We start from the raw sequence: 144,179 nt of genomic DNA on the forward strand, positions 1-144,179 counted from the left end.
GCAGCGTCAACGACGAGGCGACGCTTTCGGGACCGGGCTCTGGGGAGAGACAGACACACCGCCACTGGAGGAGGAGGAGGAGGAGGAGGAGGAGGGGGTGGGGAAGAAGAGGAGAAGCTGGCCGTGACGGCGCGGGGCATGCTGGGCACTGTAGTTTCCCGCCGTTTTGCGGCCGCTTGCTGCCCGCTTGGGAGGACTCCATTCCCCAGGATGCTCCGAGCCGACGGAGGTCACGTGTCCGCGGCTGGGGCAAGGGCCGGGCATAAGAGCGGGCGGCCATTTTGTGAGAGAAGCAGTCGCTGCTGCCTCCGCGCCTGCCGCCCCGGCTCCCTGCCGCCGCCGCCGCCCCCCCGGACTTGCGGTTTGTTTCCCCCCCCCTCTTCTCCTTGCAGAGCCAGTGAGACGTGATCCGGGCGCACCCAGCCGCGGCCTTCTCCCCTGCTCAGCGCCCCGCCACTGAATCGCATGTCCACTATCCAGAACCTCCAATCCTTCGGTAAGCGCCTGCCGGGACCCCCGCCCCTCCCCGCCACGGGGGGTTCCTGCCCGGCGACTCGCCAGCGCGGAGCCAACCCTGGCACCCCGCCGCCCCCCGCCAGGCTCCCCCAGCCTCCCGTAAGCGATCCCTGCCCCTCCCCCGTCGCCGCGGAGGTGCCAGTGTCCCAGCCTCTGACAAGGGCTCCCTGACCTGCTGCCGCCCCCATCCGCCATCCCGGGTGGATGGGCTTTGCCTTGCAGTGGGGAACAGCCTGATGGGAGGGGAGCGGAGCGGAGCGGGGGGCGTCCCCACTCAGTCCATTAGCCTTGTCCCTCTTGGTAAGGGGTACTGCTCTGGGGGTATCCCCCCCCCCCCCCCAGCCTGCCCTCTAGGATCTCTGCTTCTCTGGCAGTGCCTAGGCTGCCCCCTCAGCTGCTGTGCAGCGCCTCCCCCGAGGCGTGATAGCGTCACTTCACTCCCCCCCCCCCCCAATCCACTGTATAGACCCTCTGGGACTGGATCTGCCCAGGCACTGGCAATTAATCTGCCATGGGATTATCTTTTCTGTCGTCTGCCACCCACTGTGGGGGAAAATCTCTGGTTCCCAAATTCCAGTGACTGCCCTACCTTAAAGCCCACTTCAGGTATTGACTTCCGTGGATTATGGAGCCTCCTTTTTGCATGGTTCAGAACTGTTAATCCTTATGGAAGGCATCCCAGGTACTGGTACTATGCTGCCTGGGGCAGGGGGAGAAGAGAGAGTCCCAAATCCTAGGGACTGACCTGCCAGGGGAGCCCATCTTGTGAGTAAGAATTGGCCTTCCCCCTGTCCAGAATCTTATCCCCTTTGGCAAGGGATTTTCCTTTCTTGGTCCCCTCTTTCCTTATATCCATACTGACTGAAATTCCTGTTTGGTCAGTTTGCCCCAGAATTTAAACCCTTCCCGTGCCCGCTCCCACTTACTCTTTTAATAAGGTATAGACTCTAGGGATTCATCTGTGATTCAGAAACCCTGGATTCTTTAACAGAGGTGTGGAGGAAGTGGAATCAACTTACCTCTCCTTCCTTGCAGCTATTGACAGGCCAGAGTTGTGCCTGCTCCTCTGGATGCTTTCTGTCCTGAGCCCCTGGATCCCTCTTCCATGCTCTCCCCACTTTAGTTGCTTCTGTAGGCCAGGTTTGTGCCTTGCCTGCTGCCAAGCTAGTTTGCTGGCGCTGTTAGGCCTGAGTGCTCCTTCTCTTGGAGGTTTGTTTCTGCTTCTGGGAAGTAGTGGAGTTGCATAGGTAGATGCTTAAATGAAGATTTTCAAATGTGACTAGTCATTTTTGGACCTCAAATTTTCTATGCTAAATTTGACACCTTAAAATGGCCTGAATTTCCAAAAGTGCTGAGTTATATACACCTTCTGAAAATGGGATGCATTAAATTAACCCAAATCACTAGTAACTTTTGAAAATCTTGACCTAAAGGTCATTATCTACTTTAGCTGAAGAATGCTATGTAACAGGTGAAGGAGTTGAGTGGGAAACATGCAGGTCTAATCTAAATTGGTTAGAAAAGGTATTTAAATACCAAAAAGAAAAGGAGTACTTGTGGCACCTTAGAGACTAACCAGTTTATTTGAGCATAAGCTTTCGTGAGCTACAGCTCACTTCATCAGATGCATACTGTGGAAAATATAGAAGATGTTTGTTTTTATACACACAAATCATGAAAAAAATGGGTGTTTATCACTACAGAAGGTTTTCTCTCCCCCCACCCCACTCTCCTGCTGGTAATAGCTTATGTGAAGTGATCACTCTCCTTACAATATGTATGATAATCAATGTGGGCCATTTCCAGCACAACTGTATTTAAATACCATTTGTTTAGAGGGTAAGGAATACCTCAAACTAGTTGAAGGGCCACAGGAAGCCATATTTTTTCTTCTTTATTCCCTTCTAAAAACACTTGGCTCTTCTTCCCCATGCGTCAATACAGTTGAAGACTGGAGGGGTCTGAAGGGTGCTGTTGTGTAGACAAGGCTAAAATGAATTGTATTGGCTTTTTGCCTGAAACTTGGTACCAGTTGTAGAGGGCACTGTGTATGCAGTCCCTGGTATCTGCTGATGTTTGTCACCATGTCTTGAAGACCTTCTCTTAGCACTGTTACATATGGTGCTTAAAATTACGGTGACTCTCTGGAACTAGTACTCCTCACTGGTAGGGAAATTTTTCAGCAGAAATATTAGTTGACACGCCCTTAAGGTGATGGGGCTCTGTGTGAAGTGAAATTTTGATGTGACAGTTCTTGAATTTCAGTGTTTATGGTTTAACAAGTGTAAACAATAGTTTTGGGCTATGTCATCTGTTTAACCTTTGAGGGGATTTTGAAGAGAAAGCACATGTATAAGTTGGTGAAAACATTACAGTGAGTTAGCTAGAGCTATTATAATGTTAGTTATGTTTAGGATAAAAGAATGTTTTTTTCCCCTGTTAAACAAGACTCTTCCAAAGGTCATTCTGTATAACTGGAAAATTCTCCACTAGCTGTATTGATTTATCTTTTTCTCATGAAAAATGTTTTGTATGTAGTAAATTGCCTTTTTCTCTGCAGACCCCTTTGCTGATGCAACTAAGGGTGACGACTTACTCCCGGCAGGGACTGAGGATTACATTCATATAAGGATCCAGCAACGAAACGGCAGGAAGACATTAACTACTGTTCAGGGAATTGCAGATGATTATGACAAAAAAAAACTTGTGAAAGCCTTCAAAAAGGTAAAGCTGCTAGCTTGATGTGGAAATAGGAACGTAATGACAATTTCTGAAAACTGAGTATTTTACTTATACTTTTTGCTGCATGTCGTCTTCTTTTTCACATTTGGCTAAAAGCCAGAAGGGAACAGTTTGTCAAAACTGTGTATTAAATGATGACCTTTGTTCAAGGGACAATACAATATTCTTGAAATTAACATTTTTTTTTTTTACAAATGTTAGTCTCTTAAAACTTGTGCTAAGTAGTCTAGTTAATTTCCACAAGTGTCTGTCATTTTTGTTTATTTGGCAGATATAAATCAATTACATGAGTGTTGCTTTTAACTTCATGGTACTGCAATTTTTGATTTGCAGTGAGTCTTGTTTCCAGTGAAACTCTTAAGAAACATGGAAACTAGTGGCAAATTGGACAGGCAAATCTTAAATGTGACATTCCTGTGCTTAACTTTCCATCTTTTGCTTTTAAGTGTGGTGTTTGGGTGTGGTGGGGGGGGAGGGGGGAGTGGGGAGTGGATGCAGCTTGCTAGTTTACAGTTTTTTTTGTCTGTAATGCTGCTGTCCTGGTGTCACCAACTAGCTTCCATAGTGTGTTTAATCAGTGTAGTTTTAACCATGTTTGTGTCTCTCCATCCTTTTGTTGATAGATAATCAGCTTATTTGTAACCTTCAATATTTATCTTGCGCAGCTTCTGTTGTGAAAGTACACTGTAAAGCATAGTAAGCTTCATTACAGTTTACATGAGATGTCTTACAATATGAATGTTTTTCTAGAAATTTGCTTGTAATGGTACTGTGATTGAGCATCCTGAGTACGGTGAAGTTATCCAGCTTCAAGGTGACCAAAGAAAGAACATTTGCCAATTCCTCTTGGAGGTGAGTGACTAGAGACAGACCACTAGCAGTGGTCTCTCTGAAACTGATAAAGACCTTAATTGTTAAAGGTATGATATTAATTTATTTCTTTACATTTAACCAGTTTTTGAACCTTTAATACACTGACCTGAAAGAACAAAACCAGATGCTTGCAGTACATAAGAATGGCCATGCTGGGTAGGACCAAAGGTCCATCTAGCCCAGTATCCTGTCTTCCGACAGTGGCCAATGCCAGGTGCCCCAGAAGGAATGAACAAAACAGGTAATCAAGTGATCCATCCCCCTGTTACCCCTTCCCAGCTTCTGGCAGACAAAAGCTAGGGGCACCATCCCTGCCCAACCTGGCTAATAGCCATTGATGGACCTATCCTCCATGAATTTATCTAGGTCTTTATTTGAACCCTGTTATAATCTTGGCCTTCACCAGGTCTGGCAAAGAGTTCACCAGACTGACTGACTGTGTGTTGTGTGGAAAAATACTACTTTTGCTTGTTTTTTAACCCTGCTGCCTATTAATTTCATTTGGTGACCCCTAGTTCTTGTGTTATGAGAAGGAGTGAATAACACTTGCTTGTTTACTCTTTCCACACCAGTCATGATTTTATAGATTTCAATTATATCTACCCTTAGTCATCTCTTTTCCAAGCTGAAAAGTCCCAATCTTATTAATCTCTCTTCACATGGCAGCTGTTCTATACCCCTAATCATTTTTGTTGCCCTTTTCGGAACCTTTTCCAATTCCAATATATCTCTTTTGAGATGGAGCGACCACATCTGCATGCAGTATTCAAGACGTGGGCGTGCCATGGATTTACATAGATAATAAGACGGAAAATATATTGCCTCTATCTCTTTCTTAATGATTCCCAACATCCTGTTAGCTTTTTTGACTGCTGCTGCGCATTGAGTGGATGTTTTCAGAGAACTATCCACAATGACTCCAAGATCTTGAGTGGTAACAGCCAATTTAGATTCCATCATTTTATGTATGTATAGTTGAGATTGTTTTCCAGTGTACATTACTTTACACTTATCAACACTGAATTTCGTTTGCCATTTTGTTGCCTAGTTCACCCAGTTTTGTGAGATCCTTTTGGAGCTCTTCGCAGTCTGCCTGGGACTTAACTATCTTGAGTAGTTTTGTATCATCTGCAAATTTTGCCACCTCGCTGTTTACCCGTTCTTCCAGATCATTTATGAATATGTTGACTAGGACTAGGCCCAGTACAGAGCCTTGGGAGACACCACTATTTACCTCTCTCCATTCTAAAAACTGACCATTTATTCCAACACTTTGTTTCCTATCTTTTAACCAGTTACCAATCCATGAGAGAACTTTCCTTCTTATCCTGTGACAGCTGTCTTTGCTTAAGAGCCATTGGTGGGGGCCTTGTCAATGTCTTTCTGAAAATCTAAGTACACTATATCCACTGGATCCCCCTTGTCCTCGTGCTTGTTGACCCCCTCAAAGAATTCTAGTAGATTGGTGAGGCATGATTTCCCTTTACAAAAACCATGTTGACTCTTCCCCAACAAATTATGTTCATCTGTGTCTGACAATTTTGTTTTTTTGCTATAGTTTCAACCAGCTTGCCCAGTACTGAAGTCAGGCTTACTGGCCTGTAATTGCCAGGATCACCTTTGGAGCCCTTTTTAAAAATTGACTTCACATTAGCTATCCTCCAGTCGTTTGGTACAGAAGCTGATTTAAATGATAGGTTACAGACTACGGTTAGTACTTCTGCAATTTCACATTTGAATTTCTTCAGAACTATTAGATGAATACCATCTGGTCCTGGTGACTTATTGCTGTTTAGTTTATCAGTTCTAAAACCTCCTGTAATGACACCTCCATCTGGGACAGTTCCTCAGATTTGTCACCTAAAAAGAATGGCTCAGGTTTGAGAATCTCCCTCTTATCTTCAGCTGTGAAGACCAATGCAAAGAATTATTTAGTTTCTCCACAATGGCCTTATCATCCGTGAGTGCTCCTTTAGCATCTCGATCATCCAGTGGCCCCACTGGTGGTTTAGCAGGCTTCCTGCTTCTGATGTACTTAATCTTTTTTGCTATTTTTGTGATTGTATAGTCTTTAGATTTTGTGCAGTATTTTGATAATCGGGGTGATAAACCTCTTCTAGGAGTCTATTGAATTAACAGTTCCCATTCTTTGGGGGGGGGGGAAGTTGAGTTTTGCCTCTTGTTGTAAAAGATGAAAATATGTCTGACAAATATAACTGATACTGAACAGGTGCTGTGTGGTGGGGGAAGATAGCTAATCTTTTGTCTTGTCATAAGAATACTCAGCTGTAGCTGCTGTTTGGAGGCATGTGTTATCAGCTGGAGTTTTTTAAAGCAGTTTAGATCAGAAGGATAAGTGGAAAAGACTAAAGGAATGAGATGTTCTATGTTGTTTCTAGTGACCAGGTTCCTAAATAAAAATTTCAAGGCGTATAATTTTGAGGGGCAAACTTCCGGAGAGAATTCTCTAACATTTGACTCTGGAACCTGGAAAACAGCCATGAATCCTATATTCTACCTGTTGATGCACATGGAGTCCCTTGTCATTCCTAATGACTGCTAGATCTCCTCTCTTGATGTAATGTTATGGCCATTCCACATCACAGAAGCTTTACTGAAATGTGTTTCCCTTTTGCAGGTTGGCATTGTCAAGGAGGAACAGCTGAAAGTTCATGGTTTTTAAAATGTGTATAATCACATGAAGAAATCTGCAGTTTTTGTTCATACTCAAGCTGGCTAAACTGTGAAATGAGTCTTTGCAGTAAATGGACTTCCCACTTACCTAAGCATTTAAAGTTTTATTCACATTTGCATGATTACAGAAAACATGTGGTGTGTAGACTAGAAACACATAAAAAAATTGCAGTAAGATGGTAATGAAGACCTTTGTGAATTTTAACACATTTCCAATGGAAATGTTTTAGTGCTGATTGTTGAGTTTATTACTTTTCACCTGACTTTAATGTTTTTGTTGTATTAAAACCATGTGTGTTGCAGCTTAAAAATAGTGTCTTCGTATTTTTCTTTGAGTATTTGGAATGCTTAGTTAGGCAACAGTCCTGATTTAATGTGATAAAACAGCTGTGGCAAATTTAGTTTACTGAATACCAACTAAAGTGAGGTCTGCATAATGAAGTGTTAGCTAATTAAAGTCAGAAGTAAGATAAATTAGGACTTTATGATCTCTTTTGAGTTCGTGCATTTGAATGCCAATTTTATTCGTACAGTTGTTGGTAGATTGTACAATTAAGAACTGGATCTTCACTCTGTTAAACTCTTAAGATAATCAGTAAATTCTGAAATGCTAGTCTTACAGTCAAGAGGACTTTTGCAAGCAGTACTGATTTCCTAAAGGAACTTGGCTATTGTACTTCAAATCTAGGTTTTCTGTTACACACTGCCATTATCTTGAGCACCAAAAAAAGTTAAAAAATGCATAGGGTCTTGTCTCTTCCCCTTCTCCCAAACGGAGGGAAAATGTTTTGAGATGAGTTCTGCCACAGCTGTGCCCTTGGAGTTCAGTTCCCTATATGGGATAGTGGTTATTTCAGAAAGTTAGTGTAGGTAACTTTTCTATCAAAAAGCTCATTCTATTTTGTTTGAAACAATTCATAAGCTGTTCTTATTAAACTGGCCTTCTAGTTTCCATTTACACTAAATTAAAGGGACTTCCATCTCTGGGCCATATCTGTTAATAGAAAAAAATTAAATGTTTCCTATTACTGAAATATGCAAAGATCAGTTCCTTTGGGGGAAGAGCATGGATAACCTCTGAATAAGTACCTAAGATTTGCTGAATCAGGAAATTATAAAACAGTTGCCAAAGCTGAGGGCATTAAATGACTTCTCTTCTCCAGCATCCTAGCTCCCCACCAAATATCACCCCCCCACCCCCCAATTTTTGTACTGGTTTAAGCTTCCATTACAAACATTAGGATTAACAGGAACTGACTGACTAGTAAGTGCCGTTTGTGGGAGCTGAAGAGCTATACCAAATACTCATAATGGCTGTTTGCTAGTTATCTCATCCTCAAGGGCTTGACTTTCTAAATGTTGGATTGGTGCAGCTCTGGTGTAACCCCCTTCCACCAGTCTACATCAGATATGATCCTGCAGGTGTGGGGCTAATAAGTAGGGTCAGGGAGCTGCATTCTGTACCTGAATAACAGTGCTGAATTACATTGGCTATTGCTTGGGCAGGAGGATCCTGTTTTTACTGGTATAGCTGGTTTCATTTGGGGGGCAGTGCATTTACTTGTTGGGTACAAAGCACAGATTTTCCAGTCTAAGCCCACATCTACAGTAGGCATGGATGCAGCTAGATTGTAAAGAATTATTAATAAACCTGAAAGCCATGTGACATTCCCCAAGGAACAATCTGAACTGTTGAACAGCTGTGTCCCTTTAATTCTCCAACCTGGGGTACTTTTTACACTGAGAACAATCATGCCTGGTCTGTTCACACACAGCCTCCCAGCTGTATTATGAGTGCTTTAGCCAGCCACTTCTGAATTATAGTACAGCATTACAACAGCAAATTCACAGTTCTGGATTTGTTCCTAGAAATGTGTATCTTGTACTGCCCAGCTCTTTCCTTTTGGACAATACAAACTCATAGTTTCATTTTAGTAATAGAAAAGGATATGCACAAACCCTGTTAAATCAAATGGAAGTTTCAAAACACTGGTTTAAATCAGACAAGTTTATTAACTGCAGAAAGATTTTTTTTAAGTGGTTACAAGTAATTAGGCATAAGTCAGAATTTGGGTTACAAGAAAATAAAAGGTAAAATGCAACTAACATCTAACTTAAGCTAAGTGAATTCAAAACACGTCTCTTGCTTTTGCAGTCTTACTGGCTGGATGTCTTTCAGCCATGACCCTTCCCCCAGTCCAGTGTTTCTTTCCTTGTCCTTTAGGTGTTGTAGGCAGAGAGAAAGAGAGATGATTTGTGTCCTTTGTTCTCACTTATATTTTCCTCTCATCCAAAATCATCTCCAGCTGAGGTTCAAGAGACAGGCTGTTTGCATAGGATCTCCAGCTGTTCCTTGACTAATCTGTAAATTTTTTGCTCACACCCTTTTTTGTGCCAAAGAATGGCTGCTTAACTAGGTGATAGTCCATTTGATTATGTTGACGGCTGGCCAAGGCATCAGTTTGCCTTTTCCCTCTGAGGAACTGGTTTATGCCTGGTTTTCTACACTTGGAACCTCTCAGCAGTGTCTAGAGGTGAAAGTAAGCTAGTATGCCCTACTGGACCAGCTTCCCCAGTGGTGATTTAAAGGGCCAGGGCCCCAGCCACTGTGGGGAGCCATGGGCTCTTTAAATCACTGCCGGAGCCCTGCCTTGCTACCCTGGGGCGCTGGCAGCCAGGCTTGGGTGGGGATTTAAAGGGCGCGGGCCTCCTGTCACTCCTGAACGGCAACACTTTTTGGCAGCATTTTGGCAGGCGGTTCTCTGGTGGCCTCACTTGGTGGCGGCATTTTGGCGGCGCGGTGTCCTGCGGGTGCATACAACTGCCCTGGCAGTGCCATTGTGCCTGTGGGCTCCACAGTGGGGACCCCTGGCTTAGGTTGTACTCTACTCTAAAAATAATGCCAGAAAGAAATAGAACACTTTAAACTGGTTAGTTTTAAAATACTAAGGAAACTCTCACAAAACAATTACATCAGAGGTGGGGGATACTCAGTTTTCAACACCAACTTTAACTCTGCCCTATTCTCCCTGATCACTCTCTGCCATCCTGGTTATGGTTTACATCAGGGGGTGGGGAAACTTTTTGGCCTGATAGCCACATGGGGGTTGCAAAACTGTATTGAGGGCTGAGTAGGGAAGTCTGTACCTCTCTAAACAGCCTGGCCCCTGCTCTGTATCTGAACCCTCCCATTAACTGCCCCCCTCAGAACCCCTGACCCATCCAAACCCCGCCCCCTCCTGGGACCTCTTGCCCCTGACCGCCCTCCGGGACCCTATCCCCACCCCTGCCCCTGACAGGTCCCCGGGGACTCCCTCGCCTATCCAACACCCCCTGTCCTCTGACCGCCTCCCCAACCTCTGCCCCATCCAACCACTCCCTGTCCCCTGACTGCTCTGCCCCATCCGTCCTCTGGAACCCCACCCCCTATCCCAGAGGTGGGCAAACTACGGCCCCTGGGCCACATCCAGCCCCCAGGACCGTTCTGCCTGGCCTCTGACCTCCTGGCCCCTCCCCTGCTGTCTCCCCGCTGCTGCGCAGCGCAATACTCTGGGCTGCAGAGCCACAAGGAGCGGGGTGGGGGGAGGTTGGATAGAGGGAAGGGGAGTTTGGGGGGTGGTCAGGGGCGTGGATAGGGGTTGGGGCAGTCAGAGGGCAGGGAATGGGGGTTGAGTGGGGTCAGGGGTCCTGGGGCAGGGGAAGTCAGGAAGGAGAGGGGTTGTATGGGGCGGCGGGGGGCAGTCAGGAAGGAGGGGATGGTGGATGGGGCAGGGGTCCCAGTGGGGCAGTCAGGAAGGAGGGGGTTTGGGTGGGGTGGTTTGGGGGAGGTCAGGGGACAGAGCAGGGGGGGAGGGGCCATCAGGGAATGGGGGGGGTTGGATGGGGCAGGAGTCCTGGGGGGGGGGGGCTGTCAGGGTGTGAGAAGCGGGGGGTCGGATAGGGGCTGGGCCATGCCTGGCTGTTTGCGGAGGCACAGCCTCCCCTAACTGGCCCTCCATACAATTTCAGAAACCCAGAAAGTTTGCCCGCCCCTGCCCCATCCAACTGCCCCCTGGAACTCCCTGCCCCTTATCCAACCCCCCCCCTCCCCTCCCCCTTACAATGCTGCTCAGAGCAGCATGTCTGGCAGCCATGCTGGTGCCAAACTTGCTGCTGCGCTGCCCGGCAGGAGGGCGCAGCCCCACCCACTGCCCAGAGCGCTGCCTGCACAGCAGTGTAGCTGCGGGGTGGGGGGGCAGAGTGGGGGAGGGGCTGAGGGCTAGCCTCCCGGCGGGGAGCTCAAGAGCCAGGCAGGGTGGTCCCGCAGCCTGTAGTTTGCCTACCTCTGGTCTACATACTCCTGTTATCCTAACCAAAACACTACAGCTAGACTTGTATGTTCCAAACCACCAGTAAGTAGAGAGGAGACCAGATATCACTCTTACTGATGGGTCAGAGACTTATCACCTTGTTCATATAATCTGCACAAGATCCTGCTTTCATTCACCACCCAGCTGTCTGGGGGATAGCCTGATCACCCGTACAGTATTGGTCAGATCCTGTATTCGTGCTACAGGTTAGTGATTAACTTTTTCAACATCCTCACTGAAGGCAATGGTCCATAGACCTGTACCATGCTCTTGTTGAAACAGGCCTGAAATTTCCTCCTGCTATAGGCTGGGATGATGTGTACAAGGTATATCATATAACAAAAGGCCATACTTTGTAATCCATGTGCACAACAGGGAATGCTTGTTTCTCTTCTGTGGCAACTAGTGGGGATTCTCCCAGCAGTAAGCAGGGGATAAAGGCCGGGGGGGGGGGCTGGTGGTTGAACTTTAACTGAATATTTTCAAAAAGAAAAGGAGGACTTGTGGCACCTTAGAGACTAACCAGTTTATTTGAGCATAAGCTTTCGTGAGCTACAGCTGAATGCATCCAATGAAGTGAGCTGTAGCTCACGAAAGCTTATGCTCAAATAAACTGGTTAGTCTCTAAGGTGCCACAAGTCCTCCTTTCCTTTTTGCGAATACAGACTAACACGGCTGCTACTCTGAAACCTGAATATTTTCAGACTCTCTGCAGTGTGTAGATATTTATTTTAAAATACCGCAGTCCCCAAAAATTCTTGTTACCATATGTGTTTATTTCCAACTCTCTCTCTCCCCCCTCACAGAAGAATCTTTAGTCATTCTCGGTGCCATGGCATTGGTCACAATAGTCCAAGCAAGGACTAACCAGTGAGGTGTGTGAATATCCTTAAGATGACTCATTGACCCTACAGCTAGCACACATTTTTTGAAGTTTAAGCCTCTGTACATTCAGGTTCCTTTCATCAGGCATTTATAGAAGCCCATGATTAATTAAGTCTTAAATGTTAATGTGTCTGTAAGCCTGTGGGGTTTGTTGTATACAAGTTTCCATTGACAATAATGTGTTGAATATTTTTCAAATTGGCAGTTCAAATGTTTTTATAAACTGAGTAAGGGAAAAACTAAATAGAGCCATTCTGTGTTTACTGATTTTTACACAGATTCATTTTACATACTACTTCTAATCTACATATAAAAAGTGTTTTAAAGTTGTTGTGGGCTTTTGTTTTGTTTTTAAACTATTTGGAAGACTTAGTTCTGTTTCAGTTACATTCCTGTAACTGATCACTTCATGTTAAATCTTAACCTGTTTTTCAGTAATGCTATCTACTTGAGAAATGTGAAACTATCTAAAAGAAATTGTACAGTGTTGTCTTATGTACATTTTCTAAAAAATTAAAGTTTATGCCATTTTTAAGGTAGATTCTTTCTTGGAAAATATGAGTAATGTATATCCTCTAGGGCTGTTGATTAATCGCAGTTAACTCATGCGATTAACTCAAGAAAATTAATTGTGATTAAAAAAATTAATTGTGATCAGGCACACTGTTAAACAATAGAATAATTGAAATTTATTAAATATTTTTGGGTATTTTTCTACATTTTCAAATATATTGATTTCTATTTCAATACAGAATACAAAGTATACAGTGCTCACTTTATATTTATTTTTTATTACAAATATTTGCACTGTAAAATGATAAACAAAAGAAATAGTATTTTTCAGTTCACCTCATACAAAAACTATAGTGCAATCTCTTTATCGTGAAAGTGCAACTCTCAAATGTAGATTTTTTTTGTTACATGACTGCACCCTATAAAAAAAATGTAAACTTTTAGAGCCTATAAGTCCACTCAGTCCTACTTCTTGTTCAGCCAATCGCTAAGACAAACAAGTTTGTTTACATTTATGGCAGATAATGCTGCCCACTTCTTATTTTCAATGTCACCTGAAAGTAAGAACAGGCATTCGCATGGCACTTTTGTAGCCTGTATTGCAAGGTATTTATGTGCCAGATATGCTAAACATGCATATGCCTCTTCATGCTTCAGCCACCATTACAGAGGACATACTTCCATGCTGCTGATGTTTGTTTAAAAAGATACGTTAATTACAATTTGTGACTGAACTCCTTGGAGGAGAATTGAATGTCTCCTGCTCCATTGTTTTATTTGCATTCTGCCATATATTTTGTGTTATGGTAGTCTAGGATGATGACCCAGAATATGCTGTTTGATTTAAGAACACTTTCACTGCAGATTTGACAAAACACAAAAGATTCCAATATCAGATTTCCAAAGATAGCTATAGCACTCGACCCAAGGTTTAAGAATCTGAAGTGCCTTCCAAAATCTGAGAGGGATGAGATTCAGAAGTCTTAAAAGAGCAACACTCAGGTGCAGAAACTACAGCTCCCAAACCACCAAAAAAGAAAATCGACTTCTGTTGGTGGCATCTGACTCAGATGATGAAAATGAATTTGCATCGGTCCACTCTACTTTGGATTATTATCTAGCAGAATTCATCATCAGCATGGATGCATATCCTCTGGAATGGTGGTTGAAGCATGAAGGGACATAAGAATCTTTAGCACATACGGCATGTAAATATCTTCCAACGCTGGCTACAGTGCCATGCCAAATGCTTGTTCTTACTTTCAGGTGATATTGTAAACAAGAAGCAGGCAGCATTATCTGCTGCAAATGGAAAAAATTTGTCTGAGCAATTGACTGAACAAGAAGTAGGACTGAGTGGACTTGTAGGCTCTAAAGTTTTACATTGTTTTATTTTTGAATGCAGTTATTTTTTGTACATAATTCTACATTTGTAAGTTCAACTTTCATGGTAAAGAGATTGCACTACAAGTAATTGAGCCTTGAGTAATCTACTTTCTGAATTGTCTTTTCATTATGTAACAAAAATACTTAAAGGAAGCAGAGTTTAAATGTGGAATATACTTTTCAGAGTGAGAAACGATATGTTGCAGTTTTAAGTTTCAATCTGTGGCTCTGTTAACTGACTTAAGTAGTTGAGCATACTGTGCCATGTTCTGGAATGATCTCACAGTCCTAAAACAAGGCTGTTGACACGATGTCCGGAATGTTAGGTAGAGGAGGATCGTCTAGCATTCTGGACAGTCACAATATTTTTACATGATGTAAGTACTGGCAGTTAGAATAAGTCTCTGCCCACAGTAGATGATAAACTGTTTTCAAATATAGCTTTTGTCTGCATGCTGTCATACAGCCCTTAAAAATCAGCTATCGGCTTGGTAAGTTGTCCCTCTTAAACCATCCTTACTATGACTGTAGCAAAAAACATGGTCAAGCATAGTTCTGCTGCTATACAACAGTAGTTAAGTCTTTGGACATGGTTGTAAATAAAATCACTCTGATCCTAGTGTGAACAGGGCTTTAACTACTAACTGTCTTTGTGCTTATGCGGCTTGACTGAGGTCCCACAGGAAGTCATTAGTAGAGCTGGAACTCTGGTCTTCTGAGTCTATGTCCAATGCTTTAACCACAAAGCTCTCCTTTCAAGTGAGCGCCTTAAACGCATGGGTATTCTACTGCCTAAACACCAAAATAAGGCATAAATACTTAGCATGTATTTGGCAGTCATGGAACTGCTGTACAGCGAGAAGTGCAAGAATAATTGTTACATCTAAATCCAAGATTTCTTTTGAGAACTACTGTGTTTATTTCTCTGAGAACCTACTTGGCTTGCTATGGTTTTGCACTTTTACTGACAAATCCATGGGAACCCAGCCCTGTTGTAAAAGAAATGCAGAGACTGGGGTGCCTTTTGGTAATGTAGGAATTGCTTATGCAAAATGTTGAATAATGTGCTAATCAGTAAATAACATACATCCATATAGGGCAAACATTGGCAATTCTCTTGCATACTCTACTGTACAACCTTGCTAAAAATGGCCTTATGAATTGTGCTCGGTGATTGCTATGTAGTGGGAGTTGTATATATCTTCAGTCTCCTGTAACATCTTTTTACCCAAAACCATATCTGGGCCAGGCTGCAGCAGCACATGATTGGGACTGCATTACACCATTAAATGACTTGATTATGGTCTAGAAGGGCCAGATTTGTAAATGTATTTAGGCACCTAATGATACAAATAATTGTCTAGTGAGATTTTCAAAAGTGCCTCAGTGCCTAACTTAGACACTTTTGAAAATCCTACTAAGACGCTATCTGCAACTTTAATCGTCTACATTACCTTTACAAATCTGACCTAAGTACTTACATGGGAGAAGATTTCTGAGCAGTCTGAAGATTTCTCTTTAAGTCAGCAGAGAAAGGCATAGTAAGATCCAGTGACTAGAAGCTGCACAAATAAAGACTAGAAATAAGAGGCAAATTTTTAACAGTGAGGGTAATTAACTATTGGAAAAACTTACCTAGGGATGTGATGGGTGACTTCTCTGTCACTTGAAGTCTTTAAACTAAGATTGACTGTCTTTCTTAAAGATATGCTCCAACTCAACCAGAAGTTATGGGTTTGATGCAAGAATTGCTTTGTGAAATTCTACAACCTGTGTTACGCAGGACATGTCAGACTAGATAAGCATTAATAACTAGATAAGCCTTCTGGCCTAAATTCTACAAATCTATTAATTGCCGTGCTTAGATCTTTTGTTCTCCTCTCAATGTAAGTGGAAGTCTGGTTGACTTGAGCCAAAGTTTCCGTGCTTTCCAAAGCCCCAGTGAACTCAAAATATATTAGGAGAGAGAACCAGAGTGTGAACAGGAAAGAAGAGGGAACATGATATCTTTCTCTGTCATAAATCTGACCCAGTGTAGAGAAGGGAAATCTTGATCTGCTGATTTTGAACTTATTCAGAATCTCATCCCTGCAGAGTAGCATGAATGACTAGTTAATTATATAAGCAGATGCTTCTAATTTTATAATGATGTGATTTGAGGAAAGAGAATGAGTCTATGCTAGATAATTAATAGCACACAATTGTTAGTCATAAAAATTATTTTTTCCTTGTACATTACAGGTCAAAGAAAAGTCCAGATATTTTGTTGTACATTTTGGCCACAAATTTTAATTTAAGTAAATGCCTAAATACATCTTTAGGGTCCTAAATAAAAATGGTCTGATTTTTCAAAGATGCTGAGCACCCACACCTTTGAAAATCTGATCCTTTATTGAGGTGCCTAAATATAGGTTTAGGTGTCTAATTTTAGGCAGCCAGGTTGGAAAATCCTGGCCTTCTGGTAGGCAATAAACCTGCTCTTATGTTACAACCAGCTTCTAGTAGTGTGCACTATCTTTAGTGGTTAGAAGTAGAGCTAGCTGGAAACTAGAATTTCTATTTTATGTGAAATTCTGAAATTAAAAAAAAAGTTCCAAACAGAATGAAAATGAAATGTTGAAAGGCTCCCTGAGCTGCTCGAAGCCTCAGCATCTTGCCAGGCAGAGAGCTTGGGAGCCAGGGTCCCAGGGAGACTGGGCTGCTGATAACTGGGAGCAGGTTCCCCAACACCCCAGAGGCAGGTTGTCAATGAGTTGGGTGGATGAGCTGGCAGGGAACCCGGCAGGGTTCCATTCCAGTTCCCAGGACATCCAGGCAGAATTTTGTTGAAATCAACATTTTCCTTCGGAACATTTCAACTTTGACAAATCAGCACTTTCTGACAGGAAAACGTTCCATCTGAACATTTCTGACCAGCTCTAGGTAGATTTTATTATTATTTTTATTTATATTAATGTTATTTTCCATATTAAGTAACTGAGTGGATAGTAACCACTTGTGAAATGTATTTCATAGACTTTAAAGTCAGAAGGGATCATCATGATCATCTAGTCTGACCTCCTGCACATTGCAGGCCACCAAACCTCACCTACCCACCCCTCTAATACAGCCCTAATCTCGGTCACACTGACCAGCCCTGCTGCTATAACTGTCTGCTGTGGCTACTTGCAAAAGTGGCTACTCCATTCAGACTTGGAGGCTGATAAACAGATTCCCATTGCAATGGAAAAGGTACCAATGGAAGCAGACAGAGTCAAAGGGTCACTGAAAGGAGCTGAGAAAGCAGACAGGAAAGATGCCGGGGGGAAAAATGCTGAGTTTGAAAGACAGAATAATAACCCACCATGAACATGACTAGTGAGTAGCAAGGAAATAACAGAATATTCTGCCTGTACCCTCACACGATCCAGGAACGTAAAAAACAAGGTCACTATTTACTATGACTGCAAGGAAAAGCTTCATAGTGCAAAGCCAGCCGTTTAAAGAATGAGAGATAGTGAGTAGTAATATAATTGAAACCCTATTTGAGCTGTTCAGAGCTGAAAGATTGAGAATGTTCCTGCTAGTGAGCTATTTGTGTAAAACAAAGGGATTATAAAACAAGGGCAGAAACATGATTTTTAACAATGGGCAGCTTGACAGCTGGAGAAAGCATTACCCCTAATAAAACCTGTGTGAGCAGGCTACTGGGGCTTGATGAGATGGTGACTTGGAAAGAGAATGCTTCAAAAGTGCTCTAAGGAGCAGGATTCACTTTCCACTCTCTTTCTGCCCACTTCTCCCTTCTGAGACAATCACCACCATGACCGGGAAGGAGGTGACTGAGAAGGAAAGGAGAAAGTTTTTCTTTCTCCCCTCCCAATTGCCGGGTGAAGATCAGGGCTCCCTTGTTTGTCTACTTCCTCTCCTGGAAGGGGAGTGGGGGGTGGGGGTTACACTTTTCCCATTGCCACAATCACCTTCTTGGTTTCTAGAAAAGGGAAGGTGTTTCTGTTCCTTCTCACAGCCCATTCACTCCCTCCCTCACCCCATACATACACACACTCCAGTCCCCCTCAGAGGCACTGAACATTCCTCGGCCACAACCCTTTATCTTCAAGGAAGAGCATAAGGTAATGATCAAGTGATCTCGCTCCTGCCATCCATCTCCACCTTCTGACAAACAGAGGCTAGGGACACCATTCTTTACCCATCCTCGCTAATAGCCATTAATGGATTTAACCTCCATGAATTTATCCAGTTCTCTTTTAAACCCTATTATAGTCCTACCCTTCACAACCTCCTCAGGCAAGAGTTCCACAGGTTGACTGTGCGCTGAGTGAAGAAGAACTTCCTTTTATTTGTTTTAAACCTGCTACCCTTTAATTTCATTTGGTGGCTCCTAGTTCTTATATTATGGGAACAAGTAAATAACTTTTCCTTATTCACTTTCTCCACACCACTCATGATTTTATACAGCTCTATCATATCCCCCCTTAGCCTCCTCTTTTCCAAGCTGAAAAGTCCTAGCCTCTTTAATCTCTCCTCATATGGGACCCGTTCCAAACCCCTAATCATTTTAATTGCCCTTTTCTGAACCTTTTCTAATGCCAGTATAATTTTTTTGAGATGAGGGGACCACATCTGTACATAGTATTCAAGATGTGGGCGTACCATGGATTTATTTAAGGGTAATAAGATATTCTCCGTCTTATTCTCTATACCTTTTTGAAACAAAGAGATTGAGACAAAATATGGCATCTCTTACAGCCTCTCCCTAATTTCCACTATTAATTCACACTGTGCCTTTTTTTGCCAAGTTAACTCAAATTATTATCTATAATCTAATTAATTCCTCTCAAATTAGCTTAGCTCTATTGAGAGTGGCCACACTGCAAAATAACATTCGAGCTGCACAGCATGGTTGTATTAACTGTTCACAAGCAGAGCTAACTTGAGGGGTAGCCTGTACTCCCTAGTGGGCCAGCTAACTCGAGTTAAAAGCACCATCACACTCAAGGGATTCTGTGTGTGGTTGGGACTCTAGTTAGGGGCAACACATGAGTTCTAACTCAGATTAACTCTGCTGTGAAGACAAGCCATTAGCCATTTTTCCTCACACACAGGGCTGGTTGTGTCAGATTCATATACTTTTGCAACATTCACAAATTATGAGGTTGACCGTCTACTTTTGGCCCCATTGCCTGTACGCATCAGTTATTAACTGTTACTGACTATAAAAAAGATTTGTGAATTTACTGGCATTGCTTAAGCCTGCTGTCTGAAACATTGAGACCTAAATAGCCAGCCTCCTGGCACAGATCCAGTTTTCCACTACAGCCCTCGCTAATGTGTTGTAATTCATTATTTGAATGGAATATGTCCCAGAAAGTGGATTATGAGAGTTATTAATTATTTAATTTTAACAGTGAAAACAAGTCTGTGTTGGTTTTATGTTAACGGAGAAAACCTTTCTTGATGGGACACCCCAATCAGTCAATTAGTTACTCTTCCTCAATGTATCGGGGGTAGCTGTCTTGTCTGTATCCACAAAAACAAAACCTTAAGGTGCCACCGGACTCCTTGTCGTTCTTCCTCAGTGGATACACCCTATCGCCATTTAGCACACCCACAGAACTCCCTGGGCCCAGCAGATCTAGAACAGGACTTGGGGACTCTGCACACGAGCTGTCTGGGCCAGGGTAGTGACAGGATCCAATCTAAAGCAGATCCACTTACCAAACCACGCTTAACAGAATGGAAGTACAGCCACTGTGGAGGCTTCTGCAGAGCTACCGGCTGTGCTGTTACTCTCTGGTTAGGGTGGAGGGGAGAGAAAACTCCTCTGTGCACACACAGCCCACATACTCAAGGTCTATGAGATGGTACAAGGCAATTTACTATGGAGAACAGGACAGCATACAAGTTGCCTTGAAAATAATGGGTTGGTTATTTTTAGAATTGACAAAGCAAATGGTTTTAAACTTGGTTGGGGAGGATTTAAATAGCCTAAATAAACATGTACTAAGCACTGCACAGACTGCAAGCTTAATAGTAAATAGACAACATTATTATATGTTTACATCACAAGCTCTTTGGAGAGGGGACTATATTTATTATATATATGTATGTACAGCGCCTAGCATGATAGGGCCCGGATCGCTGATCAGGGCCTCTGGGCACAATACACTTAACAAATAATATTAACAATTAGAATACTTTGATCAAAAACACCTGGATGCCCTAAACTACTGAGCTAGAACAGGGGCTTTACTGCTACTGCTTGCCTGATCCTGCCTCCTCCTCCTCCCCCTGACGCCCAGGTAAGACTCTTGTTAAAAATCAATAGGAATTTTGCATGAACAAAACATGCAAACTTCTACCCAAAGGCAGTAGAGGCTTGATTAGGAAGGATTCTTCAGTGGTGAATGGTGGTGTGTAGCAGACAGCGTTAATTGTTACAGGTGACTGGCACCACTTCCTAGGGAAGGATGATTCTATCTAAGGTTGCTTGTTTCCCCGACCATGGAAAAACAAGCAGTTCAGATACAGTAAAATGGCCATGTTCATGGAGCCCCAGTACTTTTTATTTTTTTTTTACAAATATGTATGTTAATGGTCAGTAGGTGGGACAAATAGACAGTTGAAAGTGTGTGCTTTACACAGAGGGCTCAGGATGTCAGCCCAGGGGAAGCACTTCCTGGCGCTCCCCAGCTAGCAGGGGCAGTGCAGTGGGTGCTCAGCCCTTCCCCCATCCACACAGCTAAACTTGCTGGCCTGCAATTTAATTTGTATTAAAGGGAGGGTTTCCCTCAGTCTGTAGGGATGATTGTTTCATCTGCTTGCTTTAAAGGCACTGATTTATTCAAACACTTACTTTAGGGAATTTGCTATGTAGGACTGTTCTGTAATACGTGGATTGTCTTAGCTACGACAAACACATATAGGAAGTTATCCTGTTCTTCTTAATCACTGATTAGCTAAACTGTAGATATGTGTCCCTTCATTCCCTTAATCCATTTTATTGTTCTTCTCTGAATTATCTCTTCATGGTAAGGAGGTGCCCAAAACCGAACACAATACTGTAGGTGTGATCTCATCCCATGCTATAGAGAGGGCTTGTCAGCACCCTGCTATGTTCGTAATGCAGCTGCATTCTTCTGGAAGTACCAAGGACTGAATCTAGCAGAAAACAGGCTTCACAGCCGCAGAAGCTATTTCATATTCAGAGGAGGAAGTGCCCCCTTTCTAGTAGCTGCAGAATGACAGACTAGACCACTGGCAGTTTGAACACAAAGAAACCATTCTCTTTCTACTCACTCAGTATTGTAATACAGAAGGGCACGAGCTTATATAAGCACAGTAGTTCTGCAAGGAGCAAGACAAGGTGTGTATGACGTGGAATTTTCTGCTCCTGGGGTGGTTTCTTTGCTTGGTTCTTTGGGTGGAAAAAAAAAACTCATAAACAAGCTTTTTAACCCTTTTTAAAAGGTTTCCCTCGGCTATTTTTCAGGCCACCCTAATGCACCTGACGTTAAGCAGTTCTCCAAGACGTTAAAAAAAAAAAACAGAATAGTTTTGAAGGGGTACCTGTGTGAAGCGAATGGGTATAAAGGGTATGTCTGCACAGAAATCAGGAGGTGTGATTGCAGCACCCACCTCAGCTAGCTTTGATCAAGTTAACTAATTAAAGGGAGCTGTGAAGCCCTGGTAGCATGGGCAGCAGTATGGGCCAGCCACCTGAGAACCAGCGAGTCTGGGACTCCAGGTACATATTTAAGCAGCTAGCCTGCAGCACGGTAGTCAAGCACAGCTTGACCACAACCGGAGGGAGGGTGAGGTTGTTCAATCACAGCTAGCTTGTGTAGGCCTACACTTGCCCCAATCACATCTCCCGAATGCTGTGTAGACATACCTAAAAGAGACATTATTACAGACAGTGTTACAGTATGCTAATTTGTGTTTCTGTAACTCCTAGAAACCCTAACCAAAATCGGGGGCCCCATTGTGATAAACAGTATAAGGAACAGTCCCTGCCATGAAGACTTCACGCTCCTCCCACAGCCCTGGTACCTTGGGTGTCCACAAATTAAACCTTTCAACTCAGAGATGCATCCTTCCTGATCCATCTGAGAGCCCTATTCCTCCAATAGAGTGTAGTGAAAGTGGTCATTTGAGGAGCGCAAATCCGTGACTGAAACAAAGTAGGTCAATGGTGCAAATGGAATCAGTAGGGTCAGGAGACTGTCTTCCCACATCTGCTTCCTGTGGTGGCTTGGTGATCTGGCAAAATGTCTGCTGGAGACAAGAAGCCTGACCTTCCAGTTCCTTCCAGCAGTGTAAATCAGAAGTAATACCACTGATATCACTAAAGCTATTACACTGTAAGAGACAGGATGTCAAGGTTCCTCCCCCACTCTGAACTCTAGGGTAAAGATGTGGGGACCTGCATGAAAAACCTCCTAAGCTTATCTTTACCAGCTTAGGTCAAAACTTCCCCAAGGTACAAAATATTCCACCCTTTGTCCTTGGATTGGCCGCTACCACCACCAAACTAATACTGGTTACTGGGGAAGAGCTGTTTGGAAACGTCTTTCCCCCCAAAATACTTCCCAAAACCTTGCACCCCACTTCCTGGACAAGGTTTGGTAAAAAGCCTCACCAATTTGCCTAGGTGACTACAGATCCAGACCCTTGGATCTTAAGAACAATGAACAATCCTCCCAACACTTGCACCCCCCTTTCCTGGGAAATGTTGGATAAAAAGCCTCACCAATTTGCATAGGTGACCACAGACCCAAACCCTTGGATCTGAGAACAATGAAAAAGCATTCAGTTTTCTTACAAAAAGACTTTTAATAAAAATAGAAGTAAATAGAAATAAAGAAATCCCCCCATAAAATCAGGATGGTAGATACCTTACAGGGTCATTAGATTCAAAACATAGAGAACCCCTCTAGGCAAAACCTTAAGTTACAAAAAAGATACACAGACAGAAATAGTTATTCTATTCAGCACAGTTCTTTTCTCAGCCATTTAAAGAAATCATAATCTAACACGTACCTAGCTAGATTACTTACTAAAAGTTCTAAGACTCCATTCCTGGTCTATCCCCGGCAAAGACAGAATATAGACAGACCCTTTGTTTCTCTCCCTCCTCCCAGCTTTTGAAAGTATCTTGTCTCCTCATTGGTCATTTTGGTCAGGTGCCAGCGAGGTTACCTTTAGCTTCTTAACCCTTTACAGGTGAGAGGAGCTTTCCCCTGGCCAGGAGGGATTTCAAAGGGGTTTACCCTTCCCTTTATATTTATGACACAGGAGAATCAGGTTGAGACCCGGCTCTAGGGCCTTGCAGTCCTGACACAGGGGAAATTCCCACTGACTTTGCTCACTTTTATTTTTTCCCTTATGACCATAAAATAGTTTCAAAACAAGACTTGCAGAGGCAAAAGACTGCTGCATGCACTACCAAGCACCGAATATAAAAAGTGTGTGTCAACACGTTGGTTTGAAATGCCCAAGAAGTCACAGCAGCTACGTTTAAAAATAGCACTGCTGTAGTGCATACATGTGTGTACTGTTTTTCATAGTCTGTGCAGGATTTTCCCACTTGCTTTATTTCATTTCCAAAGTTAGATCTCACGGATCCGAGCCTCCGCTGGTATAAATTAGTATAGTTCCATTGCATCTGTCCCTTTGGTTTTGAAAAAAAACCCATTGTCTTGTTTGACTTGCTTTACCCACACACTCATTTTCATTCAGACAGATTAAAAATCTACTTTAGCCTGGCAACTGCAAACACATATGCACATACGGTCCCTTATATTGCTTCTCCCCTATTGACGTGAATTTGTTTTGTGCACACCTCTCCGCTGTATGAAACACAAAATATTGCTTTGAGTTTTCTGGGGCCTGCACATGATTTCTTCTGCATAGAAAATAATACATGTCGGACGAGTATATCACGTTAAATTTACATCGACCAGCTTTTCAGCTGATATGAATGGAGCTATGCCAGGGGTTGCAACCTTTCGAAAGTGGTGTGCCGAGTCTTCATTTATTCATGCTAATTTAAGGTTTACAGTAATACATTTTAACGTTTTTAGAAGGTCTCCTTCTATAAGTCTATAATATAGAACTAAACGATTGTTATATGTAAAGTAAATAAGGTTTTTAAAATGTTTAAGAAGCTTCATTTAAAATTAAATTAAAATGCAGAGACTTGCGAAGAGTTTTGCTCTCCAGGATCACCATGGGTGGCGGGTGAAGATTCCTCTTGGGAAGGCTGGCCTCTGCCCGCCCCTTCCAGCAGAGGCCCTGCCCCTACTCGCTGCTCTCAGCCTCCCCCCCCCACTCTGAACTTGGTTGGGGTCATGGGGGGGGGGGGAGGTGGGGTTAAGAGCTCTCAGCCTCAGCTGGGTCCTCTGGAGCTCTCTGCCCAGGCTGGAGAGCTGAGCACAGAACCCCTCCCTCATTCTGCCCCTCTCCCTGCAGCCGTGCCCCATTCCACCATTCCACCCATGCCCCTCCATTCTGCCCGCATTCTTCCTCTTTTCCCCCTTGAGGCCCTGACTCACCTCGCTTCTTCCCCCCTGCCGCCCAGAAAAACTCTGTGCCCCCACCGCGGCCCTAGAGCCAGTGGGGAGCAAGAGCTTCTCCAGCCCTGGGGCTGTGGTGGGGGAAGGTTTTTCAAATCCGCCAATGCCCCCCACCCCCAGCGGTGCGAGGTTTGGGGAGGCTTAGCCTCCTCTGGTCTCCATTATGTGCTGCCTATGAGGATCACACTAAGTCAACCTGTTGGCACTCATAATCTCCTGAACTCATCATTATGGATTTCAGCTTCTCAGTTCTTATGCTCTTGCTTCTGAATTCTGTCTTATGTCCTTTGCACTTAATGATTTTTTCTGTATGCTGTCCTCCTGTATTGCTTATGGGCCAAAGCCTCAAATGATTGAATGGTGTTGCTCCACTGACTCCAATCTGTGAAGCCAATGGAGCTGGGCTGATTTATGCTAGCTGAGGATCAGCCCTGTAAAGGATAAAGTTACAGCTAATACAAACCATTTAAGGGTAACCCACACCCCCAGTTTTCTAAAACCAAATAGTGGTTTATTTAAACTTAGTCTCTATGTTTGTGGTAATAGGGTATAATATGTTATAAGCAACTGAAGTTTTACAAATTAGAAATGTAATGCAATGGTTATTAATTTATAGAGATACATTTAAGTTCAAATCTTGCAACAGGACAAAGCTTTTGTAAAAAGGATTGTTTTTCTGATGCTTCTGTGGAAACATTTCCCGCCCCCCCCCCCATCTCCCCGATGAAAATCTCCCCTTCCACAATTAATCAACTGTTACAAGATTTAATTTTGTTAAATAAATACACATGTCAATGATGAATCTGCCATTTCCTGTAAATTTCCCAAAGTGACACCAAAGACAGCAGAATGATGTGAATAATGATAGAAAAGACAATGTATGCCAGGAAAATACTCAATGCAGAATTTAGATTGTGAGAGCATGGAGCTAAGTTTTTGGTGGAATTCCAGTGAAGCTGCAGTTTAATTTATGAGAAGAGGAGTGGGGGCGGAGCGAGGGTGTCAAAATGCTGACAGAGGCCACTAGAGTACTGTATTTTTTACACAGGACCCCTTCCAGGGGAAAAGATAGTATATGATCATACAATTAAAGGCTGAATCATAATATATACACACAAAAGGGGCGAGTTAAAGGTTGCTCAGGCAGCCTTAATTCTGGCATTTCCTAACTTTTGAGTTCTTGACTTTGCATCCTTAATAATGTTCTTCCAATTTATAATATATAATCAGTACCTAATACAGGTAGATGGAAACCTTTCTTCTGTTCTTTCCTGTCTCCTCATTTACCTCAATCTAAATAAAACATCATTCATACTTGGTTGCCCTTTGTGAACAGAAAATACAAATATGGAGCTGCCATTCCACAGTCCTGCCGCCCTGATTAGCTGGGGATGGGCAGACAGGAGGAACTGACCCCTCCATGCCCCGAGAGGCCTAGCTGGCTAGAGAGCTGGCTGGAAATCCTGCCCCTACTGCCTGTTGTTAGCTCTCCTCTGATTGGATGACAGGATTGCCATTTGAGAAGGGACTGACCAGGCTGTGGGACAAGACAAGTGCTACTACAGGGAAACTGCGGGAGGAAAGTCTTAGCAAGGGGATCGGCTTTAGGAAGCAACCTGAGCATGTGGGCTCAATGAGCCTGCACTCCATGTAAGAATGGGCCATTGTCCAAAGGTGCCTTACTCCAACGTTTAAGAGCTGAGGCTGGGAGGAGCTATCAAGACTGTTTGTGACAGTTGGAGGTAGAGTTGCTTTTAGGCATCTGTGATTTGTGACATTGACAACAGGGTTGCCTTCAATGACACTGAGGTTCTGTCTGTGTGGATAAAGGCATTCAGATAGATCTGTATGATAGAGCAATTCCTGCACCTGCTTCCCCGAAGGTTGTAAGAGTTTGAAACAACCTACTAGAGAGAGGAGTCCTCACAATGCATAACTCGTATACATTCCCACTGAAATCAATTGAAGTTTTGCATCTGGGTTGTTACCTGCCTGAAGACCTTGTTTATAATTGAATGCTTTCTCTAAACAAAACTCCACAGGAGTGGAAAAGATTGACTAGCAGGTGCTGAAAGTGATACTTACTTCTGGAACTTGACCTCTGAGAGGATAAAATCAACAGACTTTAAGATGGGAGCTGGCCAGGGGATTAATTTCCTTCATCTGGTGATGAAAATAAGTTTATCCTTTATTAGTCTGAGCCAAAGCCCACTACAAGTCTTTCGATTGACTCCAATAGGCTTTGGATTAGGCCCTATCTGAAGAATCTACAACCTATCCTAAAGGATGACCCAACACTCTCACAAATCTTGGGAGACAGGCCAGTCCTTGCCTACAGACAGCCCCGCAACCTGAAGCAAATACTCACCAACAACCACATACCACACAACAGAACCACTAACCCAGGAACTTATCCTTGCAACAAAGCCCGTTGCCAATTGTGCCCACATATCTATTCAGGGGACACCATCACAGGGCCTAATAACATCAGCCTCACTATCAGAGGCTCGTTCACCTGCACATCCACCAATGTGATATATGCCATCATGTGCCAGCAATGCCCCTCTGCCATGTACATTGGTCAAACTGGACAGTCTCTACGTAAAAGAATAAATGGACACAAATCAGATGTCAAGAATTATAACATTCATAAACCAGTCGGAGAACACTTCAATCTCTCTGGTCACGCAATCACAGACATGATTAAAACAAAAAAACAAAAAAACTTCAAATCCAGACTCCAGCGAGAAACTGCTGAATTGGAATTCATTTGCAAATTGGATACTATTAATTTAGGCTTAAATAGAGACTTGGAGTGGCTAAGCCATTATGCAAGGTAGCCTGTTTCCTCTTGTTTTTTCCTACCCCCCCCCCAGATGTTCTGGTTTAACTTGGATTTAAACTTGGAGAGTGGTCAGTTTGGATGAGCTATTACCAGCAGGAGAGTGAGTTTGTGTGTGTATGGGGGTGGGGGGGATGTGAGAAAACCTGGATTTGTGCAGGAAATAGCCCAACTTGATTATCATGCACATTGTGTAAAGAGTTGTCACTTTGGATGGGCTATCACCAGCAGGAGAGTGAATTTGTGTGGGGGGGTGGAGGGTGAGAAAACCTGGATTTGTGCTGGAAATGGCCCACCTGATGATCACTTTAGATAAGCTATTACCAGCAGGACAGTGGGGTGGGAGGAGGTATTGTTTCATATTCTCTGTGTATATATAAAGTCTGCTGCAGTTTCCACGGTATGCATCCCATGAAGTGAGCTGTAGCTCACGAAAGCTCATGCTCAAATAAATTGGTTAGTCTCTAAGGTGCCACAAGTACTCCTTTTCTTTTTGCGAATACAGACTAACACGGCTGTTACTCTGAAACCTATCTGAAGAAAGATTGCTTTGTAAGACTCTAGAATTTTTTTCTGTTTTTATTTTTTAGAATGAAATTTATTCAAGGTATGATTAGGCAGCCCAGACTACAGTGTGTGTAGTGCACATTAGCTCAGAGATTCCTAAATTCTTGTAACAAGTTGCAACACATCAATATGTGACTTACACACAGAAAACCAAAGATACCAGGCTGTGACCAGGTGCCTGGATGGGCCACACTGAGAATACCATACTCAGGGCAGACTGCAAGAAATAGAGCAGATAATCCCCGAAACTGGGGGTTTATTCTATAATTAGATTCACCAAGCCAGTAACAAAAGAGCTTCTGCAGTACCACACTGGGTAACCAGAAGCCAAACACAGTCTCCATTTAGTCATTCCAGACCTTGGCTCCCATCTAGACAACTAAGTCTAACATAGTGAGGGGTTACTGAAAACTCTATTCGCCATACTTAAAGTTTTACCAATCCCAAAGGACTGGACACGTACTCTCAGGTCAATATGAATCTCAGATCTTACCCAAATATCACACTGTCTGCCAGTTCTTAGTAAACTAACTAAAAATTTATTAATAAAAGAAAAGAAAAAATGCTGTTAATGGTTAAGGAGTCATATACATACAAGTGATTTTCCATATTCATAAATCAGGTTCATAGCCCTGAGTTGTACCTGCTGCCTTGTAAAAGTCTCTCTGGAATCATCCCAAAAAGATTCAAATCCAGATGCAGTTTAGATGCAGATGGCTGATGGCTTGTCTACACTGGCACGCTAAATCGGTGCTGCTGTGATCAATGCAATGGCATCAATTTAGCGGGTCTGGTGAAGATGCAATGAGTTGATGGCAGAGCACTCTCCCGTCGAGAGGTGGAAGCTATGTTGGTGGGATAGCATCTCTTGCCAACATAGCACAGTGCAGACGTCGTGTTAGGTCAATGTAAGCTACGTCGCTCAGGGGGGTGATTTTTTCACACCTCTGAGCGACGTAACTTACATCGACTTAAGCGACAGTGTAGACCAGGCCATAGAGTCTTTCCATGCATATTCCAGGGTATTCCAAATAACTATTTGGAAGATCTCGGTCCTATGGCTTAGACCTTCCCTGTTCAAGTTAAACAGACCTGAGATGAGAGGATCAGGCCTGAGGCTCCTCTTTTATATCTCCCTAGCAGTCTGACAAGCCTCCTCACAGAAACTGTCAGAACAGGGCTTTCCTCCAAAGAAGAATAGACATTGCAGATAGTTTATGGACATTTGCTTTGAAGTTAATTTTCTATTTCCTATGCATACACAAATAATCTAGTTACTCTGTAATACAACCACCAATCATTCATTATAACAGAGATAGATCAGCTGAAGACAATGTAGGTAATATTATTAGTTTCCTGCAGTATCTCATATCTTTGATCTTAAGGTCATGGGCAGCAGGTAAAGCTTCCCCTGAGGGAGGCTAGCTCCCTGTCCCGCCTCTTCCAACCGTGGCCCCACCCACACTCCACCCCCGCCCCATCCCAGGAATGGCCAGTACCAGAGCTTCAGGGATAGTCGCAGAACAGGGCAGCTGGAGTGATCCATCCCGGTCTTCTTCTCCAGGTTTCTGGCAGTCAGAGGTTTAAGGTCACTCGGCGCATGGGATTGCATCCCTAACCACCTTAGCTAATTGCTATGGAGGAACCTATCCCGCATGAACTTATCTAGTTCTTTTCTGAACCCAGTTATATTTTTGGCCCTCAGACCATCCCAAGGCAATGAGTTTCACAGGTTAATTGTGTGTTGTGTGACAAAATACTTTTTCTTGTTTGTATTAAATCTGCTGCATATTAATTTCATTGAATGACCCCTGTTTTTTGTATTGCGAGAAAGGGTAAATAACACTTTTCTATTCACTTTTTCCATACCATATATACCCTTAGTCATCTCTTTTCTAACATTTTTAGTTTCTCTTTGTAATGAAGCTGTTCCATACACTTGATCATCTTTATTACTCTTCTCTGAACCTTTTCCAGTTCCACTATATCCTTCTGGAGGTATATTCAAGGTGTGGGAGTGCTATAAATTTATATGTTTCTGAGTAGCAGCCGTGTTAGTCTGTATTCGCAAAAAGAAAAGGAGTACTTGTGGCACCTTAGAGACTAACAAATTTATTTGAGCATAAGCTTTTGTGAGCTACAGCTTACTTCATCGGATGCATTCAGTGGAAAATACAGTGGGGAGATTTATATACATAGAGAACATGAAACAATAGGTGATTTATATAGTGACATTAGGTTATTTTCTGTCTTATTTTCTATCCCTTTCCCAATAGTTCCTAACATTGTTAGCCGTTTTGACTGCTGCTGTGCATTGAGCTGAAGTTTTCAGAGAACTATCCATGGTGACTCCAAGTTCTCATTCCACTGGAATAAGACACCAATAATCATCAAGCGGCAACAACATCTGGTCACTACTACACTGAGGTGGATTTGAACTAGTGACCTAAATTAAGAGTAAAGGATCCATTGGAGAGGCATGGTTTATTGGTTGGAGCATAGAGCTAAGAGTCAGGAGACCTGTGTTCTTTCTCATGCTATTTGACCTTGGGCAAGTCACTTAACATCTCTGAACATAAATTATGCTATTTATAAAACAGGGATAATAATACCAATCTTTTTAAAGCACTATGAGATCCTCAGCTGAACAGACCCAGGGTGCTTAAATATTGTTCACAGCAAGTTCCATAAAACTTCAAACATGAAACTAACAGAGATCACTTTGAGTATATCATCTATCTAATAATGATGATAAAGCAGAACTTTTTGTTGTATAGTATCTTTACTACTTTTTTGCATGTAGCTATTAGTGTAAGCTTTTAAAATTTCAATATGCTGTACAATCAAAATCTCCAGCGTAAAAAGAAAATGCAATGATCTCATTGTCAAATATAGCCTGTTTGTAGTAATTCAGTACTTTTCTAGCTCCACTAGGGGGAGCTAGTTAATTATTTTAGGGGTGCTTATTGACTTCATGCAATTTTTTTTACTTTCTTATGTGTTTTGTTATGTGATAAGTTTTTCTTGAAATAATGTTATTCCAACCATGGTTAATAGGAACCGGTAATTAGCTATTACATAGTTTGAGAATAAAGCAGAGTACATGACGGCAGTCTTTTGTGGGAGGGTGGGGGGGCTCACTGGAGGAGTTGGGCGGTGGGAACTACTGAAACCAAAGCGTAGAAAGAGCATCAGTACCTTTGCCTTATTTGCAAGTTCACCGATTCATTTCTATCTTGAGAGCCTATCATCTTTCAAAAGGGAGAAAGAAATGAAGGCTAGATTGAGCTTTTATAGAGCCTATATAAAAACTTCCTCCCCAGCAGCTTCAGAAAAACTAAGAGTTATGTTCTCTTGCTGTCCACTGAGTGACACCTTTTGGGGCCAGATCCTCAAGTGAAGTTTGTGGATCTCTGCCAGTTTACACCAAGTAAGGCTCTGGCCCAATACTGCTATTCATATAATAAATAGCAATGGGAGGGCCTTCCCTGAACGTTAAGAACATATCCCGGAAGAAGAAATCTAGTGCAGGTGAGAACCTAGAAACCCAGAGCCACATGCTAAATTAAGAGACTTTTTCTCTGCTTTAAAAAGTGCAAGAAATATAGCATGTCTTTGGGTTTTTAAAAATATTCTGCTGTGAGTAGGTTTGAAATCCATTTTTGTGAACCTAAAACAGATATCCATTTGAGCAAGATGTTCTGAGTAGGTTCCATAAGAGGAATTCTTATAGTAGGAATTCTCCTTCTCTGCTACCACCAAATGTATTGATGACAAAGCCACTGGGGCTCACCTCAAGTGAAAATGTGATCTCCAAGAGTGTGAGGATGATTTTGATTTCCATAACAAATTAATCCCCAAATGCAGTATGTTTGTTATGCTTATTTAGATGGTTTCAGACAACTTGAAAATTCCTTTATGAAGACTACACCACTAAAGGGACTTAGCTAACAAGAGAGACTATATGTGATGAGGTCCATTCATCCTTCTTCAAATGGTATGCATTGCACAATAAGAAACCGAAAAGAGTTCAGGAGCTGTGATGTATCACACCTATGAAAGTATTAATTTGGCAAAGGTAGATTTCAGAAGCAGCCGGATTCACTGGTCTCACAATATGATCAGCAAGTAGGGACTTGTTCTAATGTTTTAACTTGTCTTTCACTGGTAGAGTGTATTGTTAACATTTGCTATCCTCATTGGAGAGTTTGGTAGGTGGAGTTCTGTGAAATAGCAAGGGACTCTTTCTTCAGCACGTCAGTTCAGTAAAACTTTTTGATGGTATTACCTTATCTTTAAGAAGAACTGATCAAATTATAGGCTGAAAATAATATCACTAAATTAGCCCGGTTTTCTATTTCTGATTCATTCATAAACTGATCCTGATTCCTGGGAATTCATTTGTAAGTAAGTGTTCACTGAATAATTTAGATCACTCATTCTCAGTGGGAGGTATGGCTACTTGGTACCTCTGAAAATCAGGCCAGTCTTACTTAGTTGTTTAAATATGAGAGGTGGTAGGATTTATTTTTCCTATGGAATATTTTAACAAAAAGGAAAAACATCTAAAATCTGAAAATTTTGACTTTTTGCAGAAAAATCAACCCTCTGCTAAATTAGCTGTTACACACAAGAAAGAGATCTTGGAGTCATTGTGGATAGTTCTCTGAAAACATCCACTCAATGTGCAGCGGCAGTCAAAAAAGTGAACAGAATGCTGGGAATAATTAAGAAAGGGATAGATAATAGGACAGAAAATATCATGTTGCCTCTATATAAATCCATGGTATGCCCACATCTTGAATACTGCGTGCAGATGTGGTCGCCCCATCTCAAAAAATATATATTGGAACTGGAAAAGGTTCAGAAAAGGGCAACAAAAATTATTAGGAATATGGAACAGCTTCCATATGTAGAGAGATTAATAAGACTGGGACTTGTCTCTTTTCCAAGGTGAAATGGAAAAGGGGAGATATGATTGAGGTCTATAAAATCATGACTGGTCTAGAGAAAGTAGATAAGGAAGTGTTGTTTACTACTTCTCATAACAGAAGAACTAGGGGTCACCAAATGAAATTAATAGGCAGGAGGTTTAAAACAAATAAAAGGAAGTATTTCTTCACACAACGCACAGTCAACCTGTGGAACTCCTTCCCAAAGGATGTTGTGAAGGCCAAGACCATAACAGGTTTAAAAAGAGAACTAGACACATTCATGGAGGCTAGGTCCATCAATGGCTATTAGCCAGGATAGGCAGGAATGGTGTCCCTAGCCTTTGTTTGCCAGAAGCTGGGAAGGCAGGATACTGGGCTAGATGGACCTTTGGTCTGATCCGGTAGGGCCGTTCTTATGTTATGTTCAATTCAGAAATGCCCCTGTGTTGCTTCAAGGGAATTATAGTTCAAGTGCCTTGTGCTCCTATTCTTCTTTATGGCCAGGCTCCCTTTTCAGGTTTCAGACATTCTGTTTTTCCACCTCCACCCCCACACCAAACAATCAACAACTTCCAGTAAAAGCAGACACTGCAAAAAACAAACAAACAAAAAAACTTTAGTTGAAAACCCAATTTTCCATCAAAAAACTGTTTCAATGGAAAAATTTCTATCAGCCTTACTAAGTCTGGAATTGATTTCCTAAATCTAGTACTTAAATTGGAAAATTTTGACCTAAATACTTTACGGGCCAGCTACTCCAAGGCACCCCCTCTCTCTGTCTGACACACCACAGCATCTGTGTTGACCTAGGACACTGAAATTAATCACTTCAAGTGTGAGGCCTGAGATAGCTCAGAGAAGGGGGTTCTCAGGAGTAAGACATTGAAGTTGGCTTTGAGCAGCAGTAGGGTGCATATTGTACAGCTAACCTTTACTCCAGCTGGATTGTAGGGTTCTAATCCAGCCCTTGTTTAATAGTGAAAAAAGTTTTTGGGCTCACTCCTGAAGTCAAAGAGGTTTTTTTCAGTTTCAGCCCAAACCAACAAGAAGCTCCATTTAACAACTGTGAAGCAGTTACAGCAACTCTTGATTCTAAATTTAAAGTTATTACAAAAAGATTCTTTCTCCAGAGACTCTGCAAGAGATTTCTGTAGAAATGAGCCCACAGTCTGCTCTGTAATTGTGAGCTAGCTGGCCGGGAGTTAGTACCCAGGCATTTGGCAAGCTTACTGTTACTATCCACTGAGCCATATTAAAAAATAAGATCTCACGTATAATCATTACCTTCTTGCAATTCACAAGTGGTGGTTTTGAACATATTTCCTCTGACTTACCTTGAACAGCCTTTTCATAAGAGACACTTGGCTAGTCTGTATCCCTGAGAGGAATTTTTCAATTCAGGCACAGATAATTAAACTGGATAGCATTTTTCTAGAATGTAAGATGATGCTTTTCTGCTTATGCTCTCTGACCTAACTAGCCCTGGGTAGAGCCATCTATTACAATGTCTATTTTAATTCCACCGAGAATCACAGCCGTGCCTTATTCACCAGAAAGATCCCAGCTGCTCCCCAAGTTTTGGGATTAAGGGAAGGAGACTAATTTTTTTTCTTGTCATTTGCTTGGTTGATAAGTTGTTGTTTTGCCATTTACAATAAGAAGGAATCAGACCCTGGAAAACTTTTTATGGCCGAAGTGAGCTTCGGTGAGAAATGACAAAATCTAGCCCTACAGCTGGGCTCCCCGGGCCTCAGAACCAGTGTGTGCATGCTGAGTGTGGTGTGGCTTTGTAGGGTCCTACTGTGTGTTGGTCACAGCACCACAGCAGAAGACCCACCATATACCTAGCCCCATTAAAAGGAGAGAGGCTCTGGATTACTAGGTATTTTAGTGTGATTTTCCCTGACCTAGTTACCATCCTTTGCAACCAAGGCCCTTTCTCTGCAGCCAGATCTGCACAGGCAGACTCTTGCACCCACATGGTATCCCAATTAAATCTCCTATTTTGGCATCTAAATAAGTCTGTGCAGGTGATTGCAGAGCTGGGGCCTAAATTTGAATGAAGGTTACTGCATATGCCTGTGGCCCAATCGTGCAAACACACCTGTGAGTAAATTTGCCACTAAGCTCAATGGCTATGGCTACACTGCAGCTGGGAGCAAACCTCCTCTTGGCTACTGCAGCCTAGTGAATCAGTTCTTTCTTTTTAAAATCAAACCACCTAAAAGATTTCATTAGTCTGTAGGAGTGCCATTGAAAGTCTGGACTACTGCTAAGAGGACTTTCTTTTATTCGGAGCATGTATAGGGAGTCACCATCACAAGATACAGCTAGAAAATTGCCCCCAATAATGGCTTCTGTTTTCTGACCCTCTCCAGAGCTGGCCATAAAATGTTCATTGAAAAATATTCATGACAAGGGGAAAACTTCAACCAAAATGTTCACAGTATTTTTCCTGTTGTTTGAATAGCTCAGATCATCATCTTGGTCATTACACAAAGTAAAACTATTTCCCCATGCTTACTTTTTCCCACTACTGTTACTCACACCTTCTTGTCAAATGTCGGAAATGGGCCATCCTGATTACCACTCCAAAAGGTTTTTTTTTCTCCTGCTGATAATAGCTCACCTTAACTGACCACTCTCGTTATAGTTGGTATGGCAACACCCATTTTTTCATGTTCTCTGTGTGTGTGTGTGTATGTATATATATACTATCTTCCTACTGTATTTTCCACTGCATGCATTGAAGTGGGTTTTAGCCCACGAAAGCTTATGCTCAAATAAATTTGTTCGTCTCTAAGTTGCCACAAGTACTCCTCGTTCTTTTGTCTTGGGATCTGGCTTTCTAGCCGTGGCTTAGATTATAAGCAAAAACATTTCCCCAGTTGCTGTGTAGGGAGCAAATACCCAAGAACAGCACAACTTTAAAGTCAGGCATGGTAAAAACCTAACCGGTAGGCTGAATGCTGGTGGGGAGGGAGCCGCCAGCTAGGAAACAGAGTGGTGCACCTTAATTTTCTGAATGGGACCAAGCTTAGACTTAGCCCTGGCAGGAGCAAAATCTATAGGCAAGAAGGCACAATTCCCAAGACTGCTCCTGGCTCTCTGAAGCCTTATCCTTGGGATGGTTAACTTCAGAGTCCCAGCCAAAAGCATGTGGAATTGTGGCTCAAAAAGTGGGAGACACCCCTTGAGGTAGGTAAGCTCTAGGCCAGGGGTTCTCAAACTGGGGGTCGGAGGTTGCGAGGTTATTACATGGGGGGTCGCAAGCTGTCAACCTCCACCCCAAACCCCGCTTGCCTCCAGCATTTATAATGGCGTTAAATATACAAAAGTGTGTGTTTAACTTATTAGGGGGATCTCGCTCAGAGGCTTGCTATGTGACAGGGGTCGCCGGTAAAAAAGTTTGAGACCCACTGCTCTAGGCCATTTAGGTTAAACCTTTCAGTTGTGGATGACTAAAAATGAGGTCCCCCAAATCTGTAGTTAAGGATCTAAAGGAAAGTGTCCTGAATATCAGCAGGGGCTACAGCTGTTCAGCACTTCTGAAATTCAGGCCATCTGTAATTTCGGTGTCTTGCTTTAGGGACCCACATTTAAAAAGTTTGTGGCTGTTCCCGGCACCGTCAGCTTCATCTGGAAGTTAACTGCCAGCTAATTTGTAGTGCTTGAACACAGGTGTAATAGACCTATTTGTTCTAGTCACCTTGCCTGGATCTAGTCAGCTGAATTTCACAACTAGATCCAGCTAGACTACATTTCAGATAACCAGAGCACAGCGAGAGGAGCCTGATCTCTTTCTTTTTTCCTTTTCAGTGTTATAGAACTTTTAATTAATAATGTGTATTGAATGCTCTCCCCCATCCCAATAGCTGCTTTTGATTGTATGTGCAAAGGGGTTTTATGGCAGTGTTGCAGGCAGATGACTAAGAAAGCAGATTCCACTCTATTACTCCAGGTTCATTTTGTTCCACATAACAACTGCCTTCTCACTGCCTACAGGCAGTGACTGATCATCAGTGAAGCAGGTGTTTTTCAATGAACATTTCTGGCACATAAAAATGTATGTTAAAAACCAGCCTTGAACTGAAGTCTGTGGGCCAGATTCTGATCATGATGTGATCGTGTGAATTTGGAGTAACACCAGTGACTTTAATAGTGTGTCTTTTATAGAGTCTTTTAAATAGTGTTTGAAGGTAAAAACCATTCTAAGAGGATCTCTTTTAACAGTGTTAATTTTTTAAAAAAAGAAAAGGAGTACTTGTGGCACCTAAGAGACTAACCAATTTATTAGAGCATAAGCTTTCGTGAGCTACAGCTCACTTCCTCAGATGCATATCGTGGAAACTGCAGCAGACTTTATATATACACAGAGAATATGAACCAATACCTCCTCCCACCCCACTGTCCTGCTGGTAATAGCTTATCTAAAGTGATCATCAGGTGGGTCATTTCCAGCACAAATCCAGGTTTTCTCACCCTCCACCCCCCCACACAAATTCACTCTCCTGCTGGTGATAGCCCATCCAAAGTGACAACTAATAAATTGGTTAGTCTCTAAGGTGCCACAAGTACTCCTTTTCTTTTTGCGAATACAGACTAACACGGCTGTTACTCTGAAACCTTAATTTTTTAAAACATTCTTTTTGGGTTGGCTACAGCCCAGGTCATGTACAGGCGGAGCTACCTTCAGAGGAACACAGAGTAGTTTAAAACCAGTTTTAAACACTTCCAGATATAAATTGACCTCCTGCTGAGTCCAGGCTGGACTAAGCCAGAGGGGCATTAATGTAGTGGGAGTTAGGGGAGAGCAGGGGAATGGGCAAGAGTCTAGGAAGGGATACGGGGAACATGGATAAGGGGTCAGGACAATGGAGGAGCCGTGGATTGTGAGATATGGAAGGATGGAATGGAGGCACGTTGTCTGAGCTTGGAACGGGTAGAAAAGCTTCTGGGAAAACAGTAAGTGGAGGCCTTGGCGGGGCAGGCGACTGGTGAAGCATAGGGGGGTATGCACAGTACTGTGGGGCGACAGATCACAGGTATTGAAAAAAGGCAGGGAACTGGGATGAATGGAGGGTATGGAAGGGTACAGGACGATAACATGGGAGCAGGAGACTGGAAAAAAGGCATGGAACCAGATGAGGTGTAGAGAAGCCAGGATAGTCATGGAGGGGAGGGTTGTATGGGGCTGGGGGCGGCATAGACATCAATCATTCTAATTACATGAATAAAACCAATCTAGCCCATCAACACATCACACTCTAGAACTCCAGCATAACTGAATGTACCTTGGGACTGTATTCCCCTGGAGAATCTTACTGCACTTTAAAAAACCAAACAAACCAATGTGTAACACATAACCACAGGAAATACTCAAGAGCATACTTCCATTAGAGCACAAAACAAGGGGGCAAATTTGGTGGGGAGAGTGATTGTAAATCAGCCCCCAGGAAAGTCAGTTGTTTCTCTATAAGGAAAACTTGATCAAGATGACTTCTTTCAGCTCTCGCAATGAGGGAAACAATCAGACAGAAAACAAAGGCTGTCATCTGCATGCAGAGAGGCATATCATCTCTCAAAGGAATTGATTCAGCACAGTGACACTTCACATTGTAGAACACCTGACGAGTTTTTGTTGGGTAACAAAACAAAACTACATACTGGTGAGTTCATTTAGAACTGGTGACATCTTTAACTCAGCATGTATTTGTGCACCCTTTGAAGCATCACGCCTACCAAATAAATGACTTAATTGTTCCACTTAAAAAAATAAGGCCCCACTCTCATTATCTCTAGTGGAGGGCAGCTTAGTAATACTCTAGACTACACAGGACAACTTTGCCAAGTTAGCCAGTCATGTCATTGTCATGGACCTATGGAAATTTACACCACCTGAGGCTCTGCCCCTCATAAGGAAAGAGACCTTGCAAAGGTTTAACAAGTAACTTGGGGCAGGGTTTCTTAAATTTATTGTAGTGTAGAGCGCATTTTATTAGAGATTGTCTCCTGGACACCTCCCCTTCTCTTTGAGATTGCTTAGACCACCTCCCTTCCCTTTCAGAATACAATAATATCCCTGTAGGAATTAGAACAAATGCATATGTTAGGAAAGTACTTAGGGCAAATGTTTCAAACTTGGGTGCAGAAAGTGAGGTCCCACCCAGCAACTTCCCATAAAGTCAGTGGGAGCTAGAGTTGCTCAGCACCTTTGAAAATGATTATGTAAATTGCCATAGTGCCTTAGCCAGTCCCAAGCCTGGTTGAAAAAAGAGAGGCGGGTAGGGGTCAGATGGGCAGCCAGCCGTAAAACATTCCAAAGAAATCCATGAAATGAGTCCTACCCAACCTCACATAGATGATACTAAGGCTAGAAGAAGAAAGAGGGGGGTGCCCAGGAGATCTAATCATGGACCATAACACCCACAGTGCTAAGTGCTGTACAAACACAGAACAAAAAGTTGGTCCCTGCCCCAAACAGTTTACAATTTAAGTAGGCATCTAAATATGGGTTTGGGAACCTAATTTTGAGCATCCAAGTTTGTTAACATTTGCTTTAAATATTTTAGCTGTCTGTTAATGTAATTTAGCAAAGCACTTGAGCCTGTGCTTAAAGCTAACTTCCACTGATTTCATAAGAATGACCATACTGTGTCAGAACAATGGTCCATCAAGGCCAGTATCCCATCTTCCAACAGTGGCCAATGCCAGATACTTCAAAGGGAATGATCAGAACAGGGCAGTTATCAAGTGATCCATCCCCTGTCATCCAGCCCCAGCCTCTGGCAGTCAGAGGCTTAGGGGTACCCAGAATCTGAGGTTGTATCTCTGATCATCTTGGCTATTAGCTATTGATGGATCTATCCTCATCTAATTCTATCTAATTCTTTTTTGAACCCAGTTATATGTTTGGCCTTCACCACATTCCCTGGCAACAAGTTCCACAGGTTGACTCTGTGTTGTGTGAAGTACTTCCTTTTGTCTGTTTTAAACCTGCTGCCCATTAATTTCATCTGGTTCTGTGTTATGTGAAGGGATAAATGACACCTTTCTTATTCCCTTTCTCCACACCTTTCATGATTTTATAGACCTCTAGCATTTGTCTGGTGAGCTGAACAGTCTGTCTTTTTAATTTCTTCTCATATGGATGCAGTTCTATTCCCTTAATCCCTTTTGTTGCCTTTCTCTGTATTTTTACCATTTCTAATAGGTCTTTTTTGAGATGGGGCAACCAGACCTGTACACAGTATTCAAGGTGTGGACATACCATGAATTTATATAGTGGCATTCTGATAGTTATTGTCTTATTATCTCTCCCTTTTCTAGTGGTTCCTAACATTCTGTTCACTTTTTGACTGCCGCTGTGCATTGCATGGATTTTTTAGAGAACTATTCACAGTGACTGTGCAATCTTTCTTGAGTGGTAACAGCTAATTTATATCCAATCATTTTGTGTATATATAGTTGGGATTATGTTTTCCAAAGTGCATAACTTTGCATTTATCAACACTGAATTTCATCTGCGATTTTGTTGCCCAGTCACCCAGCTTTGTGAGATCTCTTTGTAATCCTTCACAGTTTGCTTTGGACTTAACCATTTTAAGTAATTTTGTATTATCTGCTAACTTTGCTACCGCACTATTTATCTCTTTTTTTCCAGATCGTTTATGAATATGTGGAAAACTGGTCCAAGTAGAATTTCCTGGGGGACACCACTATTTACTTCTCTACACTGTGAAAACTGACCATTTATTCCTACCCTTTGTTAACTATCTTTTAACCAGTTACTGATCCATGAGAGGACCTTCCCTCTTATCCCACAACACCTTACTTTGCTTAATAGCCTTTGGTAAAGGACCTTTCTGAAAGTCCAAGTACACTATATCCACAGGATCCCCCTTGTCCACATGTTTGTTGACCCCCCTCTCAAAGAATTCTAATAGTTTGGTGGGGCATGATTTCCCTTTATAAAAGCTGTGTTGACTCTTCCTCAACATATTGTGTTCATCTGTGTGTCTGATGATTCTGTTCTTTACTATAGTTTCAACCAATTTGCCTGGTACTGAAGTTAGGTTTACTGGCCTCTAGTTGCCAGGATTGCCTCTGGAGACTCTTTTAGAAATTGGTGTCACATTAGCTATTCTCCAGCCCATAAACAGAAGCTGGTTTAAATGATCGGTTACATAGCACAGTTAGTAGTTCTGCAATTTCAAATTTCAATTCCTTCAGAACTTGTGGGTGAATACCATCAGGTCCTAGTGACTTCTTACTGTGTAATTTATCAATTTGTTCTAAAACTCCTCCATTGACACCTTAGTCTGAGTCAGTTCCATGACCTAAAAAGAATTGTTCAGGTGTGGGAATCTCCCTCACATCCTCTGCAGTGAAGACCAATCAAATAATTCTTTTACCTTCTTCACAATGGTCTTGTCTTCCTTGAGTGCTCCTTTAGCATCTTGATCATCCAGTGGCCCCACTGACTGCTGGGCAGGCTTCCTGCTTCTGATGTCCTTTCAAATACTAATAGGAATTTTTTTTGGTCTTTTGCAAGTTGCTCTTCAAATTTTTTTTGACTTGCCAGAGTTTATGCTCCTTTCTATTTTCCTCAGTAGGATCTGACTTCCAATTTTTAAAGGATGCCTTTTTGCCTGTAATGGCCTCTTTTACTGGGCTGTTTAGCCAGGGTGGCATTTTTGGGTTCTCTTACTATTTTCTTCAGGGTATACATTTAATTTGAGCTTCTATTATGGTGTTTTTATATAGTTTCCATGCAGCTTGCAGGCATTGCACTCTTGTGACTGTTCCTTTAAATCCGTTTAACTAGCTTCCTCATTTTTGTATAGTTCTCCTTTTTAAATTTAAATTCTACTGTGGTAGGTTTCTTTGATATTTCTCCCTTTCATGGTGGATGTTAAATTTAATTTAATTCTGTAGTATCTGGCTGGTGAATCTTGCCCATATGCTCAGGGTTCAGCTGATCGCCATATTTGGGGTCAGGAAGGAATTTTCCTCCAGGGCAGATTGGAAGAGGCCCTGGAGGTTTTTCGCCTTCCTCTGTAGCATGGAGCATGGGTCACTTGCTGGAAGATTCTCTGCTCCTTGAAGTCTTTAAACCATGATTTGAGGACTTCAATAGCTCAGACATAGGTGAGAGGTTTTTCAGGAGTGGGTGGGTGAGATTCTGTGGCCTGCATTGTGCAGGAGGTCGGACTAGATGATCATAATGGTCCCTTATGACCTTAGTATCTATGAATCTAATTATGTTATGGTCAATATTACTGAGCAGTTCAGCTATATTCACCTCTTGGACCAGATCCTATGCTCCACTTAGGACTAAATCAAGACTTGTCTTTCCCCTTGTGGGTTCCAGGACTAGCAGCTCCAAGAAAGAGTCATTAATGGTTGAAACTATCTCTGCATCCCAACCTGAGGTGACATGTACCCAGTTGATATGGGGATAGTTGAAATCCCCCATTATTATTGTTTTCAATCTTTATAGCCTCTCTAATCTCCCTGAGCATTTCATGATCACCATCATGGTCAGGTGGTTGTTAGTATATTCCTACTGCTATACTCTTATTACTCAAGCATGGAATTTCTATCCATAGAGATTCTATGGTACTGTTTGATTAATTTAAGCTTTTTACTATAATTGACTCTTTGCTTCCTTTTACATTTTGTGCCACTCCACCAGCACGACCTATTCTGTCATTCCTATATAGTTTGTATCCTAATATTGCCGTGTCCCATTGATCGTCATCATCCCACAGAGTTTCTGTGACTCCCATTATATCAATACACTAATTTTAAAATGGGCATTCAAGTTCAGCATCTTAGCATTTAAAGTTCTAGCATTTCTATACAAGCCCCTATAAAATTTGTCACTTTTTTAGTTGTCTGCCTTCATGTGAATGACTGAATGACATTCAATGTGAATGACTGAATGACATTCATTTCCTATTAATAGATCCTCCTCTACAAGATGTCTCTGTCCAAACTGCATGCTCCTCAGCACCTGCCAGCTTTCCTCCAGCCCTTAGTTTAAAAATTCCTCTATGACCTTTCAAATTTTACATGCCAGCAATCTGGTTCTGTTTTGGCTTAGGTGGAGCCCATCCTTCCTATATAGGCTCCCTCTTTCCCAAAACGTTCCCCAGTTCCTGATAAATCTAAATGCCGTCTCCCTGCACCATCTTCTCATCCGTGCATTGAGACCCTGCAGTTCTGCCTGTCTAACTGGCTCTGTGTGTGAAACTGGAAGCATTTCAGAGAAGGCTACCATGGAGGTTATGGACTTTAATCTCTTACTTATCAGCCTAAATTTGGCCTCCAGGACTTCTCTCCTACCTTTCAGTGGGAGTTAAGCACAGGCGTAAGTGTTTGTTGCATCAGGTCCTTGTGGCCAGCCAGCTCTTTTGCAGATAGCTATTTGGGAATTGCTGATCTGATAAATCTCTGCTCTCGTATCTAGCAAAACAAGCTCTCACAACTATGTGTGTGTATAAAGCAGGTAGGTTCCCTAGAAACTAGGAATGAACAAAAAGTACACTTAATTCTGAAGTTTATTGATGGCAAGATATAGAATGTCAAACCAAATAGCTTACAGGTCAGGTAAACTAACCTTTTAGCTTCTTTGTTAAGATTAAAGCTGTAACTATATTTGTCATGTCAATACAAACAAGGGGTCTTACATAAGATTTAGGACCACAATCTATTTTCAGTTTAGGCTGTAAGTTCTTTGTGACATGGACTGTCCTTTACTGTATTGTAACCCTTCTGCCAGGCCAAGTTGATAGCAGCAAGGGTTCAGTACACAGGGGTTCCCTCTCATCAAAGCAAATGCAAAACTGGCTCGAGCCCCCACCCAGTGACCTGGGAAAATCCTATACACCCCCTGGGTGCCTCAAAGAGGCAATACTTCCCCTCTCGCAAGCACAGGGTCTCGGTGTAGCAGAGAATCTTTAATAACATGAGGTAAACGACATCAGCATTAAATTGGGAAAATACCACAACTAGTGTTCATTAACCAAACCATGAGCAAAGACCCACCCCAGCAAATTGGGCCACATCCTTTCCCTCGGTTTCTTGAGTCCCACAACCCAAACATCTCCTGGGTCCAGCAATCCAAAAAATCACCCAAAGTCCAACCCCAGAGTTCAAAAGTTCATCTGCAGAGTGTTACTCCCCAGGCTGGCTAAAAATGTGCCTGGGGGAGGGTGGGGTGGAAAGAAAGAGGTAAGGGGCACCTTACGTGACCTGAAGCCGACTGCCCCACAGGGCTCCGCTCATCATCTCACAAACAGCTCCGCTGCACTCTAGAGCTTCTGGCTCCCCCCTACTTGACACAGTGCTCAGTGATTTCAGCTCATAGTAGTGGGGAGCCTTAATGCTGGTGCACCATAAGGCCAAAGTGAATTCAGCACAGCACCTGTAGCAAGACTCTTAATAGACCCAAAATTAGCTCTGACATTCCACAGTAGAGAGAGACAGAGGTGCAATTGGTGTTTCAAGCCCTTGCAAAGGGACCCACACCACCAGGTACTAATACCTGTCTCAAGCCTCTCTCAATTCACAGAGTTTTGGAACCCATGTCCCTTGCCTAGCGAGTGCTACTTAGTTGATGGTGAGTACCTCCATCATAACAGAAGGCCAAGTACAGTTCCACTGTCCTTGATTCCCATAATCAGGGTAATAACAATTTATTCTTCCTGCCCCAATAACAGAGACACTGGGGATCCCACAGCAGCCAAAGTGACCATTTGGGCAGCTATGGCCTCATTCTAGGCGGGGTGGGTGTGCCTATGCAAATGAGATCAGCCCCTGAAGTTCTTTTCCAAAACTTGCCACACCTCACCACCAGATGTCAGGGTGGAGCTCATCCTGACTCTGCTTACAGTATGTTTGCACCATCGGGTCCTGGCCTGCTTGTCGGCTCTGAAATATAACTGTTGAGTTATCACATAAGAATTGTACAACCAGTGAGGTGTGCATGGAGAGCAGAATCTGTCCTCTTTATTTCTGATGATAATGTTGCCCCTTTTTGACTCGAGCAGCTAGTCAAATTTCAGGGCTCTGGGATGTTCCAGCTGGAAGTAGAAACTGATGGAGTCTGGTATTCTCTTTGATGCAATCTTGTTTATTTGCAAGGAATGGACAAAGTCCTGCTCCTCCAAATGCAGGAGGAACCAAAACCTAAAGGAGCCGTTTCTTAGGCTATGTCTACACTAGAGAGCTTACGCAGCACAACTGTACTGATGGAGCTGCACTGCTGTAAGATCTCTCGAGTAGCTACTCTATGCCGAGGGGAGAGCGCTCTCCCGTTGACATAATTCAAACCATCCCCACAAGCAGCGGTAGCTATGTCAGCAGAAGAAGCTCTCCTGACATCCTAGCACTGTGCACACTACCACTTATACCAGCGTGATTTATGTCACTCGGGGGGGCGGGGTGTTTTTTTTCATACACTGGACAACATAAGTTTCGCTGACATAAGTGGTAGTGTAGACAGGGCCTTAGCTTACAGCGCCAAGCCTCATTAGCCAACAGACCCAAAAGTTCTCTCTCTAGCTTCATCCAAGGTCATGCTACACAGACAGTCACAGAACTCCCCACCCACCTGGTGCTATTTTCTGGTCAGACTCTATTAGGTCTTGTTTGAGGTGTGGCCCTTAATTGTCTCTCACTATGATCGTAAGTGAAGCATGTATTCACACATCAGTTTGAATGAGGTTTTTATTAACTTAACCCATAACAAGGTTTCACTCAGCTCCTAACAATATGCATATGCTCTCTAGACAATTGTACTTCATCCATTTCTAAGGGGAATAATTGAAAAAACAGCAACATAGCTGTTAGTAGCACTAACTGGGAATTTTCCACTGAATTTGACCACCTTCTTCCCAGGGAAAGTCTGCAAATCCATGACAATGGGTTTCACTCCTGCTGGTAGCTCCCTGGAGGCAGAAGCCAGACCTGCCAAGCAAAGCACGCCCTAGAAGCGCCAGCCAACCAGTACAAAATTCCTCCAGCAGCTGCCGGAAGGCTTTACCAGACCTCTTGCTTAGAGCAATCAAGAAGTAAAACAAAACCAAAAAGGGATCTGTTTTGTTCTTAATATTCGGCTTATTGGAGTCTCAGTGTCACTGGGCTGTTTATTCAGGGTTGGGAGCCTGGCCAATAGGGGAGAATGGAGGTATCAGACTCCCAAACTAAAACTCCCACGAGGCAATGTGCTGCAATGGGAAAATGAAATGTAATGTTGAACTGACTTCAAATAAATTGTTTCAGGTCAATTCAATAAACCGAAATGAAACCTTTAGCTTTTGGAATGTCAGAATGTTTCCTTTGGACATTTCTGAATCAACCATTTTGGGAATATTTCACTCAGTCAAAAATTGCAACATTTCCACTTTTTCATCCTGATTTGGGATGAAAACAAAAGTTGAAATATTGGAATTTCCCCTAAGATGGACATTCTAAATTTTGCAGAGAATAAAGAGGAGTAAGGGTTTGGAACATAAACCTAAATCAATATATTTCATTTTCCCATTAAAGTGGCAGTGGCCAACTCCAAGAAATAATAATTGTAAAGGCCAAGAAAAGAATATCATGGTTCTACTGAAATATAAACAGAGAGCTGTACACTACATTCCCAAATCACAGGGAGGCATAAAGGTTGATTTACATGTAGTGGGGTAGGAGATTTCAGAGGGGTAGCCGTGTTAGTCTGTATCAGCAAAAACAATGAGGAGTCCTTGTGGCACCTTAGAGACTAACAAATGTATTTGGTCATACGCTTTTGTGGGCTATAACCCACTTCATCAGATGCATGGAATGAAAAATACAGTAGGCAGGTATAAATATATAGCACATGAAAAGATGGGAGTTGCCTTACCAAGTGGGTGTGGGGGGGGTCAGTGCTAATGAGGCCAATTCAGTCAGGGTGGATGTAGCCTATTCTCAACGGTCAACAAGAAGGGGTGAATATCAACACAGGGAAAATTACTATTTGTAGTGACCCAGCCACTCCCAGTCTTTATTCAGGTCTAATTTGATGGTGTCAAGTTTGCAAATGCATTCCAGTTATGCAGTTCCTCGTTGAAGTCTGTTTTTTAAGTTTTTTTTTGTTGAAGAATGGCCACTTTTAAGTCTGTTATTGAGTGTCCAGGGAGATTGAAGTGCTCTCCTACTGGTTTTTGAATGTTACAATTCTTGGTGTCTGATTTGTGTCTATTTATTCTTTTGCGTAGAGACTGTCTGGTTTGGCCAATGTACATGGCAGAGGGGCATTGCTGGCACATGATGGCATATATCACATTGGTAGATGTGCAGGTGAACAAGCCCCTGATGGTGTGGCTGATGTGGTTAGGTCCTATGATGGCATCCCTTGAATAGATATGCAGACAGAGTTGGCACCAGGGTTTGTTGCAGGGATTAGTTCCTGGGTTAGTGTTTTTGTTGTGTGGTGTGTAGTCGCTGGTGAATATTTGCTTCAGGTTGGGGGGGCTATCTGTAAGGGAGGACTTGCCTGTCTCCCAAGGTCTGTGAGAGTGACAGATTGTCCTTCAGGATAGGTTGTAGATCCTTGATGATGCGCTGGAGAGGTTTTAGTTGGGGGCTGTAGGTGACGGCTAGTGGCATTCTGTTATTTTCTTGGTTGGGCCTGTCCTGTAGTAGGTGACTTCTGGGTACCCTTCTGGCTCTGTCAATCTGTTTCTTCACTTCCCCAGGTGGGTACTGTAGTTTTAAGAATGCTTGATAGAGATCCTGTAGGTGTTTGTCTCTGTCTGAGGGATTGGAATAAATGTGGTTGTATCTTAGGACTTGGCTGTAGACAATGGATCGTGTGGTGTGGTCTGGATGAAAGCTGGAGGCATGTAGGTAAGTATAGCGGTCAGCAGGTTTCTGGTATAGGGTGGTGTTTATGTGACCATCGCTTATTTGGACTGTAGTGTCCAGGAAGTGGATCTCTTGTGTGGACTGCTCCTGGCTGAGGTTGATAGTGGGGTGGATATTGTTGAAATCCTGGTGGAATTCCTCAAGGGCCTCCTTCCCATGAGTCCAGATGATGAAGATGTTCTCAATGTTGCGCAAGTAGAGTAGGGGCATTAGGGGACGAGAGCTGAGGAAGCGTTGTTCTAAGTCAGCCATAAAAATGTTGGCGTACTGTGGGGCCATGCGGGTACCTATAGCAGTGCCGCTGACTTGAAGGTATAAATTGTCCCCAAATCTGAAATAGTTGTGGGTGAGGACAAAGTCACAAAGCTCAGCCACCAGGTTTGCCGTGACATTATCGGGGATACTGTTCCTGATGACTTGTGGTCCATCTTTGTGTGGAATGTTGGTGTAGAGAGCTTCATCCTACATTCAGCAGATTTATTAAACATGTATACACTTTGGAATTAGAAAAGATTTAATTTAAAAAAATTACCAATCTACCTCCCCAAAAAACTCCCTAAAACAAAAAGTCTGTACAGCTTGAATTCTCACTGGATGAAATTTCTTTTCCAGACATCTCTGGATGCATTTAGTTGAGTGGCTTTTTCTCTAGGGTAAATAATTGAGGGAGAATTCATGGTAGCTTAATAGTAAAGTTTAATGGCCTACAAAACTAACTACGTTATGTAAGGATTTTATAGATTTCTTCACATGTTAGCCTCATGTCAGTTTTGTGAACAGAGGGAATTTCTCATGGCAGTAATATTGCATCTTTCCAGCTCCATCTTTAAAGAGCAAATTCACCTCTGGTGTAGCTCTCACTTTAATGGCTTTTCATCTGGGGTGAAGTTGGCCTTGTAAAGCTGGCTATCCAGTGACCAAATCTGTACCTTGTCTACACTACAAATGTTTTGCAGGTATACCTATACTGTCAGAGCCCTGTAGTGTAGACGCAACATATGCCAACAGAAGGAGTTTGCCTGCCTGTGTAGGAATGCCACCTCCTTGAACAACATTACCTGGTGCTGATAGAAGCATGTTGGGTTTTTTCCCACACCCCTGACCAACATAGCTATGCCATCAAGACTTTGTAGTATGGACTTGGCCCTGGTTTCCTGTTGTAGCATGCTGTCTTTGGGAAATAAAACAGAAGCGTTCCACTTCATAGGTCTCTGAAGAAGGCCTTCCTATTCACCTCCCTGAGTAGCTATAGCTTTGTCTACATTGCTAAAAAGACAGCGTGTTTATTAATGTGTTAGCTAGCCCATTGTAAACTCCTTGTGGATGGAGACAAGGTGGTGCATGTTTACTGCAAGATAAATAGGATGAGGTCAACCCCAAGCGGGGTTACAGCACTGACCTCACCTAGCTACCTCATGGATAAAAATTACAGGGAGCCTCTCTCCACTAGGAACTGACATCATGATAACTATCATTTACTATTATCTTGCTGTGAAAAATAAAACAACAACTCCCCGCCCCTTTTTTTAGTAGTGAAGACAAAAAGCCTATATGGAAAGGATGAGGGAGCAATAGGGGGACTGACAATTTGAAACTCCAGCTGTTTGCTCTCCAGTTCTAAATAGTGCTCGGTTGACATAATCATTTTTACATACTTTTACGGCAGCAGAAGTCTCTATTAATAACAATAAATTATTCATCCCCCCCAACATTGCTTTCGGCAACTGAGAACACCAAAACCCTTGGGTTAGAAGAAAGAGCTGGAGTCTGAAATACAGATTGCCAACCCTACCATTTTTTAAAAGATATCAATAATTTTAGAAATAGTTAGTTTGTGAGTGTACCCCTCAACTGCAAAACAGGGTGAAAATTATGGTGGTGGTATGATATCCATGCAAAAGCCACACTTATAAATCACAGGAACAGCTTGTGATGAACATCAGTCATTGTTAATAGCCTTAGCTTTTGTTCATTTAATTAAAATCACCCCCCAAATATGATCCATGAGCGACACATGGACATGTAATTTTACACAACTACCGTAAAAATGACTGATTTAGATTCCTTGGTGCATAAAGTAAATCAATTAAATAGTTTGACTTAGGCTATTACTATGAGTAAATCTTTATTCTGGGTTGCAAGAATTTTTTGTGGACGAGTGTCGACAGACTGCATTATAGATTTCACATAAATAAAAGTAGGTACATAGTCTGTCTTCTTATATAGCCCCATCACCATAGTATCTGACCACTGCACAAGCATTCATGAGTTTATCCTCACAACACCTCCATGGGATAGGCTGTTATCCCCGTTTTACATCAGGAGACCTGAAGTACGGAGAGATGAAGGCCAAAATAATCAAGCAGCCACTGATTTTTGGAGCTGTTTTCGGGAGCCCAATTTTATATCTCCTTTGCTTGAATTCCAGAGGTGCTGCGAGGCACCTCTGACCGAAATTGGCAGGAGCTGCAAATGCTCAGCCCCTCTGAAAATCAGGTCCGAGATACTTCATGCTGAGTAAGAAGCTGAGGCACTCCAAATCAGAAGGCATGGCTGGCCTAAATGACAGGCCCAGGGTCACGTAGGAAGTTCATGGTAGAATTAGAAACTGAACTCGGTTTTCTTGAGTCTCCATCCAATGCCTTAACTACAAGACTAGCTCTTACTGCTTTCATAAGTGGAAAATAGAATGAGGCTCTATATAGCTGAAAGGTCTTAACTTCCTTCCAAAACGTTAACCTTACCAAAAACCTGTTGTGTGGTATATAACTCTCCAGATCTTTCTATGGCTGTCCAAATGCAGAGCGGATTACTTTCTTAAAATCTATGGTTCAGTTATTGGGTTCAAAATTATTAGGTTCACAGTAGGAATTACTGGGTGAAATTCTATGGCCCGTGTTATGCAGGAGGTCAGACTAAATGATCACAGTGGCCCCTTCTGGCTTTAAAATCTAGGAATAGCAGTAGCTCTTATAAATGATATGAAGCAACAGCATTCCTTAAACTGACGGAAAGCTGGCCTTATTTGCATACAAATGAATGTTAAACTTTCCTCTGTGTGGTTCATTTAATTGCTGTATCGTCATCTGATATCCAGTATCTGCCTATAAAATTAGACTGCAGCGTGATTACAAAAGCCATCAGCAGGTTTTGGTTAACCAGAAAAAGATAAGGTGCCACGAAATCTTTTAATATAACAAAAATACTCTTGGAGCCATCAGTATGAATATATTTGAATACCCACACTATAGGCATTTAATTCAGTGCATATGGAATATCAATAGACCTTTTTTTTTAATCCACTAACATGTTCAACTGCTGGATCCTTTCACAGGATTCATTTCTTGGATGCAAAGCTGGTGCACCTCGCAAAAATATTAGAGACCGAAATCAGTACTATTTGAATATGTTAATTGCAAGCATGAAGGTGTTGCATTATGGGTAAATACAACTCTGCACTTTGTCCGTGCACCATAGCATTTCACAATGTTCCATGGATTTTAGCTACTATTAAAGTTCATGGGATTTGTATGACTGACTTCCCATGCAACAGAAAATGACTTCTAGCTACCTCTTTCTTTTGGCTTAATAAATGTAATGAGAACCAAATGATTTCATATCCTTATTCTGATATACCACAGTACTTTACGTCACCCAGTACGGACATTAGGTGGCAGTATACACTGTATGTTTTCCAGCTGAGCAGTACAGCAAGGAGAGGTAGTAAACTATGCAGTGAGCTGAAACAGAAAGTGATTGCCTGGTAAAGATGTTGTTAAGTAATGGTTGCCTACAGTTACACTGAGAAACCTTGAGGACACTTTAAAGTGGTCACTTCACACAGGTGTTTTCTTACTGGAGGTACAGATGAGCTTGCGCTGCAAAGTTTGGGTCTTAACTTTTTCAAAGTTTCTGTGTTGCTGGGTTGCATAGGCCAGGGGTGGGCAAACTATGGCCTGTGGGCCGGATCCAGCCTGTCAAGTCTTTGGATCTGGCCACGGAATTGCCACCCCCATGGTGCCACAGGCCCTGCACCACTCTCAGAAGCGGCTGGCACCACGTCCCTGCCATCCCGAAGTGTGTTGGGGGGGGGGGGGGGGAGTAGAGGGCTCCAGTGCGCTGCTCTTTCCTGTGGCTACGTCCCCCAGTGCTCCCATTGGCCAGGAACAGGGAACTGTGGCCAATGGGAGCTTCAGGGGAGGTACCCACAGGCAAGAGCAGCATGCAGAGCCCTCTGCCCCCCCGCCCCCCCCCCCAGGGACATGGTGCCGGCCACTTCCCGGAGCGGCGCGGGGCTGGGGACAGGGCAAGCAGAGAGACAGGCAGGGAGCCTGCCTTAGCCCCGGTGCGCGCCATTGCCACCCCGGAGCTGCTCCAGGCGCTGGGCCGGAGCCCGAACCCCTCCTGCACCCTACACCCCAACTCCCTGTCCTGAGCCCCCTGCCGCATCCCGCACTCCTTCTGTACCCCAACCCCCTACCTGCACTGCACCCCTCCTGCACTCCCACCCCCTAACCTGAGCCCCCTGCTGCACCCCAAATTCCTCTACATCCCACCCCTCTGCCCTGAGCCACTTGCTGTACCTCGCACCCCTCCTGCACCCCAACCTTCTGCCCTGAGCTCCCTGCCATACTCTGCACCCCTCCCTGCACCACTGCCCTGAGCCTCCTCCTGCACTGTGCACCCCCTCCTGTACCCCAACCCCCTTCCCTGAGCCCCTCGTACACCTTGCACCCCTCCTCTGCCCCAACCCCTTGCCCTGAGCCCCTTCCTGCACACCACACCCCCTCTCACACCCCACACTCCCTCCCGCACCCCAACCCCCTGCTCCAGCCCTACATTCATGGCCCTGCATGCAATTTTCCCACCTCTATGTGGCCCTCGGGCCAAAAAGTTTGCCCACCTTGGAGATAGGCTCATCTCTGATTGGAAGAGCTCTTGAGTACAACTGTAACTGTAGTGTCATGTAGAAATATGCTTCTGTTAGATCCCCACTGAATCAGTCTTACATCTGTAAAATGTGGCAGGAGATGGGCCTGGAAAATTACTAAAAGTCACTAAGTAAGAAACAACCAAGAATATTCTGTGGCATAATCAAAAATTTGAACTACAGGGTTACTTGAGCAAGCATAGGTCAAACAAGTCATCTAAGTATATTGTGGGAGGGGCTCGACACCGCTAATATGTATCTATCCAAGATGCCAGATCCATGCTTGGGGTGGCTCTGCCCTCCCACCACTTGTACCACCGCATTTACACTCTATTTTTAGCACGCCAGCTCAATCAGAGTTAGTATGCATATGGCTCCTCAAGCTGGAATTTGTACCTCCAGCTCAACGTGTAGGCCAGCCACTTTAGGCCGCTATTGCACAGGATGTGGCCAGGAAAAAGAGGGCAAGGCTGGGTGTGCAGCCAGCTTATCTCCTGTTGCTGTAACAGCCCCTGCGGGGTATTGACATCAGATTGCTCTTGTACATCGGGAGCCAGTCAAGGACTCCGGCTCAGGAATGAAGAGTGCAAAGGTGTGTTAAGGCCACCTTTGCCCCTCCATCTGGGCTTACTCATGCCTCAGAAGGACCAGAGAACAGTGGTCATAATGTCTTATGACCATTATTATGATTTTATTTATTGAGTGCTGTCAGCATGCAGGACAAGATAGAGGAAGACCTATCTGTCCAGGGAAGTCATAATCAACGTCAAGCAGACATGGGTCAGACATGTCAGAGACACCGCCTGTCAGTTTAGTTTTGTAGTGATACAACTTTAAAAATGTTCTGTTTTAGAGGGCTTAGTAATGATTGTTTTTACAAAAAAGGAGCTTGTTTGTGCAGAAGGTGAGGGAAGGCATTTCAAGAGCAGGGATTGGGATGGAAGAACAGACAAAGATGAGCCTGGGGAAAAGGATCAAAAGGGGCACTAAGAAGGGAGCTTTGCAATAACTGTAAGCAGAAGGTGGAGGAAATAAGCAGAAAACAGAGGCAGGAACGTTAGCTTTGATGAGCATTTGAGAAGTTTAAATTTGTTGTGAAAGGCATCATCTTGTCTCTAATGGAAATAAGAGATTGTCCTTATCCCCAGCTGACATGCTCTCACTGTTGCTTTGGAAGAACATTCACATAGATTCAGACTCTGAATGGGAACAATATCCCTGCAGCCATTTTAAGGTATTTGAGGGACAACAAAAATGATTAAGGGTTCGGAACAGCTTCTGTGTAAGGAGAGATTAAAAAAGACTGGACTTTTCAGCTTGTAAAAGAGACAAGTAAGAGGGAATATGAAAGAGGTCTATAAAATTTGAAGTTGAGTACACTAAACGCTAAACTAGAACTCACAACACAGCTGCTGTTATAATGCTGCTGTGATCAAGGCAAGGGAGAGGGTAAATAAATTGTCCATGGCCCTTTCCCCCTGTCACACCAGCAGCAGGGAGGATGAGTGGTGTAAGATCCCTATGTTGGCATTCATCACAGGACTATTACTCTTGCCCTGAAATAATCTTCCCAGGCTAGTTGCACCAGCTTTACAGTTAGTTTGTGTCAATGCTGCAGCACAAAGCAGCCAATACTGCTGGAGCAGCTGGCCCCTTACTGTAGCAGAACCTGAATTCCCTATGCAGGAAAATATCCTGAGAAGAAAATACACTTCTTAACAAGGTCTTTAAATGAAACAGAAATGGACTTTTCTCAGTCAATTATTTCAAAGATGCTGTTGTCCTTGACCTTCATTTCTAATAGAATCTCTCTTATTTTCCAAAGTTTTTTTTGTTTGTTTGTTTTAAATATTGGGTCTAAATTAGGTCTCAAAGGGATGCTGGCTCCGGGAGCATGAAAATGAATATACATGCAATTGAATTTAAAGAAAAACAATGGAGGACAAAACAAGTCAGTGGCATTGGAACTGGAGTTATGCAAATTAGTTCATAAAGATTCAGGGTTAGGAAATTATATGTGATCTAATTCATTTTACTTGGCCATCAAAATCCTTCTTGTCCATCGTTCCATTGGAATGAAAGTCCTTCAATTAAATAATAGGCATATAAAATCCCTCTTTTCTATTTCTCCCTCCAAGTAAAACTCTTTGAGTGATATAAAATAACCATGAGCAGCAAGAATTGACGCTGAGAGGAGAGCTGACAAATATGGTAAGCAACATACTGATCAATGCCTTGACAAATAATTTCAGCCTCTGACAAATACTGATCCTATTTTCAGGGCCTTTTTTTTTGCATCTTTGCTTTGGAGTTAAGTGTTCAATATATAGAAGAAAAAAAAGCTTTTGCTTGGTATGAACTATTTCTTTGTGCTCTGGTTCACATATGTTTTGTTAACTCAAAACTGGACTTTGCTGTTGTGGCCTGTAGCCGTGCTTCTCAACCAAGGGTATGCTTACCCCAGGGGAACGCAGAGATCTTTCAGCGGGTACATCAAATCATCTAGATATATGCCTAGTTTTACAACACGCTACATAAAAAGAACTAGCAAAGTCAGCACAAACTAAAATTTCATACAGACAATGACTTGTTTATACTGCTCTATGTACTATATGCTGAAATGTAAGCACAATATTTATATCCCAATTGCTTTATTTTATAATTATATTGTAAACATGAGAAAAGAAGCAATTGTTCAGTAATGGCGTGCTATGACACTTTTGAATTTTTATGTCTGATTTTGTAAGCAAGTAATTTTTAAGTGAAGTGAAACTTGGGGGTATGCAAGACAAATCAGACTCTTGAAAGGCGTACAGTCCTGGAAAGGTTCAGAGCCACTGGCCTATAGAATCAGTAAGGACCCTGTCATCCATGCAATCCCACTGATCTCAACTCATCTCCAAGATAAATGGGGTTGCTGAGGTGCAACTGAGAGCAGAATTTGGCCTAAGAAAAGATAGCAGTCGAATTATTCCTTTTATGAAATCATGAGAGAATGACACAGCAAGATGTGGCCTTCATTCTTTATGTCCTTCTTCTTCCCAAGAAGGTGATGTGGCATGGAATCCTGACTAAAGATAACACAAGACTTTTTAGATTTTGTGCATTTATTTGAAGGGCCAAAGAAAGTGAATAAGATCAACAAAAATGGACCATGGAAATATATATTACTGTTGTAGACAGCACTCCAGTTTGTAACTAGGCCAGATCTGAATGGAATTTCAGGGGACCAGCAAAAGTTCCCTTCCAAAGACCAAATTCCTGCTACAAACAAAGAATGGAGGTGTTAGAACTTCTGAAAAAAAGTCACAAGAATCGTTTGTAATGAAAATGTTAAGTAACGTAAATATAGCTACCCTTTCCTGTAAAAATCTGTAAACCAAAACTATCCTGTGTGTGCAAGTGTATATGTGTGTGTGAAATGAATGTTAAGGTGGCAAAGTCAAGGAGTCAAAAAGTTAAATGCCAAAGTGTAAGGTTCCCTGTGCAACCTTAATTTGGCCCTGTTGTGCATATGTGGATAATATGACCAAGATTTGTAGTCTTCCAGGTAATGAGATCAGCATTTTTTACAACCACTAAATTCATATGGGAAAGAAAAAAAATATTGCTATCTCTTTTGTAATAGAGCACTTTTCAGGCCAGTACTGTACTGTTCATTTTGTCACCAGGGAATCACTATACTTCCCAGTCACTCTGTGGTTCTTAAAAATAACAACTGATGAAAGGATTAAAGGCTGTATCATAAAAATTACTTGACCTGTGCTGTTGGAGATTAATGATTAGATTAAGAAGATAAGAAGGATCTTTCCAATAAAACACTTTTCCCCTTCCAGATTATTTATGACAGCTCCCATAATGAAAATGTCAAGATATAGCTGTCAGTGATTTTTGGATTAAGAAGGTACACGATGTTGTTTTGTAAATGGATAACATTATTTGAAATTACATTCAGCATGTCGGCATTCTTCCCCCTTCATAATAAAGTAATTATTTCCTTCACAGTAAAATGGAAAAAAAATAACTGGAAACTCTGAGAGATGAATGTACTAAATAATGACATTTCTGTGATACTGTCAGAATTCCATTAATCCATCATTGGCTCATCTGCGTCTCTAAATACCTGTAGTATTAACTACATCTGTATAGGTGAGTGGCTGATACCACGGATTGGATTGACTTAATGTACCCTTTCCACACCTATACATAATATATCATTTGAAAGCTTGTTATGTCTACTTTAAGATGAGGTATGAAATGGAGCTGTCAAATGGTGCCATTACTATAGAAACAGGGATAAACAAAGACCACTTTGGAATATTTGCATTCATTTCTGTTAATGTATTACTTACTTCAAGAAATAAAATTGGATTTCTTTGTGACCTCAAAGCATCACAACAATATAGAGGGTAAAACAAAATCTAATAATAAATGTGTACAGGCATCATCATATAATCATCATTATCGTCATCTTGTTCAAGATTGCAACCTTTGTTGAGAGTGCGTAGGTTACTACAGTCTTCATTGCCTTGGTACATAGAACAACCTTCCTTGTGCAGAATTGTGTGACAACAGACACAGTTGATTGTGCAGCGACCCCTACTGGTAGAGGCACAAAAAAAATCTTGTAGAAGCTCAGATGCCATTGGGCCCTTGAAGAATAGAGGGAGTAGTTAATCATCCACATTTTTCCATCCATGTTGCAATGGTGATCCAATATCTGGTTTAGCTGTGTACGAAGACATCCAAATCTTTGTTTGCCAAGATGCTTTTTTGATATGCAACTGTCCTCACGTGGTGGGAGTTTGGCCAGTGACTTGTCCTTTTTAATAGCTAGGCTGAGATACAAGAAATTCATGTCTTGGGGGGTCTTCTTTTCTTTCTCACTCTCATCATACAGCACTGCTTCCAGCTTCCTTACTGCAGAAGTTGCGGCTTGTCCATCGTTCTCTCCAAATTTTGGCAAAATCTCTGAAGCAGTAAGCTCTAGAGGTGCCAAATTCCCTAGTTCCCAGGGGCTGCTCGTCCCCCGCTCCGCCCCTTCCCCAAACCCCTGCCCCCACTCCACCTCTTCCTGCCCCTGCTCCTTCCCCTCCCCCCCCAGCACCTCCTGCACACAACTGAACAGCTGATCGCAGTGGGCAGGACAGCGGGCAGCTGGTGAATGCTGAGCACCCGCTATTTTTTTTCCGTGGGGGCTCCATCCCCGGAGCGCCCATGGAGTCGGTGCTCCTGGTATGCCCCCTTTGTTTTCATAACATTAAACACAGATTTTTTTTTCCCTGTACCAAATAGGGATGACACAGTCACATGCTGTTAATGCACGTACAGCGGGAAGTATGTTGCAGAAGGCAGGAGTGAGTGCATCACAGATTGCAGATGCACAGTGAACAGCAAGGGCCAACACATCTGTATCGGATGACTTAATTGCTCTGGTTCCTTTGACATCGAGAAACCCCCAAACCATACTGGCATCCTTGTGACGACTTCCTTTTGAGTACTGTACAAGTCTTGTGCTTTTTCAATGCTTCTATTGGTGATGGATTTTGCTACTTCACCATTGGAAAAGCCTCCTGCAAGAAAGGAGTGTTTGTGCTGAATGCGCTCCTGAACTCTCAGGAGCATTTTGAACCATATATTCACAAAGGAATTTTACAAGTTATTGCTTGTTGGACGCCATGTTTAGAAATTTCTTCCATGGAGGCACAGGACATCCACCAACCACCTGGCATTTCTTGCATCCAACGTTAGCTCCTATTCAGCACTGTCTTTCTGCAGTTTTCACAGAGTTACTATTGTCATAGCTTTCAAAGATTTTGATTACAGAATTAGCTTTATCAACTCCTTGTAGGCCCTGCCTCAAGTACTCAGCAGCCAATTCATCAAATGTACGCATGTTGTCTTCAGCCATCATTTATATGACATCCATGGCATCTCTTTGATGGGTACATTGTGGTTTCGTTGTTGCATTCTCTTAGCTCATGGATTCTTTCAGCTTGAGCTTCCAGCTGATACCTACTTCACCTTTGTCTGTTCTTCTCATTGTTCCATCAGCATGGAAGAGGGACATGGGGTCACTCAATAGGACTTGTGCCTAATAGGACAATAGAACAGTTGCCATTGAAACATAATCTCTGTATCTTGCTAAGGACAGGGCTCTGTAGAAAACATTTTCTGGACTGAGCTGCTGTGGTTGTCCCCCCCCCCCCTTGACAGACTTAAATTTGGACTTCTCGGCTATGTCCCCAAACGTTTTGATGCCAGATTTCTTGACTAGGCTGAAGAAGCTACGTGTCCCGTCAGAATCAAGTGCACGTCTCACAAATCTTTCTATTTGTTCTACACCAACATCTGCTATTTTCAGTAGAAACTCTTGTACATCTGACATGCAATAGATATATTGATAAGCACCTCTGGATGTGATTCAGTGTCAAATGGGTTTGTCATATTGTTTAACCTGGTTGGTAAGACCTTTAACACTCATCATCCCTCTTCAGTGCAGCGACAAGGACTTGTGTGTGGATTTTGTCTTTGCTACTTCTACTTAGATTAGATTTTCTTTCTCTCACAGTGTTTGCATATTCATAATATGAAGCTGTGTATTGTCATCGATAACACTAATACTGAGCAGTACATAAGTGTCACTGAATTAAAAAGCTAATTTCTAAAATATTTCAAGGGATAATACTGCATGCATAGGCAATTACACATTAAAACCATCTCCCAGGAAGACTAGATACTACATTGTATGTAAAAAATGCTGACAAATGGAGAAGCATTACATGAGGAATTCTCATGCATTTCCATCTATCCATGAAGAAAATTGTGGGCATGCAAACTACTGTTACTGGTGCACAACCTTCAACGTGAGACTGATCTGGTCAGCAAATGTGCACTGAAAGTATAGAAAACTATTGTAATCACTTGTGAGATACGTTGACAATTAAGAATATGTAGTTCAGTGCAAAATTTGGATATTTACATGTTAAACAGCTTCATCATTTCTGGGGAAAAAATACTTGCCCCTGCAAAACCAATACAAATCTTTTAATTCATGTGTGGTGGTTTTGACCAATAAACACCCCATTAAGGTGCTGAAATTAACTTAAACAGTAAACACTGTAATTATTATCATGTTGCAATGTTTCTGGAACTGTGCCAAAAAAAAAAAGACATTCTCATTTTAGGGACCATTGTTTCACCTTGCCTACAGGCTTATGGGACTACTTGACAGCTCCACAACACACCTCATCTAAACATACATAAAATAAGCTTTCAAATGATATGATGTGGCTGTGTCTAGGGTGGGTACATTAAACTCCAAATATGGCCCGTTTTTGGAGAATTGCCACACACCCAGTAGCACTGTACACAGCTAGTGTATATACTAATTATGCAAGTTTTAGGCCATAAAAGTGGTCTAGTTCCTCAGCTGTTGGATTTGTAGGCTTGCCTGAGAGCACTGAAGGCTCTAGTGCCTTTCCTTTTGTAAAGGGCTTTAATTAAAGCTCTGCTGAGAGGACCAGCAGTCTGTAAACTGGCTTATGTAGCAGGATGTAACTACATTAAAGGAATTCGGATCTCTCTGTTGGCTACATTAAGCTGTGAGCCAGTTGCGCTGAAGATAGAGAAGGGAGAGAAGTGGTCAGGTAGACGTTAGGCTTTGGAAGTGAGATGCTAGCAATTGTGGCTGTCCATGCAAGGGGGAAAGAGGTGACATGCAGCGCACATTATGAAATATCTCTATTAATTATGTTATGGTTTACACTCCTATTTTGCAAATCAGTTGCTGAAAAACTGCATTCAGCTTAACTGTGCAGGAGCTTCCTCTTACCCCCGTTTGCTTCAGCTTGATAGACAGACAGAAAACTGAAGGATCCCAGTTGTCAACTTTGCTGACAGCGTCAGAGCCTCTTAGTTGTAACTCTTATATCCGTGCAAATGAAAGAAATGCAAAACCACAATTTCAGTAAAGCAGGTGGGACTTCAGATAAGTATTCTTTTGTGAAACACTGCCAATCACTTCCAGTCTAAATGTTATTTTTAACGCTGTTTTCAATAGCACAGATCCACTGGCAGTTTTTAATCATGCCGCCATAACTTCAAATTTGTTTTTATTGGTTTAAAGTGTTGAAGAAGCCAGGTGGTCTATATTACAATCACTGGGGCTGCCAACATCCCTTTGGCACTAAGCATACATATGTATGTGTGCAGAGTGGAAATTTCCACTGAATAAATGATGTCCCAGTATTCCATTCATGCTGCACAGGTGTCCATAAGAAAGTGGAGTGGAATTTCAGTTTTAATATGGAACATGTGGAATATGTTCTGTGATGATGTGTGTGCCCTATCTCTTTTCAGAGGTAGTGTGAAGGCACGTGGGAGAGGTAGGGTTACCATACATTTGGGGTTTCCCAGACAGCCTCTTTTTTGAGCTTCCCTTCTCTGGCTGGCAGATTTTTGAAATAACAGGAAATGTCCAGGGGGGTTTGCAGAGCAGACAAGCTGCACCTCAGAAACAGCCCCAATTGGTCCTTCCCCTGCCATCTGCAGCTGACTGGTCCAGTCCTCTGCAAGCCACAGCTGTTGGATCCCACCCATCCGGACTCCAGCTCCCAGCCCTGGGGAGGGGATTCCACAGGGAGTTGCTGACTGACAGCTGAGCTTGCGCATCTGCCCTGCCACTGTGACAGGGAGCAACACTGCCCCCCACCGCCAGTGAGTACCCCCTGCTGCAGGAACCCCCTCCATCACCCCGAACTGTATCCCTCTCCAGCTCCCCCCCCCCCGTGCTCCCTCCCCCTCTGGCAGTATCCTCTTTTTGGGACCCTGAAATATGGCAATCCCAGGGAGATGCCAGGGCGCATTCTATATGATACATAAAAGTACATATGACTTGAGAACCCCAATTTATTCTGTGACAGCTGTTGCCTAAGTGGGTGCAGATATTATGTTCTGCACTTTTCTAGCACATAACTGCACATTAATGGAATGTCTTGGTTTTATAATTTGTTTTTTTAACTGCTCTTGGAAATTCCATAGAGAAGCCAATGTTAAAAGAATACTAAGGCTGTTAAATCATAGTTAAAGTTGCCTTCAGAACCATAACACTATCCTTTTGCATGCAGGCATTAAGAGTGAGTTACACAATCACTGTGATGGATTGGTATATGTCTGTATCTAGCTAGAACCTCCAGTCTGTTTTGTGAACATCATTTTGATTGTAAACTGCACTGTGCTCTTCACTTTTGCACTATAGCCTCCATTTTGAGCGGGGACACCCAGGAAGTCAAACAATATTAGTTTGATTCACGTTCTGAGGGAGGCAGAGGCGCTAACAATGGGAAAACCATTAAGGGTCCTCAATACTGATGGTTCTCCATTCAGATGGAGCCACCTTTGAACAATAGGCTGGCTGTAGAGCAGGGGAACTACTATTCCCAGTATAAACCTGGGGGCAGAGGGAAAGCTGGAGCTAGGCAGCTGATCACCTAACAGAGGGTTGATGCTGCTCAGGAGCACACCTGACAGAGGGGCCAGAACGAGTTTGGGGCTCTTTCACCAGTCATCCCTCCAGCTTCTCCCAATCACATGAATCCCTGATATCTGCATGGCTGGGAAGGGGGCATGACCAGTGATGAGCTGCCAAAATCTTAACAACCGGTTCCCTCCTCACCCCACAAGGGGGTCATTGCCCACCCCCGCCCCCTGGGGCTCCTGCCCCATCCAACCCCTCCACATTCCTTGACGCACACCCTGGGACCCCTGCCCCATCCACCCCCCTCCCCTGTCCCCTGACTGCCCCCAGAACCGGGCAGGAGAGTCTCGTGGGCCATCGCAGTGGTGCCTATCCCACCCCTAAGAGCCAGAGGGACCTGCTGGGTGGCAAGGTGGGGAGTCCCGGCGGTGCTTACCTGGAGCGGCTCCCAGGAAGTATCCGGCAGGTCCCTCTGGCTCCTAGGGGCAGGGTAGCATAGCTGGGAGGGAGCGGGGGAGCGGCTGCTCCCCCCACTGATCACATCAAAAGTGGCACCTTAGGCGCCGACCCTTTGGGTGCTCTGGGGTGCAGCACCCACGGGGAAAATTTGGTGGATGCAGAGCACCCACCGGCAGCTCCCCAGCCCGTGTCCAGCCCCAGCTCACCTCTGCTCCACCTCCTCCCCTGAACATGCTTCCCCGCTCTGCTTCTCCACCCTTCCCTCCCCCGGCTTCCCGCGAATCAGCTGTTTGCGCGGGAAGCCTGGGAGGGCTGAGAAGCAGGTGGCGGCTTCGCGCTCAGGCCCAGGGTGGCAGAGGTGAGCTGGGGCAGGGAGCGGTTCCCCTGTGTGCCCCCGGGTTATCTGCTGCAGCGCGGGCAGTCCTCCTCGCGCCCCCCCCCCTGCCCCAGCTCACCTCTGCCTCGCTGGGCCTGAGCGCGAAGCCACCGCTTGCTTCTCAGCCTGGCCTACCCCCAGCATCCCATGCAAACAGCTCTGGAGCACCCATGGAGTCAGTGTCTAAGGTGCCACTTTTGGCCGGTTGTTAAATTTAGAAGCCCTTTTAGAACCGGTTGTCCCTCGCGGAACAACTGGTTCTAAAAAGGCTTCTAAATTTAACAAACGGTTCCAGTGAACCGGAGCGAACTGGCTCCAGCTCACCACTGGGCATGATCATACTGCACTTCAACTCTCTTCTGTCATAGGGGAGTTTTTCCTACCTTTGGACCTTTCTGATGGGTTTTCCTTGAAGTAGAATTGACCTGCTCTCATTCTGTGACTATTTAGTTGCCTATGTGAAATGAAAAGGAGTACTTGTGGCACCTTAGAAACTAACAAATTTATTTGAGCATAAGCTTTCATGGGCTACAGCTCACTTCATCGGATGCATAGAATGGAACATATAGTAAGAAGATAGATCCATACAGAGAATATGAAAAGGTGGCGTCAGAGGCTAATTAATTAAGATGAGCTATTATCAGCAGGAGAAAAAAAACTTTTGTAGTGATAATCAAGATGGCCCACTTAGACAGTTGACAAGAAGGTGTGAGGATACTTAACATGGGGAAATAGATTCAGTTTGACCAGCCTCCAGCAGATGCAGTACATATCACAAACGTCTACCACCACCGTCACAGGGTACATCTACACTGGGATAAAACACCTGCAGTAGGGCTGTGGCAAGCCCAGTTGACCTGATTTGGCCTTGCGGGGTTTGGACTGCAGGGCTATATAATTGCACTGTAGCTGCTCAGGTTAGGGCTGGAGCCCAGGCTTTGAGATCCTGCAAGAGAGGAGGATACTAGAGCTCGAACATCTACACTGAAATTTTATAGCCCTGCAGTTTAAGCCCTGCTAGCCTCAGCTAACTGGCCTGGGCCAGACACGAGTCTTTTAGTGCAGTGTGTACATACCAAAAATGACCAATCTCCTTGTCAGGCTCATTTGAGAGGCTGTGGGCTGAACAGGCATGGAGACTGAATTGCTCTCTCATTCCCAGAGGATGCTCTCTCCGCGTCAGGGCTGAGCTATCCTACCATAGTGAGAAGTGTGCACTGCCTTTGCCTGTCCCCTAGCTACCCAGGGGCCTTTGCTTACCGGTCTGATCAGTTTGGAATTGTTTATAAGAACTAAGTTAAGTACATTCAAAGAGTGTTCTGCCACCTTGCAAAGTATTTTACTCTTTTATCAATAGCTTGCATGAAGTATTGCATTTTGTTTTTATTTATCTTTGTAGAATTATCATGCAGGGACTAAACAGAAAAAGCTTTTATAAAGGAAACACATCCACCACTGGACAAAATTACATAGCAATGCTATAGGTCCCAACTGCATGGAAATGCTTTGAGCAAAGACATGATCCCTTTGAAACTGAATCAAAGTCTTTTAGTGGTAGAATTTCTGCTCCACAGTTTATGAAGGAAATATTTTATAACTGTGAAGGGCCTCTCTAGAGATTTTCGGTATCATCTTTCTTACCCCCAAGGGCTTCCAAACTTCATTAACAGCAATAAATCTTGTTTAGAAGTGCACCATTTCTGTGTTTCAAATATGCATTGAATATTTTGCTGTTTATGCTGTTCCTTGAAGTAACAGCATAATCAAGGATCCAGAAAGTGAAGGTATGTGGTGCGTTCTGAAAAGAACTTTTTGCAATTTATACAGTACCATAATAGATGCTGCAGATACCATTGCTTCTTTGGTAGATATTTGTAATAAACAGAATGAAAATGCCTGTTGAGGCAAATGAATCTGACCTAATGAAAAAAAAAAAAAAAAAAGAACAAGGAAGAAAGCTTTCTAGAGACCTGGATTTAGAGTGGCATTTTCAAAGAAGTTAGGTGCCCAAGTTCAACTGAAATTCAATAAGAACTGGGCTCCTGCCTTTCTTAAATGCCTTTGAAAATCCAAGCTTTAATCCCTGGCTCAATCAAACTATTGCAGGAGTACTCTGTAGCTCTATATATGTGTATAGTTAAGATGCTAATAGATGGTGCTCAACATGGAGTAGCTTGGTTCCTAAAGTTTGTAGGATCAGTAAAACTTGTTGCGCACTGCAAAGGCTGTTATTTACACCATCTGTAAAATGGGTCTAATTTAAATGTCCTTTTCTCACAGGGATGTTGTGAGAATGAATTAATTAATGGCTGTGAGGTGTTCACATGCTACCATGATAGAGGCCACAGAAGTGCCTAAGTGGATGGGCAATACAAAGTTAAGTTGATATAACAATGAATCTATGAAGTTTTAGGAGATATGAGTGAAAATACAGAAATGGCACTGGTATTATTTCCAAGTTTTACTCTTGTTTTATCACTGAGAATGCTAGTGCTATTCTATTTGCATAAGGAAGTTGTAATGTTCTGCTCTTTGCCTCTGATACCTGCGTGCTGCATGCATGTCTACTTGCTGTATTAGGATAATAGGCGAGTAAGTCAAACAAGTTCACCAAAGGCCTGGACTCACCTTTTCAATACTATAGGTATGTCTAAACCAGGGACAAGCAAACTTTTTGGCCTGAGGGCCACATTGGGTTTCTGAAATTGTATGGAGGGCTGGTTAGGGGAGGCTGTGCCTCCGCAAACAGCCAGGCGTGGCCCAGCCCCCGCCCTCTATCTGACCCCCCCTGCTTCTCGCCCCCTGTTGGCCCCCCTGGGACTCCTGCCCCATCCAACCCCCGCCCTCTATCCGACCCCCCCCCCGTCCCCTGACAGCTCCCCCGGGACCCCTGCCCCATCCAACCACCCCTTCTTCCTGTCCCCTGACCGCCCCCGGAAACCCTGCCCTGACTGCCCTCCGCCTCCCCATCCACCCCCTCCTTCCTGACTGCCCCCCCAGGACCCCTGCCCCTATTCAACCCCCCTGTTCCCTGCCCTCTGACTGCCCCAACCTCTATCCACACCCTTGAGGGGGTACAGCAGGGGTGGGGCCAGGGGCTAGCCGCCCGGGCCAGGAGCTCAGGGGCTGGGCAGGAGAGTCCCACGGGCCAAATGTGGCAGGAGGGTCCCATGAGCCTTAGTTTGCCCACCTCTGGTCTAAACTGTAGTTAACCTGGGTTTTAGCCCAACCCCCACAACCAGCCACACAGAAAAACCTCTGATCCTGATTTGGAGGTGCTTTAAGCCCAGGCTAGTTTACCCACCTGAGGGTGAGGGTTAGAATCTAGGCTCTGCTTTAACTCAGGCTAGAACCTGTTCACTTTGTAGTGAGGCTGCAGGCTTAATCATCCAGTGCCTTCCCACAGTTTGCCTCAAAGCACAGACAAGTTCTCCCACAATTGACTGGAAAAGAACCCTAGAGCCTCTTAGCACAATGAATCCTGGACTATGCCCCCGACACACACAGGTGAGTCACTGTGCAGAAGCACTGAGATTACAATGTACGTAGAGCTTTGCTGCGGGGATGCTTACACCCTGGCTAGGCTAACCCAGGTGCTCACACCTGGGTGCCAATGGCCCAGGTTAACTGTACAGGGTAGACATAGCCAGTGATGAGCTGCCAAAATCTTAACAATGGGTTCCCTCCTCACCCCACGAGGGGGTCGTTGCCCACCCCTGCCCCCCGGGACTCCTGCTCCATCCAACCCCCTGCGTTCCTTAACAACCCCCAACCCCCCGCAGGACCCCTGCCCCATCCACCCCCCTCCCCTGTCCCCTGACTTAGAATCATAGAATTTCAGGGTTGGAAGGGACCTCAGGAGGTCATCTAGTTCCCCCGGAACCGGGCAGGAGGGTCTTGTGGGCCACTGTAGTGGTGCCCACCCCACCCCTAAGAGCCAGAGGGACCTGCTGGGGGACGAGGTGGGGAGTCCCGGAGGTGCTTACCTGGGGCAGCTCCCAGGAAGCATCCAGCAGGTCCCTCTGGCTCCTAGGGGCGGGGTAGCATAGCTGGGGGGGAGCAGGGGGAGCGGCCGCTCCCGCCACTGATCACATCAAAAGTGGCGCCTTAGGCGCCGACTCTGTGGGTGCTCTGGGGCTGCAGCACCCATGGGGAAAATTTGGTGGATGCAGAGCACCCACCGGCAGCTCCCCACCCCGCGCCCGGCCCAGGCTCCCCTCACCTCACCTCCGCTCCGCCTCCGTCCCTGAACTCACCGCCCTGCTTCTCCACGCCTGCGCCCCCCCCACCCACCCCGGCTTCCCGTGAATCAGCTGTTCGGCAGGAAGCCTGGGAGGGCTGAGGAGCAGGAGGCGGCTTCCCGCTCAGGCCGAGGGTGGCGGAGGTGAGCTGGGGCAGGGAGTACTTCCCCTGCGTGCGCCTCCCCCCCACAGGTTACCTGCTGCAGTGCGGGTGGCCCTCCTCACGCCCCCCCGCCCCAGCTCACCTCCGCCTCCCTGGGCCTGAGTGGGAAGCCGCCTCCTGCTTCTCAGCCCGCCCCGGCTTCCTGCGCGAACAGCTGATTCGAGGGAAGCCTGGCGGGGGTGGAGAAGCAGAGCGGGGCGGCGCGTTCAGGGGAGGAGGCGGAGCAGAGGTGAGCTGGGGCCGGGGGTGGGGCTCTGCACCCACCAAATTTTCCCCTTGGGTGCTCCAGAGCTGGAGCACCTGTGGAGTTGGTGCCTAAGGCGCCACTTTTGGCCGCTTAAATTTAGAAGCCCTTTTAGAACTGGTTGTCCCTCGCGGAACAACCGGTTCTAATAGGGCTTCTAAATTTAACAACCGGTTCTAGCGAACCGGTGCGAACCGGCTCCAGCTCACCTCTGGACATAGCCTATTTACTTGATTCTAAACATGGGGTCTAGCTAACATTCAATAACATATGTGTCAGAGGGTTCAGCATCTGAACTCGGTAGTTGTCCCAGTGGTGAGAGTTTGAGGCAGTATCTCCAACTGGTAACCGTCAGTGGGGCTGGAGGTAGAGGAACCCAGACCCTCCCTGTTCCACCGGGTTCCAACCCAGGGCCCAGTGACTGGCAGGTCAGGTATGTGGCCTAGAGTGGATGTCCCTCCATAAGCCTGCTCCCTGGGTCACTCCCTGCCAGGATCTCTGCCCCTCCAAAGTCACCATAGAATCCGCTTATGGACTCATCAAGTGTGTGGGAGGGGTTCTCCCTAGCAGGGATCCGGAAGCTCTTCTCCGTCAGGTGCAGCCACCCATTCCCGGTCTCCATGGGGGCCTTCGACTGCGTGGCAGCAAGGTCTGGTCCAGTCGATGTGCAGCTTCCGTGGCCTCTCTGCAGCAGCTAACAGCATAAGACTCCTCCATCACTCTGTCCACCCTGACTGCACTGGGCTGCTCCCTTTTGAGCTCTGCCTCCACTGTGAGCATGCCTCACAGGTGTGGTGGGATGTGACGGTCTGGGCCCAGAGCTGCTTGTTAACCTTTGGTTCCTTTGGTTCCCCAGTGTGGGGCTTGTACATCCCCCTCACACCAAACAAATGTTGTTTGACAAATCCTAGATGTGCTATAGCATTGTTATATCTGGCTTGAAATAGTGAATAAATAACATTAGCCGCATCCTAATAGGCTTTAGGTCTAGATATATTTTTCTCCCTGGAACTTTATTTCTGCCTAAATTTGGACCTGCGTTATATAGCTTTTGCTATGTTATTTCACAATTTCAAATGGAATTTAGACTAATCAAACTTTGTTGCTCACCACCAGCAGCACTCACTGTTTCCAGATTTCATGGATGGCAGCAGCACGTGGGTCATCGGGGCACCATAATAATTTCATTGCTTTAAACCAAGGGCAAGAAGATGACAGCACAAAAATGAAAACATCATCACAGAAATGGGGATACTGTTCTCTCTAAATTGCACTTAAATCCAGACATGATCTTCTCTGTAATAGATGGGAATAGGAATTAATGTGGACAGATCAAGGCAAGGACACTCAGAAGCAAAGCTGTCATTGTTAGGCCTAGTTTATAGGAGTATATAGTGTACACTCCTCACACTCTGCTCTCAGAATCCAATAATTTCTATGTAAAATGGAAGAAATTAGGTGTGAAACAAGAGCATTAACTCTGAATTTTCTTGCTCTGGTTACATGCGCTGCTTCCCGTGGGGCTCGGTGCAGCTGTAAGTGTTTCCCCGGGGTGTGAGCACGGAGAGCTGCTCTGCTGGGGCGCGGGGCTCCCCTCCCTGGCTGGGCTCATGGGGGGAGCTGACATATTACTGTGGCTCTTTGGCAATGTACATTGGTAAATTCTGGCTCCTTCTCAGTCCCAGGTTGTCCACCCCTGTATTAAAAACACTCCAGGACCAGATCCTCAGCTGGCATAAGTGTAGCTCCATAGGCTTTAATGGAGCTATGCTGATTTACACCAGTTAAAACTTGGGCCCATGTGGTGATAATGCTCCTTCTTAACTATAACAACAAACACAATCCTTAATGAAATAAAAAGGAAATTATATTTGGTATTTAACAAACATCTTTCCTCCAGACTGTCAACAAACAGGAAAGAGCAGAAGGTCATGTGAATTTATAAACATCTCAATACATGCAAACTAAGGCATCTGACTAGGAGAGAGCCAGACACCTCCACTCCCACCCCTACCCACTCCTCGTGAGACAGAAGGACTTAATATGAGCTGTGTTACTTGAACTAAAGCTCTACAGACTTCTGGGTTAAAAACTCTGGAGTATATACCATTAACAAAATTCATCAGTACTTCTAATCTTTCATAAATAATTCTTGCCCTCCAGGTTAACTAACTCAAAACTCCTTTCTGCAATTAGTGGTCATAAAAATAAGAAATAGTAGGTGATCTGGTTAATAGAACTGCATTTGAAGTGCTTAGGCCTTTTGAATAATCAGTACACTCAATTATCCACATTGTGTGTCCATTTTACAATATGGAAGGTATGAAGAAAAATTTCAGTGAAATTATTGTGTGTCTGTTATATAAGGACATATCCTCAGCTGTTAATCAACGTTATTCTATACAAGCCCAGGGAGCTAATGGCTTGTCCACACAGCATATTAGTTCACACTAGAGGAGTATAAATTTGAATGCACACTAACAGGCCCATGTGGACAGTTTTGGTGTGCACTGAGACTTCCCTAGTGTGTGTTAACAAAGTACTGCTTGAAATGGGACTATATTATCATGCACTAGGGAACCTGTGGAGCACGCCATTGGGTCCACACAGGCCAGTTAGTGCATGACAGCCTACTGCACACTAGAATTTACACCCTCTCGTGCGGACTAATGAACTATATAGACAAGCCCTATGTCGATTTACAGCATTTTCAAGATCTGGCCCAGTATGTTAAATATGTATGGGAGTATGGTAACTGTACCTTTTGAGCCAGATTTTGAAACAAAACAATTGCATATACAACTGCAAGCTTAATTTTCATACAGTTAACTACAGTGACCCAATTAGAATAATAGAATCATAGGGAATCTCCTTCCTTTGAGGTTTTTAAGGTCAGGCTTGACAAAGCCCTGGCTGGGATGATTTAGTTGGGGATTGGTCCTGCTTTGAGCAGGGGGTTGGACTAGATGACCTTCTGAGGTCCCTTCCAATGGTCATGTACAATCACAGTAAATGCATGTGCAAATTAGGTATATAATTGTATATTCATTTTTCAGCATGCAAACATGGTTGAAACTCTGGCCCTTCATGTCATTAAAACATCTCCTCAAAATTTGCCCTCCTTGACACTATGGGCAAGTCTACCCTACAGTGCTACATCAGTGCAGCCGTGCTGCTGTAGGGCATCTGGTGAAGACGTATTATGCCGATAGAAGATCTTGCCATTTTTTTGCTGGGATTTTATTTATGATATTTTTATTTTTTATTTTATTTTTACATCATCCCATTTAGACTTGAGTTTTTTTCAGGGGTTGTTTTTTAAATATTGAAGCATTTTCTCTTAAGGCCTGACATAGTTTGAGAATTTTAAATTGGCAAGATCAATTGACTAGATAGAGTTCTCAATGATATTATTCCTAGGAATTAGTGATGGAAAAGACCTGGACAGATTCACTGGTTGATTTAATCACAGGTAGCATTTAGGCAATGAGTTTCAAATCCTTTAGATTTAGGTTCCCAGCACAAGTAAACACATCAGCGTTGAACATGGAGGGGTTTTCCAAAGCCTATGCCAGGAACTGGAAACCATCACACCAGTGAGGAACTCAGCAGTCTACAGATAGCTATCAGCAATTTAAGCAAAAGTAGCAGACCGATCAAATCAGGCAGTTAGTTTGTGCAAAATTCCAACTCCAGTACTTTAAAATTGCATTTTCGTAATGCACCACGATTTCTGTACTTTTCACAAAGGTATCAGAAAGGGATACATAAAAACTACAATTGTTATTCTGTTTCTTTCTTATACCGGGGTTTAATGTGATAATATGGAAGTGCTAGTTGTGCATATTTATTCTGAACACTGTATTCTGCTAACCTATAAACTAATGGAATACTATAGAGATGTAGCTATTTTACCATTACAAACAAAAGGATTTTTTTTTTAAATACAATTCTCTCAATTTACTTGCATTGTTCAGGCTGCAATTTAAAGTTCCTGTGGGTGTTGCCGTGGGGAGTGTTTTCACACACACAGATACACACAAGTATTGGAAGTGGGTGCTCCTTTTATACACTTGTTAATTAAAGTGAACTTTTCTCCACCAAGGTAACCCAGTTTTATTCTGAACAGGCAATATTGGGCTGGGGGGTGGGAGTGGGGTGGGGAATGAAGCTGACACTACAGCCATGCTATAAAGAAAGGGATTGGCTACGTAATGTGTTAAAGGACATCAAGCTTACAAACATGTCCAATGTGAACTAGGAGTTTCTAGAAGCCAAGCCTTCTTTGACTGGACTGAATGCTTGTGCAGTTAATAAAGAGTGCTATGGCTTCTGTCCTAACAAACTTCAGCGTATTTATTAAAAACTATGGCTAGTATATATTTTAATCTAGGTTTAAAGAGGCCATCAATCTAAAGGCTGCACACATTTAACTCAATAATAATTATCCTGTAACTTTCAAAGCAAACGAGCAATTGCTACAGTGAGAGGAGAATTACTAAGTGCGCACTTAAGATCACACACTTGGCTGACATGGTAGGCTGAATTATAGTAGAACCTCAGAGTTACAAACACCTTGGGAATGGAGGCTGCTTGTAACTCTGAAATGTTCATAACTCTGACCAAAACATTATGGTTGTTCTTTCAAAAGTTTACAACTGAACATTGACTTCATACAGCTTTGAAACTTTACTATGCAGAAGAAAATGCTGCTTTCCCTTTTTTAAAAAGTAGTTTACATTTAACACGGTACTATACCCTTTTTTTTTTTTTTTTTGGTCTTTTGTCTCTGCTGCTACCTGGTTGTGTCCTTTCAGTTCCAAATGAGGTGCATGGTTGACTGATCAGTTCGTAACGCTGAGATTCTACTGGAACTATATTCCCATAGGTGGTGGAAGTTAGCCAGCTACCTGGTAGGTTCATTGGCAAACCGTATGCTGCTGCCACTAGGCTAAACACTAGACTGAGTCCTACCGCTACCAACCTCAGAAACCATGGTACTGTTCTGGCCAGCCTCAGAGGCCCTGGTTGCCACCTGCTTTGAGACCTTTGAGAAGAAGGGGAATATGTGTTATGTTACGTGTGTTCCCTCAAAACAGTGAAGTAGAGTGAACTTGTTCATGAACAATACCAAGTTTGCCTTTTCAGAATTTTAAAAAACAAGCCCACATCTATTATATAGTGGATCGTACTGTATAAAATATTCTCCTTCAACAATATAATAACACTCCCATTTGTTGCTCTATTGTGTGTCAACTTGTCATAGCAGAAATGTACATTGTCACATGGATTAGTCATTCTTTTTAGCTTGTATAGTCCTTATTAGTGTTGTAATAAATTTTCCAAGTATGATGACAGCAGTCAGATGGTGCATACACAGATACTGCTGTGATAGGAACATTAGAAATATCTTGACAAAACATCAGCCATATCAGTTTAGGTGCAAGCAATGCAGCGATTGTATTAGTCTTGGTGATTTTTACTGGGGACACAGAAAAACTTCTGTTTCTTTAATTCTGTAATATATTTTTGCTTGGACCCCCTCCACAGATATGTCACACACAGCTAGCATGGTATAAATAGCAGTGTAGCTGAGGCGAGTAGAGTGCCCTCCATTAGAGGCTCTGAGGAACGTGACGACTGAGTGAGAGAGAGACTTGAAGGCTATGAGAGAAGAGAGAAACAGGTCCAGAACTGTGCAGGGCCTGGAAGGTAAGGGCATAAAATTAATGTATAATCGAGGCCCAATGCTGTGAGATACTGAGTGCCTCCTGGAAGGTATGAGGTTGGCACATTACAGGACTGAGCCCCTTAAAGAGGAACACTGAAGCAGCCCGAAAAGCCCATCCCTCATGGCCATAAATGAGATACTATATTTTTTGCAGTCAAATATTGTCTTATCAGCATATAGCACCACTGTGGAAGGATACAGGAGGTGAAACAGGCATAAGGAGGAGGGGAGATAAAATGGGTGATGTGAGGAGAATGAAAAAGGCCTTTTAACTCTGCCTTGGTCTGCCTTTCTCTGAGTGATGCTCTGCAGGTCAGCAGTGGCATACAGACAGCAGTAGCTATCTGGCACAAAAGTGTGTGATTTTAAAATTGTTAGTAGCAGGCGGAGTCCTGAAGGAGTGGGAGGAAGTGGAAATAGAGAGAGAGAGAGAACGCTTGACTTGATTGATTCTCTCATCCTCCTCCACATATAGTGTGAGAGCCACTGATCATCCCCCTGCAAATGAGTCACTATCAAATTGTCTATTCTGCAGCTACTCTACATGGGGGACAGCTGAATCTAGAGTGAGGTGTATTGATTATCTTACTCTGCCTCTTTGCATAACACCTGATGAAAAATGTTAGGTCTTGTCCTTACAAGACTGCTTAACCTGTTAACACATTATTTAGTGGTGCTGACAGATTTTTGTGGAAGATTTGGAAAATATGCAGACTTTTTTCCTTTGGAAAGCAAGAGCTTGTCAATTCTTGGCCGCTATGAACTATGTTCTATTCCCTCTTGGGGTAAAGAGTTTAAAGATCAGTGTCACATAGTAATTGCTCGGTTGCCTCAGTTAAAATCTCAACTGGATAGTCATGAAGTGGATAATGTAAAGAGCGCAAAGAGTAGAATTTTCAAAAGTGCTCAGCATTAGTTTCAATTAGTTTCAGATAGGCCAGCAATGAGCACCCTAAATTTTCTTCCACTTTCCCACCCCAAAGCTCTGGACTAAGGATATTGATACAGTGGTGGATTAAGACTACATAGGTCCTAGATCCAAGCCAATCCAATCCCTCCCCACCCCCCAGCAAACTAGAGAGACCCGCAACAACACAGCTTCCTCCGCTTATAATTTGATCTCTACCCCATCAGTGGAGGAAGATACCTGAAATGAGTAGTTCCTTTGGATTTTTCTTTTCTTTCTGTTTGGTAGCCAACACTGACTGCATGTTATTCTTCAGGAGGTGTTATTTTGTTATATACAAGGCAATAGCAATAAGAGCAGCAGAAACTGGAGCAACACCACCTGATTTAGCTTTGATTCATGTTGTAGAACCTGTGCAGTCTATGGGCATACAAAACACTTCAGAGCAATAAGACTCACACAGCATAATACATGTATAGTAGAACCTCAGAGTTATGAACACCAGAGTAACGAACTGATCAGTCAACCACACACCTCATTTAGAACCAGAAGTATGGAATCAGGCAGCAGGAGCAGAGACCAAAAAAAAAAAAAAAAAAGAAAGAAAGAAAAGCAAATACAGTACAGTATTAAATATACACTACTAAAAAAATTAAGGGAAAGCAGCATTTTTCTTCCGCATAGTAAAGTTTCAAAGCTGTATGAAGTCAATGTTCAGCTGTAAACTTTTGAAAGGACAACCATAACCTTTTATTCAGAGTTCCGAACAACCACCATTCCCGAGGTGTTCGTAACTCTGAGGTTCTACTATATAGTAAGTTTCAATCAGAGAGTTGTATCAAGGATAGCAAGGTGATGTAGTGAAATGAAATTGCTATCCAAACAGAAAGTGGTGTTATTGTGGTATGAATGTACTAGGGGATGGCACACAGGCAAACACGCATGTTAAACTGAGAGAAATAAGTGTATGAACACAGCTGTATTTTGCCCCACCTATTTACAAAATATCCACACACAATAGTGTAGGAAAAAAGGGAGATGTTTTCTGGTGTCAGTGTGGCCTAGTATGTAGTAAGATGAGAACCTTGTTCACTGTGCGCAGGATATGTGATGGAGGGAGGCATGTTTGCTAAAGCAACAGAGAGATGCATGCAGAAATACCTACTACTTAAGTTCCCTCTAAGCTGCGCGGCCATGCAGCAGGCTATAAAGGGCCACGCAGACACGCTGCCAGTGGGGAGAGGCGCCTTTCTCCCAGCCCTGGCCCCAGCCCCATGGCAGCTGCAGCAAGAGAGGAGGGAGTCCTCTACCCCCACTGCAGGGCCGGGGCAGCCTGCACCCCAACTCCTCATCTCTGGCCCCACCCCAGAGCCCACAGCCCCAGCTGGAGCCCAACCCCCCCCCCAACCCCAACCCCTTCCCCAGCCCTGAACCCCCTCCTGCACCCTGAATCCCTCAGCCTCGGACCCACCCCAGAGCCCTCATCCCTGCACCTCAATCTTCTGCCCAAGCCCTGAGCCCTCTCCTGAATCCTTCATCCCCACCCCAGAGTCCACACCCCCAGCCAGAGTCCTCACCCCCTTCCTCCCGCACTCCAACCCTCTGCCCCAGCCCTGAGCCCCTGCCCCCGCCCCCACACACACTCCAAACCCCTCAACCCCACCCCTGCCACACATCACCTCCATATTGGTGCACATAACAAAATTCATTCCACACACGGACATAGAAAAAATTAGAGGGAACGTTGCTTATTACCCCCAGCAACAATGAACAACACCCTTCCCCTAATTCACCACCAGGATTTTTCCATATCCAAGACAAACAAAAACAACACATGATTCAGCATGTCTCCCTGGGAGACTCAACCAGCAGGGCTCCCACAGTGTCTCAACTGATCTTAATGCCCATCCCCAGAGAAATCTCTGGGATATGGGGAAGAATTCACCCACGCTGGCTATAATGCAACTGCCCTATGTACCATGTGCCCAGAAGCACATGGCTAAAGATACTAATCACTTAGAACCAAGGAAGCGTTGTGCGAGGCAAAGGTATCTTAGGGTTGGGAGAATTTGCACAGCAGTTGAACATTGCATGTATGGGAATGGGAGCAGGCTGGCTTGCTGAGCACTTGAAAACATTATTGTTTTGCTGGAACTCTGAAAGTTACCCTAGAGCTGTGTTAAAAAAAACAACAAAAATAGCAGAAGAGTTATCCGTCTTCGTTCATAGCACTGACAGGAACTATGTAATTATTGTAAACAATAGAATAGGGAACAATGCCTGTGTTTGTGCTCATTAATTTCTCTCCCCACAACTCACTTCTGGAATGCAGGCCCTGTTCAGAAGCTGGGACAGTCCTGCCTCAATGTAACTTATAGGGCAACCTTGGTATAGCATAATAGGATAACTGGAGAAGAGAGTTGCAGCCTTAAATTCCTTGTCCTTTATGGTTTAAACCTGAATTGTAATATTACTTGAACAGAGCTTTTGTTTCTGGCCTTAATTATACAGCTTCAGGCTTAGAAGCCTCCAAAAACTGGAGGAAGCCTGTTCAAAAGAGCCAGTTCATTACTATTACAGCTGGATGAATGATATTTACAGAATATATTAGACACCAAAAATTGCTGCCTTAATCAAATAATTTAGTTAACAGGTTTTTTTTTAATGGATTTAACCAGCTCTACAGCTGCTTGTGTCCTATTCATTGAATAAATCTGATGAATGCTGGGGATATGGATTGAATAAATTATGCAATAAGTACTAGCAATATCTGTGACATTAATTATTCAACATATTTTCCCCTGGTATTTGACCAGTACTACTTAATGCACAGGATGTTTCCAAGTTCTCCTGGCTCCACTTATTCTTAGCTGCCATCACAGTATTTCACTAGCACTTTTTAAAATTTCTGTTGCATTTTGAATTAAGATCAGATTTGAAATAAACACCTACATGAGGGTGTCAGTGCTCATTCCATTTCCCCACAGGCCTCTCATGTGCAGAGAGTGAGTCCAAGTGTGCTCTAGATCATTTTGCCTAATACAGCAGGCCATGAATCTCATTGCACTAAAGATGCTGGTCATCAAATTGCCAGTTCCAGAAAGCAGAGAGGATCATTGTTTCTTCGAGTGCTGCATCGAGCCCACACCTCAATAGCGAAATGTATTTCTTTACACTTTAACAGTAGGTGTGTCATGCAATCCTTGAGACAAATGCTGCAGATGTTGTGTGTGTTACTTTCCCTTGTGAGGTGGCTCAGCCAGAACATTTTCAAAGGGTTGATTTTTTTCCGTTGGGACTTGTTCTTGGGTTGGGAGTGATTGTGTGGCAAGGCAGTGGGCAGTGCTGCTTATTGTAATAACAAAGAAGCATGTTTCGCAGTTACCGGATCTTCTCCTACCTGTTTTCCTTTCCCTGTTGTCTTTTGTTATATGTTTATATTGTAAGCTCTTGAGGTCAAGGGCTGTCTTTGTGTGCATGCACGTCCAATGCCTACGGCCGTGGGGTTCTGATCCCTGTGTGGCATTTCACTAGTGCATGGAATAAATAATACTACACTATAACTTAATACTTGCCAACCCCACGAAGGTGCTGTGAGGCTTAACTAATTAATGTTTCTGAAAGACCTTTGGGATGAGCAATGCTATATAAGTGTAATGGATTGTCATCAAGAGTTACATTACCATTTAAATGGGGACTTGCGGGGTATGTCACAACCACCCTCCCATGTGCCTATGAAGGGGGGTTTGACCCCCTTATTAGGAATTGGTGCCATTAGCAGGAGCTGAGGGGAAACAGTGCCCATTGCAGGCTATACTGCACCTTGCATGAAGCTGGAAACTGACAGTCATTTAATTTCAGATGAATTTATGGAACAGAAGATATCCTTGATTATGGGTGACAGAATTGTCATCCAGTGTTGGGGCCTCTGGCACTAGTACACCTCGGTCCCTCCTATTCTTTGCCTGTGGCACATAATAGTTCAGTGTCCTATGGATTGTAATACTTTGGTCTAATTTCACTTGTTGGGCTCAGTGTGGGGTGCTGTTGGTAGCCTGTGATATACAGTCAGTCAAGACTAGGTGATCTAGTGGTCCCTTCTGGCCTTAAACTAAACTCTGCACTTCAGATTTGCCCCAGTGTATCTGGGCCCTTGTTTCCCCACCCCCACGCTTTTCTCAGAATTTCTCTGTCACCATGTAAAATACAAATGCCGAGAAAGCTTTCAGCAGCCATCCATTGGCTGTGTTCTTTTTCCTTTGTGTTTGTGTCACCTGATTAGGGACAAGAATTTCTGTAAATCTTCTGCAGTGAAGTCCAGATGACTCTCATCAATACTGAACATCTACAATGGTCTTTCTATGGTCCATGCATCTTGTCTCCTTACATGAATTCTAGAGAAAACAACCTAGTAAAATTAGATTAAAGAACAAAGAAACTAGTTTGAATTGATCTGCTTCAGGAAGAAGCCTGGCTCAAAGTCAGATAACACATCAGCCCTGAGCTCTATTTACTATTATCCCAGTTATTTCTGGAACAGAAAGAAGTCTACATTAATACCCAACCCAGAACAAGCTAAGATAGGTGTTTCTCAGTCATTGCAAGGGGATTACCAATTTAATTCCTTTTCTTTGCCTGCTGAGGGGTCACCTGGAAAAATCAGAGAGCACAGACACATGCCATGCTGCTGGAACAAATGTAAACTTGTCTGCAAACCCTGAGAGCAGCAGTGGTATCAAGCTCCTTACAGAATTCCTGAGTAATTACAATGATTCACAATGACGTCTCCTGCATAGAAAAAAAAACACAGATTTTTATATTTTCCTTATATATTGCTAACTGATCTGATCTCAGCCAACTTAGAAAAACATTCGCTGATTAAGTGGTCTAAGCCCAGTGGTTCTCAACCTTTTTTCATTTGAGGACCCCTAAAAAATTTGAAATGGAGGTCAGGCCCCTTTGGAAATTTCAAATGGAGGGGCGGACCCCTTTGGAAATCTATTGTCTGTATATATCGTTGAATTCTGTTTAGTCAGTTTTCAGTCTGTGTCTTTTGTGAACCCCTTACATATAGTCAATGGACCCTGGGTGCATACAGGTAGAGAACCACTGGTTTAGCCAAACAAGACAAAATTAACGGTGGTGCTCATAGGCGCCAACTCCAGCCCTGGAGCACCCATGGAAAAAATAGTGGGTGCTGAGCACCCACCAGCAGCCCCCTTTCCCTCCCAACACCAGCACCTCCCTCTCCCCGCAGTGCCTCCTGCCCGCCCTGCTGATCAGTGCCTCCTGCAGATCAGCTGTTCCACAGGGTGCAGGAGGCGGTGGCGGGAGGAGCGGTGTCAGGACACGCTCAGAAAAGGGGGAGGAACAGGGCCTTGGGAGAATGGATGGAGTGGGGGCAGGGCCTGGGGCAGAACTGGCGGGAGCACACCCCCGGCACGTTAGAAAGTCGACACCTATGGTGGTGCTTCCAAGTACAAGTGGAATGATGTGCTCTGTCCTCTAGGGGTTTTTTTTTGTTCAATGTTCTAACATAAGCATGGACTGCAGAATAGACAGACATACAGTAGCAGAGGGCTAGTATGATCCAGAAATTGTTGCCGTCCAAGAAGTCCTTTCAGTATTGTATCCTGCACGTGATAAATAGTTTATCACCCTTTTCATTAGGGTTGCCACTTTTGGTTGTATGTATTCCTGGAGGTTTCATCACACTAGGTGATCTTCAATTCAAGATTCATACCTGGAGGGTTGGCAACCCTACTTTGCATTTTCACTTTTTAATATGTGAACAAGCATTGCACAGAACTGTTACATATTTTCACATGTGGTGCTTTTATTTTTTGATAGCCATTTGTTACATTTCAATGCAATATTCCTCTAATATTCCTTTGTCTAAGTGTTTTGTAACCTTTCAAATACCAGACATCTAGTTCAGATGAAGAATATAAATCAACATTCAGAGCTGGTTATTGGGACCAAGAAACACACAGTTTTAGCTCAGTTGCATGACTAGGTTACATGACATTTAGGTCCTATCCACACTATGAATTTGAACCATGTAGTACCCGGGTCAAGGGACAGTTGTATTGTAATCAAGTTCCCCAACAAATATGGGCTTTTTATTTTTAGTGTAGATGGGCCCTAGGATGAATAGACTATTTCTGCCTGATCCCTTCTTCAGAGCAGGCAGACACAGTGAATAGTGAAGTCAGTTAGGCCACTGGCTTCATTAGGCTTTGCTAAACTCTTAGTAGAGGTCTCCTAAGCATGTTCAGAAATTATTTTTGGATACATATTTTTTAATCATTGCTTTCCCACTCTTCCAAAACTAAAAAAAGCACACGGGCCTCAGTGAGCATTATGGTATGTCTGCACAAAATGTCAAGTTCCAAACAGGGCTGGAGTCCTGTTCAAAAAAGTGTGTGTAATTTTCCTCCATTCTCCAATTGCACAAAGATGGTTCAAGCTTTTACAAAAATAAAACAACAATACTAAGCTTCTGCCCCAAGCATGGAAGATTTCCGCCCCAAAGTTAAAAATTTCTAACATCCCTCCCCACCTCCTCGCAATGAATGGGTAAAAATAACAGTTAGATGAGAAACTCTTTGGCCACCTTTATGACACTTACACCTCCTAGGTGTCTGCTCTAATTCCCTCATGTCGCATGGCTGAACATTTTATACCATAAGCACTGATTATGATACATGGGGGGGAACAAAACTCAAAGAAATCTGACCAAACATAAAAATGAAATAAACATTGTGTTTGGCCCATTCAGAATCCCAGGTCCCATAGCCAAAAGGACCCGATGTCTCTGATCCAAAGGCCACTGAAGTCAATAAGAGAGCTTCCATTAACTTCAACAAGCTTTGGATCAGATCCCATGTGTTTTTGAAAGAAACAACCCCAATTTTTCTGAAGTTTGGACTGCCTTTTATCTCCCCACTGTAGACTAACTCATTTTTTTTTGTTCTCTATGTTTTATATGCTTTGAGCAGGAGGTTGGACTAGATGACCTCCTGAGGTCCCTTCCAACCCTGATATTCTATGATTCTATAAGTACAGGGTTACATAAAACGTGCCATTTTCAGAACACATTTATAAACATACTGGGATGTTCTTTCAGGAGTGTGCTCTCTCTACATATAAACTTGTGCAGTGTCCTGTATTACTGGGAGCTTCTTGAATGAATGTTCGATTAGTTTTAGTAAACATGCCTATACTGAAAGAGCGCCCAGAAAGCACTAAGTAAAACTCATAACCTCCTGCCATAGCATACACTGTACCCAGTGTAAAAGTTGGGACAGATATTTTGGGTCTGTCTCTTCTTCCAAAGTCCTGGTCAGAAATCTAGACGGGGCCATGATATTATAACAACACTCAGCACCCGAATTCTGTGATTCTGTATACCCCATGCATTACCTGTGGATACAGGTTCCATGCAGAATTTGACATAAAACAATAGTTAACGTTATAGAGCCATGGTGTGTAAAGTTACATTAGTGAGACTGTAAAATGATGACTATTGCAACAGTATATGTTTGCCTCAAGATTTAAAAAGGTTTTGAAAGGAAATAGAAAATTCACTGAGGCATCCAAAACCAAATGCAAATTTCATCTAAAGGTCAAGACAAGATAGCAGTAAATATAACCTTTAAAATACCATCAATGTATTGAATATATTTCCATCTATTTTAATCCTGATTTAGTGGCTAGTATTTCATTCACATTTCTAAATTAGTGGATTACATATTAACTCTGTGTCCATAAAGCATAACATTTTCTACTACTCTATTATTTTGGTACAGGCTTGTGTTACAATCCTCAGGTCTCTATTGAATTGACTATTCTAGCAGTTCATATCAGATTCCAAGATCTCTGAGAATTTGTGTCATATATTTTCTAACTAATTCTGTTAATTGATGGTGTCTTATGTGCTCTTGTGTTTAAGACTTTACATAATTGTTCTGACAAAGAAAATCACACACTTTTCATTTCCTGAAAGAAGCATAAGAATTTTGTCTCAGTTAAAGATGCAGTCTTACACAGAACCCTCACTGAAATAAACTCGTATGTGATAAATCTTATAGGATCTTTCTCTAAAAGTAATATACACTTTCAAGTGAAGTAAAAATGACTGGCCCCAAATCTAAAAGCTACAGTTTATTGGTTTTGTATAGCTTCCATTTATGAGAAAGTTGCATATGACTTTCAAAGAAATTAGGAAGATCAGGAACATCAAGCAAAGCACTGAATAAATTGATCTGAAAAGTTACAAATTTAAAGACAATTGGGAGGGATAATGCAAATAATTCAAATGCAGTAATTTTATAATGTAGAGCTTAAAAATGACCCACAGGTTGTTTGTTTTAAATCCTGCAAAACGGCATCTGTTAATTTCTTTCCCATTGGGATTCTTGGGAATTAGTTGTCTTTTTCCCACTGCAGCATTTATTGTGTGTGACTCAGCTAACTATGAGTGCTAGGCAGACAGTAGAATCAATTCTTTCTATTAATTGATCCTTCTGGAAAAGTGGAATTGGACTGTTTCTTTTATTTCTCCCATGGGAGGCTGCCTTCATTTTTCTTATGTTGTGTCATGTACATCTATTTCTATAGGTTCATATAATCTAATTTTGCATGAGGTTAATAGAATAAACCCTATAATAAAAAGATCTAGGTAAATAGAAAGAAACTTGTCATACAGGTTAACAAGAAATATCAAGGCATTCTTGTTGCAATAGATGCAGGAAAGGCATTTAACAGCACAATGCATCATTATTTATAGAGCAGAAAGGCCATTAAGCATTTTTGTGTCATCCTCCCCCCCGCCCCCCCAAAAAAAATTGACATAGAATTTTTGGTTTTTGCAAATTTTTCCATAACTTTTTTTGTAAACTAAAATTTTTAATCAAAAATATTTTTGAAATCACTCCTGAATTTTTTTAAACTAAAAATGTGCTTTCTTTTTTAAACAAAAAACATTTAAAAATGATTGACAAAAAAAGTCAGTAAAAATGTTGATAAAAGTTTTATTGAATGTTTTGATAAAAATATTGTAGAAAATTCAGCGGCAAACAGGTAATAGACCCATTTTAAACCCACTAAAATGGAAACAGCTTTGAAATAGTTCACAAAATTGTTTTTCTAATAGCTCTATTTATTTAGTTTGTATTTACTTTTAAAAAATTCAGATCAAGACAAAGTCAGACTAATTAAAGGTTTAGTCACAAGAGATGAATTTTAAGGGAGGAATGCAAGACAGAGTGGAAACTATTTGATACTCGGATGCGGGAGGGGAGGAAATGGTCACAAATGGGAATCAGAGATTTGTACAGTTCTTTGTTGGAGTTGGTGTGAGACCCATTCTCCATTTCAGAGAGGACACTCAGGTTCTCTGACTTATACCAGTGCAAATCAAGAATTCTAGTGAAGTCAGTAGAGTTACACATCTGTAAAATTGGTGTAAATAAGATCAGACTCAGGTCCATTGTCTGTATTCATAGACAGTCCAAACATAGAGCCAGATTTTGACATCAGTTGACAAGTCCAGAGTAGTTCTGATTACTTTAGTGCAGTTATTCTAGCTTTTATACCAGTTTAACTGAGAGCAGAATCTAGTCCACAACTGGTAAAAAGTGGGTTTTAGATTTGGACATAAAACTGAAAAATGGAATAACATTTTGACCAAAACCCCCACAGAGTCAGCATCAAATATAGGTAATTTTCTAAAATCTGGTACAGTGAACAGTGGTTATATGAGTGGTTTCAGAGCAGCAGCCGTGTGAGCTATAGCTCACGAAAGCTTATGCTCAAATAAATTTGTTAGTTTCTAAGGTGCCACAAGTACTCCTTTTCTTTTTGTAGTTATATGAGTAATACACAGATGTTTTGCCACTGTCCAAACATGTCCAGTTACTGTCAAGAAATAACAGCACATATCTAAAACTGTCAATAAAATTATTCTTACTCAAATATTTGTATTTTACATACAGCAGAAAATGATGCAACACAAGACTCTTAGTTGCTTCATGTAGTTATCAAAAAGATTAATTGCTATTACGTGAAAATATGAAAAACTGATCTGTTCTTCACATTAGATTTAAGAAAATGTATTAGCAAAGGCGTTTTTTTTACTCCGGAAGAGAACATTTAGATTGTGATTTGATCTGAGCTCCCAGTCTAAGTTCCTTTCAACACCAATGATAATACATACGTTCAGATACCACAATGATGAGTGAATTTGTAAAAACCTGAATAGATAGATCCTATGTGATCCAAATAATCTGTATGTGTATTACAGTAACAACCCAAAGCTCCAATCAGGTATGGGACCTCATTGTGCGAGAAGCTGTACAAACACATAGGGCTCAACCCTGCCTTTGAATATACTGTAGGCAGGCGCTAATTGCTATGTAGCTTATAAAAATCAAATGCTATGTGCACGCACATGGTCACAATCAAGTCTGTAATATTGTCATCAAGTCAAAATCCTCATGGCAAGAGTACTGACTGCATGAAAGCCTGGCAGAAAATGAGATTGTGACAGATTATGACCCTCGGAACATCCCAGTGCCAGAGGGCAAGGGGATCACTGGTATCAGATAGTGAATTTCAGCTGGCCTGACCAGTTCAGTGTACCCCAATTCACTTATGTCATGATCTGTGTCTAATAGGTGTCATGTAAGATATTGCTGGAAAACCAATCACACGCTGATCATCAGTATTATTGTGTGGTGGATGTACAGTAAACACCCAAAGGACTGTACAAATGTGAAGGAAATATGGGACTAAAATGTGTTTGAACCAGACAAGTCTGGGGAGTGGGTAAACACGTTCTTTCCAGACACCAGAAAAGCCAATGTCTCCATCCAGGTGCAATCACAGACAATTGACAATAACAGGCTGCAGAAACAGATCAATTTGCATTGAAGAAAGCACAAGCGGGGAAGAACCCAGCATGGAACCTTCTCCATCAGACTCCATGGCACCTTTCCTCACAGCCACTGGACTTCAAGAAGGATACATTTCAAAACTTCACTGGACTATAAGAGAGAGGGGCAATGAACCCCATCCTATCTTTCACCTAAGACGACAAAGGAACCAAGGGCTTTGTAGTTAGTGGGAGATCCTGACCAAAGGGATGTCAGCCATCTTGCTAGAAAGAGGTATGGTAAAAGTCTTATCTTCAACCAAGACTGTAGTTCTCTTAAATCTTAGCCAGTAGGAAAGCAGTTTTCACTTTTATTTATTCGTAACCATTTCTAACTTTATCCTTTACACCTGAACTCACGTAGAACCTCTCGTTTTTGTTAATAAACTTGTTTTACTTTTAATCTAAACCAACTCAGTGCTGTGGGTGAACTGAAATGATTGTTGACTCCCAGGTAAAGCAACAGACTGCTGTGTTTTTGTCTCTTTAAAAGAGCAACAGACCTACATTTTCCAATAGAGGGCTGGGAAATTTGGAAATGGGATGTGTTGAGGTCAGTTGGCCAGTACTAACTAAGGCTGGTGGCGTCAGAGTTGCTGAATCAGGGCTGTTTATCACAGAGACTCGGTGCATGCTTGTGTGCTGTCTGGGAACATCCAGACAGGGAGCTAGAGCAGCAGAGCATTTTAAGTTACTCAGGGTCACAGGACAAGTGGCGACAGTACCTCTCACTGGTGTGGGCTGTACCCCAAAACAAGACACAGGTGAAGAGAGGACAGCATGACTGCAGGATTTCACAGGGACTATTCACCTCAGTTCAATAAACAGTTCATGGCTGATCTACGTTAAGTACCTCATATTAGGCAGAATTTGCTTGAGGCAAATTGAAACTTTCTTGGGGAAATACGTTGGTTTTCACCTGCAAAGACCTTATGGAATCTCACCAAAGGCACCTTCTTGGGCTGTATAGTTTCCTTCCTTTCCTGTTAATTTCAGGATAAATGTACCACTCTGAGACTCTGTCATAATTTCTCAAGGGTGATAGTTGAAGTCCCATCACTTCAGTTGTTTCTCAAGCATATACTGGAGGAAGCAAGCTTCAAATGGCAGGGGATGGATCCAATGGCTCAATAGGTCGTTCCAGCTCTGATTTCTATGACTCTGTGAGAAAGCACTCTGGAGAATGTATTCCTTTTTCATATCACTGATGAGAGAGCTATAGTTGGACCAGCTCATATAAACAATAATACTGGGGGAAAAAACACAGAAACTTCTCTCACATGCTGAATCCTTGCAAGCAAATAAAATATTTACCAGGAAAATATAAAGGAGAATCACCTCATCTAATAAAATATTGAATAGCGTGTCAATGGGACTTTAAAAATATTAATTGGTGAGTTGGTTGGAGTTGAGGGAGTAAGACAGAAGTATCTGGCACTGTCTCCCAGGAAACGTATCTACCTTGCTGCAGTTCTTTTTCTATCTTTTCTGCCTTTTGTATTATTTTTCTTTAGTCAATGTAGCTAATTTAACTGATTCCACCAGCTATTCCAGTATCAAACTCCCAGTATGTCAATGGCCACCAAGTGACATCTCGTTAAGGATGAGGGAAAGTGGTTCAGATAATGAAAAAATTGACCAGAGCATTTGCCCACAGTGGAAAGTGAATCAGAACCCAAACTTTGGGGGGAGTTAGAAAGAGTTTAATTTTTTAAAGAAATGATTAGTTCAGCTCCTGTTCATGTGGTAGCCACAGAGAGTGTAGCACCTTATACATTATGGCAGTCTCTGCCCCGGTGAACTGGAGAGAGAGGAGGGAGTCTTTTTACCTATAGACCCCACTGATGGCATGTGCACAAGAGGCAGCCACGGTGCATCAGCTTGCACTTCCTGAGCAGCACAAGGCAGTCCTGGGAGGGGAACACTACGTGCTTCACCTTGAATACCGCTGTAACAAGTGCCACTGCTGAGCATGCTCCTCCTTCATTCATGTAGACATAAGACCTCCCTCCACCACCACCATTGTGTCATGGTTGCTTTGTCCCCAGGGCAAACAACTGTTCGATGTTGTACAACAAACTATTGCAATAATTCTATAAACAGCCAAACTGTATTGATACCCAGTGATGCTCACTGCCAGGCTAACTTCTCCCTCTTTCCTCAGTTCCCCATTTCACTCCTCTTATATGGGTCCAATACATTTCTTCATAACAGAAACCTGTCTTTTAAAGGGTAACTCTGCAGGAGGAGCATTGTTTCTTTGTATGTACAGCTCCATGCAGAATGGGGTCCCAGTCTTGACTGGGGCTTGAATGCTGTAACAGAAGGGAGAAGCAAGAAACCGAACAATGAATTATCCTGCTGCCTCATTTACTCCTTACCTGCTTGGCTGTGATTCTTCTACACTTACATTAAGTGGTACTTTAATCCCATCAGTTTCAATGGAGTAACTGAGGCGCTAAGGCTAACTCAGCAATGACAAAGGCAGCAGAAACTGGCCCTTAGCAAGTAAGACAAAGTGTGTCCTCCAGGCTCTATACTAACAAAAACCAAAAGGATGCTGCAATTTGCAGACTGACCAGACAGGGCAGGTCTCAGGGTTGCATTTTTCAGCATCTGAGCAGGCTATAGGATTGTGAACTTTATGAGGGGTTTTTTTTTGTGGGGGTAACATAAAAAAATTAAAACGGCCATACTGGGTCAGACCAAAGGTCCAACTAGCCCAGTATCCTGTCTTCCAACAGTGGCCAATGCCTGGTGCCCCAGAGGGAATAAACAGAACAGGTAATCACAATGATCCAACCCCTGTCACCCAGCTTCTGGCAAACAGAGGCTAAGGACACCATCCCTGCGCATAATGGCTAATAGCCATTGATGGACTTATCCTCCATGAACTTATCTAGTTCTTTATCTAAGCTAAATAAATAATGCAAAAGGGACATACCTTTCCCTAGACTCTGGCTCAACCCAGAATCCAGCAAGTCAAAGAGAGCCTTTCAATGCACACAATGGAAACCATTACAGTTACTTATAGCTATTACTGAACAGAATGACAGATAGCTTATTCCGGTCCATAGTTACCTGGATTGAACTTTCACCACATACCTGGATGCAGGAAAGGTAAATGGAATAGAGCAGGGTTCATTAAAAAAGCATTAAAGGGCCAGATTGTGCCTAGATCTTACGCATGTGTACAGTGTAAGGTAGGGCATGTGGAGTTTTCTCTCCCACTATGAAGCTTGCAGAAAAGCCAGGTAGAATTGCCCTGGGAAGCACAGAAACTTCTTTCTCCCTACTTCTTTTAAGGTACACCCTTGGGAGGGGTGTGTGTGATAAGTTGGCATTCTGGGTTTGCCCCCTCAATCCCCCATTGGACAGGAGAATTAACCTGCTGTGAGATGGTGGCAAAGGGTGTAACAGTAGGCATGCGTCCTTTGTACACCTGCAAACCCTGATGCAGAATGCCTCCCACTGCTCCACCTGGGATGATATGGGAGCACCTCAGCACCCTGAATACAGGGCCATTCCTAACTGACCTAATCGAGCCGTAAGTGAGGTGTAGGCATGGGAAAACTGCTTTGATTACAATAAGCAGCAACCTGAACCATCCATTGACTGAAACCAAAGATATGTTGAAGTACTGTATAAAAATAATTTCCTGCCTTTCTTCAGTTGTGTGCTCCTTGTGCACCCCAGATTATAATGCAACAAAAAGCATTAGGGCCCTGATTCAATGCTCATTACAGTCAATGTAAAGTCTTAAATGGGAATTGGGTCAAGTCTCAAAACAGCAAATATCCATTGAAATGAAGTAGTACTAGAAACCTCACAAAAGCTCCTCAGCATCAACAAACCTCAAACATTCAAAAATCATGAGTCAGGCTCCTAAGAATCAGGAGATAAGCTTGAAAATATGACACGAGTGCACCCTGAAGACTCAAAACCGAGCAAGCAAATAACAAAGAACCCAACATTTATTAGGCTTAAAATACATGAATTAAAAAAAACCTATCTCCATAGCCCCAAAGGCTTGAAACTTACTTTAAAAAAAAATCAAAAGGGGAGATTCTGAATTACATGCATCAAGGAGATGGAACATTAAGGAAACCACCACATATCATGCGATTTGCGATAAAACAGCCAGAGCTGGCAACACTGGATCCTGTCTCTCAAACACTAGCCTAGGACTTGAGAGACATGGGTTCAAGTTCCTACTCTGCCACAAACTTCCCGTGTGACCTTTCGCAAGTCACTTAAGCCTGGTCTACACTAGAAAATTAGGTTGGTGTAACTATGTCCATTGGGGGTGTGAAAAATCCACACCCCCTGAACAGCACTGTTAAGCCAGTCTAAATCCTCGTGTAGACAGTGCGAGGTCAATGGAAGAATTCTTCTGTCAACCTGCCTACCGCCTCTCAGGGAAGTGGATTACCTACACTGATGGGAGAACCGCTCCCGTCAGCATAGGTAGTGTCTACCTGCACTGCAGCTGCACCACAGTAGCATTTTAAGTGTAAACCTGCCCTTAGTCTCTGTGCGCCTCAATCCCCATCTGTGAAATGGGGATAATAGCATTTCCCTACCTCACAGGAATGTTGTGAAGATAAATACATTAAAGATTGGTTTCAGAGTAGCAGCCGTGTTAGTCTGTATTCTTTTTACATTAAAGATTGTGAAGGGCTTTGAGATCTACAGATGAAAAGCACGATGCTAGAGCCCGATATTATTATACAAGATCTCTGGTTCCATTTCCAGACCAAAGAGGCCTTGGGAAATTTGGACAAGATTTGCAGCCCCATAAGCTGAGGATTCATCATGCTTCACTAGCTCATTCACATTGACTAGCTCATTCATTCATCACACTTCACTAGCTCATGCCATTCTTCTCCTTGTCTGTGAAGGAAGCAAGGAATGCTCTCAACCCAATGGTTTAGAATAACAGAACTCAAGCATATAAAGCGTATAGTGGATCTCATCTTGGTCAGCTCATGCTAGTGCAGGGCTGTTCCTTCCAGTACGGTCCCCAGTGCTTGGTCCAGTCTGACTGAAAATGTCAGAATATTGCAATTGAATTAACCCAACTCCAGACCACAGAAAACACAAAACTGTAATTTAAGAAATTAGATTTCACAAGACAGAAAGACAATAAAAACGAATCCAACTGAGCAAAGGCAATAACGTCAGGAACACCAAACAATAATGGTGATAAGAAGAAAAAAAAATCACTTACTAACTAAAGCCTAAAGCTTCTCCTTACATCTTCGACCAAAAATAACAGCTGGACTAGAAAAAAGGGGTGACTACTAAGATCCCAGGCAAAGTAAGGTGCCTGGAATCACATACCAATTAAGCTGTTTGTCAACTTTTCAGGTAATAGTGTAAAAATAGCAGTAAATTTAACTATCGCTAGTAACAAACAACAAGATATTAATGAAATACACAAGTTGAATGCATGTGGGCAAAAGTGTCTCATGCTGTGGAGGGTTTTGTGACAGCATGCTGACTTCAGTTTACTATGTAGACTCCGAGAGGACCCTGAAATGTCACTCCAAGGCAAAATGTAGCCTACAGATTGTTTAGAGACCCAGGCCACGAAACAGAACAGTTAGTGTATGATGATAAACGCACTCGATTTTTATTCTGATTCCTAGGACTGCAGAGCCAAATGAGATCTTTCACAGGGGCTTCTAGTGAAAGTTATTAAACAGCTGGTGACAATTATTCAATTCACAACTGCCATACGGCATGAAATTTAATAGGCCTAGACAGCTCATCTATTACTAAATATTTGTATTTGTCAAATTCACCAAGAGAGCATAAACCCCTGAAGAATGGCTGCTTGTCCTTTTGCTAAGCTGTCTCAGACAGAATTTGTCATTTGACAGTCAGGTATGATTGCCTTGTCTTTTTGTATTCACTGTGGTCCTGTTTAAGTTTACTAACCAATCAGTTCAGTGAGGTGACTCGCAGAGAATTCCATGGGCCAAGATCAGGCCTTTATCTGGCAGTGATGAGAGAGGATTTTTCTCTCTGAGCTTGGAGCTGTGCTCCAGGTATTGTCGGTTTAGAAAAGTGCGAAGATCCAGCATTAAGCTTGGCGCGAAGGGGATGTGCTTTGTTTTGGAAAGCAACGTTCCCCGCTTCTGGACCTCCCCTTTGCAAAAAGCACGGCACTGAGCGGTGCATATTAGCACTTTGGATCCATTTGCCAAAAATGGTCAGCATGGGCCTAACCCTGCTCCACTGAAGTCAGCGGGACACTGGTCACTTTTGAAACACCTGACCTTAATTGAGACGGGAGCAGTACACCATTGCTAAAGATCACCTCACTCAGGGGCCGGTTGTGCCAGCTACAGAGGATTAGGAAGCACACAGCCCCCTACACCCTTTGTCTCACACCTCTCTGCAGAAGCCAGAAACTATTGCAGTCTCTGTGCTGCCTTTGGGGTTAGACACCCCAAAGATGGTGGGGAAGGGCAGGTAAACAGTAGGCCTACAATCCCAATAGCTCCCCAGCGTCAATCGCTAGCCAGCAAAACTGGCTGGGTAAGCCGTGGTGAGTGTGCTGTGGCCCCAGAAGCCATGTAACAGCAGGTACGCTGCTTCTGTGCATCAAGCATATCCCTGGGAACAATCCTGCCTCGCTGAGGCAGAATTCCTCCCAGTGCTTCCCCTAAGGGGAGGGAATTTCTCAAACCCAAACACAGAGCTGGGATTGCCTTGCACCAGAGAGACTTCTGTAAGGATTCAGTTTCAAAGAGCGTCTTGCCAATTACGAGTTTGTAAAATAATCCCATGCCCAATGGGAGTGCAAAACTCTTGTGTATAAAGTTGGATCACTGATCTGTAATCAGTAGTAATATACCTGAGTGCTCAGAGCTAGCAACGGGCTGAGATAGCATATGGGAGTCAGAATCTTCCGGAGAAGCAAAGAGTGTGTGGAAAGAGGTTGGCCCCAGCCATGGGAGTGTCTGACAGTTTGCATGTGGGGAGAGCAAAATAGGGAACATGGGCACCAGATGGGGAAAAGGAGACATCCCAAGAGAAAGAAGCAACAATCCCTCTTAGAAAAATCCTAGATAAATTTCAGAGAGAATGATAACTTTTCTAGAGGATTTTTAGATCAGCCTATGGAATTTAAGAGGGAACTCTGTCCCTGCCGTAGAATTCTTATAGGATGGCTCATGAAGCCTCCATAAAGATGGTCTTTCTCTGTTTAATTCTATAGGTATTTAGTGTCATTGCTCTAGACACCTGTCAAGTCTGTAGAGTCCTATTGGTTTAATCCCTATTAAAATCTATAGGATTTCCCCATATGCATATGGTGGGGTGTTTGGAAGGTGAGTAGAGATGGGATGACCCAGCCCATCTTTTGTGACTTGCAACTGCCTTCTTGTAATTCCTCTAACCTGTTATAAATCCCTTTGAATTCCTGCTGTTCTTGGACTGTGATTTTACCTAGTACACACAGAAAAGGCCCCAAATCCTGCTCACCTTACTCACACATGAGTACTGTATTCCTATCATCTTCAATGGGACTTTTTCAATGAGTAAAAACAGAAGGAGGAATTCCTTATTTCTTGATAGCTGTTTGCCTGGTGTTCATCATTGTAACCTATTGGTGTGAGATTTCACAATGTGCAGATCTTCCGTAGGTTTACTGCTACTGTATGTTGAATTTATACAGCACGTCAGTTGCATCTCAATTCATTCCAGTGCTTAGAGCTCTGTACTCTATTTAATCCTGGAAAAATCACACACATATATATGATAGACGGGTCTCTCTTCCTAACTGCCTGTAATATTATTGCCAAACAAAAATTACTCTGCTCTCTGGGGAACAAAACCCAGACATGATTCTTATTGGATTATAACAGTAAAAACCAAATAAGCTCCTAGCATTATATTTTCCTGCTCATTTTTATTTTAGGTTAAACAAACCGAGCAGGTGTTAGAGGCAATAAAAATGGACTGCTTGGGAGCTTAGTTTGAAACAGAAGTGATTTCAGAATAATCTATTGGAAAAGAAATTGCTGCAACAAATGTTCTCTAATTGCAGTCTCTTCAGTTTATTATTATTAAGTTTCTATTATTCATTTTGGAGGTTGCGAGCAGGGAGTGGTAAAACTCCTGGGACCTAGGTATACTGTCCCACAGCCTAAAAATTCCACCAGTGCTGCAGGAAGAGAGGGTCTTTTATGAAGGAACTCACCCTGCAGGCGGGGAATCCACAGCTGAATGGTGGATTGCAGGAGTGGTGTGGCAAAAAGCTCCACAACTGTGTCATGACTTGTAATTTTCCTGCTATTCCGTTACTGGCACCTTCTGCTAAACCGTACGGAGGCTTTGTAAAGCAGACGAAGACCCACCGGGGTTAGGAACAGACCACAATGCTCATTTAATTTGCAGCCTTATCAGAAGCTGAACCCAAGTGTACAGGGAGAGTGCCTGATTCAAATCCCATTGATGCCGGTGGCAGCTAGACTCGGCCTCTAGTGGGAAACAACAGCCTCCACAAGAATGGTCGAATAGCTGTTACTCAGATTTTCCAAATAAAATCCATCTTTGGGCTGAGACCAAGCTTGGGAGCTTATGGTCCAAAAAGAACCTTTTTATTATTGTGGTGTATTTAAATGGTGTTAAAATGACAAGCTATCACTTTAAGCTTTAAGGGGTTTCCTGGTCCTGCTTGCAAGTTAGGGGTATCTGTAGGAAAGTGTGCAATCAGAGTCAGTTCATCAGACAGCTATCTTAGAATGAAGTTGTGCCTCTCTGCCGTAAGGAGCAGCCTGCTTTGTCTCTCTCTGTGTATTTTGGGGTTCTTGTGTGTTATCATTCTGAATTCTAAGAAATAAAGTCATGTTATACTGTAACCTTCAAGCAAGAGAATTGAGGGTTTTCTCTGTTGGTATGTCCTGAACATATCTATGTGTATGAAAAAACAGAGCTTTATAATGCATGTAGAGCTGCATATTTAGCTATAACAATTTATTGTGTAACGATAGCATTTGGAGGGTTGTGGGCTATTATATGCAGTGATATCTAAATATAATGAGGTGGATTATGCCACAGAATTGCAGGCTTGGCTGTGAAATTCTCTCTGTGCTTGTTTCAGAAACTTAGTGTTATTTCAACTTGGCTTTTGTATTTCATAGATGTTTTTCTGCTGAAGGGAAAAAATTGAAAATGCGTACCATCATTCACACTTTGTTCTTCTACACCGCCTCCAGCAGCATCCCTTCAACACATAAACTCCTTAGCGTAGCAAAATCTGGACTGCAGAAATAAACCTCTGGGGATCTGTAGGTGCATGGCCTTCTCCAAGCATCCCCTTGTGACCTAGAGATAGGGTGACTAGACAGCAAGCATGAAAAATCGGGATGGGGTGGGGGGGTAATAGGAGCCTATCTAAGAAAAAGACCCAAAAATTGGGACTGTCCCTATAAAATCAGGACATCTGGTCACCCTACCTAAAGGCCTCACCTCAGTTTGCCTCCTGTGTCCTGAGTAACTCCAAGCAAGCATGTCCTCAGTCCATCAACATACTTTATTAACAAAACATAAAGCAGAAGTCCCATAGCATAATCCATCTCACCCCAGTGCACATAGTCCCTAAAAATCATACATCTCCTTGGCTATTGACATAAGACATTGCGGTGTCTTCTGCTATACTTGAACTGTCTGTCAGGACAGTCACTCCAGCCCTTCCTTCTTGGGGGTAACCCCACTACTCCCAGCAGGAGCTCCCACAACCTCCTTGCTTGGAGCATCCCTCACTGCCCCGGCCCTCTCACAGTACCTCTGGATCTAGAGCTCTCCGGCTTAGAGCCAGCAAGCAACTCCCTCTGCTGCTCCTCCTCCTGCCTTCAGCTCTCTCCAGCCTTGGCAATACCAGCCAGCAAACCCACCTGCTGCTCTCCTGCTTTCAGCCTGCTCCCAGGAACCAGCTTCTCTCTCTGACAGGTTTCCTCTCCTGGCATTCTACTGTCTGACTCCTGACTGACTCAATCTGCTCCGACTCCCCAAGCTTTCTTATCAGGCCCCTTTTAGCCCCTAGGTGCTTCCCCGCCCTCTTAATTGGCCCAAATGGGTTCACCTGGACTGGTACAGGAGAGCTGAGCCCAGTTTCCTTTAATGGCCAGCTACGATGTTACTGGACCCTATACTGGCAGTGCATTGACATTCATGTTTAACAAGGATTAAAAAAGGGTTCTTACAGACATATTCTCTCTCACAAATGCCCCCCCCCGCCCTCCGAGGACTATATTTATGTGAGATGATAGGGAGATGAAAATTGCACCATTCTCCCACTGAGGAACGTACCCTGTGGCAGGGCTGCCACCTTTCCATCCAGAGTTCCCAACCAGACACAGCTGTTGTAATGTATGGGGTAAGGTTCCATAGGAGCCCAGCTGGCGGGACCTGCCGAGTGAATGTGTTATATCAATGCATTCCCCGGCTGCCCTAGCCATACTGTGGCTTACTATTTAGTGAGTGCTGTGCTGGCTTCCTGAAACCCCAGCAGTGGAAGGAGAGGTTACTACACTTCATAGTACTTCAACCTTCTCCCTGGTGGACTTTCCACTGACTTCCACCAGCTTCTGCAGAAGCCAATGTACACCCTGAGTGAACCTGGAGGCCAAATTCTCTTGCTGGTGTAACTCCATTGAAGTCAAGGGAGTTATACTAGCAGAGAATTTAGCCCTGGGCCTTTAAGATATCTCTAGATAGGGATACAAACCCACGGCTGGCCTGAGTCAGCTGACGGGCTCGCAGGGCTTCTTCTCTGGGGCTGAAAAATTGCGGTATGGATCTTTGGGCTTGGGCTGGAGCTCAAGCTGTGGGACCCTGCAAGGGTGGAGGGTCCCTGATTTCAAATTCCAACCGGAGCCCAAACACCTAAACACTGATATTTAGCCCCGCAACCTGAGCCCAAGTCAGCTGACCCAGGCCAACCATGGCCATGCCGCTAGTCTTTTATCCCTGTGTAGATATAACCTATGTACCCATGTACATTTTTGGCTTCCTTTCCAGCTAGACAGATGGTTGTGTACAGACAGCTGGGGTTGACAGTTTTAAATGTGTTTTATATTCTAATCTTTTATAGGTTTTATTACTCAGCTGATGTTTTTTCCATTTGCTTCTGAGCCCCCATAAATTTTTTTTAAAATTGCCTAAAAATCTGTCTGTGAGTGGTTCCTGTTGTATGGTTAATCAAGCAGGCCAACCAAAAAGCTCAGGGTTCACACAAAATATGGTTTACCCTGTCTAGTATCATCTAATCATGTGTACTACTAAACAGAGCACAGGGAAATGGGAACTCTTCATGCCCATCAACACGAGAGGTAGCACTTAAAAATTATAATATAATCTGGTTCTATTCTATAGTCTCTTAGTCATATTCCTCTCTGGAATAAATCAGAAGTGTGTACAGCCACTTTTGCCCAGATACTGCCCTTTGTTATTAATTTGTTTTGCAATCTGATTTTCATTACTTTGGCAGAGATAACATACTCTCCTCAACCATCTATTTAAAACCCTTCATGCAAAGCCTAACAAGTGTCTGGTGAATTTTCACTTCCCTGTCCCTGAGCCCTTAGCTCTTTCACTGGTTCAGTGGATCTTTTTTGTCTCTTTATTCATGGAGGGTGGAAATGTGAATGTCACGCCTCGACCTCTACCTTTCCTCCTGGCTGAGTTTGCGGCTGCTGTTTATTTAGAACAGGGGAATGCTTTGAAATGCATAATTTGGAGTCAGTGCCAAGGTTCCAGCTTTTCATGTGAAATACAACAATGTTACTGTGAAAGATGGGCCCAAAGCAAAACCCCAGATTGTAACTTCACTGTTGATTGCTGCAATTCTGTAATGGGTCAAAATAAAACCCTGGATATTAATACACATACACTGCGAGTGTGAGGAGGTTCAGATTTAAATCTGAATTTTGGAGCAGGGGCCTATCCTTGGGGCTCAGTCACGAGTCCTGAGCACTATGTTATGCTGTCCCAAGGGCAGACTGGAGTTTCAAGTCACAATCTGCCTTCTGGTTTCCCTCTTGCTCTGCAAGGGGAATTACTTTGTGGCAGGTCAAAACCAGGTGCAGCATACTTCTCCCTGCACACCAGTGCAACGATGCCAGTTGGTGAACTGTGGGAGCAAAGCCAAGGCTACCTACTCCTCACCCACTTGAGTAGGATAAGGAAATGCAGCAACCCCACACAGAGACTGCTCTTTTCCCTGTGCCGCTGCTCACAATCTGGGTGGCCAATGCAAGGAAGTAAAGTTTCTCTTCCTGACCCTCTTGCATGATTATGCAAGAAGGCCTCAGTCTAGCCCCTAATTAGCACCTGTACTTGGAAGGGCAGTACTGAAACAGCAGCACAAATAAATCTCAGATGCACACAGTTCAAAACAGAGAGCCTGATGCTGCTCTCAAATCGTGATGATTCCATTGAAGTCAATGGGCTATAATCAATATTTGCAAGTCAGTGCCACTAAGTCATTCCCCCAACTTCTGGCAGTGGGAAGCAGGTTATAAAATGTCAGAGAAGTACACTTTTGTGGAAGAGAGAAATTTCTCTTCTGGTGTAAAATGAATGATAACCCAGGAGCTGGACAGGAGCTTTATGCACGGCAATTGGCACAGTGAACTTTCCATCTCGGTGGTGGTGGTGGGGGGGGGGGGATACATGCATTTTGAACAGCACCCACTCATCAGAAAAAATCAGGCCTTTTAAAGATAACTCAAGTTGAGCAACTAGAATTTAAGGCACCCAAGATCACATGTCATGTTTGAAAATGCAGGCGTTGGTTTTCAAACTGGGGGGAGGAGGGGAGAAGAAAAGAAAAGAAGCCAAGATATTTATCTTCAAAGATTGTTGCATGTAAATATACCTATTGGACCTTCTTCTACAGGAAATTCGGAGATGAGTATAGTCATCTAACATGGGCTTCTAACATGTGATTATCCTGTATAACACACACCATAGACTTTCCACCCAGTGATTCCAGCCACACACAGTACATTCAGCATATTTAAATTTGCCTACACATCATTTGTGTCCTGAGGAAACAAAGAGGAGCAAAGCAAGGAGATGGAATTAGGAGCATCACTGTTTTCCTAATGTTTTCAAAGCAAATGATGGTACGTATCACAAATAGGTAGTATGTATATAATAGATGCACCACTGCCTGCTGCTTGATGGACTGTCCAACTTGTTGAAGTGTGTGCTATCATGTCACCATCTAGTGACTGATCCATGGGGGATAAAGCCCTAGTGCTGTGGTGGCTAATGGAGATTGTCCTTTAGATACAAGTGGTTAAGACTTATGTATCTAGACCTTGATGCCCTGAGTTCTGTCCTCAGTGATGAAAAATATGGAGCCATGAAAAGGTCCCCAAGAGGCAAAGCATGCTGTAACTTCTTTTAATATTCCAATGGAGAGTCTAAATTGGTTAAAAGACAATTACTACATAAAATGTCCTCTCTCCCTTTCCACCATTCCCTTCTTGAAAGAAAGATCACTGGCAATTTCTAATGCTGAAGCATTTAGCTTAGAGCAATAAATAGTGTCAAAACAGCCCTTTGCAATCTAGCAGTGAATGCAGAGATCATTCAAAGAGTACAGAGAAAACAAAGCCCATTAAAAAAAGTACTAGTGATGATATTGTAAAATACCGTATATACTTCATGTAATCCTGAACTTTCATATTGATATGGACCTTCATGACACAGTACAATTGATCAAACTATAATCCAGAATGAGGAACAAATCTAATACTTTGCCATCTCTTCACAGCCCATTAATCCCACAGGTCGTCAGCAACAGTTTATGGCAGCCTTATGTCAACAATTATCTCATGCTGGAGGACAAAGCAAATGTTAGGATATCGATGAGGATGATGCAAGGACACACATTGTTTAGTGTTTACAAACATCCCGCGGCAACATTAACCTAGACCTAAAGCAAAGCCCAGATTTTCAAAGAGAGACATGCAAAAGCATGCACGCACTTATGCACACACGACACCAACAACCTGTCCCAAGATGCAACTCTGCTTATGGAAATAAAAGTGGCTTAAAATGCCCCATCAGAAATAAAGGGTGCCATTCTGCAGAGTTAAATGCGCCTTTTTGGTAATGCTCTACAATTCCAAAAGTTCCTAAACACGGATTTCTTTTCACTTTCTCTTCAGACTCTGTATCTAAGTAGCTGACTACATAGGTGAATGATTTTTCTTTGGGACTTAGCATGTCTGAATCAGTCTGAGTGGGAGTGGGCTGAAGTTCCTCATCCTTTCTCTCTGCTTACGGCATTTTAGGCCAATCTGCCTAGGAGTGGGCTGCGACCTCTCATACTTTCTCTGGAGCTGGCATTTAGGGATTTCTCAGTGGAGCTAATGGAGTATCGCCACCTTGACAAAGAGCTTAAAATACAAACCCTAGGTCCCAGTCCTGCTCACTAGGGCTCTGCCTACACAAAGCTCATTGTGAGATCAGGGACTCAGAACAAAATTCTGCCCTCAGGTGCAGCTCCATTGACTTAATGAAGTTGTGTAGGTATAACTGGGGGCAAAAGTTAGCCCTTCAGTAATACATTTAAAATGTGAACAGTGTTAGAAGACAAGGAAATTTCCAGTATACCTTCATAGACTGAAAATCCTGCTTTGGAGGAATCCGCACTAAAATCTCTGCAGCAACGAGCTGCTCACTAACAAGTAAAAGTCTTTTCAGGCTTGCGGAGCTGTTTTCCAAGTTCCAGTGTATGTTGAAGAACGGTGGTAGCAGAGTTCATTCCTTACAGGTCATGATGCGAGCATGGGTTAACTTCACTAGGGAGCTAATCCAAAGCCCACTGAAGTCAGTGGGAGTGGACATTGTCCAAAGGGGTCATTATCCAGATTTGTGTGTGTTGGAAGAGAGATGGCATTTGGCATCTGGAATATCTAAAATATATATTAGATTAAACACATCCCTAAACTGCACAAATCAAACTACCTAGACCAAAGGTATACCTATGGAAACCAACCACTGTCTACAGATAAGCTACTTATGCCTGTGCTTACATATAGAAAGCATTGCAATACTCCTAACATTACCAATACCATACATGTAAACCAACATATCAATGCCTTAAAATAATAATTGAATATAATAAAGAACATAGCACTGGCTGTGATCAATAGCTCTGGGTTGCTTGATATTCAGTGTGAATATTCCTAAGAAGTCAGTACACTGATTTTTGGGGAGGTACTTAACGGAGGGAAACAATTCAACATGGTATCAAGTAGCATTCATGTGGAATCCTCCTGTTTTTTCCCTAGAAACTCAACACACATTGTACGAGAGCAAAGTCACTCTCACATACCTGCATGGAAGAGCGTCCATGGCACCAAGTTTCTCATTACATTTCCACTCTCCCTGCAGAAAATTGTGCCTGTCAATTTCAATTTCTACTGACCAAGAGAAAATTCTGAGTAAATGTTGTTTAACAAACAGCAGAGCACAAATAAGAATTAACGTAGGAGCACCTGCAACTTAAAATGCTACTGAACACCCTTGCTTTAGAATTCCAAAAAGAAATCAAGATTTAAGAACTTCATAGAAATTCAGGGCCAGATCCTCAACTAGTGTAAATCAGCATAACTCCACCGATGTCAATGGAGCTATGTTGATACACATTAACTAGGGATCTAGCTCACTATGTATTATAGAATAAACACTAATGTTAGTGCCAAAATTTAGAGCTAAAATAAAACATACCGTTACATACTACACACGTGTATTCCAAACTCTGTCTGGAATTGCTGGTTCAGAGGCTTCATTACTCAAAAAAACAATCTTATAATTAGAAACATAAAGATATTAGGGTAAATATTAGACTAAACACCTCCAATGTTTTAATTTACAACTTTGTATGCGTTTCTCTGCATTTCTCCAAAGGGAAGTTTTTAGTGAATTTAACACATGTGAAAAGTATCAGGACAGTTCTGGAGACACAAGTCCATCACTTAATCATAGACCAAGTACAATATAGAGACCAGCAGTTCAAGCTACCCCGGGGCCATGGTGCGGCAACAGAGCTTCTCTGGTCTTGGGGCCAGAGTGGGATGGGGAGGGAGGGAGATAAAGGAGCAAACGGGTGTGGGGCTGCAGTGGGGGGATGCAATTGGAGGACCCTGGGTGGCAGAAAGTGGTGGGGTTGTGGGCGGGGCTTCAGGTTGAGGGGGGCAGAATGGGCGTGGGATCGCAAGCGGAAAGGGTAGAGCGACTTGCTCTGGCCCAGGACCCCAGGAAACCTTAATTCACCTCTGTTTGCGGTTCATCTTGATGGGATTTTGGCTGTTTGCTTTGTCTTGTCCGTAAATGAGCTTAAGCATAGTATTTTAACATCACACAATGAGGTCCAGAGCCTGCAAACAGTTATGTGAGAAAGTTTATCCCACTGAGCAGATGCTAATTATTAAATACTGTATTCTATGGAGAAACAGCATCTTTTTACTCAACTTGTGTGCACATGAAGGAAAACAGTAAGATATAAATGTGTCCATCTGTTGTACCTTTTTGGTAAAGTAAACCCACCGTTTTTATGTTTTCTAGATGTCCATTTGCAGAGAAGTATCATTTTAATTAAAAAAAAAGAGAGAGAGAGAGGCCAGAGTCCCTATCCTATTGTGCTCCCTAATCATCACTTGTACGACACAAAGGGAGCCAGAACCTCTCATCAGATGGGAGAGGCCTGAGCAGGTGTAGACGCAGCGAACATGGGTCCTCTGCCTTCCTCCCAACACACAAGGAATGTGTCCGGGCAGCCGGGAGGGTGGCTACAAAAAGATGTGCTCCAAGTATCACCAGCTGGCGCTGTTCAGAGCAGGTCCCAGGCTGTTCTAAGCTGTGCCCAAGGTCAGGCTGGAGAGAGAGGGCTTGATCCTGCTCCCAGTGGTGTTAATGGCATAAATCATGTTGAGTTCTTCAGTTTAGGATCATGGTTAGAATCACTTAGTGATAATGGGCTCCTTGACAGCCCCCTCTCTGCTGCACCCAGCAGAATCTGGATCTGCCTCTTTTCACCTAATCTTGGAGGCAATAAATGACACAATGCCGTACAGTGAGACAATCTGTCAAAGTGTCACACAGCTCACAAATCAGTTGTTCTGGTCAGAAATTTTGAAATATTAAGGATGGTGCCCAGCCAATTTTTATGATCAGAGTTTCATTCACTAGACTTTAGGTGATGATTTGGCTTTCACTTACACCAGTGTAAGTCAGGAGTAACCACACTGACATCAATAGAGTTACACTGTGTAAAAGCAACGTTAGAACAGAATCAGGTAACCAGCTGGACTCTATAAGCAGATCTGTTCAGAAAAAGAAGCCAGCCAGTTCCTCAGCTGTTTTAAATGGGTGTAGTTCCATTGAAGTCATATTGATTTACAACAGCAGATGATCTAGCCGCTTGTCATTAGAGTCGAAACTGCAGCTGTAATGCTGGCCCTGAAAAGATTGAGAAGCAGCAACCTCCTGTTTCTCTGAAAACCCTTGTGAACCCAGAACTCTTTCACAGTGTAATAATCTTAAATGCGTGTATTATAACCAGAATGTCAGAATGTTACCAGTATACACACTGTGCTCGAACACTCTGTTCAGTACTTAGGTAGTGATTCTCCCCTCTGTTCTCAGGGGCTGACCTAAAAAGTTTGGAATGATTTATGCTTTAAAAGGGTTATCAGCAGTCTCTGTGCTGCTGAGATCTGATAGTATTCTGCTATGCTGTGAAAAGCAGGGCTCTCCAGCCCTACATCTCTTCTATAATTATAAAGGCAGAGCACTTGAAACAAGAGTGGTTTGATCAAGAGTGGGCAATTTTTTATTTTTTATTTTTTAACCAAATGCATACTGTAGGTTATTCCTTCATTATTGTCTGCAGCAGGTGGATGTGAAACCAGTTTATTGAGCATAATTTATTCCAATAACTTGGTTATATAAATGATCCCCTTATGCCTCCTCACCTAGGAAGCTGATCACTCTCTGGATACTATTTATTGTTTGGTTGCACATTTTAAAAATACTTCTTTACTGATATTTTAATAATGCAGAAAAAAGTGGGAATGGATAAATGGCTTAAGAGTCTAGCCCAAGAAAGTGGGGTCTGACTGATAAAAATTCAAACTGTAGCCCTCAGGGACTCAGTTAACCAAGCAACATAGGCATTTCCAGTAAAACAAATACAAACTAAGGGCCATACATTACCCCTCTGCTTGGGTGAGGAGTACGGATCAAGTGAACCCAGGGCTGGGACAGCTCAGAAGGAGATAGAGCAGTTATGTGGTGTGCTCCCCTTTCCTCCTGACCTCCCAAGTAGGTGCTCTGTGGGGAATAAGGTTTGATGGGTGGGGAAAGGGGAAAGCTCCAATACATCATCCTCACTGGGATTTCTGGTGTGAATTAAGGCTGACCCTGAGAGCCTTAAATTACACCTTATTTCTCTATATCCAATGAGACCTCCCTCCCTGAGAGGAGTTGGGAGGCAGCTGCCACCATGCAGCAGAGCTCCCTTCATAAAAATCAAAATTTGGAAAACTTTTACCCGTTCTAGTCCTATGGGTGGTATCAGGCCCCAAGGGGAGAATGGATTCCCCTGCAGTAGCACCCCTGCTAGGGAGGAGGAATAAGGGAGGCTGCTGAGCAAAAAACAAATAGCTTTATGTGTCCAGTTTTAAGGCTCCAGATTTCCAGGATAGTTGAAAAATGGGACAGTCCTGGAAAAAACAGAATGTCCAGTCACTTTGCCCACCACTGCCCATCATGCAGATACCAACCCTACAAAAGAGCCCTACAAGGCTCTTGGTAAGAGGGCGAAAGTGCTGTAGAGATGAGGGATGCTCTTGTGTTTAGAAGAGATGATGTCTTCTTGGGGTAGGGAGCCTACATTCTTGTATCTCTGAGGGCATAAGCTGGCCATCTGTCAGGAAACGGAGAGAGCCCCATTTAACAGAACAGATTAGCAGGCTGTAGCTGTCTGTTGCGCGAAGCGTGCATTAAAATACTGGCTGATGTTGAAAAGGATGATGAAAACTGCACCTACATTTCTGTTTCATATGATTGTAAAAAGGTAAAATCATGGGCAGAAGATAAGAGCCCACTCTAATGACTGGGCCTTTTAACTCAAAACTAACCTCTTATTCAGAGGAAGCATGGTCTAGCGGTTAGGATCAGAGCCTGGAGCTGAGGAAACCACAATTCAAGTCGCTGCTTCCTCTGTGACCCTGGACTAACACTTAGTGTGTGACAAGCCAGGGTGCCAATCTACAGCCCATTAGCCTACTTCATACAAACTATCCATGTGGGCCATGCTACCATGCTAGTGTACTGTCAGTGTGGACTGGAGAAATTTTAGTGCACAGCATGAAGATCCACTCAGACAGTTAGTGCAGATTTATACCCCAGCTTGCTGCCCACTAATTGTTTGTCTAAACAAACCCTTAATCTCTCTGTGCCTTGGTTCCCCATCTGTAAAATAGGACCAACAGAGGTGTTGTGAGGATAAATACACCAAAGACTGTGGGCACTCAGCTACTACAGCATTGGGGGCCATATAAGTACCATAGATACTGAACTTTGCCTGCTTCCTGGTTAAGGGCTGCAGACTAGAAGACTGTTTAAATTGCTTTTCTGGAAGCAATACTGTTGTTGAACTTTACATGATTGTGATGAGGATTTTGAGGGAAATCACCATGTGTTTCTATGCTGTTCTTTTGAATCAGTCATTGTGTGGAAAATGTGTAAGACCAAATTCTGTACTGAATTACACCCTCAACTATTCCACTGACAGGAAGAATTTGGCCTGTATTGCTTCGTGTTCTCTGAACTTAAGTGGCTTGGACATGTTTTGTTCCTCCTGCCATCCCTTCTAATTGGTAATTCAGGCTGTAACACAGAAGAATAATGAATATAGATGTGATTTTTCTCCCACCTTCAATTACCTTAGCCAGTAACCAGGGAAATAGTAAACCAAATTCAGTCTCAAATTACACTGGCGCAACATCATTAAGTTGAATTATATTAAATAACTCCAAGCTCCTGTAAATCAGCCACTCTGCAGGACAGAAAATAAGGGCCCCTAGAACTCTTGGTTTTAATTATTTTTTTAAATTAATTAATTTAATTAAAAAAAATAATTATTAAAAACCCCTGGCTTTAATTATTTTTTAAAAGTGCTGCAGTTTTGAAACAATCATTACTGATTAGAAGTTTCCAGAACAAAGAAATTGTTCCCCTGTGTGCTGCCAAATTTGTGTCTGTCCTACCTACAGCATAAAATCATAGAACTAAAGAAGGGCTGGAAGGGACCTCAAGAGGTCATTAGTCCATCCTCCTGTGCTGAGGCAGGATCAAGTAAACCTAGACTACCCCTGACGGGGATTCCAAAACCTCCCTTGGAAGCCTATGCCAGAGCTTAACTACCCCTTTAGTTAGAAAGTGTTTCCTACCTCCATAGCCTCCACTTTCACATTCTATCTCCTTCTGCTCCCATTTTTGGTTTTTCCTTTCTCCTAAATGCTCCACTTCTTCCATGATTCCTGTACCCACAATCCTCCATTCTCCCTCCCCTCATTGGTTCTCCTGTCAGACTCTGTTACCCTAGCCACAACCCACCCCACTCCTGCTCTCCTTCTGTCACCCCTCTGATCACCAGTGACCACTCTTTATTTTGCACACGTACCACTTCTGCCAGGTGCCAGTGGCAACACCAAGGGCCAGGTTCAATCTAACATAAAGGAAACTATGGTTTGAGCCACCTCCCAGAGCTGTACTCCTACCCTTTGAGTCTATGCAATTAAAATGTGACCTAGTGGTCACCTTCCCAGGTGGTTCTTCCCCTCTTGCAAGTCCTCACAAGTGTCCTTGGTAACACTGAACCACAAGTACCTTAGGAAAAGCCAAACACAAGAAACACGAAAACCATACAGATAACTACATATAGTAAAGCAAGCAAGACCCAGTCAGCGCACCAGGAGTCGGGCCACCAGCACAATTCCAAGAATTAATCATCTGGCTTGTTGAAGTCTAGAACTCTTAGCAACAAAGCAAACCACACTCACCTAAAATCCACTCGCAAGGCCAGCTAGACTCAGTTATAGTCAGGGAGGCATCAGAGGGTGGCTCTCCTCTGCCTGTCTACTCGAATAGTCCAGTGAAGTCTGCACCACCAGGTCCCCCTCAGATATGCAGCTTCCTGGTCTCATCCTGTGACACCTGCTCCGCTACCAACACGGGGCTTGTTGTGAAGTCAGTGCTGTGCTGCCACCAATCCAGTCAGACCTGCTGCAGCCAGGGCTGCACTGCTGCCATTGGTCTAGTCAGGCCCTGCCGTAAAGCCAGCTCTACATTGCTGCTACCCGTTGAGTCCAGTCACTCCACACAGACTTCACAGTCTCCAGATGGGGAACCCAGAGTAAAATGGGACCCTTGGACAGAGCCCTTATTCTCTGAGATAGAGCTCCTGATTTTTAAAGCAGAGGCTTTCCCCTAATCTTGTTGCACTTGAATCCCATTCCCAAACCAGAGTCCACTACCTGTCAGTCAGGGTGACCCTCTTGCTCCAGGGACCATCTTGCACAATTCCTATGCCCTTTTGAGAGTACAGTAATGGCAACAATCTATCATCATTTATACAAAAAGAACCTAAAAAAATTCCAGCTAAAGCAACAAAACATAGTTTATAGAACTATGAGTAAGTAACAATAATTCATGTAAATGAAGCCACTCTACAGCTGTCTATTCCCTTGTAAAGGGAGCGGAGAATTCCATCCTTCTAAGGGTATGTCTATGCTGCAATTAGACACCTGCAGACAGTCCGTGCCAGCTGACTCAGGCTCGGGCTATGGGGCTGTTTAACTGTAGTGTAGACATTCAGGCTCAGGCTATAGCCCAAGCTCTGGGACCCTCCCACCACTCAGGGTCCTAGAGCATCTACACCACAATTAAACAGTCTCTTAGAACAAAACTGCAAGGCTGAGTCAACTGGCACAGGCCAGCCGCAAGTTTTTAATTGCAGTGGAGACATATGCTAAGCCCTCTAGCTTTGAGGCTTACACATGAAACATGTCAGGCAGAGCACCAGTCATTGGGATTATGGACCTGGCACTTTTGAGCAGCTGCATGTGCTGCGGCACTGAGCACTTGTGCAGGGTTCAGGTCTCTAGCCCGCTACAGGCAGGCTGTGAGAATTTATGCTGAAAGCAAGAATATTCAACACACAGAGAAATCCAGATGGCTGACATCTCTATAAAGTGTCAAATATCATATGTAGTCTGCCTTCTTATGGTACTTAGCTCTAAATGGGGAAACAATTAGCTTGATTAATGTTATCATTCAACTCCAGAGGGAACAAGTGAATCACTGTGACTAATATACATTATTTCACATTTCTTAACCAGCAGAGAATAAGGAGCATGTGTGCCATTTAAAAGACTATTAATCAAGCAATTGTTTACTTTCTAGCCAAAGCCTCAGGCAATCAGACAAAATCCAGTTGTTTGCACTCAAAGTCCTATGGCCAATACTGGAGGGTGGGAAGGGGGAGGAAAACATTTTCTTTTGTATCAGCAAGAAAGAAACCGTTCTAAAACTTCACAGGTCTTAAAGTAATTTGCATGGCATTATATTTCCAAAAGAAGATCTTTTGTAAAAAACCTTTCATTATTTTCACTACACCTGATTCTTTAATGCAAGCTCTGAAAAGAGATGATGTGCCAGCAATGTGGCCTATGAATGTGTAATAATATTAACATTTACTGTGTACTAAGTACATAATTGCTAGATTGTTGTATGGATGCTGTACAAGCATGAAAAGGGCATTTAGGACTAGTTTTTATAATATTTACAAGAGCACTTTTAGAACCTTGGATAGGCTTTTACCGTCCTCTTTATAAAGTTAAGCAGATGGTTATTTTCTCCAAGCAAGAGATTCTGCTAAGCTGTTTGGCAAAGCTGTGTGGCACGTCAAAATGATTCTTTCCTCTCTACCAACACATATTTTCTCCAGCATCTATAGAATCAAAAGAGTAGGGCAGTTTCTCTAACTAAAGAGAAAACTTGAGAATGGAGTTTCCTGCATAATTTCTGTGCCAACAGAAAACTAATGAAGCCATATGTTAAAAAGCACCAAAAGAATAAATTAAAAATTATTTGTTCTAGTCTCTCAATTTTCCCCCCCAGCTACAACTCAGAGAAACTGCAGCTTATTTTCAAATTGTGATTCTGCTGAGAAACACAGATTGGCATAGCCCTCCTGTAGAGACATAATATATGCTTATGGTGCAGGAACACCACCTCCCCAAATGACATTAGGTATGCCAACAGAAGCACTCTTCGTCCCTGCGGCTCGCCGCTTCCCGCAGCTCCCATTGGCTGGGAACAGCAAACTGCAGCCACTGCAAGCTGTGGGGGGCCGTGCCTGTGGATGGTCAACGTAAACAAACTCTCTCGCAGCCCGCCAGTGGATTACCCTGATGGGCCACGTGTCGAAGATTGCCAACCCCTGGCCTACACCGACAAGAGAACCCCACCCATAGGTGTAAGTAGTGTCTCCTCTGAAGTGCTACAGCCGTGCCATGGTAGCATTTCAAGTGTAGACCAGCCCTCCTATTGACATAGCTGCAGCTACACTGGGGGTTGTTGGTGTAGCAATGTCACTAGGTAGTGTGATTTTTCTCAACCCCCAACATAGGTGTACCAGTATAAGTTTTAAATGCAGATCATGCGTTTGAAAGTTTCCCCATTTTGGTAAATACAGGAGGAAACCACAAAGTCATTTAGAGAGAAAAGATGCTTTGATGGGAGCAGTGGTTACTATTGCGATTCTTTCCCTGGATTCTTCTCTCCTTTACACTGGCATTACACCTATGTAACTCCACTGACTTCAACCAGCATGAAAGGATGGATTTACACCAGCATAAGAGGACAATAATGTCTACCATCAGTTTGTGACCCATTTAAGAAAGGGGCTATAAGTAAGAACACCTGATTCTCCACTGCCTGCATGTTATGTAGTGGTTTATATCTGGGCAGGGTGAGTGCAAAGTGGGTATAACATACTCTGATTGTAGACATGTGTTATACCCACTTTGCACAGCGGTGACTACACAAGGTGCAAGGCAATAGAGGGTTGTGCCCTTTGTGGAACTGGGATGTATTTCTAACCCATGTGTAGGGTGCCTATATGCTCCTTAAATGCATAACAACAACAAAATGTAATAATAAATCCAGTAGTATGGTGCAAGCAGGCAGTTAGCAAATACCAGACAGAATAAGATTTTAGCATTTCAGAAAAGAAATCTGCTGCCACCCGATTCACAAGCAACTTCTGAATGAGAACAGACAAACTACGATTAATAATTTAGGGTCCAAATCAGCAAACATTTATGATGGGGAGTAGTGCTTACTTAGGGTTGCCAAGCCTCCAGAATTGTCCTGGAATCACCAGGAATTAAAGTTTAATCTTTAATTAAAGATTATGTCATGTGATGAAACCTCCAGGAATACGTCCAGCCAAAATTGGCAACCCTACTCCAGTGAGTGATTCCATTGCAGGCAAAGTGACTTTGCTTAGCTAATTATGCCATCACAATGAGGTCAGTAAAACATCTCTGCAAGCATTGTCTTTGAAGCACTAACAATTTTCTTTTACTCATTGCAATTTCAAAAACCCTTAGATGCAGAAGTGTTCCTGTTTCTTATTCCAGTTGCTCTTCTAAGAGTTAGCCCTTTGGGTTCTTTTTTTTAATTTTCTTTAGTAGCTCAAAATTGTCTAGTTATTTTAAACAAGTCAGTATCCTTTTAAGAGTAAAGTAATTCAGCCAGGAAAGAATGTTGGGCGCAACTGCCCCCTCCCATGGGAAAATTCTTGGTGGGTGGGGGAGAACTGAAGGGTACCAAACCTCTATGAGACTTCCCTGATCATTCTGTCAGGGGACAGGATTTGCCCTTCATAGAGCAGGCCACAGGACCCAACCACAAACCACACTGATCCCTCAAGTTCCTCACAAATTCTGATGACTGAGCTGCTAGAGCCATGTAGGGCCTGCATGCTGCCTCTGAGCCTCCAGCCGTGTGGCTTTGATGTAGTTCTACTAACAGCTATAGCTAGCGGCTTCCCCAAGCATCCCCTGTGTGACAGGGAGCTGAAGAAAGGTAACACAGTTCTTATTAGCTTCCCACTCTGACCTTTACAGGGGTATGATCTTTCCACCCTTAGCTAGCGGGAATGTGGTCTCTGTAAGCCACCATCACAACCCTACCTCCTGTCCCAGATAGCTCCATTGAAGCCACATTGCTGGAGGCCCAGCTCCCATGAAGTTGATTGGTTTCAAGAGGAATGGGACTGGGTTCTTACCCTGCATCTTTTCTTTTGTTAGTAGTGGCAGAGCAGAATGCCTGTCAAAAGAATGAACCAGCAGATCACATGTAATGAGAAAATAAATACAGAAATATATATGCCATAGCCAAGTTCATTAGATGTGGCAGTCTTGCCTTTGCTGCCTGTATTCATTGGGAGAATTTGAGCTCAGGCACAGATGAAGAACATTTCTTATGAAATCTAGTCAAGCCCCCTGAATGATTTTCTATTATTATCCAGTAATCACATAGCCCTCAGCCCATCAGAACTGCATTCTTTATACAGTTGCTGTGCCCGGTATCAATCAACTATTCTTAAAAGTGTTTTAAGTCCTAGTCTCATTCCAATTGTGCACAGATTGGGAACAGTTTATTATTATCCTCAGTATCATTGGGACTATTTGTATTCTTCCTGCATGCCACTGGCTATCCTAGTACATTCCTCTCAATTTGATTCTGAAGCTATTAAGATGAAGAACTTATTCATGCCCCAGGCACCATCGCTTAAAGACCTCATTCTGATATATGTTCTGGGCCAGACCGGCATTCCTCATGAGCTGCTTCCATAGCACAGAAGGGCTGGGAAACTGCCCTGGGTTATCCACTCTCAGTTGCCCTGGATAGGAGTTGTATTGGATGGAGCACAGCCTGAGTGCCTTCTGCTCTAGTGATCCCCAGCTGCATAATGACCTCTAGGCCAACTGGCCTAAGTCAGGCTGTCTGTGAGGCAGCTGTAACTTACGCCAGAGAAAGAATTTGAAAGTCAATGGCAGCTAGGCATTCAGGTGCTTTTGAAAATCTCACTAGGTGCCTACCTGCATATTTAGGGACCTAAATACCTTTAAACAAAAACTGGTCCTCTGTGCCCATACCACCTCTATGCAATGCAGGGAATGCCTCCCCTACTTCCTCCTCCTGCAGTTACTGCCTCCGGCAACACAACCACATTGAAATTCAGAACCCTCCCTAGCCTCAGATACTTTCCTCCTGCCAATGGCCCTCCCAACCTGCTCACCCATTTCCTTGAGTCCGGACACTATTCTAGAACCCCTCTCCTGGTCCCTCCTATGAGTTGGCTCCGTCTCGTCACCACCTGCATTATTTACCATCAGGGTCTGCTGAATAACAAAGGCCAGCGATATGGTATTGGTCAGACCAGAAGGAAATGGATTTATCCCATCCCTACTATAAACATCTTTGGAAGGTTAATAAGAGAAAGACCTAGGGTGCCGTGTGTGCACACGAACACACCCCAGGCTCCAGCTCACAGAGTGAGGAACACAGCAGGTGTTGTACAGAGTTACCAGACAGGGTCTGTCTGCGTCTGAGCCTGGATTCAGCACAGAAGGGACTGTTGCTACATCCTTCCCCTTTTAAACTAACCTATTAAACTAACTAATAAAACATATTTAAGCGTATCCCAAGAGCAGATAAACTGAAAGTTGTTGATCATTCCCTTATCAATCAGTCATCACGCAGGGAGATTCAGCAACATGAATGTGTATGGACATCCCTTGTCTGTTCCTCAGTCAAGCTAATGGATCTACAGTAACTGAAGATCTGTTCCCCATCCCCCCATTTTCACAGTGTAATACATTTCTAAGGTGCTTACATACATTTGCGGCTAATGCTGCACTTTGCAATAATACACTCGAACTACGATCAATTTCCTATTAATCTGACCCATTACTAGCACTGACTGCGTGGAACAATCAATCACTTTTAATTATTAAGCCAAGAGCTCTCTGAAACAACATAGAGATATATGATCTCTTTTATACTGTGAATGGCTAGGTCTAAGTCATGCAAAAAACAGCTATACCATAACATTAATCACAGCTCTGTGATCAATCGTATGTCAACCACAGTTGTGTTGCAAGAGTGTTTTTGTGTTGATTTATTTCTTGTTCCTTTTTCAAAATGTTTGTTGCACCACAATACTACAAGGAGTTTTCTTTTAAAGTGGTTTAAAAGGCCCATTTGCAGGGCATGAAGACATCGTGTATAGTTCTGCTATGCGAGAATCATCACAAGGCTCCCACTCTTCATGTGCCCAGTGGTGGCTGGGCATGTTGCAGCTGTGATGTGCCTGTGGTCATCTTGGGAAAATGATACAAGGATTTTGTTCCTCAAGCCCTCCTTGCCAATTCAATCTACAACCACTAGAGGTGTGTGCGTCTGAATAGTGCTGCATGTAACCTGTACCATCATCTTAAAACAAAAAAGTTAGCAGACCCAATACGTGAATCCATACTGAAGTAATAGTATGAGGGAGGAATGCCCTTTTGGCATATTTAGATTATCAAACTTTGATCACACCTAAAATTAAGAGAGAGATCAAAGATATCACCCAGGAGAAAGGAAAGAAAGGGCCTGATCACAATTTCAGCCCCGGGCCTGATTCACCCCTATTGCAACTCTACTAACTCATACTTGGCCCCTTGAGTTTGCCGTAAGTTTAAACAAAGTCCTTCCCTTACTAAGGAGCCATGCAGCCAGAAAGAGGGCAGAGGATATTGACCTGGTGCAAAGGTTCACAATCCAGCAGGTATAGGCATAAGAAGATCGAGGGTTGAAAAATGAAGCTAGATAAATTCAGAGTAAAAATAAGGTGGAAATTGTTAACAGGGAGGGTAATTAACCATTGGAACAATGATTGTGGTGGATTCTCCAAAGCTTGCAGTCTTTAAATTAAGTACATCTTTCTAATTAGATACTGTAACTCACACAGAAGTCACGGGCTTAATGCAGAAATGTGGTATGTTTCTTTGGCTTGTGTTATGCAGGCGATCCTAATGGTCCCTTCTGGCTTAAAAATCTATGAATCTACGAAAACGTTAAAATTGTATACACCTTCTTCCCATCTCCCACCCCACAAAATTTCACAATTTGAAACATTTCAACCAGCTCCATTTTCCACTTTCATAACTCAGAGCTGTTTTTATCACCTGTGCACAGAATGCCACAAGAAGGCCTGACCAACCACAGACAAGCAAAAACAAAGAAAATGTTAATATCAACCTGTGAGCACTTTCACTGGAATGAAAGCCTTGGACTGATGATCAGTTACAAATTTGATAGTATTTAATGACTGATTCATAACCATCAGATCAGAATACAATCAAAACCTATCCAGTTAAATCTTTTAATAAATACATCTGAATACATCAATTAAAAGGTCTGAAAATAATACAGAAAGTGGGAAACATGAATGGAAGTGAAAGGGCTGCCAACTATTTAGACAGCTTTAAAGTGATGGCTCAAACCATAATAATAATGCAGATCACTGGCGGATTGGTCTTGATCTGTGGAATCAACTAATGAAGGAGAGGAGAAGCAAAGGAATATTTTCACAGGGGTTTCTTGCTAAATGTGTAAATCTGCTTCTAGAAAAATGTTTAACCTAGACACACTGTATGTCAGCACTTTATGTCCCCACAGGGCTCTGTCTTATAAAAATCACAATGAAGACTACAAAGTGAAACCCTGGCCCCTTTGAAATCAATGGCAAACTTCCATTGACTTCATTAGAACCAGAATTTCTCCTTACTAGCTACACACATTAGGCCAGATTGTGATCTCAGATACATTGGTGTGCTTCCAAAGATGTGCTCCACTGGACGCATGTCTAAGTCACAGCAACGGGAATATTCAGATTTCATCGGACAGTTCTCACTCAGGGAATATGTTTATTTATTTCACTGTTAAAGAACTGATGGAAAATTCATGGGGTTTTTCTTTTTAAACATTGTTGTCTCCCCTTTGGCAGAGCTACTTGGAAAACGCTGTGGTCCTGGACCTCAAGTTTATAGTCTGTTGTGGAGGGAAAATTAAGGCAGGCCTTACAAAACTTTGATTGTACATAATGTATGCTGCAGCTCTGGAGGGCCTTCAAACCAGCTGTTCTATGGATTCAAGTTTTTGACCTCGTCTGCAAAAAGAGACAGACGCCTTATAGCATTTCTTGCTCCTTGTTGCTTTTATGTCAGTATATATACTGAGAAACATAACCATCCCCTGCTAATGTGGCTCCTGAAACAGTCTTCTTATATAACCTAAATTGTGAATTCTCTTGGACAGAGACTGTCTTCCATTAACCTTGGGTAATGATGCCACAAATTTAAGAACAGCTGCTTTGGGAGAAAATGTGCTCCAGTGCATAGGATTGGACTGGTAGTTAGGAGACCTGGATTCTGTTCCCAGCTCTGCTAGTGACTTGTTCTATTCCCTTGGGCAAGTCATGGCACCTCTCTGCCTCAGTTTTGCCATTTGTAAAATAGGAATAGTGAGAGGTACTGCCTTTGAAATGTGCTTTGAGATCTAGAGATACAAAGTGCTATAGAAGAGCTAAGTATTATTAGTTTGTCATTTTACTAGCTGGGTATCACATGGGGTAGCAACAACACGGCTCGGTGAAGTGGTAATTCAGGAGATTTGGGAGTAAACACCTTGATGGCTTAATAAAACTTGTTTTTTTCTCCATTTTTACTTTGATTTAATTTTGCATGTTGTTTGTCTTTGATATAGCAAAATCCTCAGGATTAGATTGTGACTGGCCCTTACATAGATGTCCAGTGGAGGATGCATGTTAAAATCAGTGCCCCACAAGAGCCCATCACAGTTATAGACCTTGAATTCAGTTAGAAAGCATCAAAATTGAATGGAGACTGAGAGGGGTGGAAAACAACTCTGATCATTTGCACAGCTGAGATTCTGCTATGATCCTTTCATGCAGTGGAGGAGTTTTGATTTTAAATCTTCTGGCATAGTTGATTGTGTTTAATATTTATAACAATGGAGACACCTGATTTAAAAAAAAAATCAGTCAATCAAGGAAAGAATATGACTTACAGCCATAGGATGCCATGGGAAAAAACTGCCCTATTTTTCCCACCAGAAATGCTGCTGGTATAACAGAAACTATTGTAAATGGTGTAACCGAGAGCATAATTTGGACTTAACCATACAATATAATTCTCGCACATTAAACACCTTACAATCTTTTTGCTTTTGCATAGGAATGTGAAATGTGGATACAATTCAAAAGGACACTATTCAAGACTAGATCATGAACTGGCATAAATCAAGATACTGTCATGACTTCAATGTACACCAGCTGAGACTCTGGCTCTCAAGATTCTGTTGTTGGCGTTGAGAACCAGATGAGCTTTGAGGCACAGTAAATATTTCACCTTCCTCTAGAGAATCAACAAATACAAGGTGGTTGTTTGGCTTTTTTTTCCTCCCAAACCCTTAAAATGTCCACTGCAAAGATTAAAACCTTGCTAAAGTACAGTGCTTTTCCAAAGTGTTCTTCTTTCATGTATCCTAGGAGTCTTAACCCAGCTATCGGGACTACGTATGCAACAATTTATGGCCTTTTCCCCATGCTGATGCATGTAAAAAACAACTCTTATTATTCTTCAGAGGACAATTGACTAACTTTCTACTAGTATCATTATTGGGTTTGCCCTTAGGTATTTTCAAAGGGCCATTAAGACTACCAAATATCAACTCTTTTACATTGCCCCAGCTTCTACTTATTCCAACAACATTTGAAATGTACCCTGAGAAACACTTTGAGTTTTATTACTTAAATTTTATTTCACTCATACATACATTACAGCCAATATTATCCATGTGCCACCAGCATCATCAGTTTCCCACAAAGTACAGTTTTATGTGGAAAATAATTGGCCAGAGCAGAAACACCTTATAAGCCAATTTTAAAATGATACATCTGTAGGGTTAACTGCACCTTTGACACACAAAGGCCGTGGCCTCCTGTAGGGCACCCACTTAAGGTTTCAAGATTTCTCACTGTCATCTCTCTCAGGAGGAGACCTGCATGTCTCTCCCTTCAGACCAAGGATTTAGGCTTGCAGTCCCTCTGCACCGCACTGTGATTTCCTCAACAGCTCTGCCCAGGGTTCTGCGCCTGTGGTTTGCTCTCTCCATTGGGGCTACAACAGTGTACACCTGTTACCAACCAGCCTTCACAAAGCACAATACATTTTTTCTTAGGACAAAAGTATCACAGAGAAAACATTGTAAAATAATAAAAGGCTCGACACATGTACTAAACAGACCAGAAATTACCCATCAGTTCTTTGGGGCCCTGGTAGGCCAAAGTCCTTCCAACCCTTCAGCAGGGACCAGAGATCACATCATTTTGCTGAATCGAAAGGAAGGCCCTGAGTCTGTTTAAACTCAATCTTGTATACCACAAGTCTTGCTTAGTCCCCCAGCCTCCTGAAAACAAGTAAAAACAGTCCCTCCCCCTATTCCCCAGGAGGCCAAGCTTCAAAGCCTGACTAGATAGCCAGTCTTGGGATTTTTTGCATTAATCATCCTTTGGTGATTCCAGGAACACAAAAATATACATAGCCCTCTGTATCAATACAGGTTATGGATATTCCGCAGTCTCGTACGTATGGCCCACCTTTGTATGATGGCTGTTGAAGATATGTTTGTGCTCATATCTGTCACAATAGCAGCCATCAATATTGGATCAGTGCTTTGTGTTTGCAAGGACTATAGCTGAGATTTTCAAAACCGGTTAATGGGATTTGGACTCCCAGTTTGCATTAAAATGAATAGGAATTGACTGTCCAAATCCTCTAACCTGCTTTGAAAATCTCAGCCTACAAGTAAATTAGTTTGTTCCTTCCAGTGAAAATGGCAAACTCCACAAGCCGAAGCACAAAAGAATAGGATTTCAGGGGCTGGGCCCGAAGTATGTCCATATGGATGGTGGTGAATTGCCTGCTTGTATTGCCACCCCAAATGAAATATGAGATACAGGAGAGTCACAGTGCAGCAACTTCTTTTAGGGCTGAATATAAGGATGTTATAATGCCTCCCAGTTGGGAAAAAGGGAACCTGTACATTGTGCCATGAGATAAGGAGAAGTCAGAAAGGTCCCAATCCTGCCCACATTTATATACATGAGTAACTTTATTTGCATGAGCAGTCCCATTGAAATCAGCTGTGCTGACCAGAGCTTTCTGAGGAGTTGCAGTGCTCCTGCTGCCCACCTATTTGTGTGGGAGGAGAAGTAGCAGTCCTGTGGCAGCTGTCCCGTTCCCTGCCTCCTTGTACAGACCTCTGCTGCAGATAGCTTGTACAGAGGAATAAAAGGGGCAGCTTCACAGACACAAAAGATGGCTCATAATAATGATGCCCTTTTTAGCTCTGAATAGAAACATGGCTATGGCAGCACACACTAGCCTACTGTGGAACACCTGAGCAAATCTAGGTCTTCCATTCTGAAAAAGGCTCCGAACACACCCGGGACCATGTGAGCACTGACCAGTTATTTCCGACAGTCAAGGAGCACACCCTCCTTCTTCAGCCGTCTTCCATTTCCTTTGAGAGCGTTTTGGTCACCAATTAGAAGTTAAAGGTTTGTGAATTGCAGAAGTAGATCTAATTTTATTATTCAAAATGAGTGCATCCCACACACTTTCCACAGAATGAGTTAGTTGGCCAGAGCCTGCCTTTGGTTAAACACACAGAATTCCCACTGAAGTCAATTAAAAATATGCAGCGAGTGCATAAGCAGAAGTGGATGAGCATTCCAGTTCACGGGGTGAGGCCCAAGTTTTGTTGCTGTCCCTAAACTATTTAGTTTCTCAAGATTAAATATAACCTTCATGCTGCAAATATGAGAACTGCTAAACACTGCAGTACCTTTGGACACTTCGGGCCAAATTCTCAGTTGGTACACATGAACATAGCTCCATTGACTTCAGCGGTATTTCATCCATTTACACCAAATATGAATTTGGCCCTTTTTGAACAGTATGTTTAAGACCATGGTGACGGATCACTCACTGCAGGCAAGAATACAGGTATGGTCCCTTTTATAATGAAGGCCTGTCATAGCACCAAGTATAAAATGAGCTGTCCAAAATTGGTGGCATTGGTGGCACCTAGATCTCTCTTGTTATCTGCCTGTGGCACACAATTTAGTTCCCTAAGGCTTGAAATGTTTTGGACTAATAATGGGCTTAAGATAGGGACATCTAGGTGAAATTTAATGGCCTCTGACATTCAAGGGGTCAAACTAGATCATCTAGTACCTTCTGACCTTGAACTCTATGAAGGTATGAACAAATGCTTGCAGACAGTGAGGGCTCAGTTCATTTCAGTCTCTATGCTGGTGGAAGTGCTGCAGATCCTGGTAGAGAGTTCCCTCGTGGCTGCGGAACAATCATCCCATCACATTTCCTTGACTGGGAGGCCATGTGAAGGACTGGCACAGCTCCGAAAGAGGGCAATGCTGGCTAGGACAAGGGCAACTAGGGGGAGGGCATGGCCAAGGTAGTTAGGGCATGCAGAGACTGAGTACATCCCTGCTTCAATCTCTGCTGATGGAACATCTATGGAGGGAAGGCAGTAGGGGTAAAAACTGCCTACTGTTCCTTGGGACTGAATGGGTGTTCCCTCTGCTTTTTCTGGGAAAAGAAGGAGAGGGAACGCTCAGTGGCAGAGGAAGTGGTTGGAAAGGCTAAGTGAGTAGGAAAGGTTAGTTTTTTAAAATCGTATTGGGCCTGATTCTCTGTTACCTCATCACCAGTCAGATTTGGCAGCATTTTACATCCATTTTTCGCTCACCCTGCTCTGGGATAAGTGACTGAACAACCTGGCGGGCCATTTGGATCTGTGAGACCAAGAAAGCAAATCATTCTGTTAAGAGTTTTATTGTTTACATATCGCTTGATCCTTAATGATTAACCTCACAATTACTGCAATGGATGACTGAAATGAATGACTGTCAGACGACATCTTTGCTAGATAAATACACAAAAGGAAGCACCTGTTTTCAGGAACTAGTTGAGCTATCAGGTTATGTAACCTAATGTCTCCGTAGCTGAGTGAACAAAGTTATAGAGGCATTTTAAAAACCATTTTATAAAGAAAAAGAATCACCTCTTTATTTTGGCTGCACTTTGAACCCTTAGATTATTTTAATTAGATTCAGTGTTGGTTCTTTTCATTTTGAGGGTTTTTTTATATTTAGCCTCAGGAATCAAAGGAATTTCATATTTTCTCTTATTAGGGAGACCAGTGAGTAGACAGTGAGGCTATTCAGACTTCCACCTGCAGAAGAGACATATACATTCATTTTTACTTTTGCCTCCCTCCCTTCTCTTATGTACTAACCATGGGCTCAAGGGTGAGCCCTCCTACTTCCCTGCGGGCGACCCATATTGAGGCCAGAGAGTGTGCAGGATGGGGCAGCTGACACCAGGCTGCCAACCCTTCTCCCGTGCAGATGGGCAGGCAGTAGACAGAGCCTTAGTTCTGGCCTTGCTTCCCCAGTGCACTAGCCAGCTGGATTGGCACAGAGAGGGAAGGTATGCTGCATCAAGGGAGGCTCACAATTTGGTCCCAGTTCTGCTGCTGGGGAAGCAGAATTGCATGCTGCCCCTGACTCAGGGCAGAATGCAAAGTGCCAGTCCAGCCCCATACAGAAACAATATAACTACAGCTCTGTGAACCTGCTGACCTATGGAGAGTTGCTGAAATGTTGTCAGACATTTGATTTTCTTCTAATTACCCTTTGCAACCACTAGACTGTGAAGAAAAATCCTGAGACACTCTAATGTCACAATTGTGCTGGCCAATGCCCATAATTCAGTTTTAGCCAGTTGGTATAACTATACTGCACACTACCCATTTCTACTAGTTCTTAAAGTCAGGATTTTCAGACATTGATGACAGCAGGATAAATACCATGAAGGACAGACTGAATTACTACCGGTAATAGGTTTTCCCATCTTTAATTCCTGCTACCCTGTGTACCAGTTTAATTGTTCGGCAGATCATGCTGTCCTGCCACATGAGGCAGTGGACCTTGATAATAGCATCACAAAATAGGGTATTACGAGAGAGAATTTTGTCATTATACAGAAAAAATGCCTAGGAAGACCACATATCCATTTGCAGCTACTTTTATTTATAAGTATGTCTGATCTCAGTTTAATTGTTCTCCTCTCGATGACTAAAAACTAGAGACAGAGGGAGGAGGGTGCATTTTGCTAAGCCCAAGGCTTGTATTTTTTGCCTCCAATGCAGTTCTTGGAGAATGGGTGTAACTGACATCAGCAGGCCTATCACGTGACCTGATCTAACTCCTGTTACAGTCAATGGAAAAAAACTTCCAGTTCCTAAAGGAAAATGGATCGGGCCCCTAGGATGCATGGGCCTGATCCAAAGCCCACTGAAGCCAGTGAAAGGAAAACTGCCATTGACTTCAATGGGCTTTGGATCAGGCCGCAAAAGAGCACCCACATTCTGCAGCTTTTGCAGCTCTCAGATAAGTTTTAAGGAAAGGTTGACTGGAAGCATATTACAGTATTCTGTGTGGTGTACTGACTGTTGGAATTGCAACTTAAAGCGATCACTTTAAGAGTGGGAGTATTTCCTGGCCCTGCTTGCAGGCTATGGGGCTCTGTAGGGAAGCATGTGGGAGCAGCAGTCAGCCTGGAGACAGACATACTGTAGTAAGGTGTGGTGAGGTGTGCCTCTCTGTTGTAGGGAGCAGCCTACATGGTTTCTCTCTGTTTTGGGGTACTTATGTATTAGAGTTCTGGAGTTTAAGAAAGAAGGCAGTGTACATTGCAACCTTCCAACAGGAGGTTTTATGTTAGTATCTAATTTCTCTGTTTGTATGTCCTGAACATAACACTCTGAATGTGGCAAGTAATAACAAACTACCAACTTGAACATTGTACGTTATGTAGAAATCCATTTCTAACAGCCTCTCCACTGGAAATACTAGCCAGCAACATATAAAACTTCCTTGACTCAGCCTGAGTTTCAGGTGAATTAGCTGGCTGGGTATGAAAGATAAAGGCCCATCATTTTCTATAGATAGTGAAATACTGAAAAAAATTCCACAAGTATTTGTTCATATTTCAACTGTATACAGCCCATTTTGTGTCCACTGCCTGCAATCATTCACACATTTGGGGGTTCACACTCATGAATGCTTGCAGAAAGCAGGCTTCAGTTTCATATGTTCAAACGCTTCTAAGAATTTTGGTTCCCATTAATATTAATGCAAATTGGGGATCCAGATCTCTTACGCAGCTTTGAAATTCTCAGCCTTCAAAATCCCTTTTCATGACCATACCAGATCACCAGCCAATCAAGAGATAGAAACAATACCAGGTGATTTATTTCACCAATCACAAAGCGACAACTTGAGTTTCGTCGAGGAAGCTAGAGTTTAAAATATTCCAGGAGAAAAATTATTTCAATACTTTAGAATAATGAATACATATGAGAAAACCTCAATCTATTTTCAGTCTTTCTACATGCACAGAGGCAGAATTAACCAATTTGTTCAACTGTAGCTATGCTTTTTCCAGAACCTAAGACTAAAAACAAAAAAACTTGGTGTGAATGGAATAGCTTTTCCAGGGTAATAGCTAACAGAATGTGGATTGAGGGCAGGACACATTCAGAGAAGAGTAGGTTGCAGAAAATGTATGGTTACTGTGACAGGGTCGGGCCAGATGGCTATAGGAGAGTAATTTTTTTTTTGAAGCAAAAGATGTTTTTATTTGCATGACACACTTACAAAGTAAAAACAGCAGCATATGCAATGTATAACACAGCAACCAATCACAATTGTTTTCTCATTAGCTTCAGGGGAGGGAAGTGTTCAAGCTTGCCTGGGCCCAGAGCGGGGGGCTTCCTCGACTCTCGTGGTCTTCCACCCTTCCGAGTTACCTGGTGGCCCAGAGCGAGGGGGCTTCATCGACTCTCGTGGTCTTCCACCCCCTCGACTTACCTGGTGCCACGCCTGAGTGTCACCAACAATTCCCTCCTCTGAAAGCACCCAACAAGAGGGGCAGGCTGTGGGGTGGACAATCCGGGGGGGGGGGGGGGTCACGTGCACCCACATGTGAAAGGACCCCTCTAGGGTGGTGGTGTCTGCAGCAGCAATGGCTGGGGCTGGGGTCCCTTACTCTCTCCCCCAATCAAAGGGTCAGACAAAGGGACCCAGACAGGGACACTGAGCAGAGAACCTCGGACAGCGCCCACTGCTCCTCAAAAGCAGCAAGGGAGTCGGTGGACGCCGCCCAGAGGAACTCTGCCCGGATACGTGAATGGACCAAGGATCGGAAAATGGCCACACAGTCACAGGAAACTCCATCGGCCAACCTCCTCTCTCTGGTTTTATAGATGGCCATTTTAGCCAGGGCCAGGAGGAAGTTAACTAGGAGATCCCGCGACTTTGTGAGGCCACAGATAGAGAATGCATAAATAAAAAGGTGAGGGGAAAAATGCAACCAAAAACGTAATAGGAGATTTGTGTGTGAGGAGCTGGAACAGGGGCTGCAGCCTGGCGCACTCCAGATGTACGTGCACCAGGGTTTCCCTCACACCACAAAAGGGACAAGTATCTGGGATGGGGGTGAACCGCGCCAAGTACGTGCCCGTGCTCACAGCTCCGTGAAGGAGCCACCAACTGATGTCCCCGACGGGCCTCGGAACCAAGGTGGAGTATAGACTGGCCCACCGGGGCTGCTCACCCTCCAAAGGTGGCAGAAGGTCTCGCCACTTTGTGTCGGGGTGGGACACTAGGGTGAGGGCGTGAAGGGTGTGGAGCACGAGCATGTATAGATGTTTCCTTGGTGCGGTTTGGAAGCGTACTGGCTGCAGTTCATGCAGCCGGCTCGCAGTGAAGGGGTGGGGGGGGGTTGATTGGATCTGCGGGGCAAGGGTCCAATTAAAAAGTCCGGCGGGCCTGGGGTAGAGGGTGGGCGGGGCATGCCCTGGAGCAGGACCCGGTCGAGGTAAGCTCGAGCAGTGGGTGGCAAAGTGGCCTTCACCTCCTGAAGTACACGCCGGGCAGTACGAGGTCTGGAGAGCCCCATGCGCCGGGCAAGCGTCAGGGGATCCAGCCAGTCTCTCCGGTCATAGTCCAGGAGGTCTCCGACTCTTGTGACTTCTGCCAGGATCAAGCTCTGGCACACTGAGTAGGACTCCGCCACCTGCACACGGAGCTGGGGGTTGTGTAGCAGGGGCTCCACGAGGAGATCTACCCCCTCGGTGGCCGGCACAGACCTGGTAATTAAAAACAGTTTCCAAGTCCGGAGGAGGTCCTGATAGAAGACCGGCAGCCCGGAGAGGTCTCGCGGAAGGCCTCCCAGACGGAGATAAAAGAGCTGCCGGTCATATTGGAACCCTCGGATGTGGCGCAGGATGGCATGCACCAGTGTGCTCCACACCGAACTGCCTGCACCATAGAGGAGCCTCTGTAGCCCTGTCCTCCTTGCTTCAGGGGTAGATGAAGGACCCCTACAGGGGCCCAGTGTGTTCCTGACCAAAAGAACCCCAGAATCGATGTCCGGAGGTTGGTCAGGAAACCCGAGCCTGGGACCAGGGTGTTGAGCCGGTACCAGAGCATGGACAGGACTAGTTGATTAAGCACCAGCGCTCTCCCTCGGAGGGAGAGACATCGGAGTAGTCCCGTCCATTTCCGGAGCCGCTCTATCACCCCGCCCTCTAAATTTTCCCAGTTCTCCAGCGGAGAGGGATGCGTGGCAGAAAGGTAAATGCCGAGGTAGAGCAGCGGACCCGCGCTCCACCGGATGGTCTGAAATGCGGGTGGGAGGGAGCTCGCCTGCAGCCAGTCTCCTACCGCCAAGCCAGAGCTCTTGACCCAGTTGACCCGGGCGGAGGAGGCTGCTGAATAGATGGCCTGGCAAGCCTCCACCCACGCCAAGTCGCTGGGGTCCTGGATCAGGAGGAGCACATCATCAGCGTACGCTGACAGGACCAGCCGCAGCTCCGACTCCCACAGCACCAACCCTGTCAACCTCCTGAGGAGGAGACAGAGGAAGGGCTCGATCGCCAGAGCATACAGCTGGCCTGAGAGGGGGCACCCCTGCCGTTCTCCTCGCCCTAAGCTGACCGGTTCGGTCAGGGTCCAGTTGAGCTTAACCAGACACTCTGCGGAAGCGTACAGCACCCAGAGAAAACCCACAAACTGGGGTCCAAAGCCAAATGCCTGCAGAGTGCTCAGGAGGTACCTGTGGTCCACCCTATCGAACGCCTTCTCCTGATCTAGGGACAGGAGGGCGAATGACAGACCGTCTCTACACCTGAGTTCCAAAAGGTCCCGAACCATGGACCAAATAGGTTATCAAAGATACTGCGGTCCGGGACAGTGTAGGTCTGGTCTGGGAGGATCATGTCCACCAGCACAGACCCTAGCCACAGCGAGATTGCTTTCGCTACGATTTTGTAGTCTGTGCTGAGGAGCGAGACGGGACGCCAATTTCGTAAATCGCGGAGGTCCCCCTTCTTCGGCAATAAGGCGAGCACAGCTTGCCTGTACGAGAGAGGGAGGACCCCGCTCTGCAGAGACTCGGCCCAGACGGTGACTAGGTCTGGGCTGAGGACGTCCCAAAACACGCAGTAGAACTCCACGGTCAGCCCATCCATGCCTGGAGACTTATTAGTGGGCATATGACGGACGGCTTCCGAGAACTCGGCCAAAGTGAGAGGCAACTCTAGCTGGTCTCGGTCGCTCTCGCTGACCGTAGGGAGCTCCTCCCAAGGCACTCTGCAAGCGCTAGAGTCGGTCGGATCCGGGGAGAAAAGCCTTGCGTGGAAGGCTTGGGCCCTCCCACACATCTCCGCCGGTTCAGTGAGGGGGGTGCCGTCTTCTGCCAGGAGGCAGGTGACATGTTTCTTGGCCCCCCCTCATTTTCTCCAGGGCATAGAAGAAGCGGGAACTGCGATCCATCTCCCGAAGGAGGCGGATGCGGGATCGAACAAAGGCGCCCCGGGCCCGATGGTCCTCGAGGGCCCGGAGCTCCTCCCGCTTCTCCCAGCATGCTCCACAGAGGAGTGGGTCTTCGAGGTTGGCGGCCAGATGCCTCTCCAGCTCTAAGACCTCCCGTTCCAACTGCTCTATCGCCGCATTTCTCCGTCGGCTGGTGCCCCGGGTGTACTCGTGGCAGAAAAGCCGGGAACACACCTTCCCCAGGTCCCACCATCGCCGTGCTGAGGGAAAGGCACGCCGCTGCCCTCGCCAGGCCAGCCAAAATTCCTGGAAGGACGTCACGAAGCCCTCATCCTCCAACAGGCTGTTGTTAAAATGCCAATAGGCCGGCCCCGGCCTCTCCGCACAGAGGGAGGCTGTCACGGTGGCTAGGTGATGGTCAGAAAATGGAGCCAGCCAAATGCTGGAGGAGTGGGCTCATGAGAGATGGAAGCGTGATAGATAAATGCGGTCCAACCGGGAGTGGCTCGACCAATGGGCTTCCACCCGGACAAAGGTGAATGTGGAAGTGTCATCCAGGTGGTGGTCATGCCAGATGTCCACAAGGAAGTGACGTTCAGCTATCTCCCGGAGGGTGTCCACGGCGGCCGGGCACTGCTCGGTCCCCGAGCAGTCTCGCTTCTCGAGGGTGGTATTAAAATCCCCTCCCAGGACCAGGCACTCATGAGAATCTAAGGTGCCGAGGAAGGCGGATGCCAGCTGATAGAATTGCAGCCGCTCCAGGCCCGATGTCGGGGCATAGACGTTAACAAGGTTAACCACAAGCCCCTCTATACGGACCCGGTGTTGCAGCAGGCGACCCTGCACAGCCTCGGTGACCCCTAGCACCTTGGGCCGTAGGTTGGGGGAGAACAGGGTCGCCACTCCAGCCTGCCAAATCGTGGAAATGCTAAAATAGACCCTGTCCCCCCACTCCAGCCGCCAACTATCTTCGGTGGTCGGATCCGTAGGGGTCTCCTGCAGGAAAGTCACAGAGTACCCTCCCTCCCGAAGGAAGGAGAGCACCTGGGACCTGCGGAGACCCATCCTACAACCCCGGTGTGCAACGTTGTGATGGTGAGAGGTGTCATGGGGAGGGCCGGGGGGGATCCTCACTGGCAGGGATGCTCGCATCCGCCAGCGGGCCGCGTGACAGTCCTTGACCCATCCCGTAGGTGAGTACTTGGTCACGGAAGACGCAGACCTGCCAGTAGGCCGCGGCATCCTGCTTCCCCGTCCCTTTACCTTCCCCCCATGAGGGTCCTTGTGGCCCGGAGGATTTGAAAAAAATCCCCCCATCGCTGGAGAGCAAGCTGTACCTTGTTGCAGGAGCCACGGACATCCTCTAAAAACTTCTTCAGCTCTCCTTGCAGCTCATGAGGGGGTGGGGTTACAGTTTCCCGGTTGTTCCCCGGCGGGGCCCTTGGTGCAGCCCTGTGGCCCACTAAAACGGGCAAGCAGGGTGCAGACCCCCGACGAGGTGCCTGATGGGCTGGAGCTTCTAGGCCCACCTCAAACCCTGGGGCGGTAGGGGGCGATGGAGGGAAAATAGCAGCCCCTAATTGGTCGGGGCAGGAGAATGCAAAGGCCGCTCCCTGGGGGTCATCGGTTGGAAAAGGGAAGGAGACAGCCCCGGGGGCGGTGATAACATCGCAGGAGGTAGACTGGATAGGGGTAGGGGCAGGGGCTGAGGCGAAATTCTGGGTTTCGGGAAGCAAGCAGCTGGCTGGTGGCGCCTCCCGATCAGGCTCGAGGGTTAAGGGGGTAGGGAGGGAGCTCTCAGTGATACCGGGCGCGGGCTCTATGGTGAATTTAGCGGCTACAGCATCAGGAGGTGGATTATCTTCTGTTGGGCCCCGCCCGGGAAGGAAATCGATTGCTCCGCACCAATGGGGGTTGTCTCTGGCGGCTCGTGTCCCAGCCGCATGGCGCTGGCTGTCACCTGAGCAGGCTTGGTGGTTGTCTGCGGGGTGGCATCAGCGGCCGGGTTGATGGAGGAGTCCAGGGGCTACTCGGAGGTGGGAGCAGAAACAGCAGTTAGGGGGAGGGAGCATGGGGAAAAGAGGGGTGGAGTGTGGTCGCCCAAATCGAGGTTTGCTGGCAAAAGGTTGTCCTCCCCCTGGGCAACCAGGATCAGATCTAGGGCCTCAATCTCCTCGAACATGGAGGAGAGGACACTTTCCATCGCCCCGGGGTTCTCCCCGCTGGCACCCGCCACGATGGTTGTCTCGGGGTTCACGGGGGCTTCGGGTAGTGTCAGGACAGAAGGGGCTTCCTTGAGGGTCTCGGAGGGGAGGGTCTCCCGTGGAGGGGAGACACTACCTTCTGGTGCTACCACGGCTTTCCCGGCTGACACTGGTGGATGGGATGCACTTGTGGGCAAAGCGGAAGGTTTGGCATCGGTGCCCCCCTTCCTGGTCTTCCGGGGGGCCTCTGCCTTGGGTAGATGAGGCGGAGCTCGAGCCTTCCACTTGCCTCGCTTCCCCTGGACTACGGCCAAGCCCTCCATAGCATCATCTGGGGGCTGGTTAGCAGGGGTCGTATCAGGGGGTAAAGGCGATGGCTCAGGGGCTGGTGGGGGGGCAGTGGGGCAACATAAGGGAGGGAGAATTCTCCCTGGGGCAGGGTCTCTCCCATGCCTGGTGGTATCTCTGCCACACCCTCCTCCATAGGCCCCACCAGATTGTCAGCAGCGACGGCGGGGCTCTCCCGCTCATCTGGGCGTTGTAAGGGAGGTGCCCCTTGGGCCTGAGTGGGAGAAGTGGTGGTCCGAAGAGGAGGGGGGGGCGGGTTTGGGTATCGAGCAGCCAGGGGCATCGGCAATGATGTGGCCGATGTCCTGCCGGGTCTCGGGGATCCCAGGTGCCCCTCCTTGCCGGGCTAAGGGGCAGTCCCTCCAGACATGCCCTGACACCCGGCAGAGGTAGCACCGGGCTTCCCCCATGGAGAAATACACCCGGAAACGGGCCCCGTGGTGGGGGACTAGGAAGGACTCCTTGAGTGCCTCTCCGTCACGCGCTGCCGATGGCAGTAGAAGCTGCACTTGTGGGCGGAAGGAAAAGACGTGAAGGAGGGTGAGGTCCTTGCAACCCAAAGGGAGAGGGCTGATGACAGAAACAGGTTCCCCCAGGGTGGAAAGGGCGGGTAATAGGGCAGCACTGGGGAGAAAAGGAGGGACAGAGGTCAGGACCAGGCAGACGCCCAGGTCCTCCAGCGGCTCTAGGGTGACAAACACCCCCCCCACCGCCAGGCCCCTTTTCACTGCCTCCTGGGCGGCAGCCTCCGATGCTAAGAAGAAGACGACCTTCCCATACATTTTGGAAACCGCCACAATGGCCGAGGGCCCTACCACCCTCGCCACCGCCCGCACATAGGTCTCCACATGGGGCGAGGCAGGCACCAGGAGGCATCGGACACCGTGCTTCCTTGTCATGGTGGGGAAGGGGCCCCGGCCGCTGTTGATGGTGGCGGAGGCGGTGGGCGGGAGAGATGACGAGGCGGCAGGCGGGGGGACTGGGGGGTGAGGGAGGGACATCCTGGGGGGTGAGGGAGGGACACCTGCAGAGCCGGTGGAGGGGGTAGTGGGGAGGGATGCTGTGGTCGATGGCGGGGCCGCAGCAGTGGGGGTGGCCCCTGCCACGGAGGGCCTGGTGCTTTTAGCGGGGCCCTTCCCCTTCTTCTTGCCCTGGCCTTTCCCACCAGCTTGGGGGGGTTCCCTAGAGTCTGGGGAGGCGATGGGCCTAGCAGCGGCGGAGGTCACCCCGGTGCCCTCCATTGCCGATGCCCCAGCGGGGGCGGTGGCAGGTGGTTAACTGGAGTTGGGGTCAGGTAAAGAGGGACAGACTGTGGGATGGGCAGTTCGGGGAGGAGGGGGCACATGAACCACCGTACGCTTGTCCAAAGAGTCCTGTTTGGTTGGCTGGTGCTTCTGGCCCACACGGTGGAATCAGGGCAAGCAGCTAAGTCCAGAGGCAGATGTTAAACAGCCAGCAATGACGATGGAGGGGGCAGTGATGAGGATAGTAGTGTGGGGGGGGACACAGATGGATCGGGGGGCAGCTCCATGCCACACCCCCTGTGTCCCTACAAACACAGTCACGACACAGTCAAGGCCTCCCCCCACATGAGAGCACAGTTCGAAAGTTACTCAGTCTTGGGCCCCCTCCACGGCAATTTGTAGATTCCCCAGGCGGTGTTCCTCCAGTAGATGGCTGTTTCCCTTCCTTGTCCAGGCTTTCTTTTTCGCAGCTCCAACATTCCAGGGATGCCAGAGCGGGTGATAAGAAATTCTCTCAGCCGGAGATGGGTCCACAAACAAACAGCGAGCGGCTGGGTCTGGGGGCTGGGTCCTTCCACTCCCCGCCTCCGGGGAGCGGGTCAGCAGGCTCCCCCTCTCTCGGGGGGGGGGGTTCAGCTGGAGCAGCAGCAGCATCTGAGGGCAGGCTGGGGGGGTGGGCGCTAACAGCCGGCTGGCAGCCGGCCAGCACGCTAGCAACAGCAGAGAAAGAAAAAAAATCAACAAAAAGAAAAAAAAGGGGGAGAGCGTCTGGCCCGGTCGGGGGGAAGCCAAAAGCAGGGGCAAAAAGCAAGAAAAGCCCAGGCCAGAGGGCAGCAGTATGAGAGCAGGCTAAGTAGGTCCCTTCTCCCTAGGTAAGGTAACAGGGAAGGGTTTTTTGGTTTTTTGTTTTTTTTTTGAAACAGAAAAGAATTTTATTGTGTAACACTTGCAAAGAGTTACCAAAAAACAAAACAAACTATGCAACAAAACAACGCAAACAGAAGGTATAACACAGCAGCTTTCAGGAGGGAGAAGTGTTCAGGCTAGCCTGGGCCCAGTGCGGGGGGGCTTCCTTGACACTCGTGGTCTTCCACCCCCTCGAGTTACCTAGTGCCACTCCCAGTGTCACCGATCCTCCCACTCCTGAGAGTGCCCGGCAAGATGGGCATGGCTGCGGGGTGGGCGGTTTAGGGGTGGGGGGGTAGACACCCATGTATTATAGGATCCCTCCTAGATGATGGTAATGATGGTATCCACAGCAGCAACGGCTGGGGCTGGCGTCTCTCGCTCTTCCCCTCAATCAAAGGGTCAGACGGAGGGAACCGGACGGGGTCACCGAGCAGAGAACCCCAGACAGCGCCCACCACTCCTCGAAGGCGTCAAGGGAGTCGGTGGACACCGCCCAGAGGAACTCCGCCCGGATACGTGAATGTACTGAGGATCGGAAAAAGGCCCTACAATCACAGGACGTTTCATGGGCCAACCTCCTCTCTCTGGTTTTATAAATGGCTGTTTTAGCCAAGAGGAGACCAGGAGTTGACCAGGAGATCCTGCGATTTTGTGGGGCCACGGATAGGAAGTGCAAAAAAAAAGCAGTCATGGGGGGGGGGGGTCGGATGCTGGCGAACTAAGGGCCGAAGCACGTAGACGGGAAAAAAAAAAACAAAGAATCAAGAAAAAACAAAAAAAGCGTCTGGCCCGGTTGGCGGGGACTAAGGCAGGTGCAAAAAGTAAGAAAAATCCAGGCCAGGGGGCTTTAGAAAAGAATAGAAAGCAGATAGCTGAGGAGCAAGCAAAGGACGTTCCGTTTCCCAACAGGGAAGGTTTTTTTGAAACAGAAAGAAAGTTTATTGGTGACACTTACAAATTACCAAAGGAAACAAAACAACTATGCAACAAAACAACGCAAAAGAAGGTATAACACAGCAGCTTTCAGGAGGGAGAAGTGTTCAGGCTAGCCTGGGCCCAGAGCGGGGGGCTTCCTCGACACTCGTGGTCTTCCACCCCCTCGAGTTACCTAGTGCCACGCCCAGTGTCACCGATCCTCCCTCTCCTGAGAGTGCCCGGTAAGATGGGCACGGCTGCGGGGTGGGCGGTTTAGGGGTGGGGGGGGTAGACACCCATGTATTATAGGACCCCTCCTAGATGACAGGAATGATGGTATCCACAGCGGCAACGGCTGGGGCTGGCGTCTCTCGCTCTTCCCCTCAATCAAAGGGTCAGACGGAGGGAACCGGACGGGGTCACTGAGCAGAGAACCCCAGACAGCGCCCACCACTCCTCAAAGGCGTCAAGGGAGTCGGTGGACGCCGCCCAGAGGAACTCCGCCCGGATACGTGAATGTACTGAGGATCGGAAAAAGGCCCTACAATCGCAGGACGTTTCATGGGCCAACCTCTTCTCTCTGGTTTTATAAATGGCTGTTTTAGCCAAGAGGAGACCAGGAGTTGACCAGGAGATCCTGCGATTTTGTGGGGCCACGGATGGGAAGTGCAAAAAAAAAGCAGGCGTGGGGGGGGGTGCGGATGCTGGCAAACTAATGGCCGAAGCACGTAGACGGAAAAAAAAAAACAAAGAATCAAGAAAAAACAAAAAAAGCGTCTGGCCCGGTCGGGGGGGACTAAGGCAGGTGCAAAAAGTAAGAAAAATCCAGGCCAGGGGGCTTTAGAAAAGAATAGAAAGCAGATAGCTGAGGAGCAAGCAAAGGACGTTCCGTTTCCCAACAGGGAAGGTTTTTTTGAAACAGAAAGAAAGTTTATTGGTGACACTTACAAATTACCAAAGGAAACAAAACAACTATGCAACAAAACAACGCAAAAGAAGGTATAACACAGCAGCTTTCAGGAGGGAGAAGTGTTCAGGCTAGCCTGGGCCCAGAGCGGGGGGGCTTCCTCGACACTCGTGGTCTTCCACCCCCTCGAGTTACCTAGTGCCGCGCCCAGTGTCACCGATCCTCCCTCTCCTGAGAGTGCCCGGTAAGATGGGCACGGCTGCGGAGTGGGCGGTTTAGGGGTGGGGGGGGTAGACACCCATGTATTATAGGACCCCTCCTAGATGACAGGAATGATGGTATCCACAGCGGCAACGGCTGGGGCTGGCGTCTCTCGCTCTTCCCCTCAATCAAAGGGTCAGACGGAGGGAACCGGACGGGGTCACTGAGCAGAGAACCCCAGACAGCGCCCACCACTCCTCGAAGGCGTCAAGGGAGTCGGTGGACGCCGCCCAGAGGAACTCCGCCCGGATACGTGAATGTACTGAGGATCGGAAAAAGGCCCTACAATCGCAGGACGTTTCATGGGCCAACCTCCTCTCTCTGGTTTTATAAATGGCTGTTTTAGCCAAGAGGAGACCAGGAGTTGACCAGGAGATCCTGCGATTTTGTGGGGCCACGGATGGGAAGTGCAAAAAAAAAGCAGGCGTGGGGGGGGGGTGCGGATGCTGGCAAACTAATGGCTGAAGCACGTAGACGGAAAAAAAAAAACAAAGAATCAAGAAAAAACAAAAAAAGCGTCTGGCCCGGTCGGGGGGACTAAGGCAGGTGCAAAAAGTAAGAAAAATCCAGGCCGGGGGCTTTAGAAAAGAATAGAAAACAGATAGCTGAGGAGCAAGCAAAGGACGTTCCGTTTCCCAACAGGGAAGGTTTTTTTGAAACAGAAAGAAAGTTTATTGGTGACACTTACAAATTACCAAAGGAAACAAAACAACTATGCAACAAAACAACGCAAAAGAAGGTATAACACAGCAGCTTTCAGGAGGGAGAAGTGTTCAGGCTAGCCTGGGCCCAGAGCGGGGGGGCTTCCTCGACACTCGTGGTCTTCCACCCTCCTGAGTTACCTGGTGGCCTAGAGTGGGGGGGCTTCCTCGACACTCGTGGTCTTCCACCCCCTCGAGTTACCTAGTGCCGCGCCCAGTGTCACCGATCCTCCCTCTCCTGAGAGTGCCCGGTAAGATGGGCACGGCTGCGGAGTGGGCGGTTTAGGGGTGGGGGGGTAGACACCCGTGTATTATAGGACCCCTCCTAGATGACAGGAATGATGGTATCCACAGCGGCAACGGCTGGGGCTGGCGTCTCTCGCTCTTCCCCTCAATCAAAGGGTCAGACGGAGGGAACCGGACGGGGTCACTGAGCAGAGAACCCCAGACAGCGCCCACCACTCCTCGAAGGCGTCAAGGGAGTCGGTGGACGCCGCCCAGAGGAACTCCGCCCGGATACGTGAATGTACTGAGGATCGGAAAAAGGCCCTACAATCGCAGGACGTTTCATGGGCCAACCTCCTCTCTCTGGTTTTATAAATGGCTGTTTTAGCCAAGAGGAGACCAGGAGTTGACCAGGAGATCCCGCGATTTTGTGGGGCCACGGATGGGAAGTGCAAAAAAAAAGCAGGCGTGGGGGGGGGGGGGCGGATGCTGGCAAACTAAGGGCCGAAGCACGTAGACGGGAAAAAAAAACAAAGAATCAAGAAAAAACAAAAAAAGCGTCTGGCCCGGTCGGGGGGGACTAAGGCAGGTGCAAAAAGTAAGAAAAATCCAGGCCAGGGGGCTTTAGAAAAGAATAGAAAGCAGATAGCTGAGGAGCAAGCAAAGGACGTTCCGTTTCCCAACAGGGAAGGTTTTTTTTTTTTTGAAACAGAAAGAAAGTTTATTGGTAACGCTTACAGAATTACCAAAGGAAACAAAACAACTATGCAACAAAACAACGCAATCAGAAGGTATAACACAGCAGCTTTCAGGAGGGAGAAGTGTTCAGGCTAGCCTGGGCCCAGAGCGGGGGGGCTTCCTCGACACTCGTGGTCTTCCACCCTCCTGAGTTACCTGGTGGCCTAGAGTGGGGGGGCTTCCTCGACACTCGTGGTCTTCCACCCCCTCGAGTTACCTAGTGCCGCGCCCAGTGTCACCGATCCTCCCTCTCCTGAGAGTGCCCGGTAAGATGGGCACGGCTGCGGGGTGGGCGGTTTAAGGGTGGGGGGGGTAGACACCCATGTATTATAGGACCCCTCCTAGATGACAGGAATGATGGTATCCACAGCGGCAACGGCTGGGGCTGGCGTCTCTCGCTCTTCCCCTCAATCAAAGGGTCAGACGGAGGGAACCGGACGGGGTCACCGAGCAGAGAACCCCAGACAGCGCCCACCACTCCTCGAAGGCGTCAAGGGAGTCGGTGGACGCTGCCCAGAGGAACTCCGCCCGGATACGTGAATGTACTGAGGATCGGAAAAAGGCCCTACAATCGCAGGATGTTTCATGGGCCAACTCCTCTCTCTGGTTTTATAAATGGCTGTTTTAGCCAAGAGGAGACCAGGAGTTGACCAGGAGATCCTGCGATTTTGTGGGGCCACGGATGGAAGTGCAAAAAAAAAGCAGGCGTGGGGGGGGGGGGCGGATGCTGGCAAACTAAGGGCCGAAGCACGTAGACGGAAAAAAAAAACAAAGAATCAAGAAAAAACAAAAAAAGCGTCTGGCCCGGTCGGGGGGGACTAAGGCAGGTGCAAAAAGTAAGAAAAATCCAGGCCAGGGGGCTTTAGAAAAGAATAGAAAGCAGATAGCTGAGGAGCAAGCAAAGGACGTTCCGTTTCCCAACAGGGAAGGTTTTTTTGAAACAGAAAGAAAGTTTATTGGTGACACTTACAAATTACCAAAGGAAACAAAACAACTATGCAACAAAACAACGCAAAAGAAGGTATAACACAGCAGCTTTCAGGAGGGAGAAGTGTTCAGGCTAGCCTGGGCCCAGAGCGGGGGGGCTTCCTCGACACTCGTGGTCTTCCACCCCCTCGAGTTACCTAGTGCCACGCCCAGTGTCACCGATCCTCCTCTCCTGAGAGTGCCCGGTAAGATGGGCACGGCTGCGGGGTGGGCGGTTTAGGGGTGGGGGGGGTAGACACCCATGTATTATAGGACCCCTCCTAGATGACAGGAATGATGGTATCCACAGCGGCAACGGCTGGGGCTGGCGTCTCTCGCTCTTCCCCTCAATCAAAGGGTCAGACGGAGGGAACCGGACGGGGTCACTGAGCAGAGAACCCCAGACAGCGCCCACCACTCCTCGAAGGCGTCAAGGGAGTCGGTGGACGCCGCCCAGAGGAACTCCGCCCGGATACGTGAATGTACTGAGGATCGGAAAAAGGCCCTACAATCGCAGGACGTTTCATGGGCCAACCTCTTCTCTCTGGTTTTATAAATGGCTGTTTTAGCCAAGAGGAGACCAGGAGTTGACCAGGAGATCCTGCGATTTTGTGGGGCCACGGATGGGAAGTGCAAAAAAAAAGCAGGCGTGGGGGGGGGTGCGGATGCTGGCAAACTAATGGCCGAAGCACGTAGACAGAAAAAAAAAACCAAAGAATCAAGAAAAAACAAAAAAAGCGTCTGGCCCGGTCGGGGGGGACTAAGGCAGGTGCAAAAAGTAAGAAAAATCCAGGCCAGGGGGCTTTAGAAAAGAATAGAAAACAGATAGCTGAGGAGCAAGCAAAGGACGTTCCGTTTCCCAACAGGGAAGGTTTTTTTGAAACAGAAAGAAAGTTTATTGGTGACACTTACAAATTACCAAAGGAAACAAAACAACTATGCAACAAAACAACGCAAAAGAAGATATAACACAGCAGCTTTCAGGAGGGAGAAGTGTTCAGGCTAGCCTGGGCCCAGAGCGGGGGGGCTTCCTCGACACTCGTGGTCTTCCACCCTCCTGAGTTACCTGGTGGCCTAGAGTGGGGGGGCTTCCTCGACACTCGTGGTCTTCCACCCCCTCGAGTTACCTAGTGCCGCGCCCAGTGTCACCGATCCTCCCTCTCCTGAGAGTGCCCGGTAAGATGGGCACGGCTGCGGAGTGGGCGGTTTAGGGTGGGGGGGGTAGACACCCATGTATTATAGGACCCCTCCTAGATGACAGGAATGATGGTATCCACAGCGGCAACGGCTGGGGCTGGCGTCTCTCGCTCTTCCCCTCAATCAAAGGGTCAGACGGAGGGAACCGGACGGGTCACTGAGCAGAGAACCCCAGACAGCGCCCACCACTCCTCGAAGGCGTCAAGGGAGTCGGTGGACGCCGCCCAGAGGAACTCCGCCCGGATACGTGAATGTACTGAGGATCGAAAAAGGCCCTACAATCGCAGGACGTTTCATGGGCCAACCTCCTCTCTCTGGTTTTATAAATGGCTGTTTTAGCCAAGAGGAGACCAGGAGTTGACCAGGAGATCCTGCGATTTTGTGGGGCCACGGATGGGAAGTGCAAAAAAAAGCAGGCGTGGGGGGGGGGTGCGGATGCTGGCAAACTAATGGCCGAAGCACGTAGACGGAAAAAAAAAACAAAGAATCAAGAAAAAACAAAAAAAGCGTCTGGCCCGGTCGGGGGGGACTAAGGCAGGTGCAAAAAGTAAGAAAAATCCAGGCCGGGGGCTTTAGAAAAGAATAGAAAACAGATAGCTGAGGAGCAAGCAAAGGACGTTCCGTTTCCCAACAGGGAAGGTTTTTTTGAAACAGAAAGAAAGTTTATTGGTGACACTTACAAATTACCAAAGGAAACAAAACAACTATGCAACAAAACAACGCAAAAGAAGGTATAACACAGCAGCTTTCAGGAGGGAGAAGTGTTCAGGCTAGCCTGGGCCCAGAGCGGGGGGGCTTCCTCGACACTCGTGGTCTTCCACCCTCCTGAGTTACCTGGTGGCCTAGAGTGGGGGGGCTTCCTCGACACTCGTGGTCTTCCACCCCCTCGAGTTACCTAGTGCCGCGCCCAGTGTCACCGATCCTCCCTCTCCTGAGAGTGCCCGGTAAGATGGGCACGGCTGCGGAGTGGGCGGTTTAGGGGTGGGGGGGTAGACACCCATGTATTATAGGACCCCTCCTAGATGACAGGAATGATGGTATCCACAGCGGCAACGGCTGGGGCTGGCGTCTCTCGCTCTTCCCTCAATCAAAGGGTCAGACGGAGGGAACCGGACGGGGTCACTGAGCAGAGAACCCCAGACAGCGCCCACCACTCCTCGAAGGCGTCAAGGGAGTCGGTGGACGCCGCCCAGAGGAACTCCGCCCGGATACGTGAATGTACTGAGGATCGGAAAAAGGCCCTACAATCGCAGGACGTTTCATGGGCCAACCTCCTCTCTCTGGTTTTATAAATGGCTGTTTTAGCCAAGAGGAGACCAGGAGTTGACCAGGAGATCCCGCGATTTTGTGGGGCCACGGATGGGAAGTGCAAAAAAAAAGCAGGCGTGGGGGGGGGGGGGCGGATGCTGGCAAACTAAGGGCCGAAGCACGTAGACGGAAAAAAAAAACAAAGAATCAAGAAAAAACAAAAAAAGCGTCTGGCCCGGTCGGGGGGGACTAAGGCAGGTGCAAAAAGTAAGAAAAATCCAGGCCGGGGGGCTTTAGAAAAGAATAGAAAGCAGATAGCTGAGGAGCAAGCAAAGGACGTTCCGTTTCCCAACAGGGAAGGTTTTTTTTTTTTTGAAACAGAAAGAAAGTTTATTGGTAACGCTTACAGAATTACCAAAGGAAACAAAACAACTATGCAACAAAACAACGCAATCAGAAGGTATAACACAGCAGCTTTCAGGAGGGAGAAGTGTTCAGGCTAGCCTGGGCCCAGAGCGGGGGGGCTTCCTCGACACTCGTGGTCTTCCACCCTCCTGAGTTACCTGGTGGCCTAGAGTGGGGGGGCTTCCTCGACACTCGTGGTCTTCCACCCCCTCGAGTTACCTAGTGCCGCGCCCAGTGTCACCGATCCTCCCTCTCCTGAGAGTGCCCGGTAAGATGGGCACGGCTGCGGAGTGGGCGGTTTAGGGGTGGGGGGGTAGACACCCATGTATTATAGGACCCCTCCTAGATGACAGGAATGATGGTATCCACAGCGGCAACGGCTGGGGCTGGCGTCTCTCGCTCTTCCCCTCAATCAAAGGGTCAGACGGAGGGAACCTGACGGGGTCACTGAGCAGAGAACCCCAGACAGCGCCCACCACTCCTCGAAGGCGTCAAGGGAGTCGGTGGACGCCGCCCAGAGGAACTCCGCCCGGATACGTGAATGTACTGAGGATCGGAAAAAGGCCCTACAATCGCAGGACGTTTCATGGGCCAACCTCCTCTCTCTGGTTTTATAAATGGCTGTTTTAGCCAAGAGGAGACCAGGAGTTGACCAGGAGATCCCGCGATTTTGTGGGGCCACGGATGGGAAGTGCAAAAAAAAAGCAGGCGTGGGGGGGGGGGCGGATGCTGGCAAACTAAGGGCCGAAGCACGTAGACGGAAAAAAAAAACAAAGAATCAAGAAAAAACAAAAAAAGCGTCTGGCCCGGTCGGGGGGGACTAAGGCAGGTGCAAAAAGTAAGAAAAATCCAGGCCAGGGGGCTTTAGAAAAGAATAGAAAGCAGATAGCTGAGGAGCAAGCAAAGGACGTTCCGTTTCCCAACAGGGAAGGTTTTTTTTTTTTTGAAACAGAAAGAAAGTTTATTGGTAACGCTTACAGAATTACCAAAGGAAACAAAACAACTATGCAACAAAACAACGCAATCAGAAGGTATAACACAGCAGCTTTCAGGAGGGAGAAGTGTTCAGGCTAGCCTGGGCCCAGAGCGGGGGGGCTTCCTCGACACTCGTGGTCTTCCACCCTCCTGAGTTACCTGGTGGCCTAGAGTGGGGGGGCTTCCTCGACACTCGTGGTCTTCCACCCCCTCGAGTTACCTAGTGCCGCGCCCAGTGTCACCGATCCTCCCTCTCCTGAGAGTGCCCGGTAAGATGGGCACGGCTGCGGGGTGGGCGGTTTAAGGGTGGGGGGGGTAGACACCCATGTATTATAGGACCCCTCCTAGATGACAGGAATGATGGTATCCACAGCGGCAACGGCTGGGGCTGGCGTCTCTCGCTCTTCCCCTCAATCAAAGGGTCAGATGGAGGGAACCGGACGGGGTCACCGAGCAGAGAACCCCAGACAGCGCCCACCACTCCTCGAAGGCGTCAAGGGAGTCGGTGGACGCTGCCCAGAGGAACTCCGCCCGGATACGTGAATGTACTGAGGATCGGAAAAAGGCCCTACAATCGCAGGATGTTTCATGGGCCAACCTCCTCTCTCTGGTTTTATAAATGGCTGTTTTAGCCAAGAGGAGACCAGGAGTTGACCAGGAGATCCTGCGATTTTGTGGGGCCACGGATGGGAAGTGCAAAAAAAAAGCAGGCGTGGGGGGGGGCGGATGCTGGCAAACTAAGGGCCGAAGCACGTAGACGGAAAAAAAAAGACAAAGAATCAAGAAAAAACAAAAAAAGCGTCTGGCCCGGTCGGGGGGGACTAAGGCAGGTGCAAAAAGTAAGAAAAATCCAGGCCAGGGGGCTTTAGAAAAGAATAGAAAGCAGATAGCTGAGGAGCAAGCAAAGGACGTTCCGTTTCCCAACAGGGAAGGTTTTTTTTGAAACAGAAAGGAAATTTATTTGTAACAATTACAAAGAATACAAAAGGATAAAAAAAAACTTAGCAACAAAACAACGCAATCAGAAGGTATACAACAGCTTTCAGGAGGGAGAGGTGTTCAGGTTAGCCCAGGCCCAGAGCGGGGGGGCTTCCTCGACACTCGTGGTCTTCCACCCTCCTGAGTTACCTGGTGGCCTAGAGCGGGGGGGCTTCCTCGACACTCGTGGTCTTCCACCCTCTCGAGTTACCTAGTGCCGCGCCCAGGGTCACTGACCCACCCTCTCCTGAGAGTGCCCGACAAGATGGGCACGGCTGCGGGGTGGGTGGTTGGGAGGGAGGGGGGTACACCCATGTATTATACGACCCCTCCTAGAAGACAGTAATAATGGTATTCACAGCAACTAACGGCTGTGGCCGGCGGCTCTCGCTCTTTCCCTCATTCAGAGGGTCAGACGGAGGGAACCGGACGGGGTCACCGAGCAGAGAACCCCGGACAGCGCCCACCGCTCCCCGAAGGTGTCAAGGGAGTCGGTGGACGCTGCCCAGAGGAACTCCGCCCGGATACGTGAATGTACTGAGAGTCGGAAAACGGCCTCACAATCGCAGGATGTTTCATGGGCCAACCTCCTCTCTCTGGTTTTATAAATGGCTGTTTTAGCCAAGAGGAGACCAGGAGTTGACCAGGAGATCCTGCGATTTTGTGGGGCCACGGATGGGAAGTGCAAAAAAAAAGCAGGCGTGGGGGGGGGCGGATGCTGGCAAACTAAGGGCCGAAGCACGTAGACGGAAAAAAAAAGACAAAGAATCAAGAAAAAACAAAAAAAGCGTCTGGCCCGGTCGGGGGGGACTAAGGCAGGTGCAAAAAGTAAGAAAAATCCAGGCCAGGGGGCTTTAGAAAAGAATAGAAAGCAGATAGCTGAGGAGCAAGCAAAGGACGTTCCGTTTCCCAACAGGGAAGGTTCCAGAACAATCAGGAACCTTCTGGAGACAATTAAGACAGGCTGATTAGAACATCTGCAGCCAATCAAGAAGCTGCTAGAATCAATTAAGGCAGGCTAATCAGGGCACCTGGGTTTAAAAATGAGCTCACTTCAGTTTGTGGTGCACGTGTGAGGAACTGGGAGCAAGAGGCACAAGGAGCTGAGAGTGAGAATGCAGACTGTTGGAGGACTGAGGAGTACAAGCATTATCAGACACCAGGAGGAAGGTCCTATGGTGAGGATAAAGAAGGATAAAGTTGGGAGGAGGCCATGGGGAAGTAGCCCAGGGAGTTGTAGCTGTCACACAGCTGTTCCAGGAGGCACTCCAGACAGCTGCATTCCACAAGGCCCTGGGCTGGAACCCGGAGTAGAGGGCGGGCCCGGGTTCCCCCCAAATCCTCCCAACTTCTGGTCAGACACAGGAGGAGTCGACCTGGACTGAATTCAGAAAAACGGCCAAGCTGAGGGCTGCCGTGAAGCTCCAAGGTGAACAAATCCACCAATAAGCGCAAGACCCACCAAGGTAGAGCAGGAACTTTGTCACACTACTTAATTTGTTCTTGACAAAGATGGATAGACTTTCTACGTAAAAGAATAAATGGACACAAATCAGATGTCAAGAATTATAACATTCATAAACCAGTCGGAGAACACTTCAATCTCTCTGGTCACGCAATCACAGACATGAAGGTCGCTATCTTAAAACAAAAAAACTTCAAATCCAGACTCCAGCGAGAAACTGCTGAATTGGAATTCATTTGCAAATTGGATACTATTAATTTAGGCTTAAATAGAGACTTGGAGTGGCTAAGTCATTATGCAAGGTAGCCTGTTTCCTCTTGTTTTTTCCTACCCCCCCCCCCCCAGATGTTCTGGTTTAACTTGGATTTAAACTTGAAGAGTGGTCAGTTTGGATGAGCTATTACCAGCAGGAGAGTGAGTTTGTGTGTGTATGGGGGTGGGGGGGATGTGAGAAAACCTGCATTTGTGCAGGAAATAGCCCAACTTGATTGTCATGCACATTGTGTAAAGAGTTGTCACTTTGGATGGGCTATCACCAGCAGGAGAGTGAATTTGTGTGGGGGGGTGGAGGGTGAGAAAACCTGGATTTGTGCTGGAAATGGCCCACCTGATGATCACTTTAGATAAGCTATTACCAGCAGGACAGTGGGGTGGGAGGAGGTATTGGTTCATATTCTCTGTGTATATATAAAGTCTGCTGCAGTTTCCACGATATGCATCTGATGAAGTGAGCTGTAGCTCACGAAAGCTTATGCTCTAATAAATTGGTTAGTCTCTAAGGTGCCACAAGTACTCCTTTTCTTTTTGCGAATACAGACTAACACGGCTGTTACTCTGAAACCTTTCAGAGCAGAGTATTTTTAAAAAAACGTTTGAAAATCTCTTTCTCCGTTCCTCCTCTCAACAATTTGCTGTAACTTTATATAAAATATTACATTTGCTTGCTAAATTGAAGCAAACTGCACTTAATTATTGTTTATATTACAGTAGTGCCTATAAGCTCCAACTGAGATCAGGGTCCCATTGTGCTAGGAACTGTATAAACCTATAGAAAGAGAGACAGTGCCTTCCTGAAAGGGCTCACAATGTAAAGGTCCAATCCTGCAAAGTGAACTCCTTTTAGATTGTTTTCTTCTTTTGATCCAACTGTGGAACACCTGTTGATGCAAGGGGCTGCCCATTCAGAAGAGAGCAATCTATAACCAAGAGTGGGTTCTTGTTTTAGAGTCTGAACTTAAAAACTTTTTGCTCCTACTTTATATTCATTTCCTTCTAGGCTTTTTCCTTTACTTGCCCCATGTTGCACTATTTTATTACATTTTAGCTTAGAACAGTTGCTGAAAAAGGTTATCAACTTCTACTTCTAAAGCCATCTTCTCCTCAGCACTCTAGCTTTTCAGTACTGGGGTAACAACATTCTGCAAGATGTTTTGCTGTATCTTCTTTTCTTTTTCTTTTCTTTCTTGCCTGCTACCATTCAGGTGGGTTATGGCTGAATTACTGTAACCTGTAAGATCAAGTCAGACACTGAGTCACTGGTCCTAAATTGCCATCAGTTAAGAAAGATACTAATCAGAAATGAATTGACTCAAGGAAGAGAATCCCATCTGAATAATGAATGTAAGTTTTTCTTGTCATTTTCCCTTTTACCCTCCCCAAGGAGAAGTGAAGGCGGTCTCTGAGGTATTGGGGAACTCAGCGCACTCCCAATCAAACAGAATAATCTCCTGAACAAAAGACTACAGTATAAAAGGGATAGATTATTAAAAATAAAGGGGGTACCCTCTCAGTTTGATGACATGAACCAGTCAAACGTGGTTGAAGCCAGAGCAGTGAGAGATTGTGTCACCACCTGCCCTGTAACCCTAGGTGTTTTAAATGCTCTGCTGCTCTGATTCACAGCCCGGACACCAATATCCAGCAGATAAGCATGCAGGTCCCTGAGTGTCTGTACAGCCCTGGTTCAGCACTCTAAGCTCAGCAGCCTGTGAGCAGTAAATACAACATCTGAAGAGGCTCTTAGAAAGAAGATATTATGGATAGAGAACAATCAGCTGCTGTGACCTGCACAGGGTGTGTCCTGTTTGTCTTTCTCCCAGAGGACAGAAGCGACTTCATCTGTACAAAGTGCAAGCTGGTCTCCATATTGGAAGAGAAGGTTAAAGGACGAGAGACCCAACTATCAACCCTGCGTTGCAGAGAAAAGGACGACTTTCTGGATAGAAGTCAGCGTTTGGTACCGCAGGCACGGCATGCTGAAGAATCGGAGAGGGCAGTGCAGAATGGGGAAGAAAATTGGCAGCATGTGACCTCCAGAAGAAGAAAGTGGAGAACCCATGTACCCACCAGTGCAGATAGAGGTAAGAAACCATTTTCAGGCTCTCTGCACAGGCAGTACGGTGGAGAATAGTTTGGAAGAGTTATCTGAGGGAAGGGATCAGAAGGAGATCCCATCAATCGGAAGGCATGGGGTGCACTGTCCTAGGGATGGGGGTTCCACGACCACCACTCCCCAGAGGAGGAGACGGGTGGTGGTGGTCAGGGACTCCCTCCTAAGGGGAACAGAGTCATCCATCTGCCGTCCAGACCAGGAGACTCAAGAAGTGTCCTGCTTGCCTGGAGCTAGAATTCAGGATGTGACAGAGTGTCTGCCGAGACTGATCAAGCCCTTGGACCACTACCCCTTCCTTCTCCATGTGGGCACGAATGATACTGCCAAGAATGACCCTGATCGGGTCACTGCAGACTATGTGGCTGTGGGAAGAAGGATAAAGGAGTTTGAGGCACAAGTCATGTTGTCGTCCATTCTCCCTGTTGAAGGAAAAGGCCCAGGTAGGGACCATCAAATTGTGGAGGTAAACATGTAGTTCCACAGGTAGTGTCAGAGAGAGGGCTTTGGATTCTTTGACCATAGGATGTTGTTCCAGGAAGAAGGATTGCTAAGAAGAGATGGGATCCACCTAACAGAGAGAGGGAAGAGCATCTTCACAGGCAGGCTTGCTATCCTAGTGAGGAGGGCTTTAAACTAGGTTTGCTGGGAGATGGTGACCTAAGCCTGGAGGTAAGTGGGGTACCGGG

The 144,179-nt window shown here is 44.9% G+C and overlaps 1 protein-coding gene across 6 annotated transcripts; it reads left to right on the forward strand.

The window, feature by feature from the left end:
- The first annotated feature begins 220 nt into the window (after positions 1–220).
- Positions 221–115,849, forward strand: EIF1B (eukaryotic translation initiation factor 1B). Of its 6 annotated transcripts, XR_012157470.1 has the most exons (7): positions 232–496; positions 3,077–3,240; positions 4,009–4,110; positions 4,214–4,372; positions 5,427–5,596; positions 5,690–5,841; positions 6,770–7,136. XR_012157470.1 is itself a non-coding variant. In XM_073333113.1 (4 exons), the coding sequence occupies exons 1-4, from the start codon at positions 466–468 to the stop codon at positions 115,712–115,714; spliced, it is 351 nt and encodes a 116-aa protein (XP_073189214.1). In that variant the 5' UTR covers positions 221–465; the 3' UTR covers positions 115,715–115,849. The 6 variants fall into 6 exon arrangements, 2 of the variants coding, with proteins under 2 accessions (XP_073189214.1, XP_073189216.1); XR_012157468.1 differs by having other exon boundaries at positions 5,427–5,841; XR_012157471.1 differs by lacking the exon at positions 5,427–5,596.
- The last annotated feature ends 28,330 nt before the right edge of the window (positions 115,850–144,179 follow it).

The sequence above is a fragment of the Lepidochelys kempii genome, chromosome 2 (assembly GCF_965140265.1).
Source record: "Lepidochelys kempii isolate rLepKem1 chromosome 2, rLepKem1.hap2, whole genome shotgun sequence".
Taxonomy (NCBI): Eukaryota; Metazoa; Chordata; order Testudines; family Cheloniidae; genus Lepidochelys; species Lepidochelys kempii.

Coding starts and splice junctions, on each gene's coding strand:
- EIF1B (XM_073333113.1), top strand. CDS start 466: ATGTCCACTATCCAGAACCTCCAATCCTTCG. Junction 497..3,076: donor CCAGAACCTCCAATCCTTCG/GTAAGCGCCTGC, acceptor TTTTCTCTGCAG/ACCCCTTTGCTGATGCAACT. Junction 4,111..115,660: donor TTTGCCAATTCCTCTTGGAG/GTGAGTGACTAG, acceptor GCTTTTGCATAG/GAATGTGAAATGTGGATACA.